The sequence below is a fragment of the Neovison vison genome, chromosome 4 (genome assembly GCF_020171115.1).
Source record: "Neovison vison isolate M4711 chromosome 4, ASM_NN_V1, whole genome shotgun sequence".
NCBI classification, from domain to species: Eukaryota; Metazoa; Chordata; class Mammalia; order Carnivora; family Mustelidae; genus Neogale; species Neogale vison.
Window position 1 is genome coordinate 53,346,331 of NC_058094.1, and position 121,896 is coordinate 53,468,226.

General features: G+C 38.2%; 1 protein-coding gene and 2 long non-coding RNA genes across 5 annotated transcripts; 1 reads left to right on the forward strand and 2 right to left on the reverse strand.

Moving 5' to 3' along the window:
* Positions 1-29,079: 29,079 nt before the first annotated feature.
* On the reverse strand, positions 29,080-33,261 carry FABP5 (fatty acid binding protein 5). Its single transcript, XM_044245394.1, has 4 exons — positions 33,098-33,261; positions 30,357-30,529; positions 29,886-29,987; positions 29,080-29,335 (listed from the first exon to the last, which is right to left on the reverse strand). Exons 1-4 carry the CDS (start codon positions 33,174-33,176, stop codon positions 29,282-29,284), a joined length of 408 nt encoding a protein of 135 aa, XP_044101329.1. The 5' UTR covers positions 33,177-33,261; the 3' UTR covers positions 29,080-29,281.
* On the forward strand, positions 32,400-121,684 carry LOC122904489. Of its 2 annotated transcripts, XR_006384209.1 has the most exons (4): positions 32,400-32,617; positions 39,758-39,780; positions 45,709-45,795; positions 120,051-121,684. It is a non-coding gene; the product is annotated as an uncharacterized LOC122904489 (long non-coding RNA). The 2 variants fall into 2 exon arrangements; XR_006384208.1 differs by lacking the exons at positions 45,709-45,795; positions 120,051-121,684 and adding an exon at positions 43,456-44,007 and having other exon boundaries at positions 39,758-39,939.
* LOC122904488 lies at positions 36,178-50,570 on the reverse strand. 2 transcript variants are annotated; one of them, XR_006384207.1, is made up of 4 exons: positions 50,361-50,570; positions 47,009-47,097; positions 45,205-45,273; positions 36,178-36,207 (listed from the first exon to the last, which is right to left on the reverse strand). It is a non-coding gene; the product is annotated as an uncharacterized LOC122904488 (long non-coding RNA). The 2 variants fall into 2 exon arrangements; XR_006384206.1 differs by lacking the exon at positions 50,361-50,570 and having other exon boundaries at positions 47,009-47,209.
* Positions 121,685-121,896: the final 212 nt, after the last annotated feature.

Genomic DNA, 121,896 nt, shown 5'->3' on the forward strand with positions numbered 1-121,896 from the left:
TGATAGGACGAGGTGGAGTTGGCGTTCTCATCCTTCATAATCTGCAATCGACTATAAATTAAATGTTCTCTTCACTATTCCACTAATTATGAGGACATTGAAGGCAGAGCTCACTAGCAAAAAACTAGTCCTTGGGGGTGTAAGACATTTTGTTAGTTAGTACCATGGTTTATGGCCCTCTGAAGAGCCACAGAACATGAAAAAATATATAGAAAGAATACCTGTGATATTAAAATTTCATAGTGGGCACAGGTAAGAAGGAAAAAAAATGTCCAAAATGTTTTGTTAGGGGTGATAATGAAAAGAAGGTTGAGAAACACTGGCATAACTTTTTTTTTCCTTTTCTTTTCTCAGCTTTACTAACGTTATCACTGGAATATATTTGAAGTGTACAACATGATGATCTGATACACATATGTATTGTAAAAGATTTTCCTTACCAGGTTAATTCACACATAAATCATCTCACATATTTACCCTTTTTTTGGTGAGAACATTCATGTTCTACTCTTAGCAAATTTCAATGATACAATACAAATACAGTTATACAATAATAACAATGATAATCACCATGTTATACATTAAATTCTCAGACCTTACTCATAACTGAAAGTTTGTACACTTTTACCTCTCTATTTCCCCCACTCTGGCCCCTGGCAACCACTTTTTCACTCTCTGTTTCTGTGAGTTAACTTTCTCTTTTCTTTCCTTTTCTTTTTTTTTTTTCCATATCTTGTCTTTTTTCTTTTCCTTGCTTCCTTCCTTCCTTTCATTCCCTTGCCTTTCTTCCTTCTTTCCTTCCAGTTCCACATATAAATGATATTACTCAGCATTTGTTTCTCTGTCTGGCTTATTTGGCTTAGTATAACGCCCTTCAGACTCATGTTATCAAAAATGAAAAGATTTGCTTCTTTTTAAGGCTAAGTTATATATACGATTCTTCTCTATATAATATTCTTCCTGATATAAATAATTACATATCTATATTATTATATCTATCTATATATTATATATTACATCCACTTTATCCATTCATCTAATGACAGACAGTTAGGTTGTTTCTATGCTTTGGTTATTGTGAATAATGCTGTAACAATTGTGGGAGTAGAGATATTTCTCAAGATAATGGTTTTATTTCCTTTGTACATCAGGAGTGGGATTGCTGGATCATATGGTAGTTTTATTATTATTTTTTGAGGAAACTCCCTAGTGTTTTTCACCAACAATGCCCAAGGGTTTCCTTTCTCCCTATCCTTGCCAAAATATGTATCTCTAGTCTTGTTGATAATAGCCATGCTAACAGGTGGTTGGTGATATCTCATTAAGGTTCTGGTAATTCTGATAATTAATGATGTTGATCACCTTTTCATGTGTTTGTTGGCGATTTGTACATCTTCTTTGGAAAAATATCTCTTCAGTTCCTTTGCCCATTTTTGAATTGAGTTATCTGATTTTGGAGAGTTCTTTGTATATTATAGATATTAACCCATTACTGAATACGTGGTTTGCAAATATTTTCTCCCATTCTATAGGTTGCTTTTTAATTTTCTTGATGATTTCTTCTGCTATGTACAGAAGCTTTTTAGTTTGTTTTAGCCCCACTTGTTTATTTTTGTTTTAATCCATTTTTAATCAATTTAATTAATCTTTAATACATTTTGAGTTAATTTTTGTGCATGGTGTAAGATAGTGGTCCTGTTTCATTTTTTTTTGCATGTAGTTGTCCTGTTTTCCCAGTACCATTTGTTGAAAAGACCACCCACTCACCATTGTTTATTCCTGGATACTCAGTCATAAATCAATGGATTATATATACATGGCTTTATTTCTGGGCTCCCTATTCTGTTACATTGATCTACATATCTGTTTTTATGAAAATACCATGTGTTATCATTACTATAGCCTTGGAATATAATTTGAATTGAGAAAGTGTGATGCTTCTAGGTTGTTCTTTCTCAAATATGCTTTGACAATTTAGGGTCATTTGTGGTTTCATACAATCTTAGGATTCTTTTTTCTATTTTTGTGAAAAAAGCCATTAGAATTTTATAGAGACGGCACTGAATCTGTAGATTGCTCTGGATTGTGTGTATATTTTATTAATTCTTTCAATCCATGAACATGAAATATCTTTTCATTTATTTGTGTCTTCTTCAATTTCTTTCATCGATGTATTTTTCAGTGTATAGAACTTTCACCTCCTTGGTTTATTCTTATTTTATAATTTTTAACGTAGTTATAAATGGTATTGTTTTCTTACTTCTTTTTCTGATCCTTGTTAGTATACAGTAATGCAACAAATTTTTTTATATATTGATTTAAGATTCTACAACTTTACTGAATTTATTCATCCTATCAGTTATTTACTGGAATCTTTAGGGTTTTCTCTATATAATATGTCATCTGCAAACAGAGATAGTATTATTTCTTCCTTTTCAATTTAGATGTCTTTTATTTCTTTATCTTGTCTGATGACTCTGGCTAGGACTTCTCCTACTATGATGAACAAAGTGGTAAGAGTGGGCATCTTTGCTTTGTTCCAAATCTTGGAGAAAAAAACTTTTCTCTTTCCATTACTGAGTATGATATTAGTTGTGGGCTTGTGATATATATCCTTTTACTAGGTTGAGGGACATTGCCTTTGTTCCCAGTTTGTTTGAGACTTTTTAGCACGAAAAAATGTTGAATTTTGTTAAGTCCTTTTTCTTCATCTATGGAGAAGATCATATGTTTTTTAAAAGATTTATTTATTTATTTGAGAAAGAGAGAGCAAGAGGGGGAAGGGCAGAGAGAGAAGAAGAAAATTTCAAGCAGACTCTCTGCTGATTGTGGAGCCTGATGTGGGTCTCAGTCCCACAACCCTGAGATCTTGACCTGAGTCAGACACTCAACCAACTAAGCTACCCAGGCGTCCCATCCACTTTTTTTATGACTATTCCCAGGACTTAGAAAATGGCACTAATATATAATAAGTGTTCATTATAAAACTAAATAATAACTACATTTTATCTTGCATGATTCATAGGTGGGAATATAGCTAGCCTACCAGAAAAACTAGAATCAAGAATATGCACAAGAATATAGATACATATATAGTTTAGTTAATGAAAAATAATTACTAAACAACACAATTTTAATTTCCAGAAATACATTGTTTCCAATTACCTTGTCTAAGTAAAGGTCCATTTCACCTTTACTTTTGCTAAAGTTCCAGGAACAGGAAGCTAAAGTATTACATAGATCCCACTAGACATGGCTAAATAAAATAAAGGAATCTAAGGGAGCACAGTTTTCTCTCAGTATAGAAGTTTGCAAAATCCTTAGAGGCATAGTTTAACAAAGGCAATTCAGAGAACACAATGTTAAATAGTGGCTATTAAATGAAATAGTGATATTATTTCCTAATACACTTTTTGTAAAATTTCTTAGATTCTAAGACAACAGATATAAACATGACTGTCATCAGCAAATCAAAATATATGATTATACTAATTCTGACCCCTGTGCAGTTGGAACAATAGATTTTTTATCTCATTCTTGTATTATGGCCCCTTATAAAAGTTTCATGGTATGGTAAAGTGAAACATCAAATAAAATGAAATTTGACATTTGGCAACTAACATAAATATGGAGAAGACTGAAGGTTTTCTTCAGATTACTATCAAATTTAAGTTATTTTACTATTATAGTTAGAGAAACATAGAAAACTGATTTTTTTTAGAAAACTGATTTTAGAACAAAATCTCAGATTCTCAATTCATTATTCTTAATTTGTTTGCTTTTTTAAAGCTTTTCTAGAATAGATTTTTTTTTTTTTGGTCCTACCCAGAAAATCTTTGTTCATTCTTTGGTAATATCAGTTCCTACCTTTCTTTGGAGAGTTTGATTTTAGCCCCGGCATGTGTAGAACTACCATCATAGTGCCTGCCACTGCTAAAATTGGGGGGGGGGGAGCACATGACTCTAGCCTAGACAATCAGAGCACTTCTTAGCAGTAACCACAGTAATTGGTCCAGAGGGGGAACACAGGAGCCAAACTGACCAGTCTGTTCCTGGATATTTACATAGCAAAATGGGTACACACACATTCTCACTTTTTCCTGGAGTCACCAGACTTGGAGACTGTAAGCCTGGAGCTAATTTCCCACCCCCACCACATGTAGGAAGTGATTGTTCTGCACTATGAAACAAATTTAGTAAGCAATTAAAACAAAGACAAAAGGTAATTGTGGTAGTGTTCTTGTCTCCAGACCTATATCTGAAGTTCCCCAGGGTTGCCTGATCCCTGCAGCTCTCCGTAGGCATTTCAGAATGGCCCCCTGAATGGCTTCATTTAAACAACCTAATTGCCTAAGCTTTCTTAAATTGAGTTTTATGTCATCTGCAAACATAAGAATATTAACTGTAGTAGAGATAGCTGTCATCACCAACATGTATGCTTCCTACCCACACTAGGTTTTGTCACCAGGAAACTGCCACCTAGTCAGGAACCAAGCTCAAGACATTTAGGTTGGGCCATCTGAGCTGTGCTTACAAATAGAAATGAGTGACAATAATGGATATTATTTCCAGATCAAGGTTGTTAAGAAGTGGTCACACCTCTTTCACCCTCTTTTTTTTTTCTTCCGCTAGTAGATGCAGATAACGCTGTGTTAGGGATGGTGAATCTAGAAGCCATAATGAGCCTCACACCCTGGATCACTACTTTGAGGAGAATTGTCCCTGTTCTCTTCAGGAGTTAATATGATTGAGGGAGAAACTTTTATCATACATTTTTGAACAGTTATATATTTTGAGGAATGTGTGTTATAGCAGCTACTTCTATCATAAGTAATGCACTAACTATTCAATGTTTAATCTTAATTTTTTTCCCCATGGCAAATGAAGTTTTTTTTGAGCCTCAGAATAAACATGAAAGCGTAGAAAAGGTACTGCTTTATCCAAGCCCAGAAATATGAGAAGAATTTATTGTGGGATAAAGGAAGGGAATGGTTTTCTGATAGATGAGAAGTAAATACACAAAACATGGCAGCAAGTAGAAGCATAGAATATTCAGAGAAAAGAAATTCATTTACTTTTCATGAGGAAAGGAGAAGGGCAAAGGGAAATCAGATGAAGTAGCAGATGGGAACTTCTGGGTTCCCATGACCACACTCATAATATCCCCTTCGAGGACAGAAAGAGCAAATAATTTCTTAGGGAACTTATTGTTAGGATTCATGGCATGTGTACTAGAAAGAAATGCTGAGACTCTGCACAAAATTAACAGAGTTGGGGATTAGTTTATTTCCACAAGCACTAAATTTCAAATTGAACTTGAACTTGGGGGTAGTCAATGGCTTTTGCAGTAGCTTGGGATAAAACTGCTTAGTAAGAATTCTTTATATGGGGTGATAACAAACTAAATGAATCCTTTCTCTTGGGATGGAGGAATAGACAACACAGGGAAAGCAGATCACAGAAGTTACATTGACAAACAAAACAGTGCAAAACTAGTGTTACAATTTTCATCAGGCTTACAGAACAACCCAGTTATGGAAGTATCAGGACCTAAGGCCAATTTATAACAAGAAAGTAAGACATGAGCCCAGGTTACCTGGTTTTATCTTGATTTCTTGTGCTGAAGCTCTGTTATCAGTGGTGACCTGGGCATACCACTTCTGCGCCGTCTCAGAAACAAATGTGTTCAACCTTTTACACCACACTAACAAGTTAGTATTTTATCTTACCTAGACAAGCTACTCCTACTATCAGTCAATAGCCATAATATCAGCTCCCAGGAAATAAAACAATTGCATTTTTAGTCCAGGCTTGGTTGACCTCTTGTTACATTAAGTTAAAGAAATAAGTGGGTTAGAGGAAATCAACTGAAACAACTGTTTTATAACATATGAAAGTAGTATTTTAAAATAGTCCATCTGTCAACAGGACATTGACACTTAGGAAATTCTGTGGATAAATTTGGCAGGGTTTGAGTCTTCAGTGTTGCAATTACGAAGCTTACTGGCTAGAAAGTGACCATAGAGGCAAAGGGCGATACTATCAAGATATGGCCAATAAACGAGATAAAAGTCCAATAGAAGAATTGCACATCACAAGACACAGAGTCATTGATTTATCAATGAAGTATTTTATGTCATTTGGACAATCAAAATTTCTCAACCTGTTTTTCACAAGATGTTATTTGTCCTTTTACAATAAAAGTTTCCTAATTGCAAGATTTTTCAATCTATAATATGCTATAGCAAAACTGCAAATGTCTAAGAAAGGGTTTTCAGCATACAAACTTATTTCACTAACTTGTTTTATGCTCTAACTTTTTTGGTAGAATATTTCAAACACTATTCGATATGATCAATGTAACTAGTTTCCAGGCACTGTTGTCACCAGAGTTTTTAATTTAGTGTTTCAATTTTTTATAAGAAAATTTAGCCAAAGCAACTGTTTAGTATTATAAGTAGATGAAAAGTTTTACTCAAAAATTTCTGCACCATGGAAATCTCAGTCAGAATGAAAAGAGCCATATTTACCAGATGGATCTATAGAATCCTCTACCTGGACAGTGAGTAAACACTTTTTTTGCAACCGTCATGCAGTCTTGCATGTGACTATGATGCAGTCACACAAAAAAAGGGACTGTCTCCACCTTTTGGTCATACAGGAATGGCCCTGCTTATTTTAAGAAATAACGTGCATTGGAGTGCCTGGGTGGCTCAGTGGGTTAAGCCTCTGCCTTCTGCTCAGGTCATGATCTCGGGGTCCTGGGATCGAGCTCCACATCGGGCTCCTTGCTTGGCAGGGCGCCTGCTTCCCCCCACCCTCTCTGCCTGCCTCTCTGCCTACTTATGATCTCTATCTGTCAAATAAATAAATAAAATCTTTAAAAAGAAAAAAAGAATGTGCATTACACAAAACTGTTTTATGATACATCTACTTGGAAAAATAGAAAATTTTTCACTGCATTTATATTCAAGTAACTAAACTAATTTCCTTTTCACCTTGGTGACAACAACAATAATATTCTTGAAGACTTAGAATACCAATATAGACTACATATTTCCACTAAACATGGTCATCTTCCTTTAAGGGAAAAAAAATCCTTATTTGAAAGATGTGTATGGAGCTGGCAGCAATACAACTACTAAATGGAGCAGCCGTTTCATCTCTCTGAATTAAGATGTGATCTGTAAATTTTAGATAATGAGAAAAAGAAAATTAGTTTCTTGTCATCGTGACATTAAGTAATAGACTGATTTGGGTTTTTGTTTTTTAACATCGAATCTCCACCAAGGAAGCTTACTGAGTTAAGATTTTCTTATAATACTGAACATAGGCTAAGAAAAATTTTGATTTACATTTCTTCTGAATTCTAAGGCAGATGTGTGAATATACCCTAAGAACAGTAATCAATACAAACAGGATAAATCTGTGTAGGAGTCAGAAGATGTGTGTCCAAGGTCAGGTTCTGCTACCATTTTGGGACAATGAGCAAAACACTCCAGGCATCATTTCCCCAACCTAAAATCAAAAAGTTAGAACTGATTATTCGCAAGATCCTTCTCGATCCCAAAAGGCATCATTTGAAAATATTTTTTAATCTATCAGACACTTCAGTTGAAATACAAATAAGTAAAATGATAGTGGGTCCTGATGTCTCATGTGTATCCCAATTACAAAGTAATGCAAAGATTTCTAAAGGGCATTTCAGTCAATGTGTTATTGTGTTGTGCAGTCCATCTCTAAAAGAAGTGCCTGTTAATCTCACGTGGTGGGGCTAAGGGCACCTTTGGAAGCCTGTGGGGAAGGGGCTCTGGAAGGAATGAGTTCTGCAAAGTTCAAAGCTACACGTTTGCCCCTTTGACAAAGCATTCATGAGCCACAGAGATTTCCGTTTTGTTCTCCTTGGGTTTGGCAGTTTTTCTGAACTTTGTAGTATGAGTCTGAATCACATACAAATGTGAACTACTATGTGAGCCCAAGTGATACAAGATCTTATATGGAAAGTCAAGATACTCAGAGGCTTGTTTTAAGAGAAAGTTTATTTTTACACCTTTGAGGCATTTGTGTGAATACTCATGACACCTAGTGGTCAAAAACTGGGAAATGGACTATTTAAGGAAGAGAAGTAGAAATAGCCTGAAGGAGAAAGGCTTATAGATTAAAGGAAACACTGTTTTAGCAAAAACACTTATCCCTAGGGGGGTCTAATTCTGAGGGCTCATATTTAAGAAGAAAAACAACATGAAGAAAACAGAAAACACAAGGAGTGAAATAATTTTTAAAAATTTTTTTTTATTTTTTAAAGATTTTATTTATTTATTTGACAGAGAGAGATCACAAGTAGGCAGAGAGGCAGGCAGAGAGAGAGAGGAGGAAGCAGGCTCCCTGCTGAGCAGAAAGCCTGATGTGGGACTCGATCCCAGGACCCTGAGATCATGACCTGAGCCAAAGGCAGCAGCTTAACCCACTGAGCCACCCAGGCGCCCACGTGAACTGATTTTTAAAAAGAGAAAATCTAAAGAATCTGGAAACATATCTATAGAGAATGAAGAACTTCATTCGTGTTCTGCCTATCCAGCATTATGAAAAACAATCATTCAAGAACATCTGTAGCTTGTCTTGGCTCAGTCCAAGCACACATGGTTACACACTGGTCTTTAGGACTGGTGAACCAGCAGGTCGATATCTTTTTAACTTTGTGTCAGCTTCTTCTTATTTTCTGTATATCGATGCAGACATAAAAAAGTATTTCCAACAAAAGTGAACTCTCAATTATTCATGTTAAATCAAGCTTGCAAAACCTCCAAGAAGAGATGTAAAGCTGGAGTTCCTTTCCAGAAAAAGTAGTAGATTATCTCTTTTATTAAAAAAAAAAAAAAAACTGAGAATCAGAAAGATGATAATAAAAGAAAAGATACACAGAGACAGAATGGATTTAAAAAAACAATTTCCTGCAAGAGTGCAGGTGGGAATGAACGCAACTATTTATAGACAGTCCTGATAATAATATTCCTAGAAGTGATTGCAAGTGACCACTTCTTTTGGTTTTTCCCTCAACTTTATGGCATTTCTCAATGAGACCCATCCTAGGAATTTTATCAGAGAAAGTTTATTAGCTCTACCATCCCTCTCTCCACATAAATTATATATATTCCATATAATAATAATTATAATTATTCCATAAATTATATATATTCCATTGAAAACAAGCCATAACTGATTGCTTGGGCCTCTCCTACTAGAAGTATATTCCAGAATATCCCTGCTTTTATCAAAGTTTCTCTTACAAGTTCGTAGGGATGGTGGTAGATTGGAGTTACGTTAAGTTCTCCCTTTTTGAAAGCAAAGTTCTAAATATTCTGCATATGTGTGCTTTGCCTAAGAAGGATGTTTCCCTTCAATATGTTAGCCTAGTTAATTTTGGTATTTAAATTAATTTAAGATTTCTTGAGAATTATTTATTATTTTAGATCATGTATATTACTGCTCCCCTTCATTATTATAAATAGCCCAAACTGGGAGTCTCTGGAAACTTTTCCAGACCCAGAATTTTCTGAGAATTTAATCATCTCAGTGGACACATATTTCTCATTACTCTGAGGCTAAAAGTTTAAATTGCAGTGAGCTGCTGTGCAAAAAAAAAGAAAGAGAGAGAGAAAGAGAACAAGAAATCAAGTTCTCAGAATCCAAAGGTCTAGTAAACAAGTTTTCTGGAAGGAGAAGCCAGAATACCTTTCATGCATTGAAGTTGCTCTTGAGATCTGCCTTACAGCCCTTCTGGGATTCAAGAGAATGGGACCTAGTAGAGGCTGCCCCATAACCATCTGTGTGTTACTAGACAAGTCACACAAACATTCTTGGTCTTCCTTTCTTCATCTTCTAAAATGAAGATATTTGGCTAAATGAAATCTAACTAAAGTGCCCTTTGGCTTCAGAATTTGGTTTTTTAAGTAGTTTATTGTATCTACTTTTTCTCATTTTATTATCTCTGCTAATTATGCTCAAGTTCCCAGTTCAATGCTCTTTGAGATTTGAACTGAGAATAGGAAAACAGTGATAATATCTGTATTCTCACTGCTATGAGAAAATAGAAAAATGTATCAGAAGACTTGAAGAAGAAAGAAAAATAAATAGAAACTTACTTTAGGCAATGACATGATATTAGTTTGACGTCATTTTTACAATAATTTATGACAGTTTTAAACATTACTGGTTGGAAAGTTAGAAACTGGTAATTTACTGTTCAAAAGTGGGAAAGAATTAGGCTTCAGGATGCACCTTCACAAACTAGAAATTGTTTTTTAAACAATTCTGCACATTTCCAGAGAGATTCAAATATCTGGTTGTAGGTTAATTTCTCTTTAAGGTTCCTTCCAGCCCTGAGAATCTAAGATTCTATATTTATCTCTCCTGGATTTTTCTACCAGATGTCCCTTCCAAGTGCCCCTGGACTTGGAGTCATTTGATTCCATGACTCCTATTTGCTGAAGAAAACCAGAATATGTCACCCTAAAAAAATTTGCCACAGAAATTATTTTGGGCTGAAAATAATTAAGCAGTAATTGCACACAAAGCTGCCCTTTTTCTGCCTAAACACAGGACATAAGTCTCCCTTCCTGGAGATAAACTCTTATCAGCCCAGAGAAGGCACCAGAAGAATCTGCAAACAAACCTTCCTAAACTAAACCCTATCTTCCTAGTAACTTCTTCACCATTGACTGCCTTTGTTTTGTCAATTCTCCACAAATTTATTATTTCTTTATGTAAAAGATATCAAGGCTTCCTGCTTTAGTCACTTCTGGTCCACATTCTCTTGGGTAGGCTCCACATACGTGTAAAAAGTCAATAAAACGTACATGCTTTTCGCCTGTGCTTCTGTCTTTGTCAGTTTCACGTTCGGACCCAGCCAGAAACCCTAAAAGTAAAAAGGAAAACCTCCCTCAACCTCTCCATTGCCAATCCATAAGAACAGGAAAGCCAGTTAGTGGACTAGTAAAGACAGGAAGGGAAGATGCTTTAGAATAAAGATCATTTTCACTGTTTTTACCTTTTTCAAATTTACCTGGTAAAGAAATAATGAAATATAGGTAGCTTAGAAAGAATAAGAAATAAGAAAGAGGGGAGTAGACAAACTATTATTACTAGGCAATGCGTGGGGGATGGGGTGGGTGGGAAATAAGTGTTTTACGTTTGTTTTTGGAACGCTGTTTTTTGCAACCTAGCCCCTTCGTGTTCTTTCAAGAGATACATTCACGTGGTGGTCAGGTGCAAATTGCAAGTGGGTGGCACGGCTCCTGTATTTACAATAGCACTTCTCGGGAAGTGCTCAAGTAAATCCTGTGGCTGAGAGGATCCCTATGCTTGAGAAACATGGGTTGTTTCAGTTCCTGTGATATTTATTTAACGTATAAAGTGTGAGCGAACACATATGCCCATCCCTCAGGGTTTACCCACTACCCTGAACCAGTGGACATTCCAATGTAAGAATGTTTAAAGAAAAAAAAAAAAGGCAAAATGATGGTGTCAAATCTGCTAATGTTTCTTTCCCAAATGAGAAGTTTACCATAGAGTCAAGCTAAAAACTCCACACACTCATCTAACATTTCAAAGCTGTTTCTTCCTTAAGTGATAAACATGTTTTTGGTTTTGTTTTTTATTAAAGAAAGAGATCACAAGGAGGCAGAGAAGCAGGCAGAGGGGGAGGGGGAAGCAGGCACCCTCCTGAGCAGAGAGCCCGATGTGGGGCTCGATCCCAGGACCCTGTGATCATGACCTGAGCTGAAGGCAGAGGCTTAACCCACTGATCCACCCAAGTGCCCCAATAAACATCTTTTTAAAGGTAGTGAAAAGATTAATTGTGGAGGGAAGGAAACACAGGATACATAGTGATTGCAGAAGCTTTATCTTCCCCTTTAAACTAAATTCCTACTCTGTTAGCCTGCCTTTATGGAGGTTTATCAGGGCATAGTTGCAAATGCTTGACTAGCAAAGAATTGTGGAATTTAAGGAAATCCAAGATATGCATATTACTTCTTTTATTATACTGTAACCTAGGAATTCTATTCAGAACAACTCTTGTGTTTATAAAGCATTTTTGTTTCCTTGTCAGGCTACTATACTATAAACCTACTGAGGGCAGGAGCATTTCTTCTTGGTTTTGCTTTGGGTTTTTTTTTGGTACCCTGCCTCCACCCCCCGAGTCGGGAAAGGAAGAAGGAGAAGGAGAAAGAGAATCTCAAGCAGGCTCCACACCCAGCATGGAGTCCTACATGGGACTCGATCTCATGACTCTGAGATTATGACATGAGCCGAAATCAAGAGTATGATGCTTAACCAACTGAGCCGCCCAGGCGCCTCAGGAGTATTTCTAACTCAATGCGAATTGCCCCAAATAAATATCAGTCTATAATAATAATTTCCTGTATACTATCCATATATATTCCACCATCACCCCATTTTCCCCCACCATCTTCTTAGCCAGCAAGAACTTCCCTGTTTGAGAATATACCAGACCACCTGCCCTTGTCAGTCTCCTGTAACCTCTAAACTCATCATTTGGCTCTACCCTGAGCAAACTGGGCCTATGACAACACTTCTGTTGTTACATATTCGCAAAACAACCTTCTGGGAACCTACCTGACATCTATTCCACTTTCTCTGATGGTGCTTTTCTAGAAAGGAGAACAACTGATTTATAGGACCTTCTGCTTATCCCAGAAACAGGGCTTTTATTTATTTATTTTTAAAGATTTTATTTATTTATTTGACAGACAGAGATCACAAGTAGGCAAAGAGACAGGCAGAGAGAGAGGAGGAAGCAGGCTCCCTGCTGAGCAGAGAGCCTGATGTGGGCCTTAATCCCAGGACCCTGAGATCATGACCTGAGCCGAAGGCAGAGGCTTAACCCACTGAGCCACCCAGGTGCCCCGAAACAGGGCTTTTAAAACGTACTCTTGTCTTACTGGATTTTAGCAGTAGGCGTTCTACTCACTGTATGTTAATCTTAGAAAATGCACTGACTCCCAGATGAAATTAAATACAATGCCATGAATTCCCTCTCCTATTGTGAGTGATAATGATATTTAATTGGTAAATAGGTATTAGTTTTCTTGGGGAGTTATTATAAAGGATCAGGAGCAAACATGTATTTATATCCACCAAAAAATTCTAGCACAGTAATTGGGGGCAGAATAAATTTAAATGTCAGATGGCATAGAAAGCATCCACTGAAATTTGTTCCACCTTATTACCAAGTAAACCCCATCGCTCTTAAGTCCTATTAGGACTATTTAGCAGTTAAATCTGTTGATATGTACTTTAATACTTAGATCCTGGGATCTCTTTAAATTGAATAAAACAACATAGCCCAGCCTGTGGTTATCTACAAGAGCAAAAAACTGAAAACAATCCATATGACTGTTAAATGAGTCTTTTTTAAAATGAATATGTAATTATTAAAGAGAATAAGACAGCTCTATATGTTCTGATAAGGACCTATCTCCAAGACAGTTTGTTAAACTAATAAAGCAAATTACAGAGATACATACATACAAAATTACGCCTGCATTTACAAAGAACCTTTCTAGAAAGATAAACAAGAAACTCTTTACCATGATTGCCTCTAAAAAGGAGACCCAAGTGGCAGGGCACTGGGGTAGTAGGCAGACTTACTGTTTACTATATAACTCCATAGTATTATATTTTGAATTCTATAATATGTGCACTGAATTAATTTGCAGATTCAAAACTATTAATTTTTAAAAATTGCATAGGTACTGGAATAAGACAGACTTGGGCTAGTGTCCTGATACAGTTACCAGATAAAATACAGGACACCCTGTTAAATTTGAAATTCAGATAAAGAATGTATAAAATAAACTCTAGGTCCTGATTCCACACTTTTGTTTGTGCCCCTCGAAAGTGAGTTAGGAAGGAGAAGAAGGAAGCAGAAGGAAGGAGAAGGCGGCAAGCAAGGATGAGTGAGACCTTACGCAGAGACTGTCCCCCAAGGGTGGTCCAGAGGGAAAGCTCAGCCTCAGAGTTGTCCCAATCTGTGGCAAGGGAGCTATGTTTGTGTGCCTCACACCCAGACTACCGGTACTGGTGGGGAAAGGACGGGAGCATAAATTCTCAGGCACCTTCAGCCCTTTGTAAGTAGAAAGCGCCCAGCAGTGTGTGGACTGCCTGGCCAAGAGGGACCACATCGTGGCTCTGGAAGTACACCCAAGCTGGGCAAGCCAAAAGAAGGTATAAAAACATATCCAAAGGAACAAGAGATAGGTCACTGGGAGTAATGGTGAGCAGAGCCACTCCTATTCCTGCCTCTGGTTCCTGAACATCTACCTTCCTCCTGTTGAGTAGCCAGCAGTATGTAATGGCCGTAGCTCTGTAGGACAAACCACATCCTGAGGGGTCATATATCCCACTTGTAGCTGTGCCTTCAAGAGAATGTCCTGTGCTCTATCAGGCTAAAAATCTTCTGAGTGAGGTAGTTCATGGTAGGACCAGTGAATTCCATGGTCATTACACTTTGTCACACTTCATTTACCAGAAAGTGGGTGCGCTGACCCATGGCGATGTTGTTTCACAGACCAGACACTCTGTGGGCCCTTAGATAGTGGTGTTAGCCAAGACCCTTCAGCAAGAAGGGAAAGCTTCTATCTGGAATATATGTCTGCCTGGTTGTGATGAATTTAGCCATAGATGCCTCTGAGAAAGAGCTGGAAAGCTCCCTCCTCTACACACTGCTATGCCATAGCAGGGAGTCCCAACTATTCATTGTTGCATTATCAAATCACGGTTTAAACAATCATTTTTAAAATCTCTCATGGTTTCCATGGGTCAGGAATTCCTCACGGCTCAGCAAGGCTGCTCTGAGTTCTCCAGAAGCAGACCCAGAGGCAAGAATCTTTGTGCAAGCAATTTGGTTTTTTGTTTTGTTTTGTTTTTAAAGATCTTATTTATTTATTTGACACAGAAAGAGATCACAAGTAGGCAGAGAGGCAGGCAGAGAGAGAGGAGGAAGCAGGCTTCCCGCAGAGGAGAGAGCCCAATGCGGGGCTCCATCCCAGGACTCTGAGATCATGACCTGAGCCAAAGGCAGAGGCTTAACCCACTGAGCCACCCAGGCGCCCCAATGTGCAAGCAATTTGTTAAAAGAAGTGTTTGGGAGAGACCTGTAAGGGTGAGGGAAAGAGGGGAGGGGAAGCACGAGCAGTAACAGGAAACCAAGACAGCGTGTGATCTCAGGCAAGGTGCTGCAGAGGGTGGGCTCCCCTTCAACAGCGAGTTCTCCCAGGGTCACCTACATCTCACAGTTGTCCTCACCTGATGCAAGGGACCTGAGCTTTCACACTCTCACACCTGTCAGTTGTTGTTTATTCGCCACCTCCGAAGCAGGGTGGGTACTGCGTGGGGGTTAAACTCCAGGCCGGTCTTGCTCTCTGTAGGTGCAACTCGAGTACACACCTCACATGCTTTTAAACCTCTGTTCTTTGAATCTTATAAAGAAAATAATATTTCTATGTACCTCATTTTTTAGGACTAAATGAAACCACGCAAAGTTCTTACCTCAGTATCTGGCACTATTGCAAGAACGGTATTGAAATTCATTATTTGGTAGAAGAATTATCCAAAATATACTCTTGCATCCTACATGTTTTCTCTAAATTCTCTATCACAAATATTTCATCACAGGCAGATACCCTCTGTTAATTAACAAAAGTAAATCTGAGTCTGAGGAACTTCTGAAATTCCTCTGGACACATTGGAGGAATTTCAGGGAAGCCGGCTGTAGATTCAAGTACCTTACTCCCCTTTGACCAAGAACTTGGCACTAGACTCTTCTAAGTTAACCTCCACACCAGGAGGCTTTGTGCTAGCTGATTCAGGTTTATTGCCTCTGGTTGTTAATAATACTTTACCATAGAAAATAAACATTCAAAACTTACAAACCTATATGTATTTTTACATGGCTAATTTTTAAAAGAAGTTTTCCTACATAAAAATATATGATTGTTTCATGGTTAATACATTTCTGGACAATCCAAACACTACCTGACATCTAGAAAGCCTTCAATAAATAATTTTTCAAATTATTTATTTGAAATATAATGTAATACTACATTTTTCAAATGTAGTATTAGTCAAATGATTGGGGAAGGGGAGGATAATTACAGAACTATAATCTGTCATCCCCCAGTCCAAAAATCCAAAAGCTCTGAAAATGGATTTAAAAAAAAAAAAATCTTTGGAACTGAACTCATTTGGCAGCCGAGCCTGATATAAACTGAGGCAGGGCTGTGTATAGTCTTTATTGGTCTCACTTTATGTGAACATTCATGTGTCACTGCATATATATTAGTGTTTGATTACAGGGTCCCGTCCCCAGGTGCCTCCGGCTGTTACATAACAGATGGGTTACTATATGGTTTCATGTGGGCATTATATTGACTTTCTAAAATGCAAAACAAATTCTGAATTCAAAAATATATCTGGCCCTAGGATTTGAGATTTGTGTGTCCACCTTTTACTATGGTTCTACCTCATTTTAAATCCTCCAAGTAACTTTCCAGCAGAGCTGGACCCAGTCACTGTCTACCCTACCCAGTGCCCAGCAGTTCTTCCTCCTCACGTGCCCCCGGCTCCACACCAAGTTCCTTTCATCCTCTGGCCATTGACTCCTTCTGCTGCAAAGGCTCTCTCCTGTTCATCTCCTGCCTGGCTCCTTTTCTTCCTTCAGGTTTTAACTTAAATTTCTCCTCCTCAGAGAGGCTATCCCTAGCCTGCCCACTATGGGTTCCTGCTGTTATTCTCCATCAAGCATCCTGTTCAGCCTTTCACAGCAATCATGTCAACCTATAATTATTACAGGAGATCTGGTTTTTTGTCCATCTCTCCCTCCAGACTCTAAACTCCATAAAATCAAGAAAATTTCACCTTGTATCAGTTTTGTATGCCCCAGTTTTGTATGCCCAGCCTAGCAGTATGCCTGGTACATCATGGGAGCTGAACACACATTCATCGAATTGAATCAATCAATTAATCCATCTCAAACATGCTGACGTTGGGGTGGGACTCAAAGACCTCATCAGCTAACTAATCAAAGCTAATACAATAGGAAGACTTGACATATATATGAGATAAAAATATCATATATAAGTTTGTCCTTGGTATGGAGTATTTTTCCTAGATCAAGAAAAATGACTGTGTATATAGAATTTAAGTATAATGAAATAAGAGACATGATAGAGATAATGTGATTCTCTACTTGGCATATACACTGATGACATTTTTACAAAATCATGTCTTAGATTTATTGCCTTCGTTAACATTGTTTTGCCTCATTCTGGTCTGGTGTCTTATTTCTTATTTTAATGTGTCTTTGTGCCCCTGATTTGTGGAATTGAAATAGCACTATTTCCCCATCAGCTGCCCAAACATACAGAATCAACGCTGATTTAAAGGTTCTGGGATCCTAAAATTACTGTCTGTTTCCAAAATAAAGAATTTAAGTTCCTTCTAAAGAATTTAAGTACCTTCCACAGACATGTTAGTCATTTCAACATGAAATCAAAGTTTTGAGATTATCTCATCTATGTTATGATGGTTTCTCCAAGGTTTCTGGGTGTGGTAAGCATTTTGTAGAATGATGATGCACTATACAGGTCAACCTCCAGAATTGGCAGTTTTCCAGACTCTGCCTGTTCCAGATAGGGTGGCATAGTTCTTTCCCTTGTTTCTGCCCTGCATGGCTAAGGAAGGAAGCTGAATTTAGTGGTCAGTGCAATAGACTGAGTCAGCAAGCTTAGTTTCTATATTTGGTGGTGTGATTTACAGAAAACCTTTGTCAAACCAATTCTGCCTAAATCAGGGAAGAAGTCTTTGTTCTCTTACATGTAACTTCTCCAAACTTCTGTGTGAACACTATCATCATTGCTACTATTTTGAAATTCCGAAACATATCACTGGGATTTTCTCCCTAGTATGTCTCTTAGGAAAGTAATAAACCAACGAAGAGGCCAAGCAAGAAACAAACTACACCAAACACCAGGACATCAGTGGCATAACCACACAGATTTCACATGACCCAGCGCGGCCATCCACTCAGACATGAATGAGAAGACAGGTCGGTGGAGTTGTGCTCAAGTAAATACCACAGCCTTGCATAAAGCCCATCAGATGAGAAATAATAAAATTGTCCCTTCATAAATAAAACACTTGTCCACGAGGGTTGACTTTGGACTAAAGATTTTTCTACCTTTAGTTATTAAATTGTATAAGGAAATGTGTTCCTTGTTAAAGTAGTTTAAGTGCCTCCAGGAGGAAAACTATTTTGCTGGGTAGAAGTCTCCTTAATCAGGTACATTCTACAACTTTTTGAGGTCAGCTGTGTTGCAATCTGGCAATACTTGGCCTATGTTATGAAGAAAGCTGAGTAAGTGCTCTGGGGACCTAGCTGAAGGGTAAATGCTTTTTAAATATTTTTTAAAGATTTTATTACATTAATGTATAAAAATACTTATTGAACCAGTTAATAACTGAAAATTTTTCAAAAGCTTGAACAGTTATCAATAAACAATTAATAAAATAAATAATAGAGTTGAAGTAAAGTTAAATACTATGAAGTGAAAAAAACGTGGGATACTGTGGTAAAAGACAGCGGTCCAGGAATGACCCTAACTGCCCTCCACCCAGGGACACAACAAATAGAGCCACATATGCAGCAATTCTCTCTGAAACAAACCAACCAACCTTGAAAAACAGCTGAACAGATTCTCTGTAGCAAAAGATTAAAAAGGCCACATCAGTGGGGTTTCTCTAAAACCCCACCTCCAGCGCAGCAACCCACAATCTGGAGAAGCCAGGAAGAACCTCACAAATACTGAGCTTCATCCTGAGGGTACGTGCCCACATCTGGCACCCCAACTCTTCAGCCTTGCACCAGAGAGATGAGTCCTCAAAATATCTGGTTTTGAAAACCAGTGCGGCTTGCATTCCAGGAGAAACATAGGATGGTAGGGAACAGAGCGTCCACTCTTAGAGTCCACTCACAAGCCGACTCAGTTGCTCTGGAAGCAGCGCAAAAGCAGCAGATTGAAAAGCACCTAGATCATATATATGTAAGGGAAATTCACTTACTAACCTTAAGTAATCTGAGGGTTGCAGAAGCTTGTTGGGACTCTCTCGAACTGGAGGCACAGGCAGGCACTGTTTTTGCATTTTCTCTCCCGTGCAGCACCGGCAAGGGCAGGCCCCATTTTTGCATTCTCCCTCTGCCTTGCGGGTGCAGGCGTGGCCGGCGCCATTTTTGAATTCTTGCTTAGTGTCAGCAGGTGGGCACTCCAACCTCTACGCCGCTTCCGCATTTTTATATACTAACAGTGAACTCTCAGAAAGAGAATTTAAGAAAACAACCCTACTTACAATCGTGTCAAACAGCATAAGATATCTAGGAATAAGTTTAAGCAAGGAGGTGAAAGACCTGTACTCTGAAAACTATAAGACATTGATGAAAGAAATTGCAAAGATATTTTGTACTCGTGGACTGGAAGACTTAGTATCATTAAGATGTCCGTCTTACCCAATGCAGTTGGTAGGCTTAATACAAACCCTATCAAGATTCCAAAGGTATTTTTCACAGAAATAGAACAAACAGCTCTAAAATTTGTATGGAACCACAAAAGATCCCGAGTAGTCTCTCAGGATCCTGAGAAAGAAGATCAAAGCTGGAGACATCACACTCCCAGATTTCAAACTATATGACGAAAACTATAGGAATCCAAAGAGTGTGGTACTTGCATAAAAAAACACTCATAGATCAACAGAACAGAATAGAGTCCACAAATAAACTACTGCATATATAATCAATTGATTTACAACAAAAGAGGCAAGAATATACAGTGGAGAAAGGACAATCTTTGCAATGAATGGTGGTGGGAAAACTGAAGAGCCACATGCAAAAGAATGAAACTGTACCATCATCTTCTACCAGACACAAAAATCAACTCAAAATGGATTAGACTTACCTGTAAGAACAGAAACCATAAGACTCCTAAAAGAAATCACTGAGGGTAATTTCCTTAACATTGCTCTTGCTTATATTTTTTCAGCTCTACTCCAGAGGCAATGGTGACAAAAGCAAATATATACAGGTGGAACTACATCAAACTAAAAAGCTTCCTCATGGTAAAGGAAACACTTAACATGAAAATGCTACCTACTGAATAGGAGAACATATTTGCAAGTCATATATCTAAGAAGTGGTTAATATCCAAAGTATATAAAGAATTCATTCAACTCAATAACTAAAAAAATACATAATCCAATTTAAGATTGACAAAGGACCTGAATACAGATTTTTTCCAAGGAAGACATTCACATGGCTAAATAGGCACATGAAAAGATGCTCAACATTACTCATCATCAGGGGGATGCAAATCAAAACCACAATGACATATAATTTCATATCTGTCAGAATGGCTATTACCAAAAATATAAAAAATAACAAATGCTGGCATGGATTGTAATTATAGGGAACCCTTGTACCCTGTTGATAGAAATGTAAATTGGAGTTACCACTATGGAAACTATGGTGAAACCACTATGGAGATTATTCCTTAAAAATGAAAAATAGAACTGTCATATGATCCAGCAATTCCACTTCCAGGTAGTTTTCTGAAGAAAACAAGAACATTAATTTGAAAAGACTTATGCATCTCCATGTTCACTGAAGCATTACTTACAATGGCCAAGACAGGGAAACAACCTACATGTTTATCAATGGATGAATGGATATAAAAGATGTGATATACCTATAAAGTAGAATACTATTCAGCCATAAAAAGAATAAAATCTTGACATTTGTAACAACATGGATGGACCTGGAGGGCATTATGCTAAATGAAACAAATAAAACAGGAAAGACAAATATTGTATGATTTCACTTATATATGGAATTTTTAAAAAATGACAACAAATGAAAAAACAAAACTCAAAGATACAGAGAATAGAATGGTGGTTGCTAGTGGGGAGAGATGTTGGGGAGTAGGTGAAATGGGTGAAGGGGATCAAGAAGTACTAACTTCCAGTTATAAAACAAGGAAGTCATGAGGATGTAATGTACAGCATGATGACTACAGTCAATAATATTGTATTATATATTTAAAAGTTATTAAGAGATCTTGAAAGTTCTCATCATTGTGACCTTGTATGAGGACAGATGGTAACTAGGCTTATTGTGGTGATCACTTCCTGATGCATACAAATATCAAATCATTACACTGTAAAACTGAAACTAATGTATGTCAATTATAATCACTTAAATAAATATTTGAGTTAAAAAACAAGTATTGCCAATAAAATATTGGTTTGTATGATCCCATATATAAAATATCTGGGGTCGATATGCACATAAATGTATAAAGAATTATTTGAATATTCATAAGCAGATATGAACATTGATAGTCTATGGAAGTGAGACTTCCAGGGCTCTTTATTTTCTTCTTTGTACTCTTCTGTAGTATTCTCTGTAATATTTTCTAGTAAACTATTTAACATTAAAAATATGAATAAAGCTATTTTATTAAAATGCTTTCACATTTTTCTTATAACAGATAAGCAAGTAAATAAGAAAGTAAACATCACCCAATCCCAAGAGATTATCACTGTTGTAATTTTTCTATACTTTTCTACATATATGCATGTATTATTATACAAATGTGATATGTACATAATATAGTCAGAATTTTTTTCACTTTACAGTGTATTATGAGGCTTTTTCCCAAGATCTTCGTAGTCTTTTTTTAATGCCTCTTATTACTTTTCATATGCTCATACCATTATTATTTAAGCAATCACCCATTTCTAGAAAGTTCTGTGCTTTTTAGTCCTCTGCTAGAGTAAAGAGCACTCTGATGAACATCCTCATATCTAAATCTTCAAGTATTAGGAACTCTTTTTCTAATTCAGTAGACGATGAAGGTAGCTCATCTACCATCAGACAAAGACTAATTATTTCCTTTATTGCCAAAAGTACAGTTCAGCCTCTTAGCCAGTGCTGGATCCACAAATAAATGATCCATGGAAAAACCAGCCTTGTGAGTTGAACTTGTGTGTCTTGATTCCCAGATCTATGCCAAGTAATTCCTCACTGTTTTATTATTTCTTTGTCACTGTATAGAAATTTTTAAAAATATCTTGCCCAGTATTTTCAGTTGTTTCTCATGGGAGAGTTATTGCTAAATATCAGGTTTTCCATTACTGAAAGTGAAACTAGGTTGGTTTTTTTTTTGGTTTTTGTTTTTAGGTCTTCTGTCGTTTTCTACTCAAGACCCTCAGTGGTTTCTCGTGACCCTCAGATAATGCAGATCCCTCACCAGCAGCTACCAGATCCCACATGCTCTGTCTCCCACCTAAATATTAGATTACATTTTATCCATCACTGCTTCTCTTTCAATAAACTTTTGTCACTCTCCCACTTGGTTAGTCCCCACTCAGGGCTATTGTAAATGCTAATCTCTCTGCCTAGAATGCTATGTACCCAGAGATTTACTTGCTTACTTTCTGCTCCTTATTCATGTCTCAGTTCAAACATTACCTTCCCTGACCATCCCAAATAAAGTAGCTTCAACCCTACTCAGTGCTTACTGTTTTCATATTTTTCTTGCTGCATTTATCACTCTCTGTCATTTGTTATAATTGTCTGTGTTCTATCTTCTTACACTAGAATGTCAGTTCCATGAAAAAGGACTCTGACCCTGTCTGTCTTCTTCACCATATCATGTGGCACCAATACCATAGTAAAGACTCTCTTCAAGATATTATTATTCTCTTCTCAGACATTTTCAAAGTGTACAGAGTGGAAGAAGGAGGTATGGGAGGAGGAGATGGGCTAGATCCCAAGTAAATATTCACATATGATCTGGTGACTGGTCCTGACAGACCAGTTGTCATAAGACTTGAGTTACTTTCCAGTGGCTGTGGGACTAGTGAGGAGTCATACCACCCTGTCTTTCACAATATTTCAAAACATGTGCCACCCAGCTTTTTAAACCTGTCTATCCGTTTCATCATTTCTTCCTACAAACCCACAGGGCACGTGACCCACCAAACGGCAGTGAATTCTAAGAGGGTAACACTAAGAAAGGAGAATAGTGAGTACATGAAACCCAGAGAAAAGCACCGTCATTCCCATAAACTTAAAAGTGAATTTAAAATATAACAAACAGGGGCGCCTGGGTAGCTCAGTGGGTTAAAGCCTCTACCTTCGGCTCAAGTCATGATCTCAGGGTCCTGGGATTGAGGCCCCCATCAGGCTCTCTGCTCAGTGGGGAGCCTGCTTCCTCCTCTCTCTCTGCCTGCCTTTCTGCATACTTGTGATCTCTGTCTGTCAAATAAATAAATAAAATCTTTAAAGAATAAAATAAAATAAAATACAACAAACACTAATAATCATTGATCAATAAGCAGCAGGAATTGAGTGGTAACATAAGTTGCATAGGCAGCATTAAAATCTAGGCACTAAACACATGGTTCCCAACCTTTTTTTTTTTTTTTAAGATTTTATTTATTTATTTGACAGAGAGAAATCACAAGTAGGCAGAGCAGCAGGCAGAGAGAGGAGGAAGCAGGTTCCCTACTGAGCAGAGAGCCCGATGCGGGACTCGATCCCAGGACCCTGAGATCATGACCTGAGCTGAAGGCAGAGGCTTTAACCCACTGAGCCACCCAGGCGCCCCAACCTTTTTTTGATTATAGCACAAACACCAGATTTTGAGAAAACAGCTGAGATTAAGACTCAAGAAACCACAGAATAAGTTAATAAATGCGACATAATTAGGCTTGCATATAAAAAAGTCTCACATTGCCTACAAAGATCACACGGTCGTGATTCACATAACCATTCACCCTTAGGCACTCAAATTCTGTTTGAAGGAAACGTATGAATTTGTAGGCCTTCTAGCACTCAAGGACATAATCCAAAAGCAAAGTTATCTCTTGCCTGTATACTTTTCTTTGATGAGGGTTTGATTTATGTGAAACCATTTTATTTGCAGTAAATTGTATCTAATTTGTACTGTGTTCCACAAACAACTCAGGTGAAGCTCTCTGACAGACATTGCCTACTACTGGCAGTACTCAGCTGTAGTAAAATAAATCTTCAATGTTGACCAAAATTGGGCAGCCTATTTCCTGGTAGAGCAGAATGACATGACACACCAGTTCAGGAAAATGAGGGCATGAATTCCTTTTTCTCTACTTCGCTCATATTCTATAGTCTTCAAGCACATTACTTCTAGGGTAAGTAAAAGACCTGATGAAATTTGAATGATGTGAATGAAGGGTAAGAAATACAGTTTTCAAAAATAAATTAAAGCAAAATCATAAAGGGTCTTAAGTAATATTAAAATATGTAACCAGGTACAAAGAAGTCATTAATTAAAGAATTTGGGATGCCTGGGTAGTTTAATAAGGTAAGTGTCTGCCTTCAGCTCAGGTCATGATCCCAGGGTCCTAAGGCTCAGGCTCCTTGCTCAGCAGGGAGCCTGCTTCTCCCTCTGGCTGCCACTCCCCCAGCTTGTGCTCTCTCTCTCTCTCTCTGACAAATAAATAAATAAAGTCTTTTTGAAAAAATAGTTTAATCATTCAACAAATATTTATTGAGTACCTTCTGTGTGCCAAGTTGCTTCCTAATTGAGTACTAAAGAGAACACTGTAAAAACAAAGTCCCTTCTTCATGGAGCTTACTTTCCAGTGGGAGAGACAGATAATAATTCCGCCCCATTTTTTTAAGTAAGTATATTGTTAGTCAGCACTGGTGGTAAGGGCAAAGACAGTGTGAAGGAATAGAGAGTCCGGGGGAGGGGTGACAGCTCTTACATACAGTGTGATCTGGGAATGACTCATTGCTAGGATGACATTTGAGAAGAAACCTGAAGGAAGTGAGAAAGCTGAGAGGCCTGGGCTGCAGATTCCTCACGAAAGATGGTTATAGGCAGAGGCAACAAGTGCAAACATCCTGAGGCAGCACACTTGTGTCAACAAGAGTCAGTGGTTAAAGGGAAAGGTTGGGAGAGGAGAGTGGTAGAAAAAGAAATCAGGAGGGAATGCTGGGAAGTTTGGAGACACAGACAAGACTGGATAGGACCACTGTAAAGACTTTAGCTTCTTAACAGAGTAGTATATATTTTAAAACTGTTTTTTAAAATGATAGTCTAGGAGAATAAAAATGCCTACAGGAGAGCAGAGGAGAGATGGCGGTATTTGAATCAGGGTGCTATTTACAGAAGAGGTGAAAAGTAACTGAGTTCTAAATATATTCTGAAGGTAAAGCTGAAATAATTTGCTAAAGGATTACATATGGTATCAAAGAGAGGAATTAAAGATCATTCTCAGTCTTTTTTTTTTTTTTTAAGATTTTATTCATTTGACAGAGAGAAATCACAAGTAGGCAGAGAGGCAGGCAGAGAGAGACAGGGGAGGAAGCAGGCTCCCCGTGGAGCAGAGACCCCAATGCGGGGCTCGATCCCAGGACCCTGGGATCATGACCCGAGCCGAAGGCAGAGGCTTTAACCCACTGAGCCACCCAGGCGCCCCTCATTCTCAGTCTTTTAGGTTAGAATTGGAAAACGCCATTCCCATGTATTAAAATGGAGAATACCGTTAAGAGGAGTAGTTTTGGGATCAAAAGTAAGAAACTTGATTTTGGAAAACAGGAGTTTAGCATCATGGGTAACTTAAATTTACATTTTAATTGATTAAATTTTAACAATAAATTTAATTTCTCAACAACACTTGCTGCATTCCAAGTGCTCAATACCCACAAACAGTGGCCACTGAATTGGATTGTGTGGATGTTCTAGTCTGTTTCATGACAGAAAGTTCTATTGAGCAGTACTGGAGAGACATTTGGGCCTTTACTACCTGCTCTGCCCTGGGCTAAGTGCTTTACATACATTATTTCATTTAATATTTAAAACAATTCTATGAATCAGGTAATGTAGTATCTTTTTACAAAAGAGGTAGCTGGGGATCAGAAGTCAGGTAACTTTCCCTGAGTTAAGAGAGTTCTTAAAGGGTAGAGAGCCAGAACTGGATTACAGGACAGTCAGCTTCCAAAGCCCAAGCACTTACATCAGCACATTATATTTTAGGAAGATTTAACTAGTTTGAAATTAAACATGCATCCATAGGGAAATGTCCAGTGGGTTACTGGCAACATAGTGTTGACACATAGAAAAGAAAATAGGAGATCTGATAGATCTGGGGTCAAAGTGAATCTCTCAAGAGATCCTGTGTGTTGTAGAACTAAACAGAATACATTCCAGCATACTACCAGAGAAAACAAAAATATTCAATGAAGGGACTTCTTTATATCTTTTGCTAGAGGTCAATTGACATTAAAAGATCGCTTAGCAGAAAGAAGGGCTTAACTGACACCCAGTAACAGAGTTGAGATACATTTGCTCTACCCAAGGTTCTCAAATGGGTTTGATACCATAACCTTATAGGACATATGGAAATATAGGAGGTATTGGGGGTAGACTGATGGGAACCATGTGCATTGTGTGGCCATGATCTTAGGATGCAAAAAGTCTTATGATGCTTGCCATACTCCAGCACAGTGAAAAATTCTCTTACCCAAAATGTCAACGGTTCCCATATGAGAAACACGAGCCTACTATTCCTTAAGCAACACTTGCAGTCCATAAACCGAGGCAGTACAGGTATTAGAACAAAGTGGCAGAAATCCTGAATAATAGTTATTAGTAGCACAGGCCTGAACATCAGATGAACTTGTGTTCCAATCTGTTCTCTGACTTACAGTCACTGTATGGCTTGCAACCCCATTACCTAGACTCTGAGTTTTAGTTTCGTCATCTAAACAAGGCAGAAAACAATAGTTAATGCACATAATCCAGGGTGGTTCTGAGGTTCTGAGGATTACAAAACTCTTGAAATACTTGGCCCAGTGTTTGGTCCAAGGAACGTTGTTTTCAGTGTACAGTATTATTAGAAGTGAAAAAAGAGGATGAAAGAGGAACTCTAGCATGAAGACTAAAATAAGATGGAAATCCAAATAGAAAAGGAAGTTTAGAGCAGCACTGTCCAATAAACGACATGGACACAAAAATGGTGGCACATGTTATTTAAAAATCTTCCCTAGCCACATTAAAAAAAAGAGAGAGAAAGAAAAGAGAAGAGAAGAAACAGGAAAATTATTTTTAATATATAATATTTAGGTAACCAACTATATCCAGAAATGTTATTTCAACATGTAATCATTATTTTTTTCACTTTTTTTTAAAAAATTTTATTTATTTTTTGTCAGAGAGAGAGAGAACAAGTATACAGAGTGGCAGGCAGAGGCAGAGAGAGAAGCAGGCTCACCGCTGAGCAAGAAGCCCAATGTGGTACTCAATCCCAGGACCCTAGTATCATGGCCTGAGCCGAAGGCATTTACCTAACCGACTGAGCCACCAGGCATCCCAACATGTAATCAATATTTTTAAAAAGAGACATTTTACCTGTTTTTGAAATCCCGTGTGTATTTTGCTTTCAACACATCTAAGTCAATGAGCCACATTTCAAGTGTTCAGTAGCCACCTGGGGCTCATGGCTACATACTGGACAACATAGGCCTAGGGTGTCAGTGAACTGAGCACTTTCCCTGACTGCTAGCTTTCAGTAATTCTTCCTTTTTTTCTTTTTTTTTAAAGATCTTATTTATTTATTTGCCAGACAGAGATCACAAGTAGGCAGAAAGGCAGGCAGAGAGGGAGAGAGAGAGGAGGAAGCAGGCTCCCTGCTGAGCAGAGAGCCCGATGCGGGGCTCGATTCCAGGACGCTAGGATCATGACCTGAGCCGAAGGCAGAGGCTTTAGCCCACTGAGCCACTCAGGCATCCCAAGCTTTCAGTAATCCTTAAGAGTCTTACCAGCTAACATTTGAGGGGTTTCACAAAAATCTCAATTATTACGCTGAGGAACATTATAGACTTAGGATCTTACTACAAGTTGATGAGAGGCAGTGTTATAGAATGACAGTCATTGAGTGGACCCTGGGAGATGTAGGTTCCCAATCCAGCTCTTCTCATTCCTGTGACCTTCAACGGAGTAGCTACTCAAAACCTGTTTTCTTACTTGCTGAATAGGGATAATGTTCAAGATCCCCTAAGCACTGCTCTGGTGATCATGCACATAGATTTTGAGCCCAGTGTCTACAAGCTATTTCTCTAAACGTGAACTGCAATGTTTGTATTTGGGTTTGAGAAGCAGAACAGGTGTTCACCAGAATCCTAGTTACTCTTTATATATGCACACAGGAAGTATTTTAGAACTGTATTATTTCTATGGCTTTTGTTAAGGAATCTACTGTGTTCTTCTAAAGCTGGTGTTTCTTCTCATGGTGAGGGCAATGATTTGACCTTGTGTCCAGATATGCCCCAACCTCTAGAACACTGCCTGGTACATGGTAGGTTCTCAGAAAGTTAATTAAAGGAATTTGGGGTTGCAGAATTCATGAATAATAGTTGTAAGTGCACTATTAAAGTATGATCATTGGTCAATGATGGTCATTTAACTTTTATTCTAATTATTTACATTATAATGTTTATGTAGCTCTTTTTTAATGAGAATAGTCTTTTGCCAGAAATTTAAGATTCTTCAGTTGAAACAGAGTTCAGATAGTATAGGGGAAGTTGAAATGATTGGTACTGTATTTTCCATAGGAGTAGCTCTACACATAAATTACTAAAATATGATCTCTGGCACCTGGGTGGCTCAGTTGGTTGAGCAACTGCCTTCAGCTCAGGTCATGAACCTGGAGTCCTGGGATTGAACCCCACATAGTGCTCCCTGATCAGCAGGGGGTTTGCTTCTCCCTCTGACCTTCCTCCTCTCATTTTCACTCTCTCTCATTCTCTCTCTTTCTCAAATAAATAAATAAATAAATCTTAAAAAAATAAAATATGATCTCAATATAGTACTCTCAAGACTACCTGAGAATTTAATGTATTCATACTTAAATTCACCACTAATTTCATATGACGTTAAAAAAAAAAAGCATACAACACTGGCATAGCACAAACACATTTATTTACTAACCAAAGGGATGATCCTAATTAAATCAACACTTTGAAATAGTTGCATGTAAAATGTTTGTGATAAAGATAACTGAACACAGTAATGGAAAAAAAAAAAAAGCAGTATGGCGATTTGCTCATTGAACTGAGCTTGTTCATCCTCACAGCTAATTCCTATCCAAAATGATGATGGAATTTTTACTCTACTTTTTCATAGACCCGAGTACAGGTGACATTGTTCATGACGCATTCCTAGAAGAAGGAAAGATATTAAAGAATTAGGTCAGTCTTGTGTCACAGAGCAATGGTAGTTAAATACAAGGATCGACATTCTACAAAACTTTGTAATTTACTTCATAGATGGAGAAACTGAATTTTAAAATTCCTGAGTCTGAAAAGCTAGAACCTGTTATTTTGTTTATGACATGTGTATGCTTTACTACAAACTAAAGTATTGATTTTCAAAGTCTAAAGTATTCATATTATCTTGGCAAATGTTGTTCCTTATTTTAAAGAAGTGGAAAGATGTATGCCAGGAGGGAAGTTTGATGGCTTGCCCAAGATTTTACTGTAACGCCACAGTAAGCTTAGACTTAACCCAGCTCCAGGTACATCCTCTGCTGTCATCTTCTGTCTTCTACTCCCACAAAGGGCTCTCTTAGGTAATTAGTGTATACCTTGTTATTTTGCAATTTTTTCCTACCCAAACCTAGTTTTCATGTTCATCATCAGTATTGAACAGTTATAGGAACTTTGAATGCAAACAAGAAGCCCAATAAGACACAAGAATGTTGGTACTTACCACCACTAATTTCCCATTTTCCAATTTTCTTGTGATTGTGCTTTCCTTCCCATCCCATTCCTGATGTTGAACCAATGCACCATCTGTGAAGTTGCAGACCGTCTGCAAAAATACACTTTTTAATCTTCCAAAGTATGTTATCGGAGAGATGCTCATAACTTTCTTAATCGACATTTTTTCATCTTTTTCTTTCTGGGCCCACTTCATTAAGCCATACCAATATTATTAATAATATAGTTTATGCTTTTCAATTCTAGACCCCTGTAAGAGACACTTATTCTCTCTCATATTCCTTAAATTATTTTTCCAAAATTGACTAAGATATGAAGCTGGTACTTTCACTAATTGGTCAAACTCAATTCATAAAATACTTTAACTTTTTCATTAAGTTTTGTCTCTAAACAGTAAGACTATTATTAATACAATCTATCATTCGACAAGTCTCTGTGATTTTGTTGAATGACGACTGACCTGAGTTTTTCTGCCATCAGCTGTAGTTTCTTCAAACTTCTCTCCCAGGTTACATGAAAACTGGGTTGTTTTCAAAGTGCTCTCAGTTTTTATGGTGAGGTTTTTGCCATCAGAAGAGATGATACAATCTGGTTTGGCCATTGCACCCACTTTTCGCAGAGCCATTCCCACTCCTGTAGAATGTTTTATCATGTTAAATAACAGGAAGACCAAGGCTTTGGTTTACATAATAAATGCAGTAATTAAATTGCAGTTACTGTGTGGTACATATTTCCACTTATTCACTTCTCAATAACAATTGTAAACACATATCCAGCGTTTACCACAATGTGCCAGCACTTAACATATATGAATTAACGGAAGTTTTGCAACAACTGTGTGAGAGTACTGTCTCCATTTTACAAGATGAGAAAATGAGGCACTGAAGTAACTTACCCAAGCTCATTCAGCTAGGAAATGAAGGAGCTGGAATCAACAGAGCAGGCAGTTTGGCTCCAAATCTTAAGCTCTTGGCCACCATGGTATGCTGGCCTTCAGAAAGTTAGGGAAGAAATCTGGACTTCCAAAATGTATTTACTCAGTTCTGCCCAACACTGTATTATATGACTTTAGCACACAGTCTGACACATGCAAAGCTCTTGATAAATATCTGATTAATAGCTACACAAGGTCCAAATCAATTCTTTTCAGAGAGCATGGTATTTTAAGAGTTAACTGCACAATCGTGATACAGATAAATTGGGGAAATTTTATCCTCAAAAACACTAAGCATTTCAGAGCTGTGTAACTCACTTACTATATTGATATCACATTTAATTTATAATCTACTTGTCCCTAATGTTAACATTTATAAGGAAACTTAGATCTAGGCCAAATCCTGGTTTCACAGAGGAGACTAAACCTAAGCTGAGTAACTAGCTTGATAATAAAAACTCAGCTAGGCTTGCAATGTCCCCTGGGTGCCTTCTCTTTTGCTAGTGTGGGGACTAGTGCCTCGTGTTGTTAGATGAGTCATTATTAATTCTCACTTTGGACAAATATAGGGCTCTGCTCTTCCCACACCTTGATTGCTCTCTAATGAATCGAGCCCCACAACTTTCATGATTCTAGAACCCTGGAAACAAACCACCCAATGAGCACATTCATTTTCAAAGGGCAGAGAAACAGCGTTCTTTATTTGGTCTTCACACAAGTGAACACACACTGACAATTATTGCCTATGAGTGCAAAAACTGGCTTCTTCCAGAGTTACCTTGATCTGGACTTACAGTGCAAAAAAGAAAAAGATTGAGTCCTACTTTTACTCAGGGAATCATAAATACGCTCAAGATTCACCACAGAACCAGCCTTCACCAATGAAGGTGGGTTTCTGAAGTGCCACAGGGACTAGATTTCTGTAGAGTTTCTTTGTAGTAAAGTCTGCCCCAGAAAGCAGTCATGCTAACATTTGTGGATGGGCAGATTCTAAATCGCCCTCAGGGTTCCAGCAGTTGTCTTAGGGCTGGAAGCCCCTTTTCTGAGAAGATCCATGCTACAGTCCTCCATCCCACTTCTAGTGGCCTGTGACAAAGGTCCACTTTTGTTTGCTAATCCACCCAATGGGTCAACCAGTGTACAACCGTTGTCACTGGCTTAGAAAAGGACAGTAACAGAGACTCAAGAACTATTTTGAGAGAGTGAACTGGAATCTTCCTACAGAGACTCATATTGCCTTGAAAGGCTTTAGGGGGTGTGGGGGGAACGACCTCCTGCAGGGCCACACCCATCTTGCAAACGGCTGGAAAGCAGCTTCTGGAGGGCTCCGCAGCTTCTGATGGCTGCTTTCCAATAAACCCACTCCCCGCCTCTACGCCCCCCACTCTGCAGGCACAGAGGGCAGGGCAGCAGCGCGTCGCCCTCCGTGGGCACAGCGGGCCCCGCCCGATGCCCTTGGCACCGCGGCGCTCAGGGCTCAGGGCTGGCAGTGCCAGACGGTCGGCGCCGGCAGCGCCACGCCTCGGAGCGCCGCTCTGCAGCCGGGAGGCAAGGATAACCCGACGCTCCGCCGGGAGCCGCTCCAAACCAAAGGGCCCGGGTTCACCCGGTGAGCGCGGGCAGAGCGCCTGCGGGTTGGGGCAGAGGCGGCCGAGCCGCAAAACGAGGGCCGAAGCTGTCGCCCCATTCGGACCTTCGGAAGGGTTTTTGCTGGAAACCGCGCCCTGTGGAGAAGAGGGGAACCGTGCGCCATCCAGGAACAAAAGCTGAGTCAAGGCGGGAGCAAGGTGGGAAAGAGGGAGTGGGTGCGGCCACCATGGGGCGAGTGGGAGTGGCAGGATGGCGGGACCGCGGGACGGCAGATCGGCGGCAGGAGGAAGGAAGACGAGCAGTGGGAAAAGAAAAAGAGGGAGAGTTACGGGAGCTGTCTGAGGGGGTCGAAAGAAGTGAAGCTTGGGGCGGAAGAGGAGCGCGCTAAAGGACAGGAAGCAGTGCGGGTGGCTGCCGCGTGGGCTAGGGGAAAGTGGAAGAGAGCTGCGGGGCCCCGGAGACGGAACAGCTCAGAATCCGCAGGCGGGCGGCAGGCGCGCGCTGCTCTGCGGGCTGCTTGCCCACGTGCTGGTGGGGGGATGGGAGATGGATGGGGGTACAGGGGTTTGCGGCGGACAGCCGGGCATGCCCCGCCGCGGAGCTCGGCACGCTGAAGGGGACCCAGGAACAGACACACACTCTCCACGTAACAGGGGCCGCCTGGCCGGGAGCCTCACCTACTTCCTTCATGTATTCGTCAAAGCCTTTGCTCTCCACTAAGCGCCATCTTCCTACCAGCTGCTGAATGGTGGCCATGGTGGGCGCGGGCGGGCGGGCCGAGCGAGCAGAGCAGAGCGGGCCGTTGGGAGCTTGGCTGGCGACCTGCGGGCTCGCGTGGCAGCTTTATAAAAGCGGCGCGCGCCGGGGCGGCCCCGAGAGGCCAATGACAGACGCGTCGAGCCCGGCCCCCCGCCCCGCCCCCCCGCACGCCCCCAGGGCCTCTCTCCCCGGGTCGCGAGGCGCGAACCCGTTCCACCTGCCGGGGGACGGAGGAAGGTTGAGGGGCTCCCCCCGCGCTTCCTGCAAGTGGGGACTCGCCCGGCGCGCCCCATGCCGCCCCGGACGCCAGCGCCTGCACGTTCCAGCGCCTCCGCCAAGCAAGGAAGCCGGAGGGGCCGGTGAGGAGCCCCGCCCCACCTCGCCAGTGCCCACCGTTTTACCTCCCAGCTGCCGCTCTCTTTCCCTCGAAATACCCGCGATGAATCCACTAGCCCTTCTAGGGCTTGGGGGCAGGACTTGATTTATCTGTGGTGGTTTGGCTGATTGACGGATAAACTTCTTCGCCTCCCTCATCCCCGCTCCTGGTCAGTGGACCCTTCCTGAGAGAACCTGTTCTCCCCACCTTCAGGACACCCCCACCTCTCCCCTCAACTCCCTCCTCCACCCCTGCCCACTTAGGGCCTCAGGGCTAGCCTATACCTGGTTTGAGTTATCGGAAGGTACAGTGTAGGCAGTTTCCGAACTAAAACCCCTTAAGTTTCAGTTTAAGTGACCGCCGTTGCAATTAAATGTACCCATCAAGAATGTGTTACTCGTTTACGTTCCTAGCTGCGTGAGCCTTTCATAGTTTCTTCTCAGACTCCCCAAGTATTTAGACTCCAGAGCTTTCCTCTTTGCCTTTAATGATAATGATATCCTCTGTTTGTTGTGTAGAGTATTATACTTCTCAAAGTGTACTTGTCACAGTGTCTTACCAGGTGATCCTAGGTCCCTGAGTTGGGACGGGGTGAGAAAGTTGCCACACAGACAGGCCAGCTGCCTGGATGGAGAGGAGCTCCATTTATTGTGCTAGGAGCCGTGCTTCCTGTGCACTTTCTATCCATTAACTTGAGCTCCACTAAAATTTTGCTAGTGTTTTCCCCATTTTCTGAAAGAGGACATGTGGCAGAGAACGTTTGCGAAGTGGTAGAACCAGAATCCCTGTCCAGTCCTCACTTCAGAGCTTGTGAAACAGGACCACACCTGGTTGCCTCTAGCTCACTGCACTCAAGGGGCTAAGAGTAGAGGCTACAGTCTCCTGAAACATACCAGACATGGGTTCATGTTCCATCCTCTACAAAATGGAATCTGGGGTTGGTCATTTCCCATCATCCCTCAGGACATTTATTCCCCTGCACTGAATCTTTTTTTTTTTTTTAATTTCAAATTCCTGCCCTAATTTTAAGGTCCCTCCAAGTTTTTTGTTTTGTTTTTTGTTTTTTTTTTGTTGTTGTTTTGTTTTGTTTTTTCTTGTGGTACCATTTTAATACCAAGGGACTTGGACCATGTAGTTGTGCCATTAAGAGCCCAGATGTCCCACACTTGAGGCTCTACTGCTGAGAAAATACTCAAGTTCTGAAGGCAGCTAAGTATGTCATTTGCTCAGTGATGCAAGTGCTGTCTTCTATACACTTAGGACAGGCTGCTGCCCCTGCCTCCTAGAGAGGCAGCTCCTCCTGTGTGCTTGGACTTGCATACTTAATATGCTAATTCAACATGCTTTATCCATGTTCATATGGAACATGGTAATGACAGCCAAGACTCTGGACTGGAATGCTAATTTTTAGATGATCATAATCAACCACGTCACAGAAATACCAAAAAGAAAATGACACTATGGTACTAAATACATAAGAACTTAGGAAATAGTACTTAGGAATAGTTAACTAAAAGTTAACTTTTAAACATACTCTTTGATGTAATGAATGGAAATAATCCTTTTGTGGCTAACACACACCAATGAACAACAGAAAGATATAGGCCAAAATATGTGCTAGAGTCTGTCCTAGAACAAAGAAGAAGGGCATGTGATGGCTTTGCTTCTGTGGGCAACACACTTCATCCCTGGTTCTCTGGTACTTCTCATCTGTGAGATATATAGATATGGAAAGAGATTGGAGTAGATTTTTCCTAATGTCCCTCAAGGCCTGAATTCAGATTTCCTTCCTTTCTTAAAAATAATGGGAATAGATTTCACATTATGAAAAACAAAGTACTTCCTTAACCCGCTAACTGAAGCTCTGTTCTAGGCTACTTAATTTGAACCCAATACGAAATTTAAAAACCAAAAATGTTCGTAAAAACAAATCTGATTAAAATTTTGTGTGACTTTATGGGTTGGTTGAATATCTCTTTATTACAAAAAGGGAGAATTATTACTTGATTGAGATTAATTATATTATAATACAGGGATGAGGAAAAATCATTTTATTCTAAACCTATCCTCACAAATTTAAGTGACTGTGCTTGTCATTAGTTTTAGCAGTAACACAGAGGCAATGTAGGCGTTACATCCTGTCTTCCCTTCATGCTGGAGGATAATGACATGTTATTCGTATAGATGAAAATGGTTGAAGATCAAAACTTACCAGTAATTCTCCCCCTCCATAGCTCTAGAAGACCACCATCTTTAAGACACATGCAATTTTACTTAACATCTCCAGAAACTCAGTTTTCTCATCAATGAAATTAAGGAGATAAGAATTACAGCAAATGGTTTCTTAGGTCCTTTTGAGCTTATCTCCTGTGGTAGTAGTTCATGGCTCTGAAAAGTATACTCAAAATTACTCTATTTCCACCTAGTGGTAAAGCGGAATATTTCTCTTCACTTTCCTTTGATGAATGTTAGTAGTTGGTCTGCTTCATATCCCACAAACTCACACATAAGTTTGGCGTGTATGGTGTGATTTTATTTAAAGACAACTTCCTCGTTACAGTTTGTGTAGATAAATGTGTCTTCCGTAAAGTTGACCGTAGTACATAATCATTTCCTAAGGACCTTGAGCATTGGTGGCTGGAAAGTAAGCAGCTGGTAGAGAAAGAGCACCACATTAAATCAATCATTGGAGAGAATACACAAAGCAATCCATGTTCAAACAATGGAGTCTTTTCTTAGTACATGTGCAGATTAAGCAAAAACAGGCGGGGGAGGACAGAGTGAACACTATAAAGCCATAGCTCTCAAAGTTTAGTGTGCAAACAATTACCTGGGGATCTTGTTAAAATGCAGATTCAGTAGTTTCCATAGCAGGCATAAGACCAAGCATTTCTAAGGAACTCCCAGGTGAAGCTAGTGTTGCTGGTTTGGGAACCATGCTTTGAATAGCAAAGCTGTGAAGTAAGAACTTGCATATGGCTTTGACACATCAGGGGGACTTTTGCTTCCCTGCATAAGGATGTCTGATTATATCCCCATAAAAATGTAAAAATATATATATAGAAAAGACAGGAAACTGAACAAACTCACTCCAAAAATTACCTTACGCAACCTTTGGACTACTTTCTAATTAACCGGAGGCAGCTCTTTTTCTGTTCATTCACCAGAAAGTGTGACAGAAGACGTCAAATGGGGTAAGGAGGGTGGACATGCCGTTATTTTGAAAGTAGTTTCTCTCTTAAATTTTATAACCAGGTTTCTTGTCCCTGGTTCTTCCATGTCTTGCTCACTCATGCTGCGTACAACCCTTAAAACCACATCTTCCTTGAGAAAATCCCATTTGGAATCCGTTCCAAAAGAAAATCCTAATAAGTGGATAGAGCACGGATCTGCATCCTGTCAGTTGTGTGTAGCAGCAAAGCTTCCCAGATGAGAAGTCAGGAAGCTCAGCAACTTTTGCCACACCCTAAAGTTTTAAATCCTTCAATGTATCCAGCTACAACAAGCTACCATTCATTAATGGAAGGTTGTTTTCTTCTGTTTTTGGTAATATTATTTCTCATTAAAGCATTTCTAAAAATGGAGTTATTTTACGCATTTTGTCCTTTTACTTCAAACAGTTTGATTCCTCCCCAACATATCTGCAAATGGATAGCCATTAAAACTTTCTAGTTGCTGGGGCACCTGGGTGGCTCAGTCAGTTAATCGGCTGCCTTTGGCTCAGGTCATGATCTCGGGGTACTGGGATTGAGCCCTGCATTGGGCTCCTTGCTCAATAGGGAGCCTTCTTCTCCCTCTCTTCTGTGCTTGCTATCTCCTCTCTCTCTTTCAAATAAATAAGTAAAATCTTAAAAAACAAACAAACCAAAAAAACTTTCCCGTTGCCTAAATAATTTATCGTAAGTATGTGCTTGATAAATTAACTGGATGTGAGAATAGAGAGAAAATGAGACATTGCAAAAGTGACAATGAAAGTTATAATTTTAAAATGTTATGATAAAGGTTTTTTATTTTAAATAAGGCATAGGGTAAAATGGTTCATCTTATTTTAAGATCAATCCATTTCTCTTGTCTACATAGCTCTCCCTACAGTCTTATAGACTTATAAGTCTTATAGACTTACAGACTTATATAGTATTCAGTATTACATTTGTCATTAGCTCATGACAACAGATTGCAGAAATAGGTAGCCATTTTATGCCTCATGTGGGTGGTATTCAAAGTGTTCCAGGTCTAAAATAAGATGTAAGGGGGCATCTTGAAATAGAACAGGAAGAGACTTGTGAAGCCGCCCCCAGTAAGCACAAAATGTTAGTAAAAACAATGTGCTTACCAGACAACCAGATCTGTTTCAAAACAAATCCCCTAGCAACCTCAATTTCCTCAAGCCCACCTCCAACAAAACTGCCTTTCCCAATATACATTATATTGTGTACAAAGTCTGAGGCTACCCCAGCTCTAAGCACACAGACAAATTCATAAAGGATACTTCTGTCCTTTAAAAATTGCAAAAGCAAAAATCCTCCAAATTTGATTTTTTCCTACTGGAAGAGGCCAAATTCTTTTCTTGCAGATTATACTTTCCCATTTTTCAGTCTCACTGTCCCTGTGATATTTTGTGATTTAAGGTTTCTCCCTCCAGGCTCTTAACACCATTTGATCAGTTCTCTTCATTAATATTTACCCATAAGACTAGATTTTTAAGTCAAATCTAGAAAATTATAGGGCTGCTTCTTTCTAAGTTGTTTATCCTGATAGGTCAGGCTCATCGCTTCCTTTCGTCCGAATGAGCTCCTAAGAGGAATCATCAGAATTTAGTAACCTACCTAACTCTGGCCGAGGACACTTTCTCAATCCTAACCCTCATCCTCTTTACCTGGTGGTGGAAAGAACTACTCTAAATCCCTTAGAGACATGCACAGTATTATGAAAACAGCATCAAGCTGATTCTGTGCACTCCTCTAAAGGAGCCAAGAGGCAGGACAGATCCCTTTGCTCATCCACCTACAAATACCACAGGACACCTTTTGTTCACTGTCTCATTTCTGCATTGACCACACTGAAAGATATAAATTCAACAGTGTGTAGTGAAAGGTTTATTTTGCTCCCATGCACGTCCGCATGCTGTCCTGCCTTGTCTATTCCTGTATTTCTCCTTCTACAGCAAGAGTTTCTCAATTAAGTGACTCACAAATTAACAAATAATGAGAAACCAAACCGAGTTTCCAGTGAACCACATTCTGCTTTTTGTGTTGGTTAAACACTGTGGCTTCTCTTCATACAGGACTGGAAGGCCAGGTGGGTGTTACCATGGAGGGCAACCATGATCTTGGTTTGGGTCTAATTTAGAAGGTGGGATAAAGAATATCTGTGCTACAAATCTCAAATTTTGTCACCTATTTTTCAGCCTCAAAATACATAATTAATCTCTCAGAACAAAGCTGGGGTTCCTAATGGCCTTTCTGCACTGGTAGGCTAGCAGGACTGAGCGCTCTGGTTTTTGCATAGCCAAGACATGGCGTTGTCCTGTTGTCATTATGAATAGCGCTCTCTTTCACCCCAAGTATCTCAGATTGAATGATATTGGGTGAAGAGCAGTGAGATTTAATTCTTATATATCAGGAGGCTCCAAAGCCTAAATTGCAAGTACAGCATTATCATGGCACTCTAATATCATCTAATGAAAAAGACTGACGTTTGCTCTACAAGAGGGAAAAGGTGCTATAGGGCCATAGTCAGTCTGTCCCTACTCTCATGGCATTATGCAAATATGTCATGTGTGGACTACTCTGCTTACCCGCAAATGAAGGGCCAGCGGAGCTGTCGACACAAGACAGATTGCTTTGATTCAAGTCGGACTGCAATTTTAGATCACCTAATAATTATGTGGAATGACTTCTAGCCTTGGTCTTCAAGGAGTTTGTTCACCTAAGCTTATACCAGCTAAGGAACTGCTTCCCCCACCCCCTCCGCCATTTAACCAACACTTATTTAAAAGGCTGTTTTAGTTCAGCACATTCTGGAAATTCTCAGGTATTAAATGTCTCTGAAAATATCAGAAAAACTCGTTTTATCTTTATAATGTTCAGTTAATTTTCCAGGAAGATTCCACATAGTCCTTTGGGTGGGGAGGGGATACCTAGTCGGACTGCTTTCAGTTGTATCCTAGAAACTCTGGAGTTTTGTTTGTTTGTCTCAACAGGTCATCTCTTTGGCAGGAACCAGGTGGGTGTACAAAATGGATACATCCTGTTTAAAACGAATGTGCCAAATGCCACAAAGCCACCGTCTAATCGGCAGATTAGAAAGATCTTGTCTGAGAAATACTGGGTTAGAGACCATGATGCAACCCACATCGCTACCCAGCTCGCCCTGTGTTTTCAAGTGAGTTCCTCCCCATGAACTTGGGAATAAACTGACACTTGGCTGTCCCCACGGTTGTGGCTCATGCTGAGATTCACACTTGCAAAATAAAATCTGCCAGTGTACAAGTCAAAACAGGGATTCTGCACCACCCTGCACCAGATGAGTAAGGACCAGAAGATGCTGCTGTGCACCCCCTTCTCATGTCATTGATATGGTCTTTGGAGAGAAGAGGCTCAGAGCAAAGCTTAATGATTTTACCACACATGCTCTGGTGCCCTTAGCTTTCGTTAGAAACTATAGGTATAGGTGGTTCCTGGGGGAGGCATGTGACTCTGTTGTGACAAGTTCAGTTGTATTTGTTGCATGGTATAAAATAGTATCACATCCGCAGCTATGTTATCAATATGTCATGTACAGTAGTTAAAACTCTAGTCGGTCCAAAACAAACAAACAAACAAACCTGATAGAGGAATCATAATGATTCCCCTTAGAAGCTAAAGACCCAAACCAGTCTTGCAAAGAATGCCTTACACTGAAATATATCCTGAAAGTCTCTTTTCTTCTACTATTCTAGAATAATACCAGCTTCTCAAAACAGGAGTGTCATTTACTAGTGTCCCTTTGAACATTACTTACTATATGAAAGCTATTTATGTCATTTACTATATGAAAAAAAAGTGTTGTTTTAATTGCCTTTCCATTGTATTGTAGTTTTGCATTTTGATTGGCATAACCATTCCTGATGTATATTTACTGAAATGAAAGTTTGGTTCCATTATGGAACAGAAGATCATAACTATTTATTATTTCACTTGAAAGCAGGTGGGGGTATAAATCATAATTAAAATAAAAAATCCCTTAAGAATTCAATAAACCTTTATTTATCACTTTCCAATAAACATGAACAGTGATACTAAGTCTTGTGAAAAATGTTACCAGGTTTCCCTTTAAGCTTTCCTGAGCTAGTGGCTGCAGCCTCTCATTTCACAGGGCAAGGCTCTAGTTCTTTCTCACACACTGATCTTTCTCAACCCAAAGCCTTAAGTCCTCAGTGCTCCTAGGGAACCTAGCTAGTTCAAGTCACTAGCACTTACGTATTCAGAAGTAAAACTTGGACTCTGGTGCCCACACCCAAGTTGTATAATTTTTAATTGCACACCTTGGCAGTAATTCCTGGTCAGACCTGATCTTGGCCCAATTGGTTGTCGCTTGAGCATACATATTATTAGCAAATCCTTTAAAGTTATATAGTTTCATTTCTGAATATGCATTTGTGACTTGGACTCAAAACTAAAGAGGAATCTTAAAATCCTAGAGTTTGGAGGTCTTCTATTTCAACTAAAGCCTATTAAGTTTCTCTCAGTATAAATAAAACCAGTCTCTACTTAAATCATTCTGATGGTAGAGGCCTCACTTCCTCCCCGAGAAGCCCTTTCTATGTTCTAATAGCTCTGATCGGGAGAAAGCCATAATCTCTATTGGGCTGAAATCTGCTTCCAGTAATTTCTAGCTATTGGTCTTAGCTCGACCCTCTGGAATAACAGAATGTTGGCTCATTTATATTTCCATAGGTTTATAAGGCCTAGAAATATTTGATGATGACTTTTCATCTGTATACCCAAGTGTACTATATATAAAAGATCTGAGAGAGCTATAAATAGAACTCTATAAAGTGTGTATATATATGTATATGTATACTTATATGTATATGTGTGCATGTGTATACATATGTATATGTGTGTGTGTGTTTGTGTAGAGAGAGAGAGATAGAGAAAGAGAGAAGGAAAGAAAGAGACACAGAGGGAAAGAAAGGGAGAAAGGGAGAGAGGTATGCATTATAGCAAAAATAAGAGTGAAAAAGATTTCATTTTCAATTTTGAATAAGCTTAGAGGCTAGGAAGGACCAAATAATGATTTAAAGTTGTTTAACAGGACTATCATAAAACATTCTGAAAAAGAGGAACGCCTGGGTGGCTCAGTGGGTTAAAGCCTCTGCCTTTGGCTCAGGTCATGATCCCAGGTTCCTGGGATCGAGTCCTGTATGGGGCTCCTTGCTCAACGGGGAGCCTGCTTCTCTCTCTGCCTCTGCCTGCTTGTGCTTTCTCTCTCTCTCTCTCTGACAAATAAATAAATACATAAAATCTTTAAAAAAAAATTTCTGAAAAAGAATAATTTCCACTCAACTTAATTAGAATATTTGTATAATCTAATTGCAGATTGGTGACTGAATGAAGTCTTTCCAGAGTAAGAAATAACATAATCCCAAATAAAAGGTATACCAATTATGCCAAATATATTCTATAGTTATTTAAGCATTTAAAAATACTTTATAGGAATAAATATTAAAATGAAAAGTAAGGCAAGAGGATGGGCCTAAAAAATTATTTCTATCAGTCATATTTGGCCTATGAATTGATGATTAAAGTATTGTTAGTATATGGATTTTAAGCAGCTATGGAGAATTTAACACTATAATTAATTACGCAGTTGCTTGGCCTCCACTTTTGTGCCTCAGGAAAACCATATATCATGACTATATATGTCATATAAACAGATGGGCACAATTTGCTCACTATCTAAACTGTAACAGGGACTTTTAGGCTCTTTAGTTAAACTTCTTCCAAAAAATGTCACAATCTCTGTATCCTCAATTGTCCTTTGTCTTCACTTAAACTGAAAAAAGATTATCTTAAAAAGATTATTTAAGAATTGAGTTACGGTAGCTTCAGTCTCTATCATAACCACCCTTCAATACTTTAAGATATGCCAGGCAATACTAAGTATTCACCCTAAAGGGACAAGGTTGAAAGAACAGTGGCATAGGATGTAGGATACTCTCTTTCTGGAATTTACTCTGCTACAAAATAACTGGATAAACTTATATGTATATGTGGCTGATTTTTTTTTCACTGTAAGATGAAAAGAGAGTAAATCAAGTTTCAAGGACATATATATATTAATTGCATATCTTTAGCAATCTAGAAAGAAAGCTGCTTTGACAACAACAATAAAAAATCCTCATTGTGTCTTTTAATTATTTGTCATCTAATTTAAGGGTATAATACAGTGGTTGCAAATTGAAATTTATGCTAGTGACTGTTCTCAGACTTAGACTCCTGAGCAAATTTCATAATATAACCTTTATTCTTACTGCCCAGCCCCCTTCTGCCCAGCTCTTGCTGAAGGGGGTGTTTATAAATAGAGAGATGGAAGAGTTTCTGCAGTGGCAGTAACTGCCAGGGAGAAATTTTCAGTGACTGGGAGGACAGAGAAGGGGTGGTTATTCACATATGAGATCCACAGTAACCTCTCTCTGTCTCTCTGTCTCTCTCTCTCTCTCTCTCTCTCACACACACACACACACACACACACACACACACACACACGAGTCAGCTTTAAATATCTACTGAGTGCAAAATAAATTTCAGGTATATTTCACTTTACTATTCAGATGTAAATAAGTTTCAGATGGAACCACTCCTGTCAAATAAGATTTTGTCTACCCTTTCTTTTTTCTTTCTTCCCCAACTCTAGAGCAGTCAGAGTAGCCTCTCAGAGGCAGGAGGATAGCTGAGGAGTCTCTACCCTTCCCTGATGGAGGTTTTTCAATCTTCAGAGAAGCTGAGGGACAGGAGGAAGCTGCTCTCTGCCTGAAGGAGAAGGCGGCCCCTCTTGAAACTTACCAGCCACACCCTTACTGACCTAGGCCTGTGAAAATGTGCACAAGGCACTGTCTTTTGCCCCACATTTCCTCCTCCTTCCTTAACCCCACTCTTGTTTTTCTTTTTTATTATCATCTGCAAAGGATTTATGCTATTTCTTGAAAAAATTGCTGGGGTCTATGCTAAATCTTTTATCTAAACCAATTAAGTTAAGTGGATGTCACTGGAAGCAAACAGCACAAAGACGGCAGGAGTAGGTTTGAACATGAACACCTCACTTCTAGGTTACTAGGTGTGTTTAGTTTTTTGGTTTTTGGTTTTTTTTTAACTTTCACCAGACACTTCATGATTGCATCATTCTTCACATGACTCCATGGGCTGAAGAAAAGGTAATGAAGAACATTGATGATGTATTGGAAATGAGTGACAATGCATGCAATTAAAAAAAAAAAAAGACAAGACATTGGAGATGGACTTTGTAGTTAAAGAAACTTTGGGTACTGGAAATACCACGGAGATTAAGCCTCTCTTAATCTTCCCTTTATTATTCAGAGATGACATCTTTTCTTCTTCACCTACTTAAGGTGTATGAGGCAAGGAGAGGAGGTTCTCTTTGAAGGCTACAAGTTTAACCTGATAGTTCAGTTTCTTTTTTACCATCAGCAAGAAGAAAAATCATGGATGCATATACATTACTTACAAATAAATTCAAAAGGGGCACCTGGATGGCTCGGTGGGTTAAAGCCTCTGCCTTCTAAAAAAAAAAAAAAAAGCCTCTGCCTTCTGCTCAGGTCATGTCTCAGGGTCCTGGGATTGAGCCCCGCATTGCGCTCTCAGCTCAGCAGGGAGCCCGCTTCCCTCTCTCTCACTCAGCCTGCCTCTCTGCCTACTTGTGGTCTCTCTCTGTCAAATAAATAAATAAAAATCTTAAAAATAAATAAATAAATTCAAGAATGTGATTCTCTTTTCTTCTCCACAGCAACTCCAAAGTCTCACTCTGCTTTTCAAAGACAAGCTAAATAATAGACATTTCATTTTGCAAATGTATTTCTCAAATTGTTTCCAGCCCCAGGATCATTTAAGATAAATGATCATCTCTCTCTCACAAGTTTTCTCTTAACTGAGTAAAAACTAGGCATAGTTTCTAAGACTTTCTGAAATAAGACTATTAGGATTTATAAGGAACTTTAATAGAAGGTTTTGACCTATTTAAAAGAAATGGATCGGAAGTTTTAGGCGTCTGTTGTCAGTTTAATTAACACTACCTTCTAGAGTAGTGTAGTGCAAAAGGTCTGGTATCTTCAGAACTTTCATTCAAACATTGTGATAAGCATAAGATACATTAGAAAGACCTCAGTGTTCATCTTAGCACAATGTCCAGGCTTAATGCCTCACCCTCTGAATGGGCTTACTTTGACATTGTTCTTTTCAGGCCAATGAATCAACAATTTACTAAGATGATTTTAAAATGGTTACTCATACATGAGATCATCATACTGGTACCCTGCCATATGCTATTAAATTGTCTCAGTTCACAGGATACACTTTCAGTTAGAGTGTGAACAGTTACAGCTCAGGAGTAGATCACAATGACAAGAGACCAAGATGACAGCTTACTTACCTGGGGTAAAATATATAAAATCCCAATGGTGCATTTGGACAAGGATGATGCTTCTTCTGGGCTCCTAACCTTATTAACAAACATTAAAAATTAGGACTAAAATGTGAAGTAGGATTCCTCATTCACAGCTGGTAAGATTGTAAATTAGTACAACCACTTTGAAAATTTGTAATTACCTACTGAAGTTGAACATTTCTACCAAGAGACAAGGGCAAAACTGTTCATGGTAGTGATATTTGTTAGAGCCCCCATATAGAAATAACTCAGATTTTTATGAATAGCAGACTGATTTTTTAGAGTGGTATATTCATACAATGGAGCAGCAATCAATGATGGAAATAAAATTACAGTTACTTGAAACCATTTGGATGACATTTCTTAAATATAATGTTGACTGAAAGAATTTGCATAGATTAAAAACCTGAATATTCTTCTTACAAAAACATTTAAAAATGTGTAAAAATTATCTGTGGTGTTAGAAGTCAAAACAATGGTTTCTTTTAGGAAGGAGAGAAGGAGGAGCCATTGGGAAGGGCATGAGGGGGCTTCAGAGTACTGGCAAGGTTCTCTACCTGGAAGACAGTTACATGGGTGAGTTCATGTTGTGATATTTTATCAACCTGTACACATAGGATTTGCGTGCTTGTTCCTATTTAGTGTTGGGCTTTAATTAGAGATGTTTAGTTTTAAAAGGAAGATGTAGATGTTAGTGAAATATCTTTGAAATATCTTAAATGTCTCAGGGAAAAAACGATCAATGGTTCAATAAAATTCTACATGTATTATTAATCTTAGCTTATCAGAGTCTCTTAAATTATTTTAAGTAGTTAGGGGATACCTAACTTGGAGGTTTTCACTCTGTCAATTTTAACCTGTCTAGCTGAGTACAGCTAGAGTTGGTTAAAGTTGGCAGTTAAGGAAGTAGATTTTTTTTTCCAATTTATTTATTTTCAGAAAAACAGTATTCATTATTTTTTCACCACACCCAGTGCTCCATGCAAGCTGTGCCCTCTATAATTCCCACCACCTGGTACCCCAACCTCCCACCCCCCCCGCCACTTCAAACCCCTCAGATTGTTTTTCAGAGTCCATAGTCTCTCATGGTTCATCTCCCCTTCCAATTTACCCAAAAGCACATAACCTCCCCAATGTCCATAACCCTACCTCCCTTCTCCCAACCCCCCTCCCCCCAGCAACCCACAGTTTGTTTTGTGAGATTAAGAGTCACTTATGGTTTGTCTCCCTCCCTATCCCATCTTGTTTCATGGATTCTTCTCCTACCCACTTAAGCCCCCATGTTGCATTACCACTCCCTCATATCAGGGAGATCATATGATAGTTGTCTTTCTCTGCTTGACTTATTTCGCTAAGCATGATACGCTCTAGTTCCATCCATGTTGTCGCAAATGGCAAGATTTCGTTTCTTTTGATGGCTGCATAGTATTCCATTGTGTATATATACCACATCTTCTTGATTAAGGAAGTAGATTTTGAGGGGATCACACAATAACTGCCTTCAGCTCAGATCATGATCCCAGAGTCCTGGGATGGAGCCCTGCGGTGGGCTCCCTGCTCAGCAGTGAGTTTGCTTCTCCTTCTCCAGTCTCCCTCTTCCTCTGTGATCTCACTCTCACTCTCTAAATAAATAAGTAAATAAGTAAATAAAACATTCCAAAAGTACAATCCTGGCCCCAGAAAATAACTGGTCTATCTCAAAATGTCTGGAGCGCTGGAGCGGGTATTCTCTGTGGCTTCAGATACTTTCTTCAGAATCTAAGCTAACGAATGTGCCCCTAAGACTTACTTGGTACTACGGTTTAGCTAGTGTCCCCCGCATGAGGACTTCAGGCCTCCATCAACGACTTTCACTTGAACTTTTATCTTGGAATGCTTCTAGGAAAAGGGTAGAATGGAAAAGAAGATAGGATATGAGCACTGGAAGGGCAAAAAGAACATCATTATTAACATAAATAGGGACAAGGGAAGGAAATATGTAATTCCTGCATATTCACAGAATCTCTTGAAAGGAACATGTAGATCAGGAATGCGGTACATGATACGTCATAGGGAAACTTGTACATCAGCAATACAACCAGCAGGACACAACCTAAACAGTAGTATCTTTAAGTTTTAGTTTCTGGTTTGTAAAATGGCTATAAATTAGAGCTTTTAATTAAAAAAAGGATTTTATTTATTTATTTGAGGGGGAGAGAGATAGCGAGAGAGAAAGAGAGCAAGAGCAGTGGGGAGAAGGAGAAGCAGAATCCCCACTGAGCAGGGAGCCCCATAGGAGGCTCAATCCCAGGACCCTGGCATCATGACCTGAGTCAAAGGCAGCTGACTGAGTCAACCAGGAGCCCCAACCTTTTAAATTCTTTGAACTAAAATGAATGATTTAATTCTTTATTTTTTTTAAAAAAAAGGTTTTTATTAGTCTCTCTGTTGTTTGTTTTTTACATCTGCAAAAAGTAGATCAGTCTGAAACTACTTATAAGAGGGAATAAGTGAGTGAAATTAATATAGACCACTGTCCTTCCTGTGAGCCCAAAGTCTACTTAAAATCATATCAGTTGTCTTCGTGGCTTTGAATTCCATTCATATCATTTTCTACTACAACCATAGATCATTACAGGTAAAAAGAGATAATCAAGAGCTTATTCTGACCCAGTAGCCAGAAAGGGAAAGAATGACTGTCCTCATCTTATCTGTCTTTGAAACTTCCTCCAAAAAAAATTTTTTTAACCTAAAAGTCTTGGTACTGACATAATTTAATTAAGCATGTGTGAAACTGCAGTGTTCCAGAATCTGAAATTGATATAATTAAAGTGAAATGCAAAGTGTACACCTCTGATACCATTTTTTTAATGTCACACTCCATCACTTCTGCTTAATATCAAATCACAAGAGAGATTTTTCATCTGTTAATTGCATTTTACATGCCCTTCATCATTGGCCTTCAAGCAATTAAATTTGAGAAAAATTATTGAGGCAAGAAGTAAGGTCCAAAATAATCAAGTTCACTAAAGCTGCTTTCATTTAATAGTGTCTCTAGCAGGTAAATTACCATTCATAGTTTCATTCTATTATAGCTTTTTTACTCTCAAAAATACTTAGAAAAAAAGCTGAGGGATCTAGAGAAAGATTTTTATTTTCAGAATATTTGTGAAAATATAGCAAGAAGCAAGCTGCTTATTTCTAATACTGTTGTAGAAATTATTCTTCTTTATTGTCGAGTATACATTATTAGCAAAGAGTAATGAAATTACTCTTTACTTTACTCTGAAATTACAATGAAATTATAATTTGTCAATTTTCATTATCCCCCACCCATGTGTCTCATGAGTTATAAAGGATTCTTGGCAATTTTATGGCTTAGGTATTCCGTGTAAACTTAGCCCACAGGACCGGAGAATCTGACTTCTTGTCAGTAAGACAAGATGGGTTAGGTGACATTTTAGGGTATTGGGTTAAGTCATATGAAATTATCCTATTTGTAGTTAAAAATTGTCAACTCTAGGCAATTTCATATAATAGAACCAAATAGCTGATGAGTTTTGAGTATAAGCCCTTGGTGGCCTTGGAAATATCATTCTCCATTAAACTGATATGAATATATATTTTGGAATTATTATTTGATCAAGGGCTCTTCTGTTTACTATTCTCTATCATTTCCCTTTCCATTTACTCCTTTTTCCTTTAAGCAAACAGCTTCTATTCTATCCTCCCAATTGAGACTCCTCTCTCCAAAATCACTGATAATTATGTAGGAAATGGCAAAAATCCAAAAACCTTTTCCTATCACCTCAGCCAGTCTACAATCTTGGCCAATTTGATCATTTTCTCCTTTCAACATGTTTCTTCTTTCATGTCCATGTCACTGTATTACTCGTTTCGTGACTTACTTTCTAAATTTTTCTCTTTTCCATTCGATGCCTAAATGAAGGCATTCTATTAGTGTCAACTTTTATCCTTTTTCTTGCTCAATAAATTTATACTTGGACCTTCATCTTCTTCACCCTAAGAGAATGAGCTCTTTTTCTGCTTTCTAGCTTCCAAAACATAAACACTCAACTGCACTCTCCTTTCCTCTTACTCAAGGAAAATGTGCCCTTTTTCCTCATTTCGCAATCCCTCCTTGTGCAATCACCTGCCTTCCAACTATCCCAGGGACACTGTCCTTTGTCCTACACCTTCAGCCCCTTCCTAGAGGCTCTTTCCTCTCAGAATGTAAACTTGCTTGATTTTCTCCTATGATATAAAGAGAAAAAAAAATCTCTAGACCTTATGCCATCCTTTAGCCACAGCCTTATATGTTTTTTTCATCCACAATCTTGCTTCAATATTCTGACTTATTTTAGTCTTTGTCTCTTTATAACTTTTATTACCTAATATCTTAAGTTGGGCAACTCCGTGTTGGCCTCTGATGAGAATTTGATTGGAGTGACTTATTTGGGAGGTAATCCCAGCCAGGGGGAGGTGACTTAGAGAAGGAAAAGAGTCAAGATAGGGTGTGTCAATGGATAGGGTGCTACTGAGATTTGAATCTCATTGAGGACATTTGAGAAATTATGCAGAACATGTCGGAGAGTTTTCCCTCTTTGGAGGTGGGAATCCTGGGGTACTTACCCATCAACTCTCATCTCAGATCACTGAGGTTGCTCCTGGTGACATTGACACTCTAGTCATTCTGGCCAGCTCCAAGACAAAGCTGGGCTCCTGCTGGCCACAAGGGCAGAAAGTGGCAGGTGTTTGTAGTAGGAGCCCATGAGCAGGTATGGGAATGGTGAATGCTAAAAGATATGGGAGGAGCACAAACTGTGTCTACTACGCCCACTGTAATTAGCCTCCAGTTTTTACCACTTCATTTTATGGTGAGGAACCAACGATCTCGTAATTGTCAAACCTAATGAAATTTCTTTTGTTCTCGTCCTTGCCCTCACTATAGGCAACATTTGGGGCTTCAGTCATCATCCTCCTAGATATTTTCCTTTTCTTGGCTTTTAAGAAGCCACTCTTCCTTGCTTCTTCCACCTCTGTGTGAAGAAGCTGTCTCTTCTCCACGTGCTGATGCTGCACAGGGCTCTGCTTAGGATTTCTCATGCGCAAGCTATTCCTTAGGCATCTCTTCTAATTCTATGACTCCCACAACCACTTACATGATGTTGACTTCTGAATCTGCATGTCCAGCCTAGACTCTTCTCTTGAGGTCATGGCCATGCATCAGATTGTATCCCGTGCTTCTGCTGCCCAGAGGGTCTGATCCTCTTAGCCTGAGTCTCAGAAGTACTCAATTCCAGCACTTACAAAACAGAAGAATTATCTTCCCTTAAAGACACATGTTCTTCCTCTTATATTCCTTCTCAACTAATCAGTAACACAGTAGAGAATCCAGGAATCATTCGAGTTCTTCCCTTTTGTCTTACTCTTCATATCCAAGTCATGACCAATCACTGCCGATTTTGACCTCTTAATGCTCTCCAGTTCACTCACTCCTCCTCTTTCTCTTCACACCATCTCATTTCTTTCTCCTTACTCACGTTTTGCCTCTAACCTTACCTCATCACTCAGGAACCTTCACCCTGATTCTAGGATGGCATTTCAAAAACGTGAATCTGATCAGTTGCTTAGAGGAAAAGCTCAAATACCCTACTACCATATGAAGAGCTCCAATGGGCGGCCCCCGCTGGTCTCTCCAGACTTGCCACTCACTGTTCCTCTTCCCCACCCACCCTCTCTGTACTCTGATCATTACAATTCCTGAATTATTCCACAGAACTGCAAATCTCCATGTGTTGATTTATTTAACTAATACTTCTATATAGCACATAGCATACTATGTAACTGAAGAATTTTACAAATATTAAATTATTTAATCCTCATAACAACCCTATGATGTATGTACTATTATTATCTTCACTTTATAGATGAGGAAACTGAGGCCCACAGAGTTGAAATAATTTGGCCAATGTCACACAGCTAGTAAATGCAGAGCCAGGATTCAAATCCAGGCAGTCTGGCTTCAAAGTCATTTTCATTGACCACGCCCTACCACACTGAGCTGGATTGGTGAACCTTGTTTCTCTGTGCCTGGAACATCCTCACCCACTTCCAGGTCCTTGTCTATCAAATCTTTTTTGATCCTTCACTAGTTTTATAGACTCAATCTTCTTCCTCTTTGAGGAATAAGTACAAAATAAGTAATAAGTACAAAAATACTTACACTTATTTCTGTCTTTCTTTAGTATAAACTCCTTGATTGCCTCTCTTTGACTAGTTCTTGTAGTTTTCTCTGACTCTAAATATTGAATGTTCTAGGATTTTCATTTTAATTTAGCCTTTGAGCTCTTTTTCTCTCTGTCTGCACTCATTCTCTTGGGGACTTCATCTGCTTCAGGCTGCAAACGCCATCTGGACAGGACAACTGCCACATTCATATCTCCTGCTTACAGTTCTGTCCCAAACTCCGGGGTCATACAGAAAACAGCCTCTTCCATGACTTCACCTGGTTGTCTAAGGGGTATCTCACCATTCATATGTTCAGACAAAATTCCGATCTTTCCTTCCTAACACCAACTTTATCTCAGAGTTCTCCATCCTAGACAATGATAATGCCCCACTTCCAATTGCTCAGAGAAAAACATGGTGGAGTGATCTTTTATTCCCTTCCTTTTCTCTCCCACCCCGTAATCAACCAGTCAAGTCCTATCAGCTCTCCTTTCAAAATATATCCAGAATGCAGCCCTTCTCCACTTCTGCTGCTATTAACCTGGTCTAAGCCACTGTCATTTCTTACCTAAATTAGTCTTCTAACTGCTTCTGTTCTTGCCTCTTTAGTTATTTTTCCCAGTGAAAGCCCAAGTGATACTATGGAATATAAGTCTGATCCTGTCACTCCTCCATGAAAATCCCTCTGATAGGTTCTCCTCTCCTTTTTTTTTTTTTTTTAAGATTTTATTTATTTATTTGACAGAGAGAGATCACAAGTAAGCAGAAAGGCAGGCAGGAGTAGAGGTTGGGAGCAGACTCCCAGCTGAGCAGAGAGCCTGATGCAGGGCTCGAGATCATGACCAGAGCAGAAGGCAGAGGCTTAACCCACTGAGCCACCCAGGCACCCTCTCCTCTCTTTCTTAATGAAAGCCAAAGTCATTTCAGCAGCCTATAAGTCCTTCCCACATGAACTGTTCCCTGTCACCTCCTTGACCTTATCTCCTATTACTCTACTCCGCTGCTGAAACCCTGACCTTTTTGCCATTATTCTAGTGTTGCAGGCATGTTCCCCCCGCCCTTGCATTTGTACCGAGTATTCTTGTTGCTACATGCTGCTCTGCCTGGAGCATGTGTTTCCCATGCATCCTTGCCCCTTTACCCACTTCTGGTCTTTGTGCAAATGCTATTTTTTCAGCAAGGCCTTCCCTGATCACCCTGCTCAAAAGTGAAAGCCCCTAGCTCTAGCAGTTTTCATCTTGCTTTCAGGCCTTACTTTTCTCCAGATCATGTCTAACAGTATCCATTTTCCTTCTTCATTTTATTTTCTATCTCTTCCCACTAGGATGTAAATTTCATCTAAGCTTGCTGCCCCTGTCTTATCACCAGGCAGTACCTATGCTATAATCAGTCCTCCAAAAACGTGGGCCGGTATACGCATCAGCCTGTAGCCCAGAGCATAGAACATGCTATATCTTTGATAAATGTTATTGGACGGATCAGTACACTTGCAACTAGATATATTTTCTTTTTATCATAACTTAAGCTATCCTAAAATCTCTATAAAGATAACTGCAATCCCTACTTCTATTTCAAAACTTTCTTCCAGACCTCAAAGTTGTGATGCCAACAGCCTCTTGTTTATCACACCCTCGGCACTGTAGTCCCTCCAGTTCAAAGAGTTTAACGCTAAGCTCATCCTCAGACACACACCTTCCAAACTCAACTAGCTTTCCAATTTTTTTTATTAATGCTCACGACCTTATCATCACTTGGTCACCAGTCATTTTCGTACACACTGACGTCTATGTCTCTGTATCCAAATAATTATCAAACCCCTGAGAGTCTACCTAAACAACATTTCTCCAGTTTTCCTTTCTCTTTCATTCTCACTGACAACATTCTCATCAGACTTCAACCATCTCTTTTCTCTGTCTATCTAATCTGCCATTTTCTTCTCCATCTACCTCTTCATATATCAGCAAATATTGACTTAGTCTCTAATCCACCAAGTACTTCTAAGTATTATACAAAATGTTCCATAAAATGCTGTTCTTGATCAGACAAAAAGTCACCTGGTAGGACAAACTGACACAGTATCGTTCATTTCAGCCCTGTAGCTGTATTAACATTTATTTGTTTGACTGGATAAGCTAAGCCAAATCTTGAATCCATGACAGTCAAAACCCATTTAAATCTTGGTGGTGCTGAAGGCAAGGATCTCATATAGTCCATTTGTCTCCTGTGTGCTGGTCCCTCATCCCAGGGAATAAATTCCATTGCATTTTGTAAACATTTCTCTCCTGTCGACAAACTGGATGGTTATGATGACCAGTTTGTACTTCTAGTGCTATGGGGAGGGTCCCTTTAGTACAGTGCCACATGGCTCAGCTTTTCCTGCGACTACTCATGTCATGAACCCAAAAGACACTTCTAGCCAAAGCAGCTCTCTGTTCCTTTCTGATCTTAGTAGGGGGTTGTATTCTATATTATTAATTTTATTTACATGTCTCTATTAATACTCCTTCTCCCCAGAACCTTATGTTTAATGAGAACAGGATCTGTGTTCTAGTAATCTCTTGTACCTTCAATACTGTTTGAACATATTATAAGGTCTGTGAATGTTGAAAGTAATTGAATAGAGGGGCACCTAGGTGGCTCAGTTGTTAAGCGTCTGCCTTCAGCTCAGGTCATGATCCCAGGGTTTTAGGATCAAGCCTTGCATCGGGCTCCCTGCTTGGCAGGAAGCCTGCTCTTCCCTCTCCCACTCCCCCTGCTTGTGGTCCCTTGCTCACTGTCTCTCTCTGTCAAATAAATAAATAAATAAAATCTTAAAAAAGAACAAAGTAATCGTATGGAATTGCTTACATGTTACACTCATTTCGAACATACCATATAGCTGCTTTGGCATTAGAAAGAGCTGTCTAGGGGCGCCTGGGTGGCTCAGTTGGTTAAGCAACCGCCTTCGGCTCGGGTCACGGTCCCAGAGTCTCGGGATCAAGTCCCGCATCAGGCTCCCAGCTCCATGGGGAGTCTGCTTCTCCCTCTGACCTTCCCACCTCTCATGCTCTCTCTCTCAAATAAATTAAAAAAAAAAATTAAAAAAAAAAAAAGAAAGAAAGAGCTGTCTATAATAGGCCCTACGCATCTACACAAGAACATTTTATTCAAGAATGAGTCAAGAGGCTGTTCTTCCTTTGATTCGGCTAATAAAGAGGGGAAATGCCCCTAATTCTCATGTATTAGTATTATAACACCAGCTCCCTCTGTTGTTCACTTTAGAGATGACATATGCCATTTGAAGCTATTTTGAGCAGGCACAAAAATAAAAAACCCCTCTGAAAGCAATTATTAATTAAACTAGAATAAACCAAAGAAGACATATTTAAAATTTTAGTTACTTGAGGCTGCCATTCTGGATACACAAGGAAGAAATAAATCAGATTATTAAACGGCAATTTCATACAGCATGTCTCCTTCCCTGCTGATTATTATGATCAACAAATATATACAATGTTTAGGAAAATCAATGACATGTGTATGTTAGACAATGGAGTCTAACATAAACATGTAATTTCAGGCTCTTTGAAGATAGTTTTAGTTTACATAAGGATAATCCAGACAAGTGGTTCTCAAGCTTTGGAATGCATCAGAAATCCCCTGGAAGGCTTGAGAAAACATGGATTGCTGAGTTCAAACCACAGCATTTTTTTAAATTAATTAATTTATTTTCAGAAAAACAGTATTCATTATTTTTTCACCACACCCAGTGCTCCATGCAATCCGTGCCCTCTCTAATACCCACCACCTGGTACCCCAACCTCCCACCCCCCCACCACTTCAAACCCCTCAGATTGTTTTTCAGAGTCCATAGTCTCTCATGATTCAGCATTTCTGACCTGGTAGACTTATGTTGGAGTTAAGAATTTACATTTGTCATATTCTGGGAACAACTACTCTAGACCATGGTACTGAATGTGATCTACAAAACAGCAACATCAGCATCACATAGGAGATTTGAGAGAAAAAGAATTTCGGGCCCCCAGACAGACCTACTGAGTCAAAATCTTTCGCAAATGATTTCTGAGTGATTCCTATGCTCATGAAAGTTTGAGAGGCAGTAGCTTAGAGTAGGGGCGGTGAACTTTTTTACCAAAGGGCTAGATAGTAAACAGTTAAGATTTACAGGCCCATAGAGCTTCTGCCACAACTGCTTATCTCTGCCATCTTCATATGAAAACAGCAACAGAGTGTAGCTGTGTGCTAATAAAACTTTATTTATAAAAACAGGCAGTGGGCTGGATTTGGTCCTCTGCTCATGCTTCATCGACCTCTGTCTTAGAATGTATTTACAAGTATTTGTTAAAAAGATTTTTTTTCCTTATTTTCAGAAAAACAGTATTCATTATTTTTTCACCACATCCAGTGCTCCATGCAATCCGTGCCCTCTAAAAAGATTTTATTCATTTATTTGAGAGAGAAAGAGAAGGAGAATGTGAAAAAGAGAGAACAAGAGCCTGAGGAGGGGTGGGAGAGCGCGCAGAGAGAGAAGGAGAAGCAGACTCCTGGCTGAGCAGGGAGCCTTATGTGGGCTTGATCCCAGGACCCCAGGATTATGACCTGAGCCAAAGACAGATACTTAACAGACTGAGCCACCAAGATGTCCCTATGTGTATTTTTTTTTTTTTAATGTAGTCTCACCTCCAACAGTTTCTGTTTCAGTAGTTCTAGGATTAAACCAACTATCTGTGTTTTGGGCAATTATGAGGACATTTTGATTCAGGCAGTCCACAAACACTTTGAGAAACACTTTCAGCCATCATTTTTCTTTGCATGTTAGATATCTATGGTTTTCTTATAAGTAAACCATAGAAAAATAAAAGCCCTTGATCTATTATTCTTTTCAACAACACCTTCCATGTTCTTCCAAATGTTTTCCACAGTAGGGCTGGACTGGCACTAATTGTAAGGGCTTTCCCCCAATGGGACAAAATGAGCTCTACGAGGAAAGTAGCCCTCTGAAAGATTTGCTACTGCACATATTTTCCCGTAAGGAAAAAGGACAAATTGCATGCACATTTAAGCAGGAAACTCATTACAGAAGAAAATTAGAGGCAGCGAGAAGTGCAGTTCCTTCTCCTTTATTGCTTCTCTAATTTTTCCAAACCAAAACTCCACTGCTCTAGCTAAAGTCTTCAGGGAATAGTTTTATGATTAAAACAACCAAGCAAAAAAGTATCGTGCATTTACTTTCTCTCAATCCTCTATCTGGCAGAGAAAGAGGGGGAAAACAAACACAGCTGTAAAGTGAACTTTGTTCTCATCCTCCAAATGGCTAGTTGTTTCTTTCTTAAAAGTAGATTTGAATTAACCCTTTTATCCCAATAATCCCATCCCTTCTCACCACCTCTACTTTTCCCAAAAGACACTCGCTCTAAATTAAGTCTATGAACTTTCCTGCTGGCATTCTTCTTTGCTAAAAAGAGTTCTGGGAAGCCATACATGGGAAGAAATTTGTTAATGAACAGAGATGAAAATGATACATATTATGTTTTTCCTATATTTTTTGAAGATGTATTTTTCTCAAAGTATATGGAATGATGTCTAGATTTTTCTTAGCCTTTTTGTCAGCTGCCTTCAACTGTAGTTTTAAATTTAAGTTTCTTGGAGGTTAATTTTTTCTTTTTTTACAATTCTTTCCTAATTACTAACAATGTCATTCCCAATTGACAATTTTTAAATGCAAATAAGATAAGAGAAATCATGCATAATGCTGCTACTCAAAGATAGTCTCTATTCAAATAAAAAAAATTTTTTTGAGGTGAAATTTAGATAACATAAAATTAACTGTTTTAAAGTGAACAATTCAGTGGCATTTAGTACATCCCCAATGTTATGTAACAACCACGTTTATTTCATTCCAAAACATTTCCATCCCTCCAAAGTAAAACATCTCACCCATTAAGTAGTTTCTCCCCATCCCCCCTACCCCTTTGCCCCTGGATGGAGCAAAGCTGGAATCCCGAGTAGTGCCCACGCTGACCCACACCCGCCCAGGGAAGCTCCTTGCTCCAGGAGGTAAGAGAGACTAAGGACGCCTCTGCCTTTTCTGGATGACCACGGCCCTCAACTGAAGGGAATCTAGGATGAGGGCAGGCTCGGGTAGTTTCCAGGTTTTCCTGAGAAAATCTCCTTAAATCTGTTCAGACCAAACAACACTAGATTCCCAGCCTGTCCCAGGTGGAAAGAAGATCTGAAAGGATGGTTGATGCTGGCTGCTGGATACAACACTGCACACGTCCCACTGTGGGAGGAGAGAGAGTCTGGGACTCCAGTCAGAGCCCTCAGTCGGTAGGAGGGTCTGCAGACCTAGAGCTGAGAGCACCTTCAGCTGGGGCCCTCCCACCTGCTGCAGGAGGCAGGGTCAGCGTGATGTCAAATTAAGGAGTGAAGGGCACAAAACACGACAAGGGCTTGTCTCTTTGAATTATGAGTGGAAAAGAAGTGGACAACTTAGAATTGTCATAGTTAATCAGAAATGCACAAAATTAGACTCCTCTTACATTCAACTCTTGCTTCAGGTGTACCCTTGGGGGAAAAAGTGTTGTCGGGCTCAGTTTAGCTGCTTTCATAAAGTTTTTTTTTTAATTAAAAAGAATTCCAAATATATTATCAAATTTTCTCTTAGGAAAGTCAAATTACATTTCCATTCCATCTTTATCCATTTGGGGGATAGAAAATTATATTTCTTTGATTTAATTTTCACTTCCTTGAGTCTCGGTGGTATTGATACTTTATAATTTTTTATAATTTTATATTTTTTATACTTTTTATAATTTTTGTCAGGAGCATTATTTGTAAACATGCCTCAGTATGACTGATTTTCCAAATTGGATTTACAGATTGCCATAAACCAATATGAACTCAAGTGAGGCCATCATCATTATCATTATTATTATTGTTGTTGTTGTTTTATCAGTGGATCACCTCCCATAATATCCTTACTTATGCACAATACAGCTTATTAATATCAAAGCCCCTTCATTTTAATTTTGTGTGTAATTGATATTTAAGAAGAGAGAATAGTTTGGTTTGTCTTTCAGTATATTTAAGAAGAGAGAATAGTTTGGTTTGTCTTTCAGTATATGAAAGAAGAGAATATTTAAGAAGAGAGAATAGTTTGGTTTGTCTTTCAGTATATGAAAATATCTGTATCTAAATAGTATGAGTTTAGCAACTAAAGACAAAAAAATAGGGGCACCTGGGTGGCTCAATTAGTTAAGCATCTGCCTTTGCCTCATGTCATGATCCTGGGGTCCTGGGATTGAGTCCCACATTGGACTCCCTTGCTCAGTCAGGAGTTTGCTTCTCTCTCTCCCTCTGCCCCTCCCTGTGCTTGTACACACACTCTCTCTCTCAAAAAAAAATAAATAAAAAAATAAATGTCTTTGGTACTAGGTACACCCGCTGCTCCCACTTAAACTGGCACTGCATTTGAGCTTCATGGAATTTTAGAGTTGGAAAAGACCTAAGAGACCACTTAGTGTAGTTCTCTGTAATTTTAGAGAGAAGGAAGCTGTACCCCAGTCTGGTGACAGAGTTTAACAGAGGTCACAGCCAGGGGAAAGATCCAAGATTCTGCCTTCCTTGCACCAGGCTAGTCTTGTATAGCTAGCAAAAGTGGTGAGAACTTACAGCCTCCTTGCTCCCTCTGCCCGTCTCAGAGGCTAAAAATGGCTGCCACGATCCAATAAATCGTTAGAACAAGGGGAGGGGAAAATAAGCACCCTTTTAGCTTTGCTAAGTATGTTTTTCTTGCCATACATAGCCTTAAGCTAAGGCAATGCCAATATTTCAGGTATTTCAGGGCACACATTTCCTCCTTCCAAATCTTCTCACTTCTATCAATTCAACAATCAAAGAAAGCAAGAAAGAAATCTGATCATAAGTAGGTTAAGAGCTTGAGCCCTAGATTCAGTTTCCAAGCATGACTTCTGGCTCAATCACTTGCTAGCTATACATACATTCAAGCCTCACAGTTTCACCTGTAAAGTGGAGATGATAATAGTCATTATATTCACAACTAATAGGATAGCGGTGGACATAAAAAGAAGTACTCTGCATAAAATACTTTCTATGGAGATTAGCATATGACATTGGTGAAGACAAATGGCTGTAAGTGCTCTTTAAGAGATTAATTAGTTGCAGAATATGTGCGGTATGCAGCTCTTTCACTTAAGCTCATTGATAGAGGGAAAAAAACCCTCCATCTGCAGTACCTGGGATTGTTGACTACTTCAAATTTTGCAACACATTCTTGTTTTGTAGATGAAGCATTGTAAAAATACAAGTAACTTGGATTTTTCTTTAAGTTTGTGACTTTCTTTAACAACCCTGGATGTGGAATAATACCTTCATTAGAAAGCTATTCAAGACATAGAGCATGGGAACAATAATACTTTAAGAATCTACAATATGGGGGTGACTGGGTGGCTCAGCCTTTGGATCAGGACGTGATCCCAGGGTTCTGGGATCAAGCCCCACATCTAGGCTCCCTGCTCAGCAGAGAGTCTGCTTCTCCCTCTCCCTCTGCCTGCCCTCTGCCTACTTGTGCTCTCTCTTTCTCTGTCAAAAAAAAAAAAAAGAATCTATGGTATGTGTTCAAAGACAGAAAAAAATTTCAACTCAATTAATTTATTAAAAAGTCAATAAAATTTCAGATCATATTAAAAGCCACAATTAACTAAAATAAAGAGATCAATTTGGAAAAGAAATGAGTAAGTTTTTCAATTATTTGATCAGCAAATTAAAAAGAGTAGTAAATTATATCAACACACTAATAAAAGATAACTTTCTTGCTGATTTGATGGAGAATAACTAACACTGAGATTCATAATATGCTACCGTAAGGCTGTTAGTGACAGCTAACTGGGTAATGAGTATTGTCAACGCATAAGTATTTGAAATTGGCCCTGCTTGAGTAAAATGGAAATGCCCAGAAACCTTGCCATATGTCATATAAAGAAGTAACCAGAGAGTAGGCGGCCCAAAATAGTAGGAAAGTATTATCACAAAGTTGCATCCAACACTTAATTAATTTGAAAACTTTTATTATTTTTGTAGGTTTTGTGATGTTTGGGGTATATGTGAGCTTTTTAGAGTGTGTCATTTGTTTTGATTTTTTTCAATGGAAATCAGTATTTATTTTGTAACTAATTCTGTACTTGTTATTTTTATTGTTTTTCATAAAGAACTCCCAAATTATTTAAGGTTCAAGCCCACAGAATCTGGGTCTGCCCCTGAGTAGAGCAGTATGAAGAATCAAGACAAGGAAATCAAAGGGATTCCGTTCTGGGGGGAGTCTTAGATGCCAGCTGACTCCTCTTCACAGTGACTGACCCAGCTTCTGTGGCCCACTGGGTCAGTGGAGAACTGTGAACCTTTCAGGGGTTCCCTGCTTTTCTTGCATTTTTGCTATAATTAGTAATGTTGTTAGAGCGATGACTGTCCCCCAGAACCCTGCATTGAGTGTGTAACATGGGTAGAATAGGGGTACTTGGCCGAAGGTAAAAGGTAGGCACAATCATCAGTGCCATGAAAGAATGTTTAGTGGAATGTGAGAGCATATTGCCTTTTGAATATATAGAAGAGCTTGGGCAGGGCAGATAAAGCATTATTAAATAGGCAGCAGTGTATCTAAGATTAACGAGTGGTATTTACCCCAATGATACAGACACAGTGAAAAGAAGGGGCACTTGCACCCCCACATTCATAAAAGCATTGTCCACAAGAGCCAAACAGTGGAATGAACCAAGATGCCCTTCAGTAGATGAATGGATAAAGAAGATGTGGTTCATATATACAATAGAATGTTATTTAGGGATCAAAAGGATGAAATCTTACCATTTACATTAACATGGATGGAACTGGAGGGGATTATGTTGAATGAATAAGTCAGGCAGGGAAAGACAATTATATGGTTTCACTCATATGTGAAACATAAGGAATAGCATGGAGGACCACAGGGGAAGGGAGGGAAAACTGAATGGGAAGAAATCAGACAGGGAGACAAACCATGAGAGACTCTGGACTCCGGGAACCAAACTGAGGGTTGTAGAGGAAAGGGGCCTGGGGAGATGGGGTAACCAGGTGATGGGCATTAAGGAGGGCATGTATTATGGTGAGCACTGAGTATTATCCGCAACTAATGAATCATTGACCACTACATCAAAAACTGGTGATGTACATTGGACATAATAATAAAAAATAATAAAAATAATAAATATTATAATAATTAATAATTATAATAAAATAAAAATTAATTTAAAATTTAAAATAATAAAAAATTAAATTAATTAAATTAAATTAACCAGTAGTGACTACTGAATTTCTTAAGTAGGTTGGCTGTCTACTTAGAAGGAAGAGATAGTAGACAAGCAAACGGAGTTTGCTTAGCGGGATCCATCTTTTATTTCAACTGTGTGTTGTTTGGGGTGGCTTGCAGCAAAGGGGGACGCTGATGAAGATTACGGGGCAAGGGGTGGAGTCAAGTACTCCTGTGCCAATGCCATCCCAGGAAGCTTGCCCTGGGTCCTTGACTACAAAATATTAGCTAATGTTGTATTCAGTGCTGAAATGTTTAGCTTGATTTGTTTTGTGAATCCTTTGAAAGTGGCCACCGAAAACTTAAAAATTTAAAGCATGTATAAACATAAAAGGTTGAGAACCACAAAAATATAAGGAAACCCTTTTGCGTTCAAATATAGGATCTAACATTGACGCAATTAACTCCGGAGATCCCTTCTGTCCATGCCAAGTTCTCTGTTCTGTAGTGAATGTTGGACTTTTCAAGATCATTCAGCACAGATTCATTTATACACACCTAGTAGAGCCAGGCATAGGGTCTGCAATTGTGCGTACAAAGAAAAACAGACAGTTAACTGAGCTTTCTATCTGAGCTCATTAAGTAGGACCCAAATAACTACATTATGAGGCAATATATGGTAAGTGCTTTGGGAAAGACAAAGTTAACAGGAATTTAAGTATGTTGACTCTGTTCTGGAAAGAACTGGAAGGAAAAGAGCTGTTTTTTTTTTATGGAAGTAGAATCGCTGCCTAAGAGAAAATGAATAGAAGAGCGAAATTATTCCCCCATGAAAATGAAGGTGAATTGCTTATTTCTTCCTCGGAAGTGCTTTTGTTAAAACATGTCCTTCGTTTATCTTCAGGGGGTTGACATTTTTTAATTAATTTATACTCACATCCTAGTGTTTTAATACATTTTTTCTTATGGTAGAAAAAATATGATTTATAAGTGGCTTGGGGCCATGGTGGGAAGAAAATTGAGAAGCGTGGAAAAGATGTTATGGCAGCTGAAAACTTGCTTGTCTCACTTCATAGTTTTGCTGATAATCAGCAAAAATTGCTTCCTTTTACCTCTGTTCCATTAAGACATTTCTTTCCTGTTTCATTAAGAAGTATATTTAAGTAAGCAACCCGACACTTTTATTTATTTAGACAAAATCCTCAAAAGTTATTTTTGAAAACTGATTAAGGTTTAATTTAAGCGCCTACTTTGAAGAGACGAGCGTTTTTGCTAGGAGTTTTAAGGAGAGCTTAGAAATCTCCTTGATATTTGTAAATCTCATGGAGATTATCACAGTAGGAGCCAAACCATATCTTGGTTTGCATATAATTTTCTGCACAGCTAATAACCTGCAACAGTTAAGAACTAATCATCTCAGCATGGCTGTACCTGCTGTTCTAAGCTTGGAGGAAGATAATTGCAGCTAAAAGTATCAGAGGAAAGAAGGAAAGCAAATATAATATTACTCCCTTTGTAGAGAAGAGGGAGAGTTGTAGGAAAGAATAACAGGACCGTGATTTCTGAATTATTTATCTCGTGTCACAAACGTCACAGGGCTTTTAGTGAAGTGTTTGGTCACTACTTAGCATTGAGTGTTGATGCGCCATCTCAAGGTTCTCCTGATAAAATTTAAAGTCATTGACTGTCCTTCCAAGGATGGAAGATAAGAGAACTGTTATCTAAACCAGGGCATTCCATCGACCTAGGAAGCACAGCTAAGCAAAGAACCCGCAGAAGGAAAAAGCCAAGCATTTCCAGAGAAGTGGGGGCTAGGTTCCATATGGCTCGCCGTGGCGCGTAGCAGATGGCCCGGGCAGCGTGCGGGAAGAGCTGACAGGGTCCAGCAGGCAGCTAGTGAGAGTGCCCGCTGAAGCCTGTCATGTGAAAAGGGTTTCGATCAGTTAGGGCAAGGAAAAGTGATGATTTTTATGTTTATGATTCTTTGCTTTATGCATTCTGAAGAGTGAACTAAAATGTCAGGAGGACAGATGTGAGGATAAGGTGGAATAACATCTTGATAGGTCTGCTGGTTGCCAGAAGCCTAAGAAAAGAACTCTAGTTGCTACATTAGAATTCTAACAGCTCCCGAATAATAGCCTACTGTAGTGCTTTGTATGCCAGGCTTTTAAAATGTCACAACCTTCCTAGGTAGGTTCTAATTTTGTTCCCAATTGAAAATGAAGAAAGAGGGCTTGAAGCGAGAGGCTTGATCATTTGTCCTCAGTGAGACTTGGAGGCATTCCTGATTCCAGAGTTCACTGGTAGCCATTAATTTTGGCTACTTTTTTTTTTTTTTTTAGAAGATGTGTACTTGCTGGAAAGTAGGTCTTCACTATTGTACCTATAGCAGGAAGAACAAAAGTCATTCATTCACATCTGCAGCACATCTGCCAGGCACCGTGAAGACTGTTGTGGATATTTGAGGTGGGAGGACCCGGAAGGATTTCTAATCCAGTGATTCTCAATAAGAAACTTTTCCTCCATCCAGAGTGTTTACTTAGTGTCAGCCGTATTGCCCCGGTCGACCGTATGTGACAGCTTGCTTTGGCATTCTGCTGGCCTCGCATCTCCTGGCCTTACCTCCCTCCCTTTGCTGATAAGGCGCCTTCTGCAACCATCAAACTACACTTGACTCTGCTCTCCCCACAGATGCCCAGTTCTTGACTTCTTCTCCTTCTGTGATGATTCTCTCTCTCTCTCTCTTTTTTTTCCTACCTGGGATTCATCACCTCTCACTCTACCTCCCTCCCCAAATGCTTCTTGTCCAGTTTAAATGCAGACTCTCTCCACAGACTGTTGGTTGACTTTGCCCAAATGCCACAACCAGAAATTCTGTCCCCTCCCCGGGGGCTCTCGGGATGCCTTAACACCTCTCAGGACATCGGGTACATTTTATCAGCAGTGTGATTATTTTGTCCTAACTGTACCAACCCTTCTTGACTGGGAAGTTTCTAAGGGAAAGTTTTTAGTCCATTCATCTTTTCATACCCCAGGATCTAGCAATGTATTGAAGCAATGCCTGAATAGTTTTCCTTGAACACAATTCCTCTGTATATGAAAGGCAACCCTATGATTCAAAAGGAAATTATGCCAGATTTTTTGAAAGAAATGTCATTTACCTCAGATCAGTCTCAGAGAGGGACAACGATTTTCTAGAACGTTATGATAGTCCCCAAATGATAGGTGCCACAATTGGAATTTTCAGTCTTTTTAATGAAATGAATCTATTTTTTCCAGAATTGCTGTGGTTTTCTGTTATTTAAGCCTTCTACTTAGAGCTGTTGTTTTTCCAATCTCTCAGCCTCCATTAGTCTCTCCAAGTTTGGGCCCTCATCACCTCTGTCCTGCATTTTTGCAATAGTTGCACAAATGGGCTCTCTGAATTCTCTGTCTCTCTCATTCTCTCCCTCAACTACTAATTACCTCCCTCCAGACTCCAAAGCCATCTTTCTAAAATATGTCACTGAAGAGGGAATAGACCACAGTGATTAAGAGGTTCTGCAGTCAACCGTACTCAGGTTTGTACTTCCCTTTGGCCATTTACCAGCTGTGTGGCTTCGGACAAATTACTTAACTTCTTTTAAGTCTTATTTTCCTCTCCCATATTATTCAAGAAAACAACTCTACTGTCTCATAGCATTGTTGTGAAAACTTCGTATTTAAAATGTTCAAGTAACATGCCTGGCATAATATTTCCTAAATATTATCATTTAATGCCACTCCTTTGCTTTAGAAGAAAAAGGAGAAGAAGAAGAGGAGGATGAAGAAGAGGAAAAAAAACTTTAAATGACTCCTAATGGGTTATAATATAAAACATTAACTTCTTGGCTTGCAATTTAAAAATAGATATAAATTAAATATATCTATTTATATATATAAAGATAGATATAAATTAAATACATATATATATAAACATACAAGAAACCCTTCATTATCTAGCCTCATTCTACCTTTACCACATGATTTCCTGTACTTTCCTTCCATATAAGCCTCCTCATTAGCCACAAAGAATTTTTCAATTTTTCCATATCATTCCCTTTCACACCCATGAAGAGGTTGGTCTGACTGGAATCCACCTGACGTCCAACAGTTGAACTCCTACATCACTCAAGACGCAAGTAGAAGCTCCTTTGTAAAGTCTTCCTATTACCCCAGACAGAAAAATTCCCCCATTTTTCTTCCAAAGCCATACTATTCTTACTTCTGTCAAAGTTAAGTTTTGTCCTACATTGTCAATGCTTTTAAGAATATATCTTATTAATGTCTGGTTATGTAATACCTAGTAGAAGTGTCTGGCATGGAGTAAATGTCCATAAATATTTGTAAAATGCATTACTAAATGTATAAGTGAGTAAATCCAGAAATCAAAGAAATCATTCTTTGCAAAAGAAAGGTATAAAATCAGCTAACACATAATGGGCTGGAGAGTTTCACTTATAAAATGAAATGACAAAATACACACACAAATGCACACGCACAAACAAGCAATAAAAATTAAAGCAAGCAACTTAATATCAGCGGGATGGTTTTAGAAAACAGTATGTCTTCTGTGTTTGCTCAGCCCAATCTTCTAAAGCCTTTCTTCACATCTTCAGTAGAGTTCTGGGCAGTTGAAGTTCATAATGGTGGCCTGGAGCCATCAGAAGCCAAAACCCATTGATTAAAACCCATTCGTGTCCCTCAGGGCTTGCTATAATAAGGTATTCAGTCAGTGGGGGATTATACTTCTGGGACTCATAAAAGCAAATAATCCTGGGCAAAGGAAAACCGTTATGTCCAAAGATTTACTTCGTGTTATTACATATAAGAGAAAAAAAAAAACCAACAACAACAAGCTAACAGTAGGAACTACAGTGATGTTAAGGACACTATGGTACATTTATTCAGTGGGCTTCTGGTTCTTCCAATTGTTTTTGATGTGTATATAGCATGAGGGGGAAATACTTTCAGTATGTTAAGCTTAAAAATCAGGGTATATAACTGCAAACAGATAAGGATCACAACCATAATAAAAATAATGTATAGAAAAAACACTGAAAAAAGATCAAATATGACTATTTGGGTAGGGGAGCCATGATTCTTTTTTACATTTTTAGTAATTTCCAAAAGTTTTTTTAATGAACTCTATTATTACTATTATTATTAAGATATTACTTATTTTGGTGACGCCTGGATGGCTCAGTCCGTTAAGTGTCTGCCCTCGGCTCAGGTCATGATTGAGGGTCCTGGGATTGAGCCATGTGTCAGGCTCCCTGCTCAGCAGGAAGCCTGCTTCTCCCTCACCCTCTGTTGCTTCCCCTGCTTGAGCTCTCTCTCTCTCTCTGTCAAATAAATAAATAAAAATCTTTTTAAAAAAAGAGATATTACTTATTTTGTATGACAAAAGCATGTTTTGATGGGACTAACCCTGCCAACTCAAACCAGTAGGCCGATGTACTTCAACGTACATTAGAAGCCTCTATGAGTCATTCTGCCTTCTTAAAAAGGCATTCTAAGACATTTGCTAAACTCATATTTCAATTTAGCAAGCTTCTATGGAGCACGATTATGTGAAGTCTTTGTGTGAGGCATTGGCTGAGGGGGAGAAGATACAAAGACAATACACAGTTTCCCACAGCGGGCAAGTCACCGCCTAGTTACATGGCCTCACACACCGGATTCCCTCTTCTCTCCAGTAGAGCCTGTCTCTGTCAGATGCTCTAATGAAGACGAGATTAAAGGCTACATGGCAGTTAACTCCACCTGACAGCACTAGAGGAGTGTATATGGGAAGCTGACATTTGAGTTGGGAGTTTAGGGCTGTGAAATGTAAAAATGTGAGGGAGACTATTTCAGAAAGAGGAAGAAAGGCATTAAAATGTATGCAGAGTAATGAGTTGTCTGCTGTGACAGGAACATTCAGCATGAGGTGGGGAAAGACTTGGAATGAGACAAGTGCAATAATGCATTTGTTGGCAGCCTACACGAAAAGCCTAAATAAAGTTGATTTTCTTCCAAGCTTTAAATATTATATACTTAATTTATTCTGAAATACTCCATATATCGTAACTTTATTTTCCATGCTTTGGCCTATTTTTTTTTTAGCTCTGGACTTGCATAATTATAAATAAAATACTATCACATTTTTCTTCAGGATTTCCTTATGCCAGGCACTCTGCTCTGCATTTTTCATATATGAACCTCATATAAACCTCATGAAAACTGTAAGAGACAGGTCCTTCTTCCCATTCTACAGATGAATAAACTAAGTCACAGAAATATCACATAATTTTCCCAAGGTTACACAGACAGGAGGTAGGAAGGCCAAAACTAATCACATGACACATTAAATTAAAAATCTTGACACTTGAGCCAACCAGGCTAGGTAGTGTCCTACGCATGTAGTTCAGAAAAATGGTCACTAGATGGCAGAAGCGGCCCGGTTTGGATAGAGTTTGGACTGGGTGTGGTCGAATCTTGGCAGCGTTTATGGGATTTAGCAATGGTCAGAAATAGCTTTTTCCCTTTAAATTAAGAAGATTGGGACTAGGAATAATATTCTTCCCTACGAAGTTAATCCTGGAAAGGAAAATTTTTCATTTTTCAAAATAGAGACCCACAACATAATGAAAATAATTTCCCACACATTTGAATCTCATAATCCATAAAAGAAAATAGAAGAGGATATGAATCTCCTCATTCCTTCCTTCAATGAGGAGGGGGATAATAAATAAACCTGGCTTATTTAGTTGAAGATATCTCCGGTTTCAAATGGCCATGCCTTTCTCTACTACAGTAAATCTAGAATAGCATCCCTTGTTTGGGGGAATGAATACTTACCAGGGGCCGAGAGAGGTACTTAATATCCCAGAGAAGGTCTGACTGAAGTTACCACACATCTAGTGTGTGTTGACTTTTACTTATTCCTTGACCCCATCAGATTTTCAACTATTTAATTTAAGTTAGATCGATACAAATATTTAATGGGACAATCAAAGAGAAACAGAGCACAAAGCATAAATTTTAGAGGCAGAACAGATATTGTCCTTTGTTATCTATTATTAAATTCTTAGTAAGTCAGGTTGAGGTCAAAACTCAAGCAAAGTTTGCTCAAAGACCTAAGATCATCATACCTATGAATAGCATGACCTTAATGAAATTCACTAATGGAAGTGCCCAGCTTAGAGGTTGAAGTCAAAGGGACGAATACACAGGCTTATTCACATAGGCATTACCCAGATCGCCATATATTTGGACTTTTGTTCAAATGAAGGGTTCCTGTTGGAGACACTCAAAAGTGTAAGAGAAACATCAGGTCAAACCATAACAAGTTCGGATGACAAGTTATCACACATGAATAAACCAAGAAAATCCGTAACTACCCATTTCCTATTTCATAGGAAGAACAGAACCCTGCAGCAACTCACTCCCCCTCTCATGACCCCTCCACATCCCCCAGTACTATTGGGAAAAAAAATTCCTAGTCAAAAAACATGTCACTGAAGAACACAAAGAAGAATTTGTAATTACAAAATGTGAAATGAGAAGGACCATTCAGAACCATGTTGAGTGAAATATGTCACCCATTGTAATTTTGGTAGAACATGCCCCAGAGGCTGTTCTTTTAAATAGGAACAAAAAGTCTACATTCTTCCTCCCTCCCTCTTCTTCAAAAGGAAGAAATACTAATATCTTTGTATCAGATTCCAGAGTATTTATAGGAATATATATATAATTATATAATAATATACAATATATAAATAATATATTATATAATAATATATAATATAATAATATATAATATTATATAATCATACCTCAACAAAGCTGGTTAAGTAAATACTATATATATAGTGTTTACTTATATATATATACTTGTATGTTTACTATATATAGTAATAGTATGTATATACATACTATATATAGTATAGTATCTATATATATAGTATATAGATACAGTAAACATAACACTATACTATGCTATATATATGTATATATGTATATACATACTATTACTATATATAGTAAACATACAAGTATATATATATAAGTAAACACTATATGATTATGTATGATTAATATAAAATAAAATTCACCAGTTTGAAGTGTATATTTCCATGAGCTTTGACAAACATATATCGTTGTGTACCCACAACCATTATTGTGAACATTTCCCATGACTCCAAAAATGACATATTCCTTTGTGCAAACATTCTCCTTCCTCCCAACTCTCTCCAAGCTCCTCAGCTCCTCACAACAAATCCTCTACTTTCTGTCACTATAGTTTTTTTTCCCTAGAATATCATAAAATGAAATCATACAGCATGTCATCTTTTTTTGGCCTGGCTTTTTCTACCCAAAGCATGTTTTTAAGATTCATCTGTTAAAAAAAAAAGAAGAAGAATTATCATCTCTGATATTACATGTATCAGTGGAGTTTTTTATGGCTAAGTAATATCTCATTATATAGATAAACTATAATTTGTTTATTCCCTAACAGCAAGTATTTTCTTGATTTCAGTTTTAAGCCATTAGGAATAAATCTGTGAGGAGCACTCAAATACAAGTCTTTGTGGGAACACATGTTTTCATTTATCTGGGGTAAATTCCTAGAAGTGGGATTACTAGGTCATCTGGTAAATGAATGTGTAACTGTTTAAGAATCTGCACCACAATTTAGATGGGGATTTATCTACTGTGTGCAGTTCTTTCTAAATCCATGTGTCTCGAAGGTAAAAGAGCAAGGGGCCTCTCTCATACAGAAGGAGCTGAGTCAATGTCCATCTGTGACGTTGTAGGCAATTACCACCATCTGTATCTTGTTATTGGCCAGAGTGATAAGATTCTAAGATTTTCATCTGAGCCGGAAGAGATAAAACCGTCAAATGGTGCTTCCTCCCCTTCACACATCTCTTGCTCTAGTGCATTTTCTTAGCGGCTCCACACTGGGATCCGAGGTGCCAGAACCACTCCACTAGTAAAGCTGTCCTTGCCTTTCTTTGTCGGGGTCTTTCTGTGTGTACTTTCCCCAAGAACGCCAAAGTAGAAGAACTTCTAGTAATAAGACGATATTCCCATTCCTGAGTCTCCTAGCCCAGTGTTCTCCCATTGAGCCCTCATGGACCTTAGTGGCCAACATCAGTATGTATTAGGATTCAGTGCCTAATATTACATGTTAAGGTTATATATCATTCTGTAATTGCGGAAGTCAGAATTTGTAATATCTCAGACTCAAGTGAAAATTTGGAAATCAGAACTTGGATCATCCAAGACTGAGAAGGGATACTAACAATAAAATTAATATATTGCCTTGATTGTAATTGCCTTGATTACATTTCCTGTAGATTGACTAGCATCCAGTTGGTTATACTAAGAACTGTGCTAGGCACTGAGTATACAGCAGCAAACAAAATAAACAGGGTCTTATTTTCACAGAGGTTATTTTATATATTATATTTTATATATATTATATTATTATTATATATATTATTTTATATTTTATATATATATATATATATATATATTTTTTTTTTTTTTACCCAGAGAGATCATGAGGCAGAGAGGCAGGCAGAGAGAGAGGGGGAAGAAGCAGGCTCCCTGTTGAGCAAAGAGTGCGATGCAGGGCTCTATCCCAGGACCTTGAGACCGTGGCCTGGGCCGAAGGCAAAGCTTAACCCACTGATCCACCCAGGCGTGCCCTGAGCTTATTTTTTAATGGGATAGGAGATGGCCGGTTCATCAGTGAATGGTCTCTCTCTCTTTCTCTCTCTCTCTCTCTCTCTCACACACACACACACACACACAATATCTATGCTGGGCAAAGAATAAAGCCAGGCTGACGCGTGAGCAGGGATTTAGGAAAGCCTCCGCAAAGATCCAGCCATCAACAGATGAGGGAAAGTGCTTTCCTAGGCCAAAGGAGCAGCTATACTCCTCAGCTTTATTTCTGAGGAACAAAAAAGAATCCTGGAGTGGGAAGGTAGAAGAGGCAAGATTTCCTCCACCAGAGTAAGAAGCCATACAATACTATATATTGTATAGTATATACAATACAATATATATACTATATATATATATATATACTATATACAATATATATATACTATACAATATATAGTACATATTCTGTCTCCAAACCCCAAAACTGTTTTACCTCACGGTTGAGAAAATAATAACTTAGAAGAACATTAAAGGGATTCAGGTTAGGAATGAATTTATTGAAGTCTAATAAATATTTTATGTTCAGTGAACAAAATAATAAAACAGATCAAGAATACTTGTCTTGCCTTCTAAAGACATAACCTTTCTTGCCTCCTTCTTTGGCACAGTTCCCCAGTTTTATTATCTAAACATGGCCTCATATTCATAAAGATCTTCCTTCACTTTTATTTTATATTATTTTATATGCAGTGGTGATGGAGTAGCTCAAGATCTTTCTTTTTTTTTATTATTATTTATTTATTTGAGAGAGAGAGACAGTGAGAGAGAGCATGAGCGAGGAGAAGGTCAGAGAGCGAAGCAGACTCCCCATGGAGCTGGGAGCCTGATGTGGGACTCGATCCCGGGACTCCAGGATCACGCCCTAAGCCGAAGGCAGTCGTCCAACCAACTGAGCCACCCAGGCGTCCCGCTCAAGATCTTTCATCTGTGTTTCCATGTGATACTACTTTATGCAAATGAATAATTATGTTTTTACAATGTTGTTCCCTGAGTGACACAACAATATCCAGTGTGATATTTAGACACTGAATCACAACATAAAGAGCACAGAGAGAATTTCTTTTCGTGAGGCAGTAAAACTGACAGATCAGGGCACAGTAAGCCGAAGGGCTAAGAACCAAAAGGCCAGTTGCTTGCCTAGTCACCTTGACACTGTGGGTGAGGTAGGCCAATCAGATGGGGCTGAATTTATGTTATAATTGAATTCCCAGAAATCCGCAGGTAGTTAATACAGTCTTCTCATGGTTTATACATGGTACAGAGAGATAGATCTGCAAATACCATAGTAGGGAATTTTCTGGTTTCAAAGGGTTTCCTTGAATGAAATTCTTAGTAAAGAAATGTTATCCCAGATGGATCTCATTTTAAAGCAACTTAAAAATTATAAGATACTTGAGTCTATAAAATTTCAGTTTATTCTCTATTAATGTCAACTAATTATTATTATAATAGTGATATACTATATACTTACATGGTCAAGCACTTAAGCTAGAAATTATATCTATGCATATATATATATAATTATATATATGATTAATCGAATCCTTCCAACAGTCTTATGAAGAAATTCCTTGAGGCTTAAGAATATTAATTAATTTGTCCACTATGATACTTGCCAGTGATTCCGTGGCCAGAGTTTTAATCCAAGTCTGTCAAAGTTCAGAGCCTCAGCTCTCAACTGCCACACACTACTATCTCAGAATGAGGACAAACCAGAAAACAGTGTGGCGGTACAATTTCATAATGATTATGAATGTTGTTTAAGAAGGAAATTACACCTTCTGAGTAAGCTGGAGGTACATTTCCTTATTTCTTCTCATCCATCAACAAGTCTTTATTTAGCAGTTGCTTCACACCAGGCAGAGGTCTTTGCCTGGGAAACTACTGCAGTAAACAAAAACACAATCCCGTAATCTCCAGGAGCTGACATTAGGGTAGGGAGATACAGTAGTTTACATGACTCTCCTAACCAATTATCACACACGTGAGGGCTCACACCACTAGAGATGTACTTTCTCACAATTCTAGAGACATCTGGCTTAAGAATCCTTTAAGAGCAGTAAGCAGGCAAAACAAGGTATGTACCCTCTCTTCTCTGGCATGCTTTCCAAGCATGCTTTCATCATCCAATACAAAAGACTTTCCTTTTAAATGTTGCCATCTCTTATATGTTGACATTTATAGGACTTTACTGTTATTTATTTATTTATTTATTTATTTATTTATTTATTTTGAGAGTGAGAGGGAGAGAGAGATGGAGAATCTCAAGTAGGCTCCATGCCCGGTATGGAGCCTGATGCAGAGCTCAGATCTCATGACCTAAGCCAAAATAAAGAATTGGCTGCTTAACTGACTGAACCACCCAGGACCCTCAATTGTAGCATTTTTAAGTCCACATTTGTGGTTTCTGTTTACAGGTTTACAAAAAGTGGGAACCATTTCTACTAAGCAGATAGTACTTAGGTATTCAATACAATTAGGAACGTAAATATTTAGGTACTTAATATAATTTACTTAGGTACCTAATATAACTAATTACAAACTTAAATGTTTTTTGAAATATCACATTTTGATGTATAAAAAATATCTTCAAAGTAACATATCTCCTATAATTAGCCTACCAAGGCCAGAGGGTGGTTCCCTAAGAAACAGAAGGATTCAGCAGCCTTTCATGACTTCTGACTTCTTCAGTATGAAGAGAAGATTCTAGAAATTATCACAGAAGATAATTTCCCCTCTCTTCTCAGAAAGCACAAAGTCCTTGGAGACTAAAATCAAGCCCAATATATATTTTACAATACGAGGAATCGTTTTCTCCTCCTTCCTAGCCAATAAACGGACATTATTCCCAGATGTTAGCCTTTGTTCACTGCTAAATAAAAGTATCTTTTAGATTAAGATGAAAGGAAGTCATTCAAAAAAAATATTGACAGGTGAATTCATTCATGCAAAAGTTCCTTTGCAACACGTTTAGGCAAAGTATACCTGAAAAGAGATTTCAAAAGTGGAATAGGCATAAACTGTTTCTGGACACAGGTCTGTGTGGAATGTGGGCTCTTAGACTCTCACCTCTGGGTCACTGACTTGGGAGAAAGAGCAGGATCTGGAAAGTAGTACCAAATTAAAGTCTTTTCAGCAAATGTTTATGGAGCACCTGATAACATAGGGCAATCTGCCAAATACTCAAAGATGAAGGCCCAGTCCCTTTCCCCAAGATGGACATCAAAACAAGAATTGATTTCCTATTTTTCACTGTGTTTCTTAGGGTAGCCTTATTGCATTATAAATAAATCAAAAATGTATAATCCCTCCACACAATAGAAGTTTAATTTTCTCTAACTTTACAGTTCCGTATTGAGCTTGTTTCTCAGATCACCTTCTAAATTGTCAATCATGGATAAAGACTCTTTCCATCCATGGCTCCTTCCCTCTGTAGCCAATCAAAATAGGGGAAAGAGCACATGCAGACATGTGGGGGAGTTACTGTTGATAGTCTCAGGAAAGGGACACATTTCTTCCCACATTCCTTTAGTAAGAACTCAGTCTCATGGCCATTAGTAACAATGGAGGGTGAAAACCTCCATAGGCAAGTCACTATGAGGACACGGAAGCTGGTTAAGGAGCACACATCACAGATTGAAAACTGATTCGTTCTATTTCAAAGCATGGAAATCTCTTCTGTTGTTAGCAGAATCTTGATGATAAGCTTTTACATATTGCTGTTTGGCTTTGTTGATTTATTTATAAGAAAACATCACCCAGACAAATACAAAGAAGCAAAAAAACAAAACAAAAAAAATCTGGAACTATTCCTAAGAACATTTGAAACAGAATTGTTGATTTTTTTTGTCAGTCCCTTATCATTTATCATGTTAAAGAAGAGCTAAACATTCCTTTTATCTTATTTGTACATACTAATTTTCTGTACAGAGAACTGGCATGAATAAGTCATGGGAATAAAAGTCACAGCATAGGGAATATAGTCAATGATATTCTAATAGCATTGTATAGTGACAGATGGTAGCTACACTTGTGGCGAGCAGAGTATAACATATAGAAAAGTTGAATCACTACTTTGTACACTAGAAACTAACATAACATGGTATGTCAACTATATTCAAAAAAGTTTTTTTTAGAGAAAGGAAAAAATATATATAAATCTAGGGCCCACAAGTTCTTCCAGATTTTGGGTAAACTCATTATCTCCAGCCTTTCCATGCTCTCTGTCCTTCATAGGAAATTAGTCATCCTGGGGAACAAAACAGGAGATCTAGTGTGGTAGAGTGAAGTGAGAGGCTCATCAGCCAGATCATTTTAATTGTCTCCCAAACCATGGCTGCAAAGAGAAACTCCTGTCCGGGTTGAATGAATACTATGTCTCTCATAGGTATATTAGTTTCATTTTGGTTTGGGGAAGATTTCCCCCCAAAAAATGTATGTAGATAATATTAATTAAGGAAAAATCCAATTCAAAGGTTTTGATAATGAATTTTCAGCTGAATGATAAAATTCTGTAATAACTTTTCTATCACAAAGGAGGTTTTGGTAGCTATACTAAGTAGGCATAGAGTACAGAATAGAGTTGTCCCGTCACTGAAACACCTGTGTCAGCTACACTTCATTTTAAAATAAAAAGGAGGTCTTTGTATTCAGTAAGATTGGAAATGAACACATCAGTCCACATACTTCAGGGAAAATGAAAGTAAGAAGCCCAAGGCAGTATGATTCTACTCAACCACGAGAAGTCCATACATGGGCACCCAAAAACACGCACACAAACACACGCAGACTCTGCACATCCCCTACACTCTCCCAAGTGAATCACACTTTTTGACTGCATCCATTAGGACACCGAGTCCCACACATTCCCATCACTGTCACCCATCAACATATCTCAGTATAGAATCCACATCATTCTTCCTAAAGTCAATAGCTGTAGTTCAGTTCTAGCAGGGAAATAAAAGAGAGCAAGGAAAACTGGTATGTTTTAATCCAGAAGGCCCACTTTGTACCCCACTGCATTGCTCTAATTTCCTCAGGGACAACAAAAGGAGGCAGCTCAGCCCTGAGTGGCGCCATAGAGCTATAGGCCAAGCCACACTACCTAGACAAATGGTGAACTGTCATTTTGTGATGGTCTATAAACTTGCAATTCAAAACATGGTCCTTCCCACCAAACAGCATGGGTATCTCCTGAGAGCTTGTTAGAAATGAAAAATCTCTGGCTCCACCCCAGAGTGACAGAATCAAAATTCATGTTTTGACACATTCGCCAGGTGATTTGTATGCACACTGAATCTGAAAATCACTGTTCTGTAAGGTTTTGTGTCTTTTTTGCCACTGTTTCATCTCCTATGAATTTCTTAATATGATCATCATGCGAAAACTCAATTGCGTTTTGTGGAGGTCTCTTTATTAGCATCACTAAAAGGAGCAAGTCACTAGTTATGCAATCCAACTTAATTAAATAGGCCTATTCATTAGGACACAAATGCTTCATCTAGGATTATGCCAGTTGATTTCTTTTTTTTTTTCTTTTTAAATTTTTAAAAAAATTTTTAAAAAAGATTTTATTTATTTATTTGACAGACAGAGATCACAAGTAGGCAGAGAGGCAGGCACACAGAGAGAGAGAGGAGGAAGCAGGCTCCCCGTTGAGCAGCGAGCCCGATGCAGGGCTCAATCCCAGGACCCTGGGATCATGACCTGAGCTGAAGGCAGAGGCTTTAATCCACTGAGCCACCCAGGCGCCCCATGCCAGTTGATTTCGTAGATGGAGGAAACTTACTTGATTTTCAAAGGATAAAGGATTGTGATGCTGGAGTGGAGAAGCAAAGCCAGGAATCCTGATTTTTGTCAAAATCTACTTGCACTAAATATTTTAAATCTTTTACTATTCAAAAATTATAGTCGGCAAAATGAAATTTTATCTTGTTGCTAAAGCTCACACTCAGTTATTCAAGTTATGAAAGCAAAATTATTTTAAGCATAGATAAGCATGTGTATTCATTTACTCATTTGATTGGAAAGTCCTACAGCATGCATAGTAAATACCATTTCCAAGAGGAATTAATAGAAACCCTGCCCGTACATATGCACTGATGTAAGTCAATTTATTAATGTCAAAGATTATCAAGTTGTATTTTCAATGTTTTTTTTTATTTTTGTTGTGACATTTTATGGATAGCATTATTCAAACATTATTGACATACTTCAGCTGGCAAAGGTTATAACTACAACTATGATCCTTGAGAGCTTTTTTATACCCGTGGAAGTACAAACCTAAGGCAATGCTACAATTAGTAGAGTGGACTCTGCTCCTTAGAAAACATGGGGCCAATTATTCTCATGACAGATAAAATCCCAAATGACCTTAAGTGTTCCCACAGTATATCAAGGACATTTTTTTCTGTGCAAAACGCCAAGAACTTATGCAAGAATGGCTTATGAAAAAGGGAATTTTCCCACAGTACAACAGAGGAAATGCATGTTGAAAGACAAGTACTAATATGCAATAGGAGACATGTGACCTACTTAATTATGTACCCTTGGGACATGCGATGTGTGTGCAAAGCAACGAAGGCCTTAAAGGTCATATTTGAGGAGCACAAATCAGATGGAAGAAGGACGAAGGAATCCTGGTTGCATGGCATCTTAATGAGATGAAACATCCCATCACATCTTTACAGTTTATAGCTACTGACGACCACCACAAACCCCAAGGGAAGAGGCAGAAATGCTTATTAAAACAGTGAGAAGCACTGCATTTATGAAGACAATATGTGCAGTTGAAGGATATTAACAAAGAACTGCATTGGGCCTTTTTTTTCCCCCTTTAGATTATAAAATTTATAGTAAAATAAAATTGTGTTTTTCTAACCTAGTGATTTTTCTATTATAATCTTCAGGCCCCCATGTAGAAGGACCTCCTCAAAAGAACTGTTCACAAAGTAAAAATATTAAAAATCTCTCTCATGTAAGGACGATTATCATATGATCTCATTCATATGTGGAATTTAAGAAACAAAACAGAGGATCGTAGAGGAAGGAGGAAAAAATAAAACAAGATGAAGTCAGAAAGGGAAATAAACCGTAAGAGACTCTTAACCATAGGAAACAAGCAGGGCTGCTGGAGGGGAGGGGGGAGGGGGATGGGGTAACTGGGTGATGGACATTAAGGAGGGCAGGGGATGTAATGAGCACTGGGTATTAATAAGACTGATGAATCACTGACCTCTACCTCTGAAATCAATAATATATTATATGTTAATCAATTTAATTTAAATTAAAAAAATAATGCCCATTAAGAAAAATCTCTCTCATGTAAATAATCCATGGAGAGTTGCTGAGCCCCTGTGTGGTACAGAAGGCATCATACCAGGAGTCCCTGTTGCTATTCATCCCTTCTAGGCCTCGAGGCCACAGTAATTTAAGGCAAAATAGTTGCCTTCTCACAAGTTCAATGCCCAGATCTCTAAAATGGCATTTCCCAAAATGAGGGTGTGCTTTTAATGAATTACAAATACATGTACAAAAGATGTACTTTATGGAGAAAATCCCAGCAATTATAAATGGAACAACTATAATGACTGTCAAAGTAAGCCCAGTGCTCATGAAATAATACCACCCTCTACTTAGTATTCTTCTCTGAGGAGCTCAGTGTACTATATAAGCACAGAAGTGTTTCTCTTTTTAGTAAAAGAGGTTTTTTTTTTTTAAGTCTATTCCTGAATATTGAGTTAGATAAATGAGACTCATTTCAGCAAACGATTGTGTAATTCTCAATGTGTTATTCACTGTACATCAAACTGTTTATCCTAGTGCTTTTTTCTAAATGAAGATGATATGAGCATATTTTCTGTCTTTCTTGGTTTTTTTTCTGGCTATCTTATTTCATCTCTGGAGACTCCCTTTTTAAGGTTTACACTGATTTAAAAGACCAGACAAGGAAATACACATTACTGTTAAATTTTAATGCACAAGCAGTAATTGTAAATCTTTGCACTTATATTCTTGCTCTCCCCTTATATATTTAAGAAGCCATCTTTTCTTGAAAGAGCTTACATTTGTAAGCTTGGTCATCTCCTTATTTTGGGGGGAGGAGAATTGATTAATTAATTGATTGATTAGTTTTGAGGGGTGAAGGGCAAAGAGAGAAAGAGAATCTTAAGCAGCGTCCACAACCAGTATGAGCCTGAGCCCAGGTTTGATCTCACAACCCTGAGATTATAATCTGAGCCCAAGTTAAGTGGGTGCTTAACCAAATTGCCACCCAGCCTCTCTGCAAGGGAGGTAGAAATTTTAATCAGGTTTGCTAATGTCCATTTTATACACAATAAAATTTTTTCCTTTAAATGTACAGATCAATGAATTTTTTAAAAATATTTTATTTATTTATTTGACAGACAGAGATCACAAGTAGGCAGAGAGGCAGGCAGAGAGAGAGGAAGGGAAGCAGGCTCCCTGCTGAGCAGGGAACCTGATGCAGGGCTTGATCCCAGGACCCTGGGATCATGACCTGAGCCAAAGGCAGAGACTTTAACCCACTGAGCCACCCAGGCACCCGAGATCAGTGAATTTTTAAAAAGATTTTATTTATTGAGAGAGAGAGAGAGAGAACAAGTGAGCACAAGTTCAGAGCAGAGGCAAAGGGAGAGGGAGAAGCAGACTCCCTGTGAAGCAGGGAACCCTATGCAGGGCTCAGTCCCAGGACCCTGAGATCATAACCTGAGCCAAAGGCAGATGCTTGGGGGAGGAGCAAGTTGGCAGAAGAGTAGGAGACCTAAATATCATCAGGTCCCAGGAGTTCAGCTAGATAGTAATCAAACCATTCTGAACACCTATAAACTCAATAGAAGATAGAAGAGAAGAAGAGCAGTAATTCTAGGAACAGAAATGTGACCACTTTCTGGAAGGTAGGACATGCAGAGAAGTGAATCCTAGGTGATATATGGGAAGAGAGACCATGGGGAGAGGGGCCATCTCCTGGCAAGTGAGAGAGCAGCAGAGCACAAAATCAGAAATTTTAGGAGCCTGCTTCACTGTGGGATGTCACTCCAGAGGCTAAGCAGGGGGTGAAGCTCTTGCAGAGACCATGTGGTCTCAGGAACTGCTGGGTCAGAAAAAGACTGGGGGTGTCTGATTGTGTCAGAGCTCCCAGGTATCAGAGCAGGAAGCCAGCAGCAGAGACAGAGCTGAGGAAGGGGCTTGGCTCAAGGTTACCTTAAACCATGATCTGAGACACAGTTGGGCCACTGCTCTTTAAGGAGGGACTCCCACAGATGACAGATCTGGGGAGACCCCCTTCTTCCTCTTCCAGGAGGAGGAGTGTGGCAGTGTGCTACAGGAATCTGCTGGGTTTGGAAACTCCAAAGGAGGCCATATGCCAGAGATAGAAATACTCAGTCACAGGCCAGGTGAGCACTGAGTGCAGCAGGAGATGATGGAGATGGGAGTGATAGACTGATTTTCTCAGAGGACACACTGAGGAGTGGGGCCCCAAGCTCTTGGCTCCTACAGGGCCAGAGACTGGGAGGCTGCCATTTTCATTCTCATCCACCAAAGGTATGTAGAAAGCATTCAGGGAACAAAAGCTATCAAGAGCAAAACTGAACAGATTACTTAGGTTGGCCCCTGGCAAGGGCAGTGTAATCCCACCTCAGGCAAAAACATTTGAGGATCACTGCAACAGCAACCCTCCCCCCCCACCCCCACCCCAAGAAGATCAGCAAGAACATCAAGCCAAGACCAAGTTCACCAATCAATGAAAACTGCAAAACTTCAGAGTTATGGGATAGAGCACATAGAATTCATGGCTTTTCCCCCATGATTCTTTAGTCTTTCAAAGTTAAGTTTATTTTATTTTATTTTTTTTATCTTATTCTATTTTTTTCCTCTTTCCTATTTTAACTTTAACTAGTTTATCTTATCAATACCTTTTAAAAATATTTTAAATTTTTCATTGTTATACTCATATTCTATCCCTTCATTGTATTTAACCTTATTTTTTTTGTATGCATATAGGTTTTTCTTTCCTTAAAATTTTGAGATACAGTTTCTTCTAATAGATCAAAATATACCCTAAATCTAACATGGCTTTGCTCTAGTCTTCAGTCTGATCACATTCTTTCCTCTTTTATTTTTCTTTTTTCAACCAACTTCTTATCAATTCCTTTTTTGAATCTTTTTAAATTTTCATCTTTACAGTCATATTCCATCCCTTCATTGTGTTTACCCTTGTTCTTGTGTATATATAAGTTTTTCTTCCTTTAAAACTTTTGGGAGGCACTTTCTTCTAACAGACCAAAATACAGCCAAAATCAAGTGTGTGGCTCTGTTCTATTCACCTGTCTAGTGTGTGTGTGTGTGTGTGTGTGTGTGTGTGTGTATTCTCCCTCCCCCTCCTTTCTTCTCTCCCTGGTTTCTAGTCTCTTTTGATTTAGTTACTGTATATTTTTCTGGGGTCATTGCTACCCTTTTAGTATTGTTTTTTCTCATTTATCTATTCTTATCTAGATAAAATGATAAGGCAGAAAAACTCATCACAAAATAAATAAATAAATAAATAAATAACAAGAAGCAGTACCAATGGCTAGGGACCTAATCAATATCGACATTAGTAATATGCCAGAACTAGAGTTCAGAATGACAATTATCAATTATCAAGGTATAAGCTGGGCTTGAAAAAAACATGGAAGATACTAGAGAATCCCTTTCTGGAGAAAAAAAAGGAACTAAAATCTACCCAAGTTGAAATAAAAAAGAGCTATTAATGAGGGGAAATAAAGAATGGAGGCTCTTACTACTAGGTTACATGAGGCAGAAGATAGAATTAGTGAAATAGAAAACCAAATAATGGAGAATAAAGAAGCTGAGCAAAGGAAAGACAAACAACTACTGGACCACGAGGGGAGAATTCAAGAGATAAGTGATACCATAAGACAAAACAATATTAGAGTAATTGGGATCCCAGAAGAAGAAAGGTGGGGTGGGGGGACAAAAGGTATATTGAAGCAAACTATAGCAGAGAACTCCTCTAATTTGGCAAAGGGAACAAGCATCAAAATCCAGGAGGCACAAAGAACCCCCCACAAAATCCATAAAAATAGGCCCAAACCCCATCATCTAATAGTAAAACTTACAAGTCTCAGTGACAAAGAGAAAATCCTAAAAGCAGCTCAGGACAAGAGGTATGTAACACACAATGGTAGAAATATTAGATTGTCAGCAGACCTATCCACAGAGACCTGGCAGGCCAGAAAGGACTGGCATGATATATTCAGAGCACTAAATGAGAAAAATATGCAGTCAAGAATACTATATCCAGCTAAGCTGTCATCGAAAATAGAAGGAGAGGTAAAAAGCTTCCAGGACAAACAAAACTGAAACAATTTGCAAACACCAAACCAGCACTACAGGAAATACTAAGAGGGGTCCTCTCTCTAAGCAAAGAGAGAGCCTAAAAGTAACAGACTGGAAAGGAACAGAGACAATATAAAGTAACAATCACCATACAGGCAATACAATGGCACTAAATTCATATCTTTCAATAGTTTTCCTGGATTTAAATGGGCTAAATGCTCCAAACAAAAGACACAGGGTATCAGAATGGATAAAAAAAAATAAGACCCACCAATATGCTGTATGCAAGAAACTCCTTTTAGACCCAAAGACACCTCCAGATTGAATATGAGGGGGTGAAACCAATTTATCATGCTAATGGACATCAAAAGAAAGCTGAGGTGGCAAAACCTCATGCCATATAAATTATATTTTAAGCCAAAGACCATAATAAGAGATGAGGAAGGACACTATATCATACATAAAGTGTCTTCCCAGCAAGAATATGAAACAATTTTAAATACCTATGCCCCTAACATGGGAGCAGCCAATTATATAAATCAGTTAATAACAAAAGCAAAGAAACACATCAACAATACTACAATAATAGTAGGGGACTTTAACATCCCCTCACTGAAATGGACAGATCATTTAAGCAAAAGATCAACAAGGAAATAAAGGCTTTATTTATTTTTTTTTAAATTTTTTTTCTTAAGATTTTTTCCTTATTTATTTATTTGACAGAGAGAGATCACAAGTAGGCAGAGAGGCAGGCAGAGAGAGAGAGAGGGGGAAGCAGGCTCCCTGCTGAGCAGAGAACCCGATATGGAACTCAATCCCAGGACCCTGAGATCATAACCTGAGCCGAAGGCAGAGGCTTAACCCACTGAGCCACCCAGGCGCCCCAAGGCTTTATTTTTTTTAAGATTTTAACTTATTTATTTGACAGACAGAGATCACAAGTAGGCAGAGAGGCAGGCAGAGGGAGAGGAAGGGAAGCAGTCTCCCCTTTGAGCAAAGAGCCCGATGCGGGGCTCTATTCTAGGACCCTGGGATCATGACCTGAGCCGAAAGCAGAGGCTTTAACCCACTGAGCCACCCAGGTGCTCCAGAAATAAAGGCTTTAAATGACACACTGGACCAGATGGACATCACAGATATATTCAGAACAGTCCATCCCAAAGCAACAGAATACACATTCTTCTCTAGTGCACATGGAACATTCTCCAGATCACATTCTGGTCACAAATCAGGTCTCAACAACTACCAAAAGATTGGAATCATTCCCTGCATATTTTCAGAATGCAGTGCTTTAAAACTAGAACTCAACCACAAAAGGAAAGGTGGAAAGAACTCCAATACATGGAGGCTAAAGAGTATCCTACTAAAGAATGAATGGGTCCACCAGGAAATTAAAGAAGAATTTTAAAAATCCATGCAAATATATGAAAATGAAAACAAAACTGTTCAAAATCTTTGGAACACAACAAAGGTGGTCCTGAGAGGAAAGTATATAGCAATACAAGCCTTTCTCAAGAAACAAGAAAGCTCTCAAGTACACAACCTAAGCCTACATCTAAAGGAGCTGGAGAAGGAACAGCAAAGAAAGCCTAAACCTAGCAGAAGAGAAAATAATAAAGAACAGAGCAAAAATCAGTGAAATAAAAAGCAAAAGAACAGTAGAACAAATCAACGAAACTAGGAGCTGGCTCTTTGAAAGAATTAATAAAATTGATAAGCTCCTTGTCAGACGTATCAAAAAGAAAAGAGAAAGGACCTAAATTAATAAAATCATGAATGAAAGAGAAAGATCACAACCAACACCAAAAAATACAAACAGTCATAAGATCATATTATGAGGGACGCCTGGGTGGCTCAGTTGGTTGGACGACTGCCTTCGGCTCAGGTCATGATCCCGGAGTCCCGGGATCGAGTCCCACATCAGGCTCCCAGCTCCATGGGGAGTCTGCTTCGCTCTCTGACCTTCTTCTTGCTCATGCTCTCTCTCACTGTCTATCTCTCAAATAAATAAATAAATAAAATATTAAAAAAAAAAAAAGATCATATTATGAGCAACTCTACGTCAGCAAATACAACAATCTGGAAAAATGGATGCATTCCTAGAGACATAGGAACTACAAACACTGAACCAGGAAGAAATAGAAACCCTGAGCAGACCCATAACCAGTAAGGAGATTGAAGCAGTCATCAAAAATCTCGCAACAAACAAGAGCCCAGGGCCAGTCGGCTTCCCAGGGGCATTCTAATAAACATTTAAAGAAGAATTAATACCTATTCTCCTGAAACTGTTCCAAAAAAATAGAAATGGAAGGAAAATTCCACACTCATTTTATGAGGCCATAATTACCTTGATCCCAAAACCAGACAAAGACCCCATCAAAAAGGAGAATCAGAGACAATATCCATGATAAACACAGATGTAAAAATTTTAACCAAAATACTAGCCAATAGAATCCAACAGTACATTAAAAGGATTATTCACCACGACCAAATGGGATTTATTCCTGGGCTGCAAGGTTAGTTCAACATCTGCAAATCAATCAATGTGATACAACACATTAATAAAAGAAAGAACAAGAACCATATGATAGCCAACAGATGCTGAAAAAGCATTTGACAAAGTATAGCATCTTTTCTTGATCAAAACTCTTCACAGTGTAGGGATTTAGGGTACATACCTCAATATCATCAAAGCCATCTATGAAAAACCCATAGCGAATATCATTCTCAATGGGGAAAAACTGAGAGCTTTTCTCCTAAGGTCAGGAACACGGCAGGGCTGTCCAATATCACCACTGCTATTCACCATAGTACTAGAAGCCCTAGCCTCGGCAGTCAAACGACAAAAAGAAATAAAAGGCATCCAAATCAACGAAGAAGAAGTTAAACTCTCTCTCTTTGCAGATGATATGATACTTTGTGTGGAAGATCCAAAAGACTCCATTCTAAAACTGCTAGAACTCATGCAGGGATTCAGTAAAGTGTCAAGACATAAAATCAATGCACAGAAATCAGTTGCATTTCTATACACCAACAGCAAGACAGAGGAAAGAGAAATTAAGGATTCGATTCCATTTACAACTGCACCCAAAACCATAAGATACCTAGGAATAAACCTAACCAAAGAGGCAAAGGATCTGTAATCAGAAAACTATAAAGTACTCATGAAAGCAATTGAGGAAGACACAAAGAAATGGAAAAATATTCTGTGCTCATGGATTGGAATAATAAATATGGTAAAAATGTCTATGCTACCTAAAGCAATCTACACACATAAAGCAATCGGTATCAAAATGCCTTAATATTTTTCAAAAAAATGAAACAAATAATCCTAAAATTTGTATGGAACCAGAAAAGACCCCAAATAACTAGAGGAATGTTGACAAAGAAAACCAAAGTTGGTGGCATCACAATTCCAGACTTCAGGCTTTATTACAAAGTGGTAATTATCAAGACCATATGGTACTGGCACAAAAACAGACACATAGATCAGTGGAACAGAATAGAAAGCCCAGAAATGCACCTTCAACTCTATGGTCAACTACCATTTGACAAAGCAGGAAAGATTGTCCAATAGAAAGATAACAGTCTTCAACAAATGGCATTGGGAAAATTGGACAGTCACATGCAGAAGAATGAAACTGGGCCATTTCCTTACACCATACACAAAATAGACTCAAAATGGATGACAGACCTCAATGTGAGATAGGATTCCATCAAAATCCTTGAGGAGAACACAGGCAGCAACCTCCTCAAGCTCAGCTGCAGCAATTTCTTCCTAAAACATCGCCAAAGGCAAGGGAAGCAAGGGAAAAAATAAACTATTAGGATTTCATCAAGATCAAAAGATTTTGCACAGCAAAGGAAACAGTCAACAAAACCAAAGACAACTGACAGGATGGGAAAAGATATTTGCAAATGACATATCAAATAAAGGGCTAGCATCCAAAATCTACAAAGAACTTATCAAGCTCAACACCCAAAGAAAAAAATAACCCAATCAAGAAATAGGCAGAAGACATGAAGAGATATTTCTGCAAAGAAGGCATCCAAAAGGCCAAAAGACACATGAGAAAGAGCTCTACAACACTCGGTATCAGGGAAATACACATCAAAACCACAGTGAGACACCACTTCACACCAGTCAGAATAGCTAAAATTAACAAGTGAGGAAATGACAGATGTTGGCAAGGATGCAGAAAAATGGGAACCATCCTACATCGTTGGTGGGAATGCAAGCTGGTGCAGCCACTCTGGAAAACAGTATGGAGGTTCCTCAAATAGTTGAAAATGAGCTTCCCTATGACCTAGCAATCACAGTACTGGGTATTTACCCTAAAGATAGAAATGTAGGGATCTGAAGGGACACATGCATGTGAATGTTTATAGAGCAATGTCCACAATAGCCAAGCTATGGAAAGAACCTAGATGTCCATCAATAGATCAATGGATAAAGAAGATGTGTGAGATATATATATATATATATATATATATATATATATATATATATAATGTGATATATGGCAGCCATCAAAAATGAAATCCTGCCACTTGCAATGACGTGGATGGAACTAGAGGGTACTATGCTAAGCAAAATATGATCTCTCTGATATAAGGAATTCAAGAGGCAGTATGGGGGTCATGGGGGGTAGGGAGGGAAAAAATAAAACAAGATGGGACCAGGGAGGGAGACCAACCATAAGAGACTCTTAATCTCCAAAACAAACTAACGGTTGCTGGGAAGTGGAGGGGAGGAATAGGGTGACTGGGTGATGGACATTGGGGAGGGTATGTGCTATGGTGAGTGCTGTGAATTGTGTAAGACTGATGATTCACAGACCTATACCCCTGAAGCAAATAATACATTATATGTTTTTTAAAAAAAGGCAGATTCTTAACCAACTGAGCCACCCAGATGCCCCCAGATCAATGAATTTTAATAAACGTATATATGTTTATTTTACCAACACAACAAGTTATGTAATGTTTTTGTCATCCTAAAATTTCCTTCATGTCCCTTGGCAATTACCTCCCCGATCCCCAATCCTGGCAAGCACTGATCTGCTTTCCATTATTATATTTTGCCTTTTCTAAAATATCATATAGAATCATACAATACATGGTCATTCGAATCTACCTTCTTCACATAGCATAAAGTCTTTGAGATTCACCCATATTGTTGCACAGATCAGTTCATTCCTTTTCATTAGCAAATGGTGTTCTATTGTATAGATGTACCACACTTTATTTATCCATGCACTAACCAATGGGCTGTTAGGGGGTTAAGAATAAAATTGCCAAATATTTATATCCAGATCTTAGTTCAGACATCTATACATTAATTTTTCTTAGATAAATATTTAGAAGTGTAATTTCTGGGTCTGGTGCTAAGTGCATGTTTCATGTATATGAAACTGACAAACCATCATCCAAAGTAATTATACCATTTTGTATTTGCATCACCAATGTAGGAAATTCGAGGTTGCTCCACATCCTTGCTCACACTTAACATTGCCGATTTTTTCCACCTTAGTCATTCTAGGCAGATAGTAGTATCTCCTTATGATATTAAATTGCATTTCCCTGATGACTAATAATACTAAGCATATTTTCATGTATTTATTAGTTATTTGTATCTTCTCTGCTGGAATGTGCCTTAAAATATTTTTCCTATTTTTAAAGTGTATTGTCTGTCTTTTTATTGTTGATCTGTAAGAGTTCTACATATTCTAGATACAAGTCCTTTATCTGACTTATGTTTGTAAATATTTGCTCCAAGTCTGAGCTTTTTGTTAAAGAAGAATGTTAATAGTTTCTTATCTTATATTATACTTATAATAATTACAATTATAATAATTATAATTCTGTTCTTATAAGAACAGAATTTTTTAATTTGATGAAATAACTTCTTCTCTAATAATTTAGCTTTTTGCACTCATTTTCTTTTTTTCAAATGCTCTCAGTATTTAGAGACTATCTCTTGACTATTAGCTAAAATAAAACAAACCTAATGCATTCTCTCTCTTCTATTCCTATTTTAATTCATCTCATGTTAAGGAAATTCAGGCAATGTATCAGCTTCCTATTGTTGCTGTAACATAGTCCCATAAAATTATTGGCTTATGATGACACAAATTTATTATTTGATAATTCTGGAGGTTATTAGTCCAAAAATGAGTCTTACTGGGTTAACATTTGAAGGGGTGTTTCTCTTTTGCAACTCTAAGGAAAAATCCATTTCATTGTCTTTTCCAGCTTCTGGAGGCTCCCCACATGACTTGGGTTGTGGTCTCTTCCTTCATCTTCAAAGCCAGCACTGACCTGTCTAGTCCTTTTCATATCAACTCATTTTGACCTACTCTTTTGCCTTTCTCTTCCACTTTTCAAAAAAAGATTGCTTGATTGATTGATTTGAGAAAGAGAGTGGGAGGAGGGGTAGAGGAAGAGAATATTCAAGCAGACTCCACCCTGAGCCCATGGTGTGGGGTGGGGTGGGGTGAAGGTGCTCGATCCCACAAACCGTGAGATCATGACCTGAGCTGAAACCAAGAATCAGATGCTCAAACTAGAGCCACCCAGATACTGCTGTCTTTTCTACTGTTAGGGACCCTTGTGATTAATTGGTCCCACCTGGAAAATCCTGAATTATTTCCCTGTCTTTTTATTTTATTTTATTTTATTTTTTTACTAAATTGATTTATTTATTTTCAGAAAAACAGTATTCATTATTTTTTTCACCACACCCAGTGCTCCATGCAATCCGTGCCCTCTATAATACCCACCACCTGGTACCCCAACCTCCCACCCCCCCGCCACTTCAAAACCCTCAGATTTCCCTGTCTTAAGGTCAGCTGATTTAAAAACCTTAATTCCACTTACATCTTCAGTTTCCTCTTGCCTTGTAACACAATATATTCTATACCCTATAGAATTATGGGTTCTGGGGATTAGAACAGAGACATCTTTGGGGGCCCATTATCCTCCCTGCCATTGTCAACACGGTAAGAAATCAGACTGAATGAATCTGGGCTACCATAACCTCTAGCCTATATTTTTATAGTACTTAAGAGTCATATTGTACTGTGCCAACTCATTTGCTTGTCTGCTCCCAACCCTTAAATTGTAAACTCTTTGAGGAAAGGGACTAGATTTTTTTAAAATCTCTATAGCCTCTATAGAGCTAAGCCCGTTATATAAAAGATAGTCCAAAAATATTTGGTAGTTGCTGAATGAATGAATGAATAAACAAGCGAATGAACGAAATTTCTTCAAACCAATGCACTGGTCTTACTTCTATTTTATTTTCATCACTATACTTTTATGCTGCGTGAGTTAAATCTTAGATCTCCTGGTTATTTATTCTGAATTTCTGTATTCAATTTCTATTGCAGCTGTAACAAATTACCACAAACTTAGCAACTTAAATGGACACCTACTTATTACCTCACAGTCTGCAGTTTGGAAGTCTGGCATGGCTCAGTTGGGTTCTCTGCTTCCAGTCTCACCAGGCCAAATCCAGGTGTTGGCTAGCGGGAACTCTTAGCTAATGAGGCTAGAGAGAATTCATTTCCTTGTGGTTATTGGACAGAAGTCCCTGTTCACTTGCTGACCATCATCCAGGGTCCAGTCTCTGCTTGTCAGGGCTGCCCACACTTGCATGGCCCCTGGATCTTCAAAGCTACAAGAGCGAGTCTGAGTCCTTCTCACACTTTAATTCTCTCTAGATTTCTGAATCTGCCTTTTAAAGTCTCATGGGATTAGATCAGGCCCATTTGGATAATCTCCATGTCCTAAGGTCAGCTGACTTGGGATGTTAATTACAACAGCAAAACCTCTTCACAGCACTACCTAGATTAATGTCTGATTAAATAACCAGGGAATCCTGGGGTGGGGTGGGGCGAACCTTTAGATTTCTGCCTAAAGGCTTCTAACTTAACCTAGCTACTCTATCTTATTTTCCCTTTATGAAAAGTGAGGGTGGGAATTAACCCTACCTCATTTATTGCTATGGGAATTAAATGCCATTATTCATGTTATATGCCTAGCACAGCTCCCAGACCATAGCTGGAATTTTAAATATATTCATTTTCTTACAAAAGTATATCCATTTTCACAAATATTTACATTCTTTTCCTATTATTCTATGAATTGACTGCAAGCAGGGTACAAGAATAAACTTGCCTCTTTTTAATAATTAAATTTAAGTTTACTCTCAGAAAAACCTATATTCTGCATGAAAAATAATTTTCCCTTATGAACTTACATGTCGTGTTTTACCTAAAATGTTTTTCATATTTGCAAACTTAGAATAAGTTTGTCCTAGAATAAAATGTCCTAGACCAAGAAGCTTCACTGATCCAGTTAATGTTTATTGTTTCCTACCTTCATGATAGGGAAACGAGTACTGTAGTATGCACTTTCTTAATACCAGGAACTAATCCCATCTCCTCAATACCTCCCTAATTTCCTAAAGAATCTCCCTGGGACTTTGATGTGGAAAGACAAATGACAAACAGCTGTTCTCACCAGAGAGTTCCTAACCTCTGACAGAGGTTGAGTGAATTAATCTATAAAATAGTTGACCTTCTGGTGGTTCGGTTGAGGGCTTTTAATAGGCAAAACACTTATAAAGGAATGAATTAGATATTTCTGTCTCCAAAAATTATCTCATTTTCTCATCAAGTCTTCCGTTCCCTAATGATTCTGTCTTTCACATAAAATGAGAAGACACATTTCTAACAAGATAACTATGGTTTCCAGTTATTCCCAGTGTTCTTCCTACATTCTATTTTATGAAATGAATTTTTAAATCCTGAACAACTCATCTTCTTTTATATTAACAGTGGCAAACTTGTTAACTCTCTATTTATGTAAAAATATTCAAGTTCATTAAAAACAAAAATACTAATAACTCACCAGGAATCTCTCTTTTTCCTCTTCTTGCTTTATTTTTGTTTCTGTTTTGTTTTTAGAAAGGACATTTAGTATACTTACATTTGTATAGATTTTAACAGCATTTTCCATTATTTCAGTTGGTCCTCACCACAACTCCTTTGAGAGGTCAGATGACTATTATTATCCTCTTTTACCAGTGAGGAAATGGGCTTAGATATTTTCACATTAGCTGGTAAGGAGCTGAACTACTTCCTCTGATTTTCATCCTGTGTTCTTTCCTCTATACAATGGAGCAATTATATTTGACACATCAATAAGTTGGCGGGCTCCTCTTTAAGTGTAACTTATAAAGCCACAAGTTAAACTTTACTTATTTGTTTTAATGCACCCTATCCTAAAAAACACAAAATGTAGAACCCATACTCCCATACTATAGAAAACTTAAGATTTTGTGTGTAAATGCAAAATTAAAAAGTTCTAATTGTGACATATGTTTTAATTAAAAATACATTTATTATTATCTTCCCATGGCAAATTGCAATAAATATTCTTCAAATCCCCTACTATATTTTCATTCTAATTGTGAAAATTCTAATTTTGGGGGCACCTGGGTGGCTCAGTGGGCTAAAGCCTCTGCCTTTAGCTCGGGTCATGATCCCAGGATCCTGGAACTGAGCCCCACATCAGGCTCTCTGCTCTGCAGGGAGACTGCTTTCTCCTCTATCTCTGCCTGCGTCTTTGCCTACTTGTGATCTCTGTCAAATAAATAAATAAAATATTTTAAAAAATTAAAAAGAAAATTCTAATTTTGAAATTTCGAAAGCCTAACTTTTCTCCAAAAATCCAGAAAGCTATCTTAGCTATACAACATATTATTATGGTTGGAGAGATATTAATAATAACTAGAGCGACTATAATTTATCATCCAAACAAGAACACTTGGGAGTGAGAGAAATACTATTAATAATTATGCAAAAACAGCAGGCATAACTCAGAAAGGGGCCAGAGCCCAGGATATATGGTCACTCAAATAAAAACCCATATAGGTTGCTGATTCCAAAGATTTTCAGTTTCCTTAATGATAACAACCTTTATTTTCATTACACTCCCCTTAAGCAACCTAAATTAAAGACTGAACCTTGAACCTTGTCATCACCCAAACTGCTTCATCTCCAAAATTTTGAGCTCCAAAGTTTTTATTTCCCCCTCCCCTTCCCATGGCCTCTCTTCTGCCAATTCTGCCTCTTCTGTCCTCAAGCTTTGGGGACACAACGCACACAGCCCATCCAGAAAAGACTGCAGGTTCTTTTGTCTCTGATACAGACCATTCTCTATGGGTCGCCATTTCTGCATAGCTCTCACTAGAGACCTTGATCTCTTCTATACTGCGTCCTTCCAGTGGACCCAACTTTTCAGGTCTTTACCGTGAGCACTTCACATTATTTCTTCCCTTCCCTTCATGAGGCTTTGGGGCATAATTGAAGAAAGTCACAGAACCAAGCTCGTTTGTTGGGTTTTTCATTTTTTTTCAGATTCATCCTGTCTGTTAGCAATGGGCCCCTCCCTTCTACTTAACAATCTTTTCATTCATCATTAATTAATGTGCTTTCTTTCATACTCCTCAGGAATAAATCAGACATAATTTCTGCCTTCTAGGAGGATACAAAGAGTAGGACAGATAGTCGTGGGTACAAAGAGGGCAATTACTAATTATAGATTTAAAGATAGCAGTATGTGGGGACATAGCAGGGTCATAAATAAAGAATGGGATGATTCAAGGGGGATAAAACAAGCCAGGAAAGGTCTCATGGAGGGTTACTGCTTGAAGTAAGACTTGAAAGATGAATAGACATTCTCAAGTGGCAAGGGAGTGGGATGAAAGAATAGTCCAGGCAGAAGGCACGTCATGATCAAAGGCGGGGAGATATGAGCCAGCCTGCTGTACTTGCAGGACCGCAAGCATTTCTGAATGGCTAGATTATGGGCTTCAGATGAGGCTGGAGAAATTTCAGGCCATGATGCAAAATTTGATCATACAGAAGAAATTGGAGAGCCACCGACTAAATGGGAGACTGATGTGGTCAGTTTTACAGTGGAGAAATAGCACTTTGGAGGTGAAGAGGATAATAGAAGGAAGTTCACTCCAATCTTGGAAGGATGCAAGAAGTGAACCTGCGGTAAGATTAGCATGGGTGCTGAGGTGAGAGAGAAGGTAGGTCTGCATTAGGCCCCCTAGCAACAACCTGGGAGATGAGGGAGAATATAAGTGAAAACTTAAGGATGGAGGCTGGAAAGCCTTTCCGAGATTTGGATTTTGGAGTAGCTACAAGTGACAACAAAGTGAGGAGACTCAGTGACCCGCCAGGGTCTGCTATGGATTGCTATTTAGGAGAGCAATTCAACAAACAGAGAAATGCAAGAAAAGTAACACATTCATGAAAAAGATAATGGACACAGTTTTATAGATATTCTAGGTGCCTGTAGTAAACGTTGTGTTGGGCTGTCAGATACACCTTCATGGTGGAAGGACTTACTCTCTGTGCTGCCAGGAATGCGGGGCTTCTCGCCCACATGGAGTACCCTTTCTAGGGGCAGCCTGCAGCCATTGATGGTCAGCGTGGGGTACCAAGGCCCAGCCCCTTCATTCCAACTAGGGTCAAGATTGCAGCAGCATTCCAGCTTCAGGACTTCTCATGACATTACCTAAGGCTTTGTGGATGCATTACAACTTAACTCTTCCTGTCCAAGATTCTACTTTCTTTCCCCTTCTTAAGATGTTCCGAAGAGTACTCCTTAACAAACACCCCTCACACAAAATCTCAGTGTGCTTTTTTCAGGGTCTCTAACCCACAATAGGGCTTTAGGTTGACTGAAGTGGAAATATCCTATAGCAGTTTTGAGTCCAGAACACAACACTGAGTTTAGGTGAAGATATTAACTGAGACCACTGGATTGAATGAGCTCCTTCAGGGAGGATGTACAGAGTGAATGGTTAGGAGAATCAGAGAAATTTGAGGTCTATCCATACTTAAATAAGTTGTTAGGAAAAGAAAAGCTAGAGAGAATTCTGAGGAACAATGCTTGGAACAGGGATAGAATCAAGAGAGGGTGCTATTTAAGAAGTCAAAAGAAGAAAGAAGAGGTCAAGAGTGTTAGAAGCATGGGAGAGAAAGATCAAATGAAATAAAACTTGAAAAGAATATAGTGGTAGTAACAGTTAGGGAACCAGTTAGTACTTGATGGAGCCATTCATAGAGTGGGAAGGGCAAACCCACCTACAGAGGATGCAGTGGGTTCATGATTTAAATGAGGCAGCTTGGTTATGGGGAAAAGGGTATGGAGGGTAGTAACTAAAAAGCAATGCAGCATTGTGATTTGTGTGTGATCTATGTGCATGTGTATTCTGTTTCAGTAGAGGAGAGATCTGACCTTCACCTTCTCCAGGAAGCCACCCCTAATCCTACTGCTGACACCAGGTGCTCCCTCCTCTGACTCCTAAGATTTCTCTCCTCCCTTTCTCATGTCCTTGTCATTTTCTTGCTTGTATAATAGTATAATAACTCTTGCCAAGGAGAGCTGGGAAAAATCATGAAGAAATTACCTTTACATCCTTAAAACTATCTTAAATCCCTACACAGTGGTACCCAACAGTGGGTGTCCAATTAATACTTATAAGAAAAAAATGAGTGATTCAAACAAGAAAAAAAGGTGGGTGTGTTGAGTCACTGAGGTCTCCTGAACTCTAAGAACTCATTTTGAGGAAAAGCTGAAGAAAGAGAAAAGGGAATTATTATCATCTGCAGACAAAATAAGCTTATGGAACCAAAAGCCAGTGATATTGAGAGGTAGCCAGTCAGATTGCTTCCAAATTAAACTGTCTCTGTGGGTATCCAATTAAAGGGGCCAATTAGTGCCCTTAAGGAACCAGTCAACGTAACAATGTGACCCATACCGAAGTATTTCAGAGTCAAGTGCTAAGCATCACATTATGGAACCCCACAACTGAAGTATTTCATAGCTTGGTATACAACAATATTTAGAGGTTTGAAGATGTTTGTTTGATCAGCATATACATTTTCTAACATGTGAGAATTAATCCAAGTGGGTTCAAGTTAGTTGTATTTTTTTTCATTAAAAAAATTATAGGGTGGAACTCAGAAAATAATGATAACTTTAGTATTCAGCACAGTCTCATAATATTTCCTTTCAAAACTAAGTTTAAACACAAACAAACAAAAAACAAAAAAAAAAAACAAAAAACACAACCAAGTTCCAAATGAGGAGGTGGGAGAATGCAGAAGAAAGAGAAAACCTCTGTATTCAGTTGTTGTTGTTATTTTTTTTTAAGTTTTACTTATTTATTTCAGAGAGAGAAAAAGAGATGGAGCAGGAGGAGGGGAGAAGAGAAAGAGAGAAGCAGACTCTCCGCTGAGCAGGAAACCCAGTGCAGAAAGGGACTCCAAGATCATGACCTGAGCCAAAGGCAGACCCTTAACCAACAGAGCCATCCAGGCCCCTGTATTCAGTTTCTAAAATCTCTGAGAGAATGAACCAGAGCAGGCTTGTATCCGCAGTACCTCTGTTTTACTAGAGTTTTTTGGTTGCTTCATCATGAAACAAATAAACATAAAAACACCCTCTTCAAGGAACTTAAAATTGTCCATAGGTAGGTTTTCTTATTCATTTGCTTGCTAATGAGAATAAATTTAGGATGACTTGCAAAATTTGGAGGCTTTCATGTGAAGTGATTTTATTCATGTTCAAGTTCCCTTCTAGATTCAGTCCTACTGAGGAAAACCAAAATTTATGAATCTTATTGAGTGTACATATCTCCCAGCCAAAGTGGAAAAAGAGGAAAAAAAAACCACTTTTTTTTTTAAAAACTGTTGTAATTCTGTTGTTTGTACCTTTCTTTACAGGGGATAGTTGGCTTCAGAATCAAGACAAGCATTTCTAATTGGTGGAACAAAAGAGTGATATTTGAAGTAATCCGTGTGACAAGACATAGATCATAAATTAAGCAGTTAGAATGTAAACAAATAAGTATCAGGTAGATAAAACACAACAGTTAGAGATACATAATTGGAGAAGCAATTTTCAAAGAAAGTGAACTATTTTCCAAATGTTTTTTTAAAGTTTCAAAAGTTCCTCACATATAAACTAGAACCATTTGAAGAATTAACAACCTAACCCAAGATTTATAATATTAATTTTGTTTATGATATTTAGAGAACATAATAAAGTCAGAAATTATTAATAGTTATATTTTTGGGTCTTGGAAAAAATAACACTCTGAAATTTACTTTATTTGAATTAAAATATTTATGAAGAGTATAAAGTTTGGAATGCATAAAATTTGCCTGTAAGACATAGCTGCATATCACAAAGCATGAAATATGCAAAAGCATTTAGAAAATTCCAGAAAGAAGATACATTTGAGACATATTGCTTTACTTATGAGAAGACTTTCCTATAATAAATTAGAGGAACCAGAGTTTTTTGAAGACATGTTATCAACCTATCAAGTCATTCATTTATGTGGGTCAAGTTCAAGTTTAAGCTAAAGAGACACACTCATCGCCTATCTATTTTTTCTCCCCAAATCCTGAACCTCTAAATACTAGAACTACATGGTCATCAGTGACCAGCAATCCCTAATGGTCTACAGAGTCCCTCTAAAGTTCAAGATCTAGCTGATTTGGGAGCCCATGTCTGTCACTGCATTGTCTGGGCAACAGATGAAAACAACCTATAAACAATGTGAGAGAATAGGCCTTAAAACCAACTGCAAGGCACAGCCCTATTTCTACAGTATAATGAATGGGCACTCTGAGGCGGATGAAGGTAAAATAATATGGACATGGAAAGAGACAAGGGGTGCTTCCAGGAGAGGCAGTCACATGGTGGTCTTCGCCTGGGTACAAGAACCTCTATGTTACCGTATGAATTGGAATCAAGAATTGACAGCTATAGAAATGTCAGAGGTACAGCAGCTGGTCCCTGGCATCGCCAGGGGGTGTGGCTCTACTTCTACAAGAATTTCCTTCTTACTCTGGCTTGCTCCCACCCATACGCTAAGCATAATGGATCCTACCACCTCTGAAAATGAGCCCCTGAAATGGACAAAGGAGTAGAGATGTAGCTCTACATGGAAGACACCAGAATTCTGTGCTCTCAGTGGGCCAAAGCCACTTTTCTATCCTGAATGGCAATAAGCGACACTTTAGATCTTCATGAGGGCTTCAGGGAGCTTCCTTTTGTCCTTTCCTGGGCCTCTGCTTTCTTTCCCTATCAGTGGAGCTAACATCTGAAAAAGCCCAACCAGCCTAAGCCTATTTTAATTCACAGGCTGTGACAATTTTCCCTTCTTTATTGCTATTTCAGTTTTCCTGGCTGTTTTCACTGAATTTTTTCTCCTTGCTTTATTCAAAAATTCAGCATTTTGAAATAACTGTCCTGGGCAAATCAATGTTTTAATCCATTCATGTTATCTTCTAGTTTATGCATAGATTTAATTTTTACAATGTGAACCAATAATGTAGATTGAATTTTATGTTCTCTAAAACAGAAGTGTTTTCCAGTATACTGTAGCCTCTTTAAAACCATTCTCCTTCTCTTCCTCTCCTTATACCTTGAACATGATCACCAACAGCCTGTGGATGTCCTTCCTCCTCTTTATCTAGGTTCCTTTAAGTTGCAAATATGTATGGACCCACACTCTCATACAGGGCTTTTTAAAAATTCTGTCCCATACAAGTAGAGTCTTCTAAGTATTTTTCTGCATCTTGATTTTCTCAGTAAATAATAGAAATTTAGTTCAGTAAGTATAGATTTAGGTTATTTTTTCTTGTGGTTGCATAAAATCCATGCATGGATGTGCCACAATATATTCAACTATTTTCCCATGAATGGACAATCACTGACCTTGGTGACATTTTTCTTCTACAAACGATCCTGTAAGAAAAGGGTTTTTTTGAGCATGTATTCTAAGGTATCAAACCTTTGTTTCTACATTGATAAGTTCATAGGGATAGAATTTCTAGGTTGAAGGGTAACATCTGGAAATAAATATTACCAGATTGCTTCCTCCCAAAAAGGGTGATACAATTCATCTTTCTTCCAGAAGTCTGGGGATATTGTTTTGTCCACATCTTTGCAGGCATTGGGCATTTTCATTTCTTTAATTTTACTAATATAATGCATAAGAATTAGTATTTTGTGGCTAAATACCAACACAATACAATTCTATGAATTGTCCACCTAAAACTGGTTTGTTTTACCTATTGATATTATTTGGGTTTTTTCCTTAGAAATGCATAGAAGCCCTTTGTATATTATCAATAATATGCATTATAAATATCCTTTCTCTATAACTTTCATTTTGTTTTTAATATATAAATTGCCACAAGACATTTAAAAAAATTTTTTGATTAGTCAAACTGTTTTATACTTACTTTATAGCTTTTCTCAATTTCTTACCTTATTTAAAAAGACCTCCTCTCGTTTTCTCCCAATTTTAATTTTTATCATTTTAAATATTTAATCCAACAGACTTTATTCTTCCAGATGCATCTAAGAATTAGCCATATTTTAATTTGATTAGCATGAAATTTGTACCAGTAATTTGTTATAATTGGCAATACATAAAATTTTGAAGATTCCCTCCAGCATTAAGGTATATATGTGCCCTCATGTATTCAATCTTCTTTTACATTTGTAAGGAAAGAAATATATAATCTTAATTAGATAAACCCTTCTTTTGATTAGACTTATGCCAAGATGATTTTATAATATTGTTTTTTATTGTAATTGAGATTTATTCCCATTATATTTTCAAACTTGTTTTTATGGGTAAATAGAAAACTGAATGACTTGGTATATATATTTTATAATCAATCAACTTAATGAAGTTTTTCACTATATCTAACAATTTTTTATTATTGCTTTCTTGCTTTGTAAAGTAAACAGCCATATCCTTAGCGTAAAATGATAATCTTGCCTCCTTAAATCTTGTAATTGTATCTTATCATTCCTGTCCTACTATACTGGCAGACCTATTCAATACAAATGCTGATGGCTATCATTGTTTTGTTATTTACTTAAATAGGAATGCTAATTGTTTAAGCATTAAACAACCTTTAAAGACATATAGACACTTTAAGTATGAAAAGGTTAGGATTCAATATGCAGTTCAAAACAGAACCAGCATTGAGGTGCCTAAGTGTCTCAATTGGTTAAGCATCTTCGTCTGCCTTTGGCTCAGGCGATGATCTCCGGGTCCTGGATTGAGCCCCGCCTTAGGCTCCCTGCTCAGAGATTTTGCTTCTCCCTCTCCTTTTGCCTCTCCCCTCTGTTCATGCACCCTCTCACTAACTATCCCCCCCTCAAATAAATAAACAAATAAACAGACCAGCATTAACTTGTAAATTATGGTCAAGAAATTCTATCTTCTAAAGGTGACTGCTTCACTGGGTGTTTTGTAAATACTAAGTATCGAATGCTTTAGTTCTCTACAGGTCTAGTTGGCCGATCAGAAAATTCTACACTGAACTTGAGATAATATTCCTTGTCCTGTTAAGAATTCTTCTGTTTTAAAATAACTAAATGCTTTTAGTCAGAAATTGATTTTGAACCCTTTCAAATGCCTTTTCAACATCTATCAAATTTATCACCTTTTTGTTTTTGATATTGATGGATTATGTTAATAACCTCTTAGTTGTCAATAATGCTTGCATTCCTTAATAAATATTTTGATAAAATAAATATTTAAATAAGTATATAAATAGAATATATATCTATTTCAAATGAGAGATTTAGTTATTGGTAATTTATTTAGAACCTTTTTTTTTGTTTTTTAGAGAGGTGGCGGTGGGGGGGGGGTTGGGTAGAGGGAGAGACAGAGAGACTCTCAAGCAGTCTCCACACCCAGAGCCCAGTCTGATCTCACAACCCTGAGATCATGACCTTAGCGGAAATTAAGAAAAGGACACTTAGCCTACTGAGCCACCCAGGTGCCCCTATTTAGAAATTTTTGATCTGTTTGCCCCCAAATTTACTTTTTTTACTATTTTGTACAATCCTGTTTTTGTTTCAGAACAAATATTACTCTAGATATTTGAAATGAACTGATGGGTTTTCCATGAGGTTCTATTCTCTGGAAGCATTTACATCCATTGAAGTTCCAAAATAACTAATCATGTAATTTGCAAGCTTTTATTAAAGGCACGTAAGTGATTTTCCCCTCAATTCTATCACAATATTTATTTTCTTGACTTTCTGTGTTCCTTTTAAGCTAATTTAAGTAATGTATAAGTTACTCAAAAATGTTTCATTGGTATTTTAATTTTATTATTATCAAATGGTTTTGTTATTTGTCTACATTTAGGCTTATCAAGTGTAGCCCATTTTATTTTATTTTATTTTGAATTTAATCTATTTCATTTTATTTTGTTTTTAGAGAACCAGATTACTAATTTATTTATTAATTTGAACAGTTTGTGGTTTTGATTTATTTCACTCTTATTATTCCTTCTTTCTTAATGCTTCTTACATTGAATGCTCAGCTCTATGTTTCCCAAACTACTCAGAATGTTGAAGGAATTTTCTGCCTTTAGTGTCCATAGTTCTTGGTCACACTGCTTCCAAAAATGAAGAGCTATACCAGACCAAGAGTGGTGAGCAACAAAGCAAAGTTTATTGAGTGATAGTGTAAAGCTCCAGGAGAGGGAGCAGGGCCAGAGTGGTGAGTTGCCCCTGGAGTTCCTAAGTTTAGGGGTTTTTATGAGCTCTTCGGCAGAACTCTATTTAAAAATCAGGGTATGTTGAGTCGTGCCAATCAGGACTTTGGTCATTATCTCTCTACCTCTCTGGTTACTGTCAACATGCTGAGGGTCTTTTTTGCTGACATCTGGAGGCTTATGTCTTAACTGCCCCCTTCCCCATGATAGGGACAAATGCTTTGTGGTTAATTGCCTTGCTTTAGGACATTTTGCAGAAGTCATTTCTGCAAAGGCTGCAAAGCAGAATGTTAGCGTGCTCCTGTCCAAGCTGCAAAACAGGATGTAGTGCTGTTTTACTTTCGCTGTCCTGACTCTGTATTTTCTAGTTGGGGACCATGATCCTACTGCCTGACTGCTCAACTAACTCCTAATAAGAAGAACTTTGCTCTGAGATGTTAATATGTATACTATGAAAAAAAATTTTCTCTGATCAGATAGTTTGGGAAATAGTGAATAGTGAATATTGTATTTCCTCTTAGTGTTTTACAACACTCATTGTCTCATTATCACATTGAAGATACTGAGGATGTCTTGAATTAAAAAATGTGTAGCTTCTGCAACATAGCATTTTCTAAATTGTTTTTACCCTGGAACACTTTCTAAAGGTATAGTATACTTCCATATGCTATGGAATAGTGAAGTATAATTATATACTTTGTATAGAATAGTATACTCTGCAGTACAGTGTACTTTCTATAGTATACCACTAACATTTTGAGACTGCTTCCCCCTCTCTCTCTCTCTGCCTGCTTCTCTGCCTACTTGTGATCTCTCTCTGTGTCAAATAAACAAATAAAATCTTTAAAAAAAATTGAATCCATATGATAATTGACTCTCTCTGCTTGACTTATTTCACTCAGCAATTATCATATGGTTTCACTTATTTGTGGAGCATAACAAATAGCATGGAGGACAAGGGGCGTTAGAGAGGAGTAGGGAATTTGGGTAAATTGGAAGGGGAGGTGAACCATGAGAGACTATGGACTCTGAAAAACAATCTGAGGGGTTTGAAGTGGCGGGGGGGTGGGAGGTTGGGGTACCAGGTGGTGGGTATTATAGAGGGCACGGCTTGCATGGAGCACTGGGTGTGGTGAAAAAATAATGAATACTGTTTTTCTGAAAATAAATAAATTGAAAAAAAAATTGAATCAACATGGTGCTGACATACCAAGGAAAGCTGCTCATCCATTTCCCTTACACAAGTTTCAACAAAAACTTATGTCTACTCAGATAAAGTTCTACCAATGTTGGGCCCCATAGAAAGGAAGACAGAGCTCTTCCAAAAAGAATGGCCTAATTGCCCAATCCCAGTTTCATACTTCCAGTTATTGGGGAAAAACTTTTCACTCTCTCCAGATAGTTTTCTACATGGAGGGAAATGTATTTGTGCTGGGGAGCTTACCTCAGGACCAAGACCCACTATACCTGAGTTTCAGAGAATGTGTTATCATGGGTCAGGGAGGGGCAGAATTAAGGAGTAAATCTTTTTTCCTGGGTTATGAAGACTTCCTGGAGGAAAAACAGGGCAGGATGATTTATTCATATGTTAATTTTTTAAATTAATACATCTCATATTTTATATTAGAAATTTTCTATTCATCTTGGTGAATTTGCTTTATGACCTGACAATAATTTATGATTAAGTCTAAAGAGCTTACTCCTGACTTGGCATGCAGGAAGCATAAATTTTGTTTTATTCTTGACCAATTTTCTAAACTCTTCCAAAGGATACTTTCTAGCAAATTGTTCAAAGTTTGCTACCAACCTTACATTTTGTGAAACTGGTTGTCTCTGGGATTTGTGATCTAGTGAGATGCAAGTTTCACCCCACAGGGATATGATTAACCATCAGGCCCTATTAGGAGCTCGAACCAAAACAGGCTATTATATCCAAATGGAGGCATGATGAGCCATTTCCACATCCCATGCCTACCCTTCTCTTGACATCATGTCAATACAAATCTTCCTGTATTCCTTCCTTAACTCAGTTAGGCCTTGAGTTGACATTAACATAATTGACCTGGAAATTATAGATAATAGCAGCAGAAAAGGTTTTAACAGGCTAGACAACATTATTTAGTCTTTTTCTATAATGCCCTTTTTATGACTGTTATTCCACTCTCTTCATTCTATTTACCACCCCTTGTGGAAGCATCAAGGCCTTTGAGAGGGCTATGAAGTACCTTTCTCCCAACGACAAGGCTTCCTAAAATGTCATCATTCCTTACAATAACCTTCAAGGTCAGTTACTTAATGATTTTATGTTCCAAGGAGAATTGGGAGACTCTAGGTTAAGTGCCTTTCCCCAGACAAATCAGGAGCACAGCTGGGGTCAGAAATGTACTTTTGGCTCCATTTAATTCAATTGGAAAAGAACGCACTCCTCCACCCCACAAGAATTGCTGCCAAGACCATTCAGAAGGTATAAATGTAGTATCCCGGTTGTGGGCCTGTATCTTAACTTTAATAAATGAGCATGCTTATCCTTCCTAGGTGACCCATCATTGAGCTTCAGTCTTTCGACTTCGCTACATACTCAGGTTTACATCAGGATGGAATCCAGGTCACTGCATGGGATTACGGTAATAAGAGCCTTTTTGTCTGGAAGCTTTCAACCAGCATTAATGTGGAAAACTCAGAAAGTACTTTTCTTCCCATATGTGGAGCAGAATAACCTGGCTAATGAATATGGAATCTGTCTTACTGGCACATAAATACCTTTGGCCATAGTCCCAACAAATCTTAGTAACTATCCAAGGTCAAGTTTTGTCAACACCGGGATGGAAGTCATCCAGAGAAAACCCCAGGTGTGGCAAGAGATATGTTGATGATTCAGTAGTTGACATTCTCCCTTCTGAGTCAATAATTAACCCCAGCATGCTATTATTGGCATTCCAAAGGCTCCTGTAATCTGCATGCCTTAAAAACTAGACTCAGTAGAAACTTCTGGTCATAAAAGTAGCCGAGAGAGAACAATGAACCTGGTTGTAACTACATTTCAGAATTAACTGGCTACAAAAATCCTGTCAAGTTCTTCACGATTTTTTATTTTATTTATTTTTATTTTTTTTAAGATTTTATTTATTTATTTGACAGAGAGAGATCACAAGTAGGCAGAGAGGCAGGCAGAGAGAGAGAGGAGGAAGCAGGCTCCCCGCTGAGCAGAGAGCCCGATGCAGGACCTGATCCCAGGACCCTGAGATCATGACCTGAGCCGAAGGCAGCGGCTTAACCCACTGAGCCACCCAGGCGCCCCCTTCACGATTTTTAAAAAAAAAATTTTTTTTTGCCTTAATTTCTCCACAAAAACATAATTTCCTTGGAAGAATGAGTTGTGGCTATTACAGCTATGAAGTAGCGTCTTGATAGTAGTGGGAATAATTTTCTCAAGCTGGAGATTGCTTGAGTTTCTTCCCCAAAAGGCCACATGTGAGTTGTCTGCAGTTGGGCAATGAGGATGACACATCTCAGTCTCTTGGGGGCTACAGACACTTTTCAGGAAAAGACACACTTCTGGAGAAATAGCCGCTAAAACATCTCTGCCTATTTAACTTAAACTTTTTAGCTTATTTTCAGAATGTTGATGCTTAAGTTTCTTAATTATACTTTCCTTTTACTGAACCATAAGTTCTTGAGATTTTGGATGAATATTCTCCGTGCTCTTTTTTTTTTTTTTTTAAGATTTTATTTATTTATTTGACAGACAGAGATCACAAATAAGTAGAGAGGCAGGCAGAGAGAGGAAGGGAAGCAGGCTTCTGGCTGAGCAGAGAGCCAGATGCGGGGGCTCGATCCCAGGACCCTGGGATCATGACCTGAGCTGAAGGCAGAGGCTTTAACCTGAGCCACCCAAGCACCCCTCAGTGCTCTTTTTTTTAAAAAGAGCAGTGAACAGGGCAGCCATATTGAGTAATATCAGTAAATATAGCCTGATTTCTTCCTGGTTCATAGTCCAGATGATATATTCTATATTAACATGTTCATGATGGTAACATTTTCAAGCAGCTGAAGACAGTTACTTTCAACAAAGATTTACAAGGAAAAAAGACTAATCTAAAGGAAGGATTGAGAGCGTATAATGTATCCAGACATGTTGGCTCTACCAAGTAATATCTTTTGATGAAAGGTCACTGTGATTTGGCAGAGCTGGGAAGCTGCTAAATTAAGAGACCACTTAGAAGCAAAAATAGTATATATATAAAAGTTCAAACTACTCTTTTAAGCTTCATTTTTTTTTTAATTTTAGTTTTATTGAAAAATAACTGACATACAAAATTATAAGATATTTACAGTATACGTTGTAGTGATTTGATATACATATACATTATGGAAGGATTCCCCAAACAATTTAATTCATAAACCCATCCCCTCACACATTACCCTTTTTTTTCCCCCCCAGTAGGAACATTCTACTCTGTTGGCAAATTTCAATTATACAGTATAGGGTTACCAGCTATTGTCAACATGTTTTACATTAAATTTTCATACTTTATTCATCTTATGACTGAATATTTATACACTTTCACCAATCTCTCCCTATTTCCACTCCACCCTGGAAAACAGTTTTCTATAATCTGTGTCTATGAGTTTGACTTTTTTTTTTTTTTGCTTTTATTTATTTTTTTTGGATTCCACATGTAAGCGATACCATATAAGTCTTTCTCTGTCTGGCTTATTCCACTTCATGGTATGCCCTAAAAGTTCATCCAAGTTGTTGAAAACAGCAGGCTTTCCTTCTTTTTTAGGTCTATAAATATGTACATATGCCATCTTATATGTGTATGTGTATATATACTATCTTCTTTGTTCATTCATCCATTGATGGGCACTTATTTCTGTATCTTGGATATTGTAAATACTGCTGCAATGAATATGGGAGTATAGTCATTTCTTCAACATCCTATTTTCATTTCCTTTAGATATATGAGGTGGGATTGTTGTATCATATGGTACTGCATTTTGTTAAGTTTTTCAGGAACCTTTATAGTGTTTTCCATAGTGGCAGTGCCAACTTACATTCCTACCAACAATTCACAAGGATTCCCTTATCTGCAGATCTTTCTAACCCTTGTCATCCCTTGACTTTTCATAATAGCCATTCTAACAGGAGTGAGGTAAATACTGTTGTTTTGATTTGCATTTCCCTGATAATTAATGATGTGGAACATCTTTTCAGCATTTGTATGTCTTCTTTGAAAAAATGTCTATTCAGTTTCTCTGGCCATTTTTAATTTTTTTTAGCTTTTATTTATTTATTTATTTGTCAGAAAGAGAGAGCGCAAAAGCAGGGGGAGTAGTAGACAGAGGGAGAAGAAGCTCCCTGCTGAGCAAGAAGCCCAATGTGGGACTTGATCCCAGGACCCTGAGATCATGAACTAAGCTGAAGGCTGATGCTTAACCAACTGAGCCACCCAGGCGCCCCTATATCTTTCTAAATATAGTTTGAAATCAGGAAGTGTGATACCTCTGCCTTTGTTCTTCTTTCCAAGACTGCTTTGGCTATTCATGGTCTTTTGTGGTTCCACACGAATTTTAGGATTGTTTGTTCTATTATGGTGAAAAATGCCATTGGAATTTTGACAGGAATTGCATTGAATCTGTACATTGCTTTGGGTAGTAAGTACATTTTCACATCAGTTCTGGTTCAGGAGTATAGGGTATCTTTCCATTGATTTGTGTCTTAATTTCTCTCATCAATGTCTTATAGTTTTTAGTATACAGATCTTTCACTTCCTTGGGGAAATTTACTCCTAGGTATTTATTTTTTGTGATACAATTATAAATAGGATTGTTTTTTTAATATCTCATTCTGATGGCTTGTTTTTAGAATGTAAAAGTACAACTGGTTTATATATATATATATTGATTTTATATCCTGCAACTTACTGAACTTACTAGTATTGGTTTATTAGTTCTAAAAGTTCTTTGGTGTAGTTTTTAGAGTTTCTTATATACAATATCATATCATCTGCAAATAGAAATAGGTTGGATGACTTTTATTTCTTTATCTTACCTAAGAGTTCTGGTTAGGACTTCCTATAGTATATTAAATAAAAGTTATGAGAGTAGGCATCCTTGTCTTATTGCTGATCTTAAAGGAAAGGCTTTCAGTTGTTTGGTATTGAATATGGTGTTAACTGTGGGTTTGTCATATATAGATTTTATTATGTTGAGCCTTTATGTGCAGTTTGTTGAGTGTTTTTATCCTGAAAGGATGTTAAATTTTGTCAAATACTTTTTCTGCAACTACTTAGATGTTCAGAATTTTATCTTTCATTTTGTTAATACAATGGATCACATTAATTTGTGGATGTTAAACCATCCTTGCATTCCTTGATCATGGCACGTTATTCCTTTAATGTATCATTGAATTTAATTTGGTAATATTTTGTTGAAAATTTCTGTATCTGTGTTCATCCTGTAATTTTATTTTCTTATAATGTCCTTGTCTCATTTTAGTGCCAAGATAACACTGGTCTTGGAAAATGAGTTTGGAAGTGTTCTTTTCAATTTTTTTTTGAAGAGTTTGAGAAGAACTGGTATGAATTTTTTAAGTGTTTGGTATAATTAACAAACTATTTAGTTTTGGATCCTTGTTTTTTGGGATTTTTTGATTACTGATTCAATCTCCTTACTAATAATTGGTCTTCTCAGATTTTCTATTTCTTCATGACTCAGTCCTGGCAGGTTTTGTGTTTCTAGAAATGTATGCATTTTTTTCCTAGGTCGTCTAATTTGTTAGTTACGATTATCTAGTTCATATTTAAAATGTAAATAGGAAAATCAAAGGTTTAAATGATGGCCCATTCTCACAGACATTCCCTGGAAAACCATGGACAATGTAATGTTCCCAGCAACTCTAAGCAAGATGGGACAATGAAGGAGATTTATTCAGAGACTGCAGTCAGCCTCTTGGTAGTCAGACCCTCTTCTGATTCTAAAGCTCCCTCTTCAATTTTTCCACTGTAACATCTTTTCTCAATGATGTTTGTCTGAATATTTTACAACTTGCCTCCACTGAAATGTGTCTGCTTTCATTTCCCTTATCTCTTCATACTGGAAAGTAGACTGGCTAAACTAGTAGACTCACTATGAGAAAATCTTGTAATTGTTAATAAAAACTCCTTAATGTTACATTTTAATCATTGCTATCTATGCTTTCACCCAGTGGTTTTTTAATTACTTAACAAATAAAAATAAAAAGTTGTTATCTTACTCATGTCCCCTTGGTGCCATGGATGGGTAAGACTAGAGAACAGCTGGTGATAATGGAAAAAACAATGGGATGTTTATTTAAAATAAACTTCCTTAAAAGACACCATCTATTAGTTGGTCTTACAAGTTTTGAGTTTTTTTTTCACCCCCTTTCCCTAAAAGAATTAGGAGGTGGGGTAATATGAGTGGGAAGGAACAGGAAAAGCATTAGAAAGGAAAGGAAATATTGAATAAGAATGAGGAGTACTGTCATTAAGAAAGCATAAAATGATTATATAGAGTGAAAGAGAATGCTGTTCTTGTTAAATGAGAAGGAACATTTAAATGTTTGCCTGAAATTAAGAAACCTAGTAGATAAAGATAGTAAAATATTCTTGAGAAAAAATAAACACCTTCAAAATTATCCTGGCAATTTGATGTTATTTTACACGTTATTCATGGTAGCCTAGAAAAAGAATTCTAGCTTAAGAAGAGAGTTTGTAAAAATTGATTAATATAAGTCCCTTACTTTTCAGATATAGAAACTGAAACACACTGAATTTAACTAACTTGCTTAAGATTAATAAGTGAAGTTACAGCATTGACATTGAATAAATTGCCCTTAATCTAATGCTCTTAGATAGGCTGAGTAACGGCCTAAGCTATCCATATTATAATCTCCAGAACTTATGAATATGTTGCCTTAAATACTAAAAGAGACTTTGCATATGTGATTAAATTAAGGATTATAAAATGAGGAGATTATTCTGGTTATTTGTGGGGGTATAATGCAATCACAAGGGTCCTTGTAAGAGAAAGAGGGAAGCTCAGAAGCAGAAAAGAGACAAGATGATGAAAGCAAAGCTCAGAGAGATGTGCTTTGAAATGAAAGAAAGGAGCACAACCAAAAAATGTAAGTAGGCTTGAGAAGCTAGAAAAAGCAAGGAAGTAACTATCCCTGGAGCCTCCAGAAGAAATGAGACTTTGCCATCATCTTGATTTTAGCTCATAAAACCCATTTCAGATTTCTGACCTCTAGAAATGTAAGACAATAAATTTGTGTTGTTTTCAGCCACATGGGTCACACTAACTTGTTATAGTGGCAATAGGAAAGTAATACACACTCTTTCCAACTAAACACCTTACTTCTCTTCATTAAAATAATCATGTTATTGAAAGGAGCAGAGAAATCCAGCAACTTTACTCAAAACTCAAGTTACTGTTACCAGATGAACTGTGGCACAGATAGATGAACTAATTGGTTAATTTCCCCATACATGAACCAAACTCACTATTTTAAAAAAAGGTTTTAAGTTTAAAATAATGAAAAAAAAGACTACATTGTTTTAACATATAATAAAAGAACTACTGTGTTAAGAGTCATTTCGTTGTAAGATAATAAACTAATTGGCTAGCTTAAGTAAAATCAAAATGAAAGTCTAAAAGAGAAGCCAAACTATAGAAGAAATAGGAAATCTTACAAGAATCAAAGTGACCTCTTTCTCTGTCTTTCTGTCTCACCTTGCATAGTCTCTTGGCTCTTCCTGTTTTCATGCATAGACTTACCAGCAGCCTAGCTTTTATTGTTCCAGTTGCTCATGGGTTAAACATGGTCATTCCAATTCTGAGTTTTTCTGAAATTCCAGCTGGAGTCTAGCAGACACTCACTGGAGTCGCTTTACCAAATCTGACCTTCAAGGTGAGAAAGAATAATGATTGGTCCAGTTGAATAAGATGCCCACTCTTGTTTCATCAGTTGGGACTGTAGGGTTCCAAGTTCCTACTCATTAAAGGTTGTACAGGCTCACTATTAGAAAAGGGGAATACGGGGCACCTGGGTGGCTCAGTGGTTAAGCCGCTGCCTTCGGCTCAGGTCATGATCTCAGGGTCCTGGGATCGAGGCCCACATCGGGCTCTCTGCTCAGCAGAGAGCCTGCTCCTCTCTCTCTGCCTGCCTCTCTGCCTGCTTGTGATCTCGCTCTGTCAAATAAATAAATAAAATCTTAAAAAAAAAAAAAAAGAAAAGGGGAATATGTAATAAAGGCCAAGTGACCAATATGATTATTACATCTCTAAACATATTCACACAAAAATTTATAATGGTAACTGCTACTATTGTTTTTAAAAAATGAAATACAAAGATTAACATTTTCATTAAAGATGCCTAAAAGGATTCATAATCAAATTCATATAAAGCGAAACACAATAGTAAGAGATGCAGTTCAAGGAAAGCAGCAAACAAGATGAATAAAGGTAAAGGCAAAAAGTAATGAGTTAGAAAACCAAAAAACTCTTGAATCAATCACTTAATGTAGGTCCTCAAAATATTTACAGAATGAAGTGAATGAAAAGAGAAACCCTCAGTATGTCAAATCAAGAAAAAGTGGACAGTCAACAGAAGTAAATATCATTATAAATGAAAATAAAATAAAACCACAAATACTTGAAGGAATTAGAAAAGTAGGAGAGTACTATGTACAATAATTATAAATAAAAATAAAAATAGAAATTAAAAATAGAACTTCCCTATGACCCTGCCATTGCACTCCTGGGTATTTACCCCAAAGATACAGATGTAGTGAGATGTAGTGAAAAGAGGGGGTACAGATGAAGGGTCATCTGTACCCCCATGTTTATAGCAGCAATGGCCACAGTCGCCAAACTGGAAAGAACCAAGATGCCCGTCAACGGATGAATGGATAAGGAAGATGTGGTCCATATACACTATGGAGTATTATGCCTCCATCAGAAAGGACGAATACCCAACTTTTGTAGCAACATGGTTGGGACTGGAAGAGATTATGCTGAGTGAAATAAGTCAAGCAGAGAGAGTCAATTATCATATGGTTTCACTTATTTGTGGAGCATAACAAATAGCATGGAGGACATGGGGAGTTAGAGAGGAGAAGGGAATTGGGGTAAATTGGAAGGGGAGATGAACCATGAGAGACTATGGACTCTGAAAAACAATCTGAGGGTTTGAGGGGGTGGGGAGGTGGGAGGTTGGGGTACCAGGTGGTGGGTATTATAAAGGGCACAGATTGCATGGAGCACTGGGTGTGGTGCAAAAACAATGAATACTGTTATGCTGAAAATAAAAAATAAATTAAAAAAAAAAGAAATATTGAATTGGAAAGAAATCCTTGTTCAAGCACAAGAAAATGGAGGAAATTGACCTGGTTGTAAGGCAAACCTTTGTAAGGTCAGCTAGGTAACAAAACAAAGTGACTGGGATCTCCAGTGAGATACGGATATTCACAATGATGAAAGCCCTTGAGAAGACTTTGATGATCAGGAGCTAGATAGCAGGCAGAACATGAGGTGAGTCACAAGTAGGCACTATCTTCACTTTGATGTGTGTGGTGGGAGGTGTAGAAGTGAGGCAGGCTATCCAGGTGGTAGACAGAGAGTCAGGCACAAGGCAGCTCTTGTTCTCTTGTAATGCCCGTTCCTAGCAATAACCACACCTATGTGGGGAGTAAAGGAAACAAAGTCTAACTCTTTTTTTTTCTCCCCTCAGAGTAACCTGTTGAGGCCATTTATGTGTTTCCTGCTTTTCAGGATTGATTCAAGAAATGAAAGGAGGCAACAGAAAAGCAGACTGACTTTTACAAAAAGTTGGGGTTTTTTTGGTTTGTTTGTTTGTTTGTTTTCCCAGAAACTGAGATCCATCTTTCTGAGGTACTCCTTTTAATTTCAAGATGTGAACATTATAGCATATGGAGAAACCAATAGTCCCTAAGACTTGTCACAGATTAAATAAAGGATATAGGCGGCAATCTCACACAGGAAAGAGAACAAGCTTATTTTAAGTGGATATTTTTTAAAAATCCAGTTATTGTTTTAGCCCCTTTGTTGATCTATACCATTTCCATCAACATGAGTTAATCCAGTTACACCAAAATTAGCAAGTACCAAGACTGACAAATTTCTTTGGCTTTCTCCAGCACCTATTTTCTGTACTTTCATTATCCTAACTCTGAATTTGGTGTGAAAATACATTATAATTAATGTCTAACATGATGCAGTTTATGATGGGGTTTTAGATTTTGCAGGGAAGAGAGTTAAACTGTTGGACCTGTTTGCTAAGTCTAGGGTGAATGGTTAATGGATTTACTAAAATGCTAAACAAATTCAAAATAGTATCCTTTGGAGAAGAGATGAGGAAAATCATCAAATGCTTGTCTGGACAAATTTTTTTTCTTCATCCTGAAAATATTCGAAACAATGTCAAAGGAAATGCAGAAAAACTATCAAGGCTAAACAATTAAGTAATGATGAGTCCTTCATTACTCCTGTCCACTGAGGGTGTTCTAGTGAATTTGAGTTACCTTGTTTCCTGGAAGACATACAATAGTAAATCAATAGCAAATGTTATCTACATGTAGCAGATGGGAGAGATGAGACTGCAGAAAAACCAATATGCTCAGCTTCTCAGTCAGCGGTAGAAAGGGGGAATAATAATCAGACCTGGGAATCCAACTACATTACTCATGACCTGGACCATCCTTTCCTTTTGCACTCCTGGGTATTTACCCAAAGATACAGATGTAGTGAAAAGAAGGGCCATCTGTACCCCAATGTTTATAGCAGCAATGGCCATGGTCGCCAAACTGTGGAAAGAACCAAGATGCCCGTCAACGGATGAATGGATAAGGAAGATGTGGTCCATATACACTATGGAGTATTATGCCTCCATCAGAAAGGACGAATACCCAACTTTTGTAGCAACATGGATGGGACTGGAAGAGATTATGCTGAGTGAAATAAGTCAAGCAGAGAGAGTCAATTATCATATGGTTTCACTTATTTGTGGAGCATAACAAATAGCATGGAGGACATGGGGAGATAGGAGAAGGGAGCTGGGGGAAATTGGAAGGGGAGGTGAACCATGAGAGACTATGGACTCTGAAAAACAATCTGAGGGTTTTGAAGGGGTGGGGGGTGGGAGGTCGGGGTACCAGGTGGTGGGTATTATAAAGGGCACAGATTGCATGGAGCACTGGGTGTGGTGCAAAAACAATGAATACTGTTATGCTGAAAATAAAAGATAAATTTAAAAAAAACAACAAAAAAAAACCCTAAAGAAAATAAAAAATTAAAAATGAATAAAAATAGGATAGTGCAGTTGAATAAAAGTTATATTGCTCCCAAAAAGCAACGGGCTCAATTATAGATGACGTAGAAAGCTACATTATTGTTGAAAATATTCATTCCCCTTTCTACCTCCATAGGAGTATTCTTCCCTGTCTATGGGCCTTGGGCGGGCCCATAGGACTTGCTTTGACCATTGACAAGAGCTTGAAATGTACCTGTGCAGTTACCTTCCTGTGTCTCCACCATTGCTATGAAAAGAAATTCTACTGCATATCTGTTTGCTCAGCATAAAGGCAAGTGGAGCCAACCATAGCCAAGCCTGAAGTTTAAAACAGAGCCATCCAGCAGGGTCTAGATCAGCCAACTGCCATCAACAAGCTGACCCATGGAAAATAAGCCCTTATTGTGGATGGCACTGGGATTTTATGGTTGCATATGCATAGTAATAACTCAGCAAACATGAGAATTATGGGGTCAACAATCTAAGGGCTGAAGATGGTTGATTTCTTTTCAGCTCTGTTTCCAGAGTTAATTTTCCTATTTTTAACTCGTGAGCTTTAATTCCCCCAAGCTAAGCTGATTTGTTCCGGCTCCCAGCAATTTCTCAAATTTTGCGCTCAGTTTAACTGTCTTTACTACTGTCCCAATATTTACAACTTAAATTACCATGACGTCTGTGTCTCACATTGACTGGGTTTTTCTGCTATTGCCCAGAATGGTCAAAGAGTCCGCAGGGATGTAAACAGGCTTAAGGTATTTCCAAATTTGGTGTCTGCATATTTTGCTCTTCTGCCGAATTTAGAGAAAGACAGTTCTGAGGTTACTACTTGTTGAGGGTAGGTTTTACCACCATGAAAATCTTATTTTCATGTAACATTCAGAAAGTAACTATTTTTCAAAGTTATACAATCTGAGTAGAATCCCATAGGAATGATGCTGATACAATATAAAAATTGTTTATTACAAGTCCAACTTTTATAGATATGTCTACTCATAAAATGTATATAAGGGGATGTAAATCAGACTTTCAAGTCACGGGGTGATTTCCACACTAGTGACATTCGGTCAGATAATTCTTTGCTGTGAGAGGCTGACCTGTGCATTGTGGGATGTTTAGAAGCAACCTTAGCCTCTACTCACTACATGCCAATCTCTCCTCTCTCTGGGCTGTTTCAACCCAAAGTATCTCTAGACCTTTCCAAATGCCTCTCTGCAAAATTACCCCAGTGGAAAGTCACTGAGAGAGAGGATATTTATATTCATTTATCAAATAAAGACACCTCACTCAGATACTTCCCCATTTTCCCTTTTCTCCTCTATATTTTACTCATCTCTTTGATCTCCATACCCTCTCTAAAACCAAGATAGTCATTCTTTCCTCATATCTGTCAACGTTTAAAGAAGCTTTCCACTGCACTGAAGTCCAGCTACAATGCAATGATAAGTGTCAAGGCAATACTAGTAAAGATCAGCTCTTAAAGAGGAAGGGCCTAGTAAACATAGCATCAGTCAAGCTAACTTTTTGGCTCAACAGCATTTATTGAAGCCAGATCAACAGGCGACACTAACAATGGATCATGTGTCTGAACTTGCACACAGTCTTGATTCATAGACCTGGGCATCCTAATGGTATTCATTAAAATGCTATTTTACCTCTATCTCATTTTTCTCCATTGTATAGACTCAAGAGTAGGAAATTTCCCTCTGATTCGAAGAAGCTTTGCCCTCCAAAACAGTTATAACTAGTTTGATTCCTATAATTGGACAGCATAAAATTTCTTGCATGCAAACACCATAATCATATTTTGTTTTCAACAAAGAACCATCTGTTTTATAAAGGTTTTATAAAGGATGTATTCCCAGGCATGCAATATTTCATTTAGATATCATGGTGTTGCCATATTTTCCTTGCCATGTGAACCATAGTCATTGCAAGTGTAAAGTCCACAGCCTTGTATTGCAAAAACGTGATCTCCTTTTCCAATATGAGTTTAGAAGCAACATGTCAATATTTTATTCATAAAATGACATAGCAAATGTGGCAGTAATTAAAACAGTTCAGCGTAGAGCCAACTACACTGGCAGATGGTGAAACTTCTTTACTGACAATCTTCAAGCAAAAGCCCTAAAGTCAAAGATATTTGCTTGGAGAAGACATTGGCCATTCTAATCACCACTTTTCCCTCCAAGTTTAATTTTCAATAATTCTTATTTTTAAACACCATTATTTCATTCAATTAACATTTGAGCTATTCTTGGAAAGTACTATGAGAGGTAATGCCTAACATTTGTCACATATATTACTCATTTTCTTCTCTTCAAGGTCTTATAAAATGGGTATCATCTTCTTCATTTTACAGATGGAGAGATTAAGGCTTAGAAAGGTAAAGTACCTCTTCCAATTAAGTGTCAAAGTAAAGATTTAATCCCAGGTCCAATATGACTACACTACTGCTATCCTGAAGTGGTAGGCTACAGGTCATAGTCAAAACCTTGCAATATGCTGAGTTTGTAGCCAAATCATAATTTTTGGCCACAGACTTTTGCCACATACAACAAACTCTCTCCATCCTACTTAAATTCTGTGCCATGTATCACTTATGACAAAGTTCTATATTAAACAAGAAATTGATAGGTACTAAGGAGATCCATATTAGTATCTTGCTAAAATGAAACTCTGTTCTCTAGTTCTTAAGTAATCATACTGTTCAAAAGCATAATTAAATGTTTGATGTTAAAAAATCAGCTAAAAAGGAAAAGTAAATCCTTACCATTTTAATTTTGTTATTTCTTTTAAAACTGCACATACCAATTAGTGAAATGGTTTGTTTGTATTTGTGTGTGTGCATGTGTGTATGTAATTTGTAAGAAGTCAGTTTTTAGTCTTAAATTTCATATTTATGTCATTCCTTTCCATACTTTCAGGAACACAGCTGAAAATAGTACACTATTTTCCTGATAGAAATCAGAAAACTATAAAATGAGATGGCTCATTACAGTGTATATATTATTTCAGAGCAAGATGAGGAAACATAATGCCAAAAGCATGCACTAGAAGTGCTATTTCTGTATAAAAATAATGAAATGTCAGAACCAAGAAGAATCCCATAAATCACTATTATTCTCTTCTGTATCTCAGTTTATTACATGAAGTGCATGACGCTCTGGGTCTGCGACCTTTTCCCCTGTTAAACGTACGGTTGACTCAATTGACACAATTCTACTGTCACACACACACACACACACACACACACATCTTATCCAAATTACACGATTTGGTTTTATCCATTATTTGACCTTTCCTTAGCTCATATTTCTTGTTTATAGTTTCAAGGTTTTGAAAGCTGGCTTGACTTATAAAAGTACTTTCCTTTCGGCGAACAAAATAAAGTAAGACAATTCCTTCAGAATATTTTATTGTATTTATATCTCATCTTGTTTCAAACCCTATTTGAAAGGACTTACAAAATGATGTATAGTTATATGACAATATTAAAAAAGACAAAAAGAGCCAAGGCAAATAAAAATAACAAAAGGGAAGACTTAATAAAAGTGGAGATGATTGACCACTTTGTACCTATTATTTAAGATTATAAACAAAAGAACGGACTCCTGACAAATATGCCCCAGTCTTATTGTATTGGATGTTCTCTCTGCTTGTGGCCCACTCTTACTTATTTCATACGAAGCCCTTCTGGAAGGATGCCAGGTTAGCAGCAGTGAGGTAGGAATGAGCATGATTTACTGAGCACCTTCCCTGCGCTACACCCAAAACATTACTCATTAAATTTAGTCACACTCTAAGCTGAATTAAATTCAGCTAGTGGACATTTCTGTACACTATTTTCTCCCCTCCCCCAACTTATTCCTTGCGTGCCCTGTGATCTTAAGTCCTTCTAGGGTAAGGGCAAGATAATTTACTCCTTTATATTGCCCATATTGCTAATGTCACCACTTCCATGCACTCAAAAAAAAAAAAAAAGAAAGAAAGAAAGAAAGAAAGAAAAGAAAAGAAGAGAAAGCTTTATTACTAAGGCAATATGTGAGAAAAGCAGGCTTTGACCATCTTTGTCGTTATGTGTGTGTGTGTATGTTCTATTCCAAGCCCACTCATTAGGGACCCTCAATCCCAATCTGAAACCTTTTAAATAAAATAAGGCTTTGCAAGGAGAGTTGAGAGGATTGTTATGGGTTGAATTGTGTCCCTCCCAAAATTCATTTGTTAAAGTCCTAACCCCCAGTACTTTTATAGAGGTAAGCAAGTTTAAAATGAGGTCACTAGGGGGGACCCCCATCCAATATGATTGATGCTCTCTAAGAGCAGGATATTTGAACACAGACACACACAGGGAGAAGACGGCCTTCTACAAGCCAAGGAGAGAGATCTGGAACAGATCCTCTCCTCATGGCCCTCAGGAAGAACACACCCTGCGGACACCCTGATCTGAGACTCATAGCCTCCAGAAATGTGAGGCGATCCATTTCTGTTCTCCAGACCATCCTGTCTGTGGTGTTTTGTTATAATAGCCCTAGAAAACTAATGCAGAGGTTCTTTTGTTTGTTTTTCTTCTTTTTGTTTTTTAACCTGAAGCAGCTAGGTATTTTTTGAAGATGTCTGAATTCATGGAGGTAAGAACCATATATGCTTCACTTCTCGTATTGATATATTGCACACTGTTAAGAGTATGTTCACACAAGGGTCTGATACCATATTTAGCTCCTACTCACTGATGCATGGGTAGTCATCTTTAACCACTGTTTCTAGATGTATAAAATATATAGTACCACCATCATCAAGAACATTTTATGGAAGTTTTACTGTGTGAGTTACTGTTCTAAGCACCTTGTGTTACATCATTTAATCCTCACAATAACCCTAGGTGAGAAACACTGGTATTTGCTTCATACCTTGCTGCTTTGCACAGTACCTCTTTCTTCAGGCCTTGGCTGGTAACTCTAGAATGTTCTTCCCTTAGGTATTGGGCAGAAAGTACATTCTTTTAAGAACTAATATTTGGTAGCAACTTTTCTCAGAAGCCTCTTACTCTCTGCAACTTATCGTACGAAATGCTGGATATAAACGTTATGAGCTAATGAAAGTTTTTCATAAGAATATAGGTCTTGGGGCACATGGGTGGCTCAGTGAGTTAAAGCCTCTGCCTTCGGCTCAGGTCATGATTCCAGGGTCCTGAGATCGAGTCCCACATCGGGCTCTCTGCTCAGCAGGGAGCCTGCTTCCCCCTCTCTCTCTGCCTGCCTCTCTGCCTACTGTGATCTCTCTGTCTGTCAAATAAATAAATAAAATCTTCAAAAAAAAAAAAGAACACAGGTCTTTATCATTCATAGATCCACCTATTTCAGAATCATCTTGGCTACTCATTTAAAATTCTCTTTCCAGGGCCTTATTCCAGACCTTATGAGTTAATTTTTGTTGGTAAGGACCTGAAACCTGCATCTGTAAACAAGGTTCTTGAGTGATTCTTCTACACCTTCAAATTTGAAAAGGATGGCTTATTTTGAAAATGCCATCTGTGTTTTCACGAAATATTAATTTAATTAATTAATTAATTAATTAATGGAGACCTTGCTTAGTTATCATACTGGAAGAGCATTTAAAAATGATAAAAGGATAAACATAAAATTACAATAAAATTTTAAAAATCAACATGCCTTTAAATGGAGTACATGCTTTGAGAAGACAAGGAGAAACACAAGCATTAATAATCAACGAATGAGCCAGGAAACACCACTAATCCATCTGCTTTATATTAAATGTCTCATTAAGGAGGATAATGTTCACTTATGATTACTGACCCCATGGATTTCACCAACTATTTCATAATGCTGCATTCCAAGTTACAAGTTCAGAGCATATATTGAAAACGAAACTTAATGGATCAGAAAGAAGAAAAGAATTAATTGTAAAAAGATATGACATTCTCATTATTTTAGGAACTTTTCCATCAACTTGACTTTTTAGAAGTCGGTAGTTTTATAGGAAAGAACAAACACTTCTAAGTTTCTGATTGGTGACAAGACACGGCACATTGTGGTTGCCAACTTCTAAGACACCCTCCGTGATCCTCACCTCTTACTGTTCATACTTTTGTCTAGTTCTTGCTGGTGTTGAATAAGGCTGACATGTCTAATCATAAGGTATTGCAAAAAATGATGGAGTGGGATTTCTAAACTTATGTCATAAATAACATTGTGGTTTTCCTCCTGTTTTCTTTTTTGGATCACTTACTCAGGAGGAGGCCACTGCCATGGTTCAAGGACAGTCAAGTACCCTATGGAAAGACCCATGTGAAGAACTAAGGTTTCTTGTCAACAGCCGATGCCAACTTTCTACTCATTTGAGTGAGCCATCTTGGAAGCAAAGCCTCCCAACCCTGGTCATGCTTCCAGATAACTACAGCTTCAGCTGCCATCTTGTTTGCAACCTCATGAGACCACAAACCAAAACGTTGCCTCCAAGCTACTCCTGAATTCCTAACCCACAGAAATTATTTGATGTAGCAAATATTTGTTCTTGTTTTAGGAAATGTTGTTAAATAGCAATAAATAATTAATATAGGTATAAATGTGATAACCTCAAGGATGTTTAGAAAATGCTGGAATAGCATTTGACACTATTAATGTTTGCATTCTTGCTTAATCCTCCAAATCCAGCTCCCATTTGTACTTTTACATTATTTTTTGTTTGTTTATTTGTTTGTTGATTTTCGGATAGCTCCTTCCAGTCCTCTTTGCTTTCCTCTTTCTCCTCCCATATCCACCGCATAGCCACTTCTCAGAGATCTACTTTTCTCATGAGTTCATTCATCCCATACCAAACCATCTTTACGATGAGGATAGTTTACAGCCTTCAGTGTCTCTTTTAGGCTACAGTATGCAAATGGAACTTGAACACTTCCACTTAGATGTTCAAAGTCAATATATCTACAACCAGATTTGTCTTTTTTCTTTAGAATTATCCTCTTCTGAGTTCACCTGCATTAGTGGGGCCATGCTTCTCTACATTGAGAAACACTCAAACTACTAATTCCCTAACTCTTCATTCATTTGTCCTTTGACTTGATGTTCTATCTTTAAATTCTATAAATGTATACTTCATAACATCTTTAAAAGTCTCTGCTTTTTTCATTCCTATTACCTGACTCACTGCCAGATCTTTGTGAGCTGATAATTACAATAACCCTATCAGGTAATAATTTCACTAACCACCTCACCTACTCTTGACTCCAGTATCTCTTCACTTCCATCCATCATGCACAAGACTGCCGAATTAATCTTTCTAGACACTACATCCATTCCTTTTCCACTTACAGATTGTCGAGGGTACTTCCTTATCCTTAATATTACCTTCCCCACAGCCTTCTCTAATTACTGCATTATTTTAATACTCCTCAAGTGAGCTGGAATTTTATTTCCACTCTCAAATGCCAAGTACAGTTTCTCCTCCATATATCTTGCCCATTCCATTCCCCACTCACTAACGACCTTCTTTGTCTCTCTCCTATCCATACCTAAATCTTTGTAATGTGTCACAACCCAGCTCAAGTCTTGAATTTCTAATAGATTTTCTCTGATCTCTCTGGTTCATAAAACGTTACCAGCATATATATTCAAAATCACAATGAATAGAACAGCAATATTAGCCTGGAACAAAAAGGGAATGACACTATTTATAAAAGTTCTTTGAACTAGTATTATACTTGCTACTTGTTGCATTTATTTAGTGACAAATAACATGTAACTTTGTATTTTCTACCAATGAAGATTTAGCTCAGCAGGAATCAGCTGAAATAAAAGGAGATTACTGCAAATCTCTGGACCTTTCATAATGCCATCTAGAATTATTAATGAATGTTGGTCACTAATTAACCAGATTTTGCCAAGACTATTGGCTCAGAGTAAATTTGTTACAATTTAAAACAGAAAGAAATTGGCATTGTGTGTGGTTGTTTGTTTTTCTGGCCATTGTGCAATAGTGTAATGCTTAATTGATTAAATTATACTTTCTACACAATACTTTATTAATAAAAGAGAGCACTGTTCTTGTTCTCTTAAAATTAAAATAATTTTATATGTCCT

Coding starts and splice junctions, on each gene's coding strand:
- FABP5 (XM_044245394.1), bottom strand. CDS start 33,176: ATGGCCACCATTCAGCAGCTGGTAGGAAGATGGCGCTTAGTGGAGAGC. Junction 30,530..33,097: donor CGAATACATGAAGGAAGTAG/GTGAGGCTCCCG, acceptor AACATTCTACAG/GAGTGGGAATGGCTCTGCGA. Junction 29,336..29,885: donor AAAATGGGAAATTAGTGGTG/GTAAGTACCAAC, acceptor TCCTTCTTCTAG/GAATGCGTCATGAACAATGT.